Below are 144,179 nucleotides of genomic sequence, written 5' to 3' on the forward strand. Positions count from 1 at the left end.
ACACCTGATGGTAATTAACCTGTGTTTGTGTGTCTTCCCAGTGACCACGCCCTACTTAAAGGAGGGAGAGCGAGAGCAGAGGAGACTCTTCCCCGAACGAGACGCCAGTTGTATGTGTGCGCGCGCGTCTATGATTGCATGTTCACTGAAAAGTGTAACAATAAAAAACGCTTTACGAACCTGAACTCTGTCTTGCCATCTTCCTGTGGTCCGCCCCTGTGTGAGAACCGCTACAGTGGTGCTGAAACCCGGGGCAATTTCTGGAGCGCAGAACAGCCCCGTGGAGTCTTCCCCATTCGCCAACCTGATCCACGCCCTCGCCACGGCCCAGCAAAGCCAGCACCAGGCGCTAGTCACCCTCCGAAAGGAGCAGGAACTGGTGTTGGCCCAGCAAGAAGATCGTCAGGTGTTCCGGCACCTCCTCGCGTCGGCGGGGTCTACCAATGCTCCCATCGCGGGCCCGTCCCCCCTCATCCTAACAAAGATGGGCCCGCAGGACAACCCCGAGGCATTCCTCATGCTCTTTGAGCAAGTCGCAGAGACCTCGGGGTGGCCGATGGAGCAGCGCGCGGCGCGCCTTCTCCCCCTGCTAACGGGAGAGGCGCAGCTGGCCGCGCTACAGCTCCCCGCCGACCGCTGGCCTACGCGGACCTTCGCCGGGCCGTCCTCCAGCATGTGGGGCGCACCCCCGAGCAGCAGCGTCAGCGCTTCTGCGCTTTGTGCTTGGAGGAAGTCGGACGGCCGTTCGCGTTTGGCCAGCAGCTCCGGGACGCCTGCTGGCGGTGGTTGAGGGCCAACAACCATGGCGCCAAGGGGATCATCGACCAGGTGGTACTGGAACAATTCATCGCACGCTTGCCAGCAGGAACCGCGGAGTGGTTCCAGTGCCACCGCCCGGCGTCGCTGGATCAGGCCATTGAGCTGGCGGAGGACCATTTGGCGGCTGTCCCGGCGGCAGGACAACCGACAGCCTCTTCTCTCCCCTCCTCTTCTCTCTCTCTCCCTCTCCTCCTGTGTCTCATCCTTGCCCCATTCCCCCACCTCGGAGGCGGGGGCCGGCGCCACCCCAGCCGGCCCGCCGCACCCGCGGTGCCCTCCCGTTTCTCCCTTCTGTGTCTGTCTCTCCCCCCCCCTCAGGTGAGTGAGCCCCAGAGCGCCGGTGTAGAGAGGAAGCCCGGGCCGGTTTGCTGGCACTGCGGGGAGCCGGGCCACCTCCAACAGCAGTGCACAGTAATGGAGGTGGGCGCGGTGGTTCGGATCCCAGATGTGCCAGGAGCCGCCCTCGATCGAGCCAGAGCGTATCGCATACCGGTTAGTATTCAAGGGGATACATATCAGGTGTTGGTGGATTCTGGTTGTAATCAGACCTCAATTCACCAAAGCCTGGTGCAAGACGAGGCATTGGGGGGAGCACAGGGGGTGATGGTGTTTTGTGTGTGTGTGTGTGTGTGTGTGTGTGTGTGTGCGCGCACGCACGGGGATGTTCACAGCTACCCTTTGGTGTTGGTCCACATTTTTTTCAGAGGGGAGAAATTTATAGTAAAGGCGGCGGTTAATCCTCGCCTTACCCACTCAATAATTTTTGGGACTGATTGGCCGGGATTTGGGGAGTTGATGAGTCATTTAGCGAAGAGTGGGTCCTGCCATATTTCAGCAGGGGGAGGTCCCGGTGCCGCCTTGGCAGGAGCCGCTGTCACAGAGTCGTCTGCGTCATCTCCGCATCAGAGTGAGGAGCCACAGGCTCCTCCTCCCTCTCTCGGGGAATCCCTGGCAGATTTCCCGTTAGAGCAGTCGCGAGACAAGACTCTGCGGCATGCGTTTGACCAAGTGAGAGTAATTGATGGTCAAACGCTCCCGCCGAACGCCACCCCATCCTTTCCCTATTTTTCTATTATGAAGGATAGATTATACCGAGTGATGCAGGACACTCAGACAAAAGAGCAAATCACACAGCTTTTGATTCCAAAAAGCCGCCAGGAATTGGTATTCCAGGCGGCTCACTTTAATCCCATGGCTGGACACTTAGGGCAGGATAAGACACTAGCCCGAATAATGGCCCTATTCTATTGGCCGGGGATTCGCGGCGATGTCCGTAGGTGGTGTACGGCGTGCCGCGAATGCCAGTTAGTAAATCCAGCAGCCATTCCAAAAGCGCCTTTGCGCCCTCTACCGTTAATTGAGACCCCATTCGAAAGAATTGGGATGGATCTTGTCGGGCCATTAGATCGGTCAACAGGAGGGTACCGCTTTATATTAGTTCTGGTGGACTATGCAACGCGATACCCGGAAGCAGTGCCCCTTCGCAATATCTCAGCACGCAGCATTGCGGAGGCGCTCTTCCACGTCATCTCCCGAGTTGGAATCCCGAAAGAGATTCTGACTGATCAAGGCACCTCGTTTATGTCACGAACACTGAACGAACTGTATGGGTTATTAGGTATTAAGCCGATCCGCACCAGTGTGTATCACCCACAAACGGACGGTTTAGTTGAACGGTTTAATCGCACCCTCAAGAACATAATTAAAAATTTCGTAAGTGAGGACGCACGTAACTGGGATAAATGGCTCGAACCCTTGTTATTTGCAGTGCAAGAGGTCCCCCAAGCCTCCATGGGGTTCTCCCCATTTGAATTATTATATGGGCGTAAGCCGCGCGGCATTTTAGATGTGCTGCGAGAAAATTGGGAGGAGGGACCTTCACCAAGTAAAAATGAAATTCAATACATTATTGACCTGCATGCAAAACTCCACACACTCACACACCTAACCCAGGAGAATTTGCGGCAGGCCCAAGAACGGCAAACCCGCCTGTACGACAAGGGTATGTGCCTTAGAGAGTTCGCACCGAGAGACAAAGTACTCGTACTGTTGCCCACATCGAGCTCTAAATTAGTCACCAAGTGGCAAGGACCCTTTGAGGTCACATGGCGAGTCGGGGACGTCGACTATGAGGTGAGGCGAACGGACAGGGGTGGGGCGCTACTTATTTACCACCTCAATCTGCTCAAACTCTGGAACGAGGAGGTCCCTGTGGCTTTGGTGTCGGTGGTTCCGGAGAAGGTGGAGCTGGGGCCGGAGGTTCAAAAAGGAACATTAGCATCACGTACCTCTCCGGTCCCCTGTGGAGACCACCTCTCCCCGACCCAACTCACGGAGGTTGCCCAGTTGCAGACCGAGTTTTTGGATGTGTTCTCGCCCCTGCCCGGCTGCACCAACCTCATAGAGCACCACATTGAGACGCCCCCGGGGGTGGTAGTGCGTAGCCGCCCTTACAGGCTACCCAAACACAAGAAAGAAGTGGTTCAGGAAGAACTCGAGGCCATGCTCGAAATGGACATCGTCGAGGAGTCCCACAGTGACTGGAGCAGCTCGGTGGTCTTGGTACCCAAGGCCGACGGGTCGGTCCGGTTCTGTGTGGACTATAGAAAAGTCAACGCGGTGTCTAAATTTGACGCATACCCAATGCCTCGTATTGATGAGTTGCTCGATTGACTAGGCATGGCTCGCTTTTATTCAACACTGGATTTAACAAAGGGTTATTAGCAGATCCCCTTGACTCCACTATCCCGAGAAAAAACGGCCTTTTCCACACCGTTCGGCTTACACCAATTTGTCACACTTCCTTTTGGGTTGTTTGGGGCGCCCGCTACATTTCAGCGGCTGATGGACAGGGTCCTCCACCCCCACGCCACCTATGCGGCAGCCTACCTCGATGACATCATTGTCTATAGTAACGACTGGCCGAGGCACCTCGAACATCTGAGGGCCGTCAGGTCGCTGAGGCGAGCGGGTCTCACAGCCAACCCGAAGAAGTGTACGATTGGGCGGGTGGAAGTACGGTATCTGGGCTTCCACTTGGGCAATGGGCAGGTGCGTCCTCAAATTAACAAGACAGCAGCAATTGCGGCCTGCCCGAGGCCCAAGACCAAAAAGGGGGTGAGACAGTTCCTGGGGCTGGCTGGCTATTATTGTAGGTTTATACCTAATTATTCGGACGTCACCAGCCCGCTGACTGATCTGACTAAAAAGGGGGCACCAGATCCGGTCCAGTGGACGGAGCAATGCCAGCGGGCTTTTTCTGAGGTAAAGGCTGCACTGTGTGGGGGACCACTTTTACACTCCCCTGACTTTTCTCTCCCCTTTATGTTACAGACGGATGCGTTGGACAGATGGCTGGGGGCTGTTTTGTCCCAGGAGGTGGAAGGGGAGGACCGCCCAGTCTTATACATCAGTAGGAAGCTGTCGGTGCGTGAGGGGCGCGACAGCACGATTGAAAAAGAGTGCTTGGCAATCAAGTGGGCGGTCCTCGCCCGCCGTTACTACCTGCTGGGACGCCCTTTCACCCTCTGTTTGGATCACGTGCCCCTCCAGTGGCTCCACCACATGAAGGATGCCAACGCGCGGATCACCCGTTGGTATCTGGCACTCCAACCCTTTAACTTCAAGGTGATCCACAGGCCAGGGGCGCAGATGGTTGTGGCGGACTTCCTCTCCCGTCAAGGGGGGGGGAGTCGGCTGCAGGTCGGACGGCTGCCCGGCCTGAGTCGGGCGGTGGGGGTATGTGGCAGCGGGGGCTTGGTCAAGCATCGGTCTGTGACAGGAAGGCGGAGTCAGGGAAGGTAAGTGGCAGAATCACTACACCTGATGGCAATTAACCTGTGTTTGTGTGTCTTCCCAGTGACCGCGCCCTACTTAAAGGAGGGAGAGTGAGAGCAGAGGAGACTCTTCCCCGAACGAGATGCCAGTTGTGTGTGTGTGTGCGTGTCTATGATTACATGTTCACTGAAAAGTGTAACAATAAAAAACGCTTTACGAACCTGAACTCTGTCTTGCCGTCTTCCTGTGCTCCGCCCCTGTGTGAGAACCACTACAATGCATAATTGCATTTTTCATACAAATAAAACAAGAATGGGGCCTCAGAGGCTCTGGGGGCAATCACGCTGTGTTCAATCCGTCAAAAGCCTCTCACCAGTGAGGTTGAGAGTTCAAATCCCAGTCAAACAAATAAACTCACCAAGTGGTAGCCCTTGGTAGCCAAGGGTTACGAGCATGTACCCAGTGTCTATGGCTTTTCAAAACTGAGTTCCAAGTAATCCAGCTTGATTCCCTTTTTTTTCCCTCCAGTCTAAAATGAGCTGGTCATCGATATATGCAGATGTTTACATGAGTTTTTGAGGGTATTGCCCACAGCTTTCCTCACACATAAAGGCATGAACTAGCCTTCGTCATATAATTGAAATCTTGAGCGCCAAAATGTGTGAGAAAAGTATATAGCAAATCTCTATGCCCAGGAATTGCCTAGATAATAAAATTGAATTGACCAAACAAATAAATAACAAACAGGAATGTATGACACTTACTTATAAAGATATTTGTCTTCATCTATTTTCAGACTTTGTGAAGAGACTTCATCCAGGGAGTGAAGAAAAGATGATTAAGAAAACCACTGGTGCAAAACTTAACATTTATCAAAAACTGGAGCGAAGGAAAATACAAAGCGTGACAATTCAGAACAATTTCACGATGTTTTAATACAATTTTTAATTTTTGATGAGATGAGAATTAACTCGATGTATTTGCAATGTACAAGAAAAATATTTGAACACCGGCAGCAGCTTCAACACCAGTTTCCCCTCGTTGACTGTGAGTCCATTGGCGGCGCATGTGCATTCTGTGTATTCAGCTGTGAGCGAGTTGCTCTTGTTGTGAAAGAGTGGTCTGGGTCTCTCATAAATTCAGAGCAAACTAAAGGACTACTTGGGCTACAGTGTTGTTCAGGAAAACCACGTTAGCTTGGAGATGGATCTCAGAAGGTAATTAAAGACACTCTTGGCCTTAAGAGGCTTTTGGGAAACCCACCCCTGTATGGACCCCATTTCATATCCAAACATGGTGGGTTTCCCAAAAGCCTCTTAACTCTAAGAGCATCTTAACTAGGAGAGAGAGCATTCATTGTGCTGCTCCCTCTACCATTTAACGATGATCTTTGTGCTGCGATACTTTTGGGAAACTCAGGCCACTTTAGTTTAGCTTCCGATAAGAAGAATTGTGCCAGTTAGGCAATTTGGCTGTGACCTCCTCAGGCTACACAACATACTGTAGTTTGTGCTAAAGCTATTCACGTGCCTCTGAATTTGGATAAACCACCAGACTACAGGGTCAACCTTGAGGATGAGCACCCCTGGCCTGGAGTAAGAAAAGACTCGTAATATGGTGAATCCTCTTTACCTCCCTAGAAGGCAAGGACTTGATTTAATTGGAAAAAGCATGTTGGTGTAAGTATTGTGATATTTGTTTGGGATGCTTGCAACTTGTTTTGGCTAGTTTCAGTTAAATCCTTGAAACTTATCGTCACACACATCTGCTCTCTGTTTTTCATGAAGCTATTCTAATCAGTAATTTTCCACCATCTGCTGAAGCTACCCTGTCACATTCGGACAACTTGGCTTTCTGAAATTACATCCTCCAATCATATTGCTACACCACACTCTTGAATATGGATATATACTCATGTTTGTCTTTTAATAAACTGAGAAACCTCTCTGATCAGCTGTGTCTGAATCGGTGACTGTCGCTCCTGGATCCGTGAGGCGGAATCGCCTCAGGCTTATATTTCTAGATCACTCATACTTTGCCAATTCAACTTTCTTCAGTACAGACAAATCAAAACCTATCACTTAAAATCATATTGGTAATTTACTAACACTAACTGGCTATATTTGAACCAAGCTAGCCTGTTTTCTTTGCGAATCATGGTTAGACTAGCATCAATTGACCTGGATGTTATACTTTTACCATGAGCATAATTCCTTAGTACTTTCTCCGCCGCTAACCCTGAAGCATGCTAGTCAGTAACTACTTTTAAATTATTTTCAACTACATGCTAAGAAAAGGGAGGCACGGTGGTGTAGTGGTTAGCGCTGTCGCCTCACAGCAAGAAGGTCCTGGGTTCGAGCCCCGGGGCCGGCGAGGGCCTTTCTGTGTGGAGTTTGCATGTTGTCCGTGTGGGTTTCCTCCGGGTGCTCCGGTTTCCCCCACAGTCCAAAGAAATGCAGGTTAGGTTAACTGGTGACTCTAAATTGACCGTAGGTGTGAGTGTGAATGGTTGTCTGTGTCTATGTGTCAGCCCTGTGATGACCTGGCAACTTGTCCAGGGTGTACCCCGCCTTTTGCCCGTAGTCAGCTGGGATAGGCTCCAGCTTGCCTGCAACCCTGTAGAAGGATAAAGCGGCTAGAGATAATGAGAATGAAATGAGATGCTAAGAAAAATATTACTAAATTTATACACTTCCTTGTTGCTAGGGTGGTAGCCCCAAGGGTACATCTTTGTACTTTTAATAAGTACCTTTTCACATGAAAATGTGGATGCAATTTGAAAATGATTTAAAGAATGCAAAGCTTCTGCTATGCACGCTATGTGCCTTTGTTAATAAAAAACAAAAACACAAAGGAGCAAAAAAAAAGTACCATTGTGGGTGCCACTCCAATGATGAGGAAATGGTACTGTTTAGTACTATTATTTCTGTGAGTAAACTATAAATTATTCAGTAACTACAGTGCAACTAACAGCAAAATATAAGACATTTATGAGATGAATAGGGTTGTTGGCGGCAGCTGTCGATCGTTAGTGATGATGACTGCTTCATTAGGATGTGCAGAAACACAGATGGGCCGCAAGGCCTGCACCAGAGCAACAAAGCCGTCCAGAGCAGCAGCATGAGTGGCCCGGCCGAGCTGCCATGGAACGTCTGGGCGCCGTGAGCTCCAGCATACTGTTCTCCTCTCCTAATGAAGTGCCTTGCACAGTAAGGTAAGACAAACAACGTTGTGCACCTATTGTGTTCTCTCTGGACCTCTAGACCTGATGCCAAATGGTGCACAAAAGTGCCACAGACCTGACGGGTATGGAAGTTGCCCCACAGTGACAACTGTCTTGCCGAGTGGTGCCATTCGTTGGCCATTTGAGTGGCTCTTCTGCATGCCATCTGGTGGTGTGCCATTGACCCTGTTGGGTTCATCTGCCACCTTGCACCGAAAAGCGCCCTGCTGCCAGCGCCTTACTGGGTTAGGGTTATAACGGGTCCACTTTTCTTGTTATTGCAGTTCGTTTCCCATTTTCAGAAGATGTTTCCTTTTTACATTGTTTCAGATTATTAGCTCTTTCTTCAGCGTTAATCTGTTCACAATCTACTATTTTGTGTGATCAACTATCTGGTTTAAATCCAGATTTCACAATATTTTCTTTTGAGACCATAATAACTGTTAAAATGCTTTTTTTTTTTGTCCGTGTAATCATAGACACATGGCCTTTACATGCTAATGAGACCAGTCTAAGTCCTCAGAGCCAGTACCACATATGTTCTTCCTTTTCGCAGGATTTATTTGCCAGGAAGCGGTCATATGTGGTTGGAATTTGCTTATTAATTCCAGGTGTGTCTTTTTAATAAAAGTTATAGGTACTGCAGACTTGAATGTGTTTTTCAGCTGTAAACTAAATATGTGCAGCAAAACACATCGTTGCTGGTGTTAATGTTTACAAAATGACAATTTTTATTAAAAATCATTACTTTAGGAGTTGCAAATGATTCAACGCTATCTACTGGTTAAAATCATACTTAACCTTGCAAGGCTGATAGTGACAGAGTTGACTATCTGATGCTTTTTGACATCATGAAACTTATTTTTTAAAAATGTTAACACCCTCTAATCAGATGTGGGGGTCCTACATCTCTGAACCTGCACTCATTTTCAAATATATGCTGATCAAGACTCCATCCCCACTAGTTTTTTTTTCCCTAAGTTGCTTTTTTTTGTGGTCAGAAATCTTTAGATTGGGTTTAAGAATGAATTTACGCAGTCCTACAGCTTTATATTGAATACATGGAGGATGATGACTACTTATATAGGCTGTCTCAGAAACAAAGCTATGAACCCCAGACAGATCAAAGTTCAGTGATAATTTAAACAGCCAGGAAGGAATCCTGTTTCCATGGTATTGCAGGTTCTGAGCACAGGCATCTGCATAGAAAGGAGGGTAGAGAGAACAAACATGTCTTAACAACTGCATTTGATTAGTATCTGTGTGTTCAGCTGAGCGTTTTTCATAAGGATGCTATTCAGATGTTTGTGCACCTTCGTCAGCCTGCTGAACTGCTCTGTCTGAGTTCATGGGTATATTTTTCATTATCAGAAATCATGCATACTTATCTACATAGTTACTTGCAACGTACCAAATTAAAATCAAAAGTTTTTTTTTTTAATCTTTAAAAACACAAGTTACTATTCACCTAAGCTAGATTGATATCTAACATTGCAGTGAGGGTCTGTTATTGGCACGTGTTAGTTAAACATACTGTAAATATCCATCAAGCTAAATGCTTCCTTCATTAGTGTAATTGTTGGCAAATTGATCTGATATAAAAACTAGACAGGGACACTCTAACGAGTGCAAACCCCGCCTTTTCCCTATTAAAATACATTGGGCAAAAATTTCGAAGTTCTGCCATGACCTTGACCTTTGACCTTTGACCTCCAAAATTTAATGGTTTCCTTCCTGGGTGATTGGCAACACGTACAAAATTTGGTCCAAATCGATCCATTGGTTCTTGAGATATCTTGCAGACACACAGACAGACAGACAGATACACACACACACACACAGACTGACGCAGGTGAAAATAATAACCCCTCCGACTACTGTCGGCGGGGTTAATAATGTACACTTCTAGACAGACTTCTATCGGAAAATACCTCTCCCTCATGTCAGGTAGCTATCACGCCATCCCGTCACTGATTATTTTCCTATTACATCACTGGTAATTAGCTAATGTTTACTTACCTAGGAAGCTTGATTAGTAAGGACAAGAGGGCAAAGAAGGACACACAAGCAAGAGTAGGCAAGGCTCATGGTGCATTTGCTCAACTTCAATCCACTGAGTCAGAACAGAGCAGCCTTAAGACTAAGATCAAACTACATAAAAGCAATGTGAAATCTGTACTTAGCTATGGCTCAGAGTGTTGGCGGGTGGTTAAAGCAGACATGGACAAGATAAGCGCTTTTTACAACAGCTGCCTGAGGAAGATATGCCACATGGCCCCAGAAAATATCAAATAGAGGCCTGTACAAGAAGGCTGGGTGCAACAATATTGTGCTGGAGATCAAGCGTTGCCGGCTAACATGGCTTGGACATGTACTGAGAATGGAACAAGAATGTATACCAAGAATAGTGCTGCATTGGACCCCGGTGGGTAAGCATAAATCTGGGTGGCCAAAAACAGCCTGGTGTAGAATGGCCCAGGCTGAGCTCCAAGAAATGGGCCTGACATGGGGTGAAGCTCAAAGGGTGGCAAGAGACCGCACAGAATGGCATTGATGTGTTGTAGCCTTATAAGAAGAAGTTAACTAATTAATTGGCTAAATGTTACCTTATGTGTTATTGCAATAAAAAATGTGTTAGATAAGCTGATGAAGTAAATAGATATTTGAAAAAAGTCTTTGTTACATGTACACTCAAGTACAGCGAAATTCCTCCTCTGCATTTAATCCATCTGAAACAGTGAGCACACACATATACCCAGAGCAGTGGGCAGCTATGCTACAGCGCACAGGGAGCAGTTGGGGGTTAGGTGCCTTGCTCAAGGGCACTTCAGCCATGATACAGAAGGAAGGGAAAGTGCTGTTCATTCACTCAACTCCCCTCACATTTTTCCTGCTGGTCCCAGGAATCAAACTGGCAACCCTTTGGGTTCAATGCTGCTTCTCTAACTGTCTAGCAGTAACCAGTAACTGTAACCTGGTTGGAGTCATCATAAGTCCTTTTGTCAGAATGACATGCCAGTAAGTCTAGCAAAGGGGAAATTTATTTTTTACACAAATAAAAAAAATTTACTATGAGACAAAAATGTTAAGTATTGGCCTAATTTATAATTGCTTCTTGCTGCAAAACCGGGCTCAAAGCATAACACCTGTACATGAGTGCTGTTCTCAAGAAGTCTGTTTATTACAATAGTATTTTTATGTGCTTGTGAAAAAAGAAGCCATAACAACCAGCAGTAAACTAGAGCCAGGAATTGCAGGTGATCAGTCTGTTGTGATTTAAGGGATGTGATGAGAGGAGAAAGAAAAAACAACCACCCTGCATATGCGCTATGAATCTATGGGTATTTTTAGGCAATTATTCTGTAGTGTACATTGTTGTGGCAGTTCTTGTGTATGGGAGGAGAACAGAAGACGGCAGGACAGAGCTCAGGTTGATAAACTGTTTTATTGTCACACTTTTCAGTCTAACTTAGCTCGAAAAACACAGACAGACACACACACACACACAACAGGCGTCTGGTTCGGGGAAGCTCATCTGCTCTCTGCTCTCGCTCTTTAAATAGGGCACGGTCACTGGGAAGACACACACAAACACAGGTTAATTGGCGTCAGGTGTCGTGATTCTGCCACTTACCTTGCCTGACTCCGCCCTCCTGTCACAGACCAGCGCTTGACCATGCCCCCGCTGCCACATAACCCCACCGCCCGACTCAGGCCGGGCGGCCGTCCGGCCTGCAGCTGACTCCCCCCCGCCTTGACGGGAGAGGAAGTCCGCCACGACCATCTGCGCCCCCGGCCTGTGGACCACCTTGAAATTAAAGGGTGGGAATGCCAGATACCAACGGGTGATCCGCGCGTTGGCATTCTTCATGCGGTGGAGCCACTGGAGGGGCGCGTGGTCCGAACAGAGGGTGAAAGGGTGCCCCAGCAGGTAGTACCGGAGGGCGAGGACCGCCCACTTGATGGCCAGACACTCTTTCTCTATGGTGCTGTAGTGCCCCTCACGCACCAACAGCTTCCTGCTGATGTACAGGACGGGGCGGTCCTCCCCCTCCACCTCCTGGGACAAAACCGCCCCCAGCCCTCTGTCCGACGCATCGGTCTGCAACATAAAGGGGAGAGAAAAGTCAGGGGAGTGTAAAAGTGGCCCCCCACACAGTGCAGCCTTTACCTCAGAAAAAGCCCGCTGGCATTGCTCCATCCACTGGACCGGATCTGGTGCCCCCTTTTTAGTGAGATCAGTCAGCGGGCTGGTGACGTCCGAATAATTAGGTATAAACCTACGATAATAGCCAGCCAGCCCCAGGAACTGTCTCACCCCCTTTTTGGTCTTGGGCCTCGGGCAGGCCGCAATTGCTGCGGTCTTGTTAATTTGGGGACGCACCTGCCCATTGCCCAAGTGGAAGCCCAGATACCGTACTTCCACCCGCCCAATCGCACACTTCTTCGGGTTGGCTGTGAGGCCCGCTCGCCTCAGCGACCTAAGGACGGCCCTGAGATGTTCGAGGTGCCTCGGCCAGTCATTACAATAGACGATGATGTCGTCAAGATAGGCGGCCGCATAGGTGGCGTGGGGGCGGAGGACCCTGTCCATCAGCTGCTGAAACATAGCGGGCACCCCAAACAGCCCAAATGGAAGTGTGACAAATTGGTGTAAACCAAACGGTGTGGAAAAGGCCGTTTTTTCTCGGGATAGTGGAGTCAAGGGGATCTGCCAATATCCCTTCGTCAAATCCAGCGTCGAATAAAAGTGAGTAGTGCCGAGTCGATTGAGCAACTCATCAATACGAGGCATTGGGTACGCGTCGAATTTAGACACCGCGTTGACTTTTCTATAGACCACACAGAACTGGACCGACCCGTCGGCCTTGGGTACCAAGACCACCGGGCTGCTCCAGTCACTGTGGGACTCCTCGACGATGCCCATTTCGAGCATGGTCTCAAGTTCTTCCCGAACCACCTTTTTTTTGTGTTCGGGTAGCCTGTAAGGGCGGCTACGCACTACCACCCCCGGGGGCGTCTCTATGTGGTGCTCTATGAGGTTAGTTAGTGCGACCAGGCAGGGGCGAGAACACATCCGAAAACTCGGTCTGCAACTGGGCGACCTCCGTGAGTTGGGTCGGGGAGAGGTGGTCTCCACAGGGGACCGGAGAGGTACGTGATGCCAATGCCCCTTTTTGAACCTCTGGTCCCAGCTCCGCCTTTTCCGGAACCACCGACACCAATGCCACGGGGACCTCCTCATTCCAGAGTTTAAGCAGATTGAGGTGGTAAATCTGTAGCGCCCCCCCGTCTGTTCGCCTCATCTCATAGTCGACGTCGCCGACTCGCCGTGTGACCTCAAAGGGTCCTTGCCACTTGGCGATCAATTTGGAGCTTGATGTGGGCAACAGTACGAGTACCTTATCTCCCGGTGTGAACTCCCTAAGGTGTGTACCCTTGTTGTATAGGCGGGCTTGTCGTTCTTGGGCCTGCCGCAAATTCTCCTGGGTTAGGTGGGTGAGCGTATGGAGTTTTGCGTGCAGGTCCATAACATATTGAATTTCGTTCTTACTTTGTGAAGGTCCCTCCTCCCAATTTTCCCACAGCACGTCTAGAATGCCACGCGGCTTACGCCCAGATAATAATTCTAACGGGGAGAACCCCGTGGAGGCTTGGGGGACCTCTCGCACTGAAAACAACAAGGGCTTGAGCCACTTATCCCAATTACGTGCGTCCTCACTTATGAATTTTTTAATGATATTCTTGAGGGTGCGATTGAACCGTTCCACTAAACTGTCCGTTTGTGGGTGATACACGCTGGTGCTGATCGGCTTAATCCCCAATAACCCATAAAGTTCACGCAGTGTCCGTGACATAAATGTGGTGCCTTGATCAGTCAGAATCTCTTTCGGGATTCCAACTCAGGAGATAATGCGGAAGAGCGCCTCCGCAATACTGCATGCTGAGATATTGCACAGAGGCACTGCTTCTGGGTATCGCGCTGCATAGTCCACCAGAACTATTATAAAGCGGTACCCTCGTGCTGACCGATCTAATGGCCCGATGAGATCCATCCCAATCCTTTCGAACAGGGTCTCGATTAATGGTAGAGGGCGCAAAGGCGCTTTTGGAATGGCCGCTGGGTTTACTAACTGGCATTCGCGGCACGCCGTACACCACCTACAAACATTGCTGCGAATCCCCAGCCAATAGAATTGGGCCATTATTTGGGCTAGTGTCTTATCCTGCCCTAAGTGTCCAGCCATGGGATTAAAGTGAGCCGCCTGGAATACTAATTCCCGGCGGCTCTTTGGAATTAAAAGTTGCGTGACTCGCTCTTTAGTTTGAGTGTCCTGCGTCACTCGGTATAACCTATCCTTCATAATCGCGAAGTAGGGGAAGGACGGGGTGGTGTTTGGCGGGATCGTTTGACCATCGATTACTCTCACTTGGTCAAATGCATGCCGCAGAGTCTCGTCTTGCGACTGCTCTAATGGGAAATCTGCGAGGGATTCCCCAACAGAGAGAGGAGGGGCCAGTGGCTCCTCACTCTGCCACGGAGATGATGTAGACGGCTCTGCGACAGCGGCTCCTGCCAAAGCGACACCAGGACCTCCCCCTGTTAAATGGCAGGACCCACTCTTTACTAAGTGTGTCATTAAATCCTGAAATCCCGGCCAATCAGTCCCCAAAATTAAAGAGTGGGTAAGGCGAGGATTAACCGCCGCCTTCACTATAAATTTTTCCCCTCGGAAACAAATGTGGACCGACACCAAAGGGTAGCTGTGAACGTCCCCATGCACACACAACACCTTCACCCCTTGTGCTCCCCCCAATGCCTCGTTTTGCACCAGGCTTTGGTGAATTGAGGTCTGATTACAACCAGAATCCACCAACGCCTGATATGTATCCCCTTGAATACTCACTGGTATGCGATACGCTCCGGCCCGATCGAGGGTGGCTTCTGGCGCGTCGGGGATCCGAACCACCGCGCCCACCTCCATTGCCGTGCACTGCTGTTGGAGGTGGCCCAGTTCCCCGCAGCGCCAGCAAACCGGCCCGGGCTTCTTCTCTGCACTGGTGTTCAGGGGCTCACTCACCTGAGGGGGGGGGGAGACAGACACAGAAGGGAAAAACGGGAGTGCACCGCGGGTGTGGCGGGCCGGCTGGGGTGGTGCTGGCCCCCACCTCCGTGGTGGGGGAATGGGGCGAGGACGGGACACAGGAGGAGGGAGAAAGAGAAAGAGAGAGAAGAGAAGAGGCTGTCTGCTGTCCTGCCGCCGGAACAGCTGCCAAATCGTCCTCCGCCAGCTCGATGGCCTGATCCAGAGACGCCGGGCGGTGGCACTGGACCCACTCCGCGGTTCCTGTGGGCAAGCATGCGATGAACTGCTCCAGCACCACCTGATCGACGATCTCCTCTGCGTCGCGGTTGTTGGCCCTCAGCCACCGCCAGCAGGCGTCCTGGAGTTGCTGGCCAAACGCGAACGGCCGTCCGACTTCCTCCAAGTGCAGAGCGCGGAAGCGCTGGCGCTGCTGTTCAGGGGTGCGCCCCACACGCTGGAGGATGGCCCGGCGAAGGTCCGTGTAGGCCAGCCGGCGGTCGACGGGGAGCTGTAGCGCGGCCAGCTGCGCCTCTCCCGTCAGCAGGGGGAGGAGGCGCGCCGTGCACTGATCCATTGGCCACCCCAAGGTCTCCGCGACTTGCTCAAAGCGCATGATGAAAGCCTTGGGGTCATCCTGCGGGCCCATCTTTGTCAGGGTGAGGGGGGACGGGCCCGCGGTGGAAGCGTTGGTTGTCCCCGCCGACGCGAGGAGGTGCCGGAACGCCTGTCGGTCCTCTTGCTGGGCCAACACCAGGGCCTCGAAGCACTGCTCCTGCTCCTTACCGAGTGTGACTAGCGCCTGGTGCTGGCTTTGCTGGGCCGTGGCGAGGGCGTGGACCAGGTCGGCGAACGGGGAAAACTCCATGGGGCGGTTCAGCGTTGGTGCTCCAGTCCCGGGTTTCAGCACTACTGTGGCAGTTCTTGTGTATGGGCGGAGCACAGAAGACGGCAGGACAGAGCTCAGGTTGATAAACCATTTTATTGTCACACTTTTCAGTCTAACTTAGCTCGAAAAACACAGACAGACACACACACAACAGGAGTCTGGTTCGGGGAAGCTCCTCTGCTCTCTGTTCTCCCTCTTTAAATAGGGCGCGGTCACTGGGAAGACACACACAAACACAGGTTAATTGGCGTCAGGTGTAGTGATTCTGCCACTTACCTTCCCTGACTCCACCCTCCTGTCACAGACCGGTGCTTGACCACGCCCCCGCTGCCACAATTGTAAATGTACAATTTCTAACAGTTGGTTGCTTTGCTATGTTTTGACCTGTAGCCATATGTTCCTGTGTCTGGGCTTGTGTTACATTACTAGGTTTTATTGCAGGCTTTTTTTTTTTTATATATAAACAGTATTGATTCAGTTTCGTGGTTTGTCCTGAGATGTGGATTCTGTATTTGTTCTCTATGCTATAAGCCTAGAATTAAACCTAAAATTGGCAACAAGCCAAGCATATTCCACTAACAGAAATTCCAAAAGAATGAAACCTTTATTTTAAAATGGCGTCATCTGGTAAAGTAACCTTAGCTGTGTCCAAAATCACTCACTCGTTCACTACTCCCTACTCACTATCTAGGAAATTCTATATAGAGAACTATAGTGAGCTCATTGGTAAAATGAAAAAACGCTTTCAGATACTACACCACGCCATTATTTACGTCACTACTATCACATGATTAAAATGTGCCACATCAGTTGGCTGGTGGGTTTTCAAAATAAATACATGCATGTATTTTTGTGATAAATACATATTATACTGAGCGCGTTTCCTACATTAATAAATACAAAGGACTTTGTGTCGGCTGCATCTTTCAGTTCTTTTAAATCAAGGCTGAATACTTTCTACTTTGCCGCTGCTTTTTATTAAATCAAATTTGAGGTTTTTGATTGTAACTTTTATTCTTGTATTTTATGCTTTATTCTATTTCAGCTTATTTTCTATTCTCTTGCTATTTTTAATTGTACTTGAATGTCAGTTTATAATTTTTTTGTTTTTTTTTCCTCCGTCCATTCACCCTAAACTTTTTTTTTCCTTTTTCCTGTCAGCACTGTCATTGGTTAGTGACCATCGGTTGTTCACTACTTTTCACGATGCATTGTGGGATACTATGAGTCCACTATATAGGGTATAATAATTCTCACTATATGTTTGGACAGCGCTACAAAATGGCGAACTCACTATATAGTCCACTATATAGAGTGTGATTTTGGACATAGGGCTTGTTTAATTGTAGATGGGTGAATTTTTTTTAAATATAGAGAATTTCAGTGAATGCTGATGAAGATGTCTTGTCTATGACTGTGTGACAAGTAAAACCAGAGATCATCGGTGGTTTTAAAATGAAAGACTACATTTAAGAGAAGAGAGGCTAGCTAGAATTAATGGACTCCAAGAAGCCGTGAAATGTGAACGGGGCTGAACTGTCCGTCTGAACTGATAGATATTTGGTTGAAATGCACAGAATGCATAAAGGAGTGTAATGAGTTAAGATGCTGGTAAGGTTGAAAGTTTTGAACAGAAGTATTGTGTGAAGTGGCCTTGAGACTCAAGGAAGAACAAGCTAGGAAACACCCATAAGAATGATGATTCAAATTCAAGTAATGACTGATGACAGACTGAGATGTTTAGCCAGCAAAATGACCAAACAGTAAAAAACATCCACGTCAGATCAACTGGACAAATGTGGCAGCTTCATGACAGTGCTGCTGACTCAAGAACATGGGGTTGAGAAAAGCTGGTGGGTTATTATTACTCAGCAAATATTCATCAAGTAGCTCTAGGGTTTGTTTTGTGAGTAAGTGAAATACAAATCATTGACTTGAGAGCAGAGGTGTTTTGAAATATTTTTATGGTATCCTCATACTATCCTCACTCAATTTTCAAGCTAAAATGCCTTCAAGGGGTCCCCCCCCCCAGTGGTGTATTCATGGTTTAATCAAGGCAAGCTCTTATGAGTAAATATTAGGATTAGCTAATGTCTAAGAACAATAGTTGGCAGTCAGTCCATCGTTACGATGATGACTGTGAAGTCGTGATTTAAAAAAAAAATGCTTGGCATGCTCGTTTGTGGGCTACAAGACCTGCTTTTGAGCGACAGTATCTTTCACATCTTTCACACTTGAAAGATGTGGCCGGGGGTTGAGTGTCTGATTTTATGTCTTTCCAAGTACTTTTCCTCTCTAGCCTTTTCCACCTCTTTGATGCCCCTCACAGTAACAGAATACCAATGGCTTCTGTCCATAGCTTCACGTTCCCATGTTGAGTGACAAATGCTACTAGTCTTCAAGAACAATAGTATGAATCCATAAATTGAGTTAATTGGGTTTCTCATCTCCCTATTCTGTTTTTTGTCAGATTGATGTTAATAGAAGTCATTGACAAAAGATCTGCTCAGACACCCCTTTCCCTGGGTTTGGCAAAATGGATTAAAAAAAAATTCAAATACTTTATGAAAATATTTATGATTGTGACAAACTATACCTTGCTGCCCTTCGATATACCTTGACAGACTGTCCAAGTGTAACCTTGTACGGGAAACATTGCTAGTAGTTTTGTGTGCTTACACTAATATGGACATGAATTACATTTCCTACATTAATGCTTAGATTACAATATAAACACATTTACCAATAACCTAGTCTTTACACTTGGATTGTCTGCTGAAACCTGCTGCCCTGCCTTCTTCTTCTTGAGTTACTACACAACAACTTCAGATTAAACTGCCCCTATCCAGTGTTGGACGCATTGTTTCACACAGGGGGACAATGCTTCAAGGTCTTCTTGGGTGCGGGGATCTGGTAGATGTGGGCAAACTAGTAGCTATTGCATAGTCTGCTCCTCTCCACACAGGCAGCTGGTGTCGTCATTCTCTCTATACCCCTACTTCACTAGATTGGTTTTGCAGCGGCCTACAACAGTTCTCATATAGTTTAAGACATGACCAGAAGGGCCATGCTTTGCTGGAGCCAGGGGAAAGGGTTTCCTTAGGGCTGATGGACACCCTGTGTGGTGCTTGGGCAAGATGTTTGGTCCACAGGCCCTGACTGCCATCAATCTCACTGCTTGACCTGTCTGAAATTAATAAACAAACAAAATGGAAAAGAAACTCAACAATACTTGACTTATCAATTGATAACAAGGAATATACTGTAGGAATTTTTGTTGACCTGAGAAAGCCATTTGACACCATCGATCATGAGTTGCTTTTGAAAAAAATGGAAAGATATGGTGTCAGGGGTACAGCTCATGCGTGGTTAAACAGCTATCTCAGTGACAGACATCAATATGTACATATTAACAGTGTAAACTCACATATGGAAAAAGTCAAGCATGGAGTCCCACAAGGCTCTGTACTGGGACCTAAACTGTTTATTATGTACATAAATGATCTCTGTGATGTACTACAACACCTGAATTGTATTCTGTTTGCAGATGATACCAGTTTGTACTGCTCGGGAAAACATTTAGAGCAGCTCCTGCATACAGTAGAAAATGAGCTTACAATATTAAAGAAATGGTTTGACATTAATAAACTGTCTTTGAACTTAAGCAAAATAAAATTTATCATATTTGGCAATCGAAAAACTAACAGTCATATTAAAATCTAAATAAATGATGTAGAAATTGAACGAGCGTTTGTGAATAAATTTTTGGGTGTTATTATTGATAATAAACTTAACTGGAAACCACATATAGATAATGTTAAGCCAAAAACATCCAAAACGATTGCTATAATGTGTAAAATGAAAACTATCTTAAATCAAAAGTCACTTAACATACTGTATTGCTCTCTCGTGCTCCCATACATTAGCTTTTGTGTGGAAGTATGGGGGAACAACTACAAAACAAATATCAACCCAATATTTTTTACTCCAGAAGAAAGCCATAAGAATTTTCAACAAAACAGACCACTATGAACCATCAAATCTATTTTTCATTAGATTACACACTTTTAAAGTTACATGATCTTGTGGATCTTAACACTGCTGTTATAATGTATAAGGCACACAACCATTTGCTTCCATACTGTATCCAGGAGCTGTTCAGGCCTAGAGAAATCCTGTATAATCTAAGGGGAACTGGCATCTTTAAAAAAACTAAAGCCAGAATCAACAGTAAAAGTAAATGTATATCTATTAAAGGAGTAAACTTATGGAACAGATTAGATGATGAACTAAAAAAGTGTAGCTCAATTAATAAATAAAAATGTACAAAGTTAACATAATAGATAGATACAGGGCATTAGTATGAAATAATAATAAAAGTAATAATAGTAACATAATGACATTATAGTTAGTACAAATAAGTAAAACAGCAATATAATTATAAATGAATAATACAGTGACACTATGGTACTATACTGTATTATTTCTATGTACTATGCTAATATGTATTTAATATATACATAACCAAAGTACGGGGCGGCACGGTGGTGTAGTGGTTAGCGCTGTCGCCTCACAGCAAGAAGGTCCGGGTTCGAGCCCCGGGGCCGGCGAGGGCCTTTCTGTGTGGAGTTTGCATGTTCTCCCCGTGTCCGCGTGGGTTTCCTCCGGGTGCTCCGGTTTCCCCCACAGTCCAAAGACATGCAGGTTAGGTTAACTGGTGACTCTAAATTGACCGTAGGTGTGAATGTGAGTGTGAATGGTTGTCTGTGTCTATGTGTCAGCCCTGTGATGACCTGGTGACTTGTCCAGGGTGTACCCCGCCTTTCGCCCGTAGTCAGCTGGGATAGGCTCCAGCTTGCCTGCGACCCTGTAGAAGGATAAAGCGGCTAGAGATAATGAGATGAGATGAGATAACCAAAGTACTATTATATTACTCTTAAATATATGATTAATAATTGAAACACATACTATAAGATATGTATATATTTTAAAAATTGCGATATGAAATTGAAACAGTAGGCTATGCTGTTTGGTATTTAAATTTTAGCATAAAAATAATAGCATACAGTGGAAGATGATACCTCGTGAGGTCTTGTTAAGTTCTTTTGGTTTTGTTTTTCTTTCTTTTTTCTGTAAATGTAAATTATTATAACTGTATCTGTCATTTTGTTTTCGCTTTCTCATTTTTTTCCTTTTGTTTTTTTGTCTTCATTACTTACTTTTGATGAAATGTAAAAAGGGTAGGCGCAATAAGCCAAGGCTTCAGCCTATACCTTTTCGGTCAGAATTCCATTGATCAAATGAAAGTATTGTACCTTTATGACGTGCTTAAAATGACAGAAATAAAACTATACTATACTATACTATACTACAAAATGAGGAAATGCATAAAACACTTGTTTTAAGTCCATAAAAACTCTCTTTTCCTTGGCTATTCTCTAATAGTGTGGGTTTTTTTGCACACTTTCATGATTGGTCAAGATTGTAACGATTTAAGTCTTTATCAGCTGATGGTAAGGTACACTCTTGGAAAATAAAGTACATTATTATACCTTTAGGGGTACAATGGGCTTGTCACGGCGGCAGTACCCTCTAAAGTTCTTATTTGTACCCTTTATATACTGCTTGGGAAAATATATGTACCTTTTTGCCCCTCAAAAGGTACACATAGTTACCTTGAGGGCCAGTAATGAGCCCTAGGAGGTATATTAGTGTAGACTGTACCTTGGGGGACAGAAATGGACTCCTACTGTACCCCTATTTCTGATAGTGTAAGATGGTATGAAAGCAGCTTATCACCTCAATGAGCACAACCAGGCCCGCCGACAGGGGGGAACAAACGGGTATGTTGTCCCGGGCCCAGGAATGGGGGGGCCCAGAACTGGGCTCTCATGAAGTTGTGATTATTTTATTTCATTTCAAAATGTGTTGATTTGGGGGAGAAATGTGCTATATTTGCATTCAGTAAATGATTTCTAGATCTTTTGCCTTTATTGTCTTTGAAAAAGGCGTCAAGAACCCCCTACCACCCCTAATGCAAAAATGGTTTGGTCTGACTCTTTAATTAAGGGGGAAAAAACGACATCGTTCGATCATAGCGCTTCGACAATCAGCGTGCGTGCCATTTGCCAACATGCACAAGTCAGGAGCACAGAAAAGAAAAGAGAAAAAGAGAGGAAGAAACCAAGAGACTCAGGGGCTCACTGCATAAATATTTTAAAAGAGATTCGGATGATGCAGCAGGTACTAGCAAAGGCAGTGGGGCAGCTGAGCCAGGTGTAGGGTGACCATTCGTCCGGATTTCGTCCCGACAGTCCGGTTTTAGAGCCGTCTGTCCGGACGTCTGTCACGCGTCCTCACTTTTTACATTTTGTCCTCATTTCGGACCCTCAGCCGCCACCGTTGCATCAATCGTCACAAATCCCCGCCCATTATTTACACTTGCTATTCTGCGATGACATACAGGCAAAGAGCCTACAGGGCTTTCTCGTATACAAACATTGGCGCTGCGCGCGCAGCTGATGGAGCCTCTGCAGCCTCTGATTGGCTGAAAGCTGCTGTCACTCAGAAGCTGCGCTCACGCGATTGGCTGATTTTTGCTCCTCCGAGCTGCGCGCGCAGTGCGAATGTTTGTACGGAAAAACCTATGAATGTTGGCGCGCATGCTGTTGAACAATGCTCATGCCAAAACGAAAGACATCCTTTAAAAATGCTTGGTGCTTAGAGCATTGTTTTGTCGGCAAGAGCCAAAAAGGAGAACACTTGGCCTTCTGCAAGCTCTGTCGCATTGACATTGATGTGGGGAGCAGAGGGAAAGGTGCGATAGACAGACAGACCGCCACAGAGAGAATGCCAAATGTATTGCCAAGGTTATAGGCCAAATGTAAATGACATGGTTGACTGTCATTTTTCATGTTTTTCTTTTTGATATTTTTTTGGATGAGCATAAATGAACACAAGAATGTTTTGTTTTTAGTTTAGTTCCTGTGGATAAGCCACGGCCAGTATAGTAGGCTAAATGACAGTAGGCCTACATGTTTCTTGACTCATTTTTCGATTTTTCATTTTTTTTTCTTTTTGATGGTCATTTTCAAGTGAATAAATATGTTGGCCTATGGCATGGCAAAGACTGCTTTTTCAGTGTCTATAGATGGACACAACTCTTTACAGTGACTTTACAGTGATGTTTTGTTTCTTGTTGACATGGTCTTCACCATCATTTTCCACATTTCTCTTTTTGATAGGTGTTCCAAGTTAATAAATACTAGTGCTGTCAAGCGATTAAAATATTTAATCGCGATTAATGTTGCGACTGTCATAGTTAACTCGCGATTAATCGCAATTTAATCGCACATTTTTGTCACATGAAAAACCATTGTAATTCTCTTATCAGCATAAAAAAGTGAATGGGCTTGCTTTGTACCAATGTTTTTTTTTTTTTTATTGCAGAGCATAACACGTCTTGTCACAGCCACTGACATCCATAACTTCCATATTAGATGAGAAAACCAAGGGATGAAAAATAAAGTGCATATCACTGTGAAAATAAAAAAGTTTTATTTTACTCATTAGTTTCTTTTGAAGAGAAGTATTTGCCATGAAAGAAGAAAAAAACAGATAACAAAAATAAAAACATTCATCATGCGTTCAAAAACGTTCATCATAGTGTGGCACTGTATTATCTAATTCTCACTGCTTATAACTCTACACCTCCCCGGTGGAGATGAGCTGGGAAACTGAAGACTGAAGGAACAGTATTGAAAAGTATTTTTCCAGTCTCACCTGTAATCCCATGTGATCTCGTTTGGACGGTAAACCTGTTGGTACAGTTAAACGCAGCACATGAATGAGGCATCTTTATTCTCGGCTACTGTCTAGACCGGGGGTGGCCAACCCGCGGCTCGCGAGCCGCATGCGGCTCTTTGCCCGGTGTCATGCGGCTCTTACGTTCATATCAAAGTTTGTGTTTTTTTTTTTTATGTGCGTGTGCGCTTTGCTTGGTTTCAGTATGGTATTTTCGTCAAATGCATCTTCGCTTTGCTTGGGTATGTTACGGTATTTTCAGGTCATGTCAAATGCGCATGTGCGTGAGATACGCTACGTTCACACTGCAAGGCTTAATGCTCAATTCCGATTTTTTTGTGAGGTCGTTCACATTAACAAATATATGCGACTTGTATGTGATCCTCAGTATGAACGAAAAGCGACCTAAAAGTGTTCCGCATGCGCACTGCAGGATACGACGACGTCACACGCAGTGAGCATGGCCAGTGTTTACGGAAGTAAAACCGCCCGGTTGCGGTATGACCCATCCAATCTAGCTTGAATAGCTGCATCCCCCCAAATGGAAATCAGCTCCCTAACCTCTGCGTCCTTCCATTGAGAAGATTCAGAACCTTCACAGCCCGAAGCGTCCCTCGCATTGATGTCATGCGCAGGGGCGCAGATACGTTTTTTGAACTGGGGGGGACAAAAAACTGAGGGGGACAAAGCTGCCAGCAAACCAACCCCAACCCCGATATGCCTGTCAAACTTGTTGTTAGTAACCATAGCAACCAAGCTCGAGCTCGCAACCTGTGCAGTCTGCGCAGCTCAACCAACCGAATATCAGTCTTTGTTTTGTTTTATGTGAGTTGTTGCAACTATGTATACACTGCTGTGCACCTCAATAAACCGAATGGTAATTAGTCTTTTGATTTTTCCGTGAGGTTTGCCTTATGCAAAGAAAGACAGCATAGACGTTTTTTCCTCCCTATAAGTGGGGGGGGACCGAACGAGGTGAATTTAAATATGACTCGTCCCACCCTCTATCTGCGCCCGTGATTATGCGCCATGTTGTTGTAACTTTTTTGAGAGACCCGCCGCCTACTTCAGCGCAGAATAGTGACGTTTGTGACTTGCTGATGACGTGTAAGTCGGATGAATGCGACCTGGCGGTTCAGACTGAAGTCGCATATGAAAAGAGCGGATAGGAATCGGAATTAGGACCACATATCCAAACGGCCTGGGTCGGATTTGAAAAAATCGGATCTGTGTCGTTCATATTGTCAATAAAAGATCGGATACAGGTCACATATGGGCGAAAAGATCGGATTTGAGTCACTTCAGCCTGCAGTGTGAACGTAGCCTTTATTGCTAAGTTTTTGGGCAAGGTGTATCTTGTGTCAAGTAGCCTCTCAAAATGGCAATGAAAAAATGCACAGCAAAACTAAAATATGAAGACGAACATAGGACATTTTTAACAGAGTAGGAGAGTTTATACTTTTTTGTTGAACGTAATGGCAAGCCATTCTGCCTTATATGTCAGTCGTCATTAGCTCATTTCAAAGCTTCCCGCCTCCCTGAATAAGCAAGGAGCCAGATATGCAACACTAATTGAAAACCTGCACGAAAGCTTTGTAACCCGGTTCCGTGATATACAACTGAAAAGGCCACAGATTACGTTCCTCGTCGACCCATTCGATGCGGAGACGGACTGTTTGAAAGCCCTGCTTGTCACAGATGAGGCTGCGGCTGAGTTGGAGATGATCGATCTTCGTGAGGAAGACCAACTGAAACCTGTTTTGAGGGAAGGCACCATTGAGTTTTGGAAAAGTGTGCCATTGGAAAAATACCCGAATGTGAAACGGGCTGCGCTTAAGATACTGTCAATGTTTGGGTCAACATACGTCTGCGAGTCTGTGTTCTCTACCATGAAACGTGAAGTCAAAGCATCGTTCTGTTCTGACTGACACCCATGTGAAAGAACTGCTTCGAGTGGCAACGACGGAATACAAGCCAGATTTGAAGAGGATTGTTCAAGGCAAGGAATGTCAGAAGTCCCACTAAGCAACATGCATAGTAAGTGCACACAATATTGATTGCTGTAAATGACTGGCCTGTGGTATTAGTACTGACTGAAGGAGTAAATTTCTCTCATGTTGGCGTGTGACATTTACTATTAATCTGGCTGAGCAGAGGTGCGTGAGCGTGTGCGTCTGTGTGAGAGAGAGAGAGAGAGAGAGCGAGGGGGGCGATGTTCATGTGCATGGTGTGGCTTTTTTTTGGTAATGCCATGAGTCCCACTAAGCAGCATGCATAGTAAGTGCACACAATGTTCATTGTTAAAAATGACTGGCCTCAGCCTGTGGTCTTAGTACTGTAGGAGTAAATATGTTGGTGTGTGACATTTACTATTAATCTGGCTGAGCAGAGGGGTGTGTGTGTGTGTGTGTGTGTGTGAGAGAGAGAGGAAGAGATGGGTGATGTTCGTGTGCCCATGTGTATGATGTGGCTCTTTGCGGTAATACAGTAAAAAATGTGGCTCTTGGTCTCCAACTGGTTGGCCACCCCTGGTCTAGACGGTTGAAGAATCTCCACTTTGCCCCATCCAATATGGCGGCGAGGATGTTTATATGTCTATGCCTTTCTCCATCACTCACACGTACTCTTATTGAAGCAGCGCGCGACAAGCCTCAACAGGAACTACGGGTGACTCGCAGGGCCAAATTAGAATTTGCGTTAACGGCACTATTTTTTTTAATCGCGTTAAATTGAGATCGCATTAATGCGTTATTATCGCGTTAACTTTGACAGCACTAATAAATATATATTGACTTCATACGTTTTTTTATAAGTTTTTCTTAACCCCCCCCCGTAACGCGACGGTGTCCTAACTTTAGGGCCTTTGTCCTCACTTTTGGACACAAGTGTCCTAACTTATAGACTCATGTTGGTGGTCACCCTACAGGTAAGACACAGCCAACTTTTTCCAGCCCCGTAAAGTAACCCCAACCAAGGCATGCGCGGCACGCAATTCATGTTACAAACGAGGGGAGAGCAAGTCACACTGAACACCATATCAAACGCACAGGGCATTGAATCATTTCATAACCACAACGGCTTAATAACATTGTGTTTCATATATCTGATTGAAGCTAAGAATATTCACATTAGCCCGCAATCATATCCCGCCGTTTCTCGAGCGGTGTGTTCTTCTCTGCTTTTCACACTGGACAGTATGCATGCACAGGTATACTATGTTCGCCCCCAGCCCTGCCCGAAATCCCCCGTCCATCGCTGCTCCTTCAAGAGCACCCCAATCGCGTGATTATAGTAGACTATCCACGAGTTTAGGAAGGCATTGCGGGGGCTGTCGCATGCAGGCTTGGGGCGTAACGAAATACATTTAATGGCGTTCGGGGGGGCCCATTCGGAGCATTTTGTCCCGGGCCCAGCCAAAGCTGTCAGTGGCCATGAGCACAACACATCTGCTCTGTTCTACAAAGTCTAATCTGAAGGCATAGCATTAAAAATTGACTGAATATCTCATCTCATTATCTCTAGCCGCTTTATCCTGTTCTACAGGGTCGCAGGCAAGCTGGAGCCTATCCCAGCTGACTACGGGCGAAAGGCGGGGTACACCCTGGACAAGTCGCCAGGTCATCACAAGGCTGACACACAGACAACCATTCACATTCACACCTACGGTCAATTTAGAGTCACCAGTTAACCTAGCCTGCATGTCTTTGGACTGTGGGGGAAACCGGAGCACCCGGAGGAAACCCACATGGGCACGGGAAGAACATGCAAACTCCGCACAGAAAGGCCCTCGTCGGCCACGGGGCTCGAACCTGGACCTTCTTGCTGTGAGGCGACAGTGCTAACCACTACGCCACCGTGCCGCCTTGACTGAATATATTGAGTGAAAAAATAAAGTTGAAACTTGGGACTTAGAAAATGATTGATTGAAATATATCGAGCTCTTTGGCAGCACCTGTGGTGTCGGGTGGAAATAGAGCTCTGAAGTCGGCTAAAATTCAGAAAGACTTCAGGCACCAAAGGTTGCAGAAGTCCATGTGCGATTCCCGCTTTAATGGTGCAAGCTCTCCACAAAAGAGTGTGGTCATGTGACCACTGCGCCCTCTCTATCTTTAAGAGAGGATAAATACCTGATGCTCCCTACCAGTCAGACAGAACTGAAGAAGCCTTTCGGATGAGAGGTGAAACGTCTTCAAGAATCTTCAAGCAAGTCCAGTTGCTCTCTTTTACTACCCACAGTTTACCATGGCCTGGATGACTGAGAATCTTCACAGACATCTGACAATACACAGGCAATTTAGTGAAATCCCCACAGTTGTGGTCTTGGAAATAAAATCCTGAGTCCTCTATGTCTGAGACCAAGACAAGACCGAGTAAAAATGTGGTCAATTCTGACACGAGACTAAAACCTTCAAAAAGAGGTCTTGAGAGGGGTCTCGGAACCAAGACTAACCTCAAGTACTACAACACTACAAAGAACATTCACACAAAGATCAGGGGATTGGCAGAAAAAATCAAGAGCTTAAGCCCCCCAATCATCCATGACCTCTAAAATCAACATCTTAGCTAAAAAATCTCCACTTCCAAATACCTCAACCCAATAAAACAAACTGAGACGCTTAATTGAAGCAGCCACAACAAAATTGTCAAAATGCACATAGCATGGCTTTGTTTTTCTTCATGATAGCTTTGAAAAAGCTGCAGGAACATCTGTGAGAAATGGACAACTGGTTTAAAAAAAATCTTTGAAAGATGTATGAGTCCTGAAAGGCAAAGAAACAAAAAGGAGAAAAAAAAAACGCTCGAGCCAACAACGATGCAAAACCTACTGCCAGAGAGAGAGAAATTGAGCTTGTGGGAAGGGAAGCAAATGCTGCCGAGCTCAAACTTGACGAAGAAAGAAAGCAATCAGTTTTTTACATCAAACAGATCCAATAATATGCTCCAAGTGAGATTTTGTGATGGATGAAAAAATTGCTGGAACACAGGATAGTCTTTGTTGCCCATGCACAAGTCATAAACTTGCGTTGGTATCATGACAACTGACTTTGTAGCTCAGTGTATTTCTGGTAGAGGGACGTAACAGTAATATGGCGTGTCTTTCCAAGTGAGATTAATTAGAAAAATGAAAAACATCATTTAAAAAAACACTTAACATAGACCATTGTCATGATATTTGACACACAAGTGGAAAATGACACATCACACCTTTAGGTAAACAAAAATCTGCCACTTGACATAAATTGACTTCAAAATTGACAGAAGTCGTCTAGAATAAACCTTTATAAAAAGTTATGTCTGGAAGGCACTATGTGGGTGTCATGGAGCCCTATGATTATTCCCAGGAGTACAGTGACATTCCTGACATTTTCTATAGATTGGTTGATGTTAGTGTTCCTGCACAGACTCTTCTGTAGTCATGTGTCTACTTTTTTCTCAGAGAACCTGCAGTAGTATTAAGAAATAAAGCTGTTTTGAGAACAAAGACAAGGATTTTGATGAATGGGGTGAGTTGGGAATAATAGTGAGTGTTGAAACAAGCTATGAGAAACTGCTGCGAACTCCTGGGCACCTTCTCTTAAAATATACAGTACCAATAAAAAGTTTGTACACCCCTAAGGTCAGGTCAGGGCCCTGGTGGACCTTGTTACTGGTAACATTGTAACCCAGTACAATCTGTTGCATGGACAGGTGGTCAGTGTCTAAACCTAGCCTGGCTAACGCGACTTCAAAGCTCTCCGAGCATTTGGTCTGGCCAAGCTATTAAGCCAAACCGTTTCCCAGAGCCCGTGGTTGACCCTCCTCCCTGAAATGCCTCAGTTTGCTACTGGTCGAAGCCAGAAAAGGCTGTGACGAAGCCTAACCTTCATTCTACCAAGTGGGGTCCATCTGGACCCCGCACCTATATGTTTGTTTGCCATTTTAAAAATATGTGACATACTGCCTCACCGTTTTATGAATTTGTCGGAATTTATGTCTTAATTAAAACACTAAAGCACCGGAAGATCAGCTTTTTGCATTGTGAAGGTATAATTAATTTGTTACTGGGGTCCAACCGGACCCCAGAGTAAAGTTTATCTGTCTTTCATTTTATAATTGAATAGCACACTGAAAGTTAACTTCTTTTATTTCTTTTATGTTCCATAATGAAACTACCAAGGCATTCCTTCTTGGGGTCCGTGTGGACCCCACTGCTGCAATAAGCACAGGCTGCAAAACAAAAGCCCTAAATTATTTTACAATTACTTTTTTGTTTTAAATTCTGTAAGAAAAGACCTAAGTTGTAATCCAGAATGTTTCACAGCTGCATGAGCTGCAAAAATCATGTATATAATGCCAATTTTTTTTGTGGCGCTATAATTTGCTACATGTATGCTAGTTATTGCAATATTATTGCAATGTTATTGCATTTATAATACATCATTGATATTCAGCCATAGTGGATTTTGTTCTTCAATAAAGTTATGTCTGTTTGCTGCATTGAATTGGTTCTAACTGCATTGATTTCAAGGTATTCCCTCCTGGGGTCCATACGGACCCCGCCTGGTAGTTTGTGTATGTAAAATTGGCTGGTAGGATGAAGGTTAAGTGTGTTCTTTATGCCTTGGGCCCTTTAGTGTATTGCTGTTATTAATACAAGATGTTCTGAACAAAACTTATCTGGTGATTTTGTCTTTATAAGCTTTAATTTTAAAGAAAAGTATTGGGGTCCAAACGGACCCCACATGGTAAGATTAAGGTGTAAAATAGCATGGTAGGATGAGGGTTAACACACACACACGTATATATTTGGGAAACAAACAGGCATCAAAACAACACACATAACTTTTAATGTGATGGTTATAAACATGCATGTCAACCTTTGGTCAATCAAACCTGTATAACCAACCTCCAAAATCCGTATTTCCCTTATAAAATCTGTATAAGATGCAAATTAAAATAATTTACCTAAAATATGAATGATAATTAACAATGATGTATCCCAGTTACTTTTTATTCAATATTAATAACAATAAACCTTCAGAATGAATACAAAGCTCCAATGTTTGACAAAAACACAAAGTGTTATCAGCGTAGTTACGAAGGAAATACTTCGTTGTTTGGAGACAGGTTTCACCGAGCGGCTATTATGCACGAGACTTCATATTAGCCACAAAGTCAGAAAAATCTGTTCATAAAATTACGTTATAATGACCAAATACAATGAAAAGTATTTTTCCAGTCTCACCTGTGAAAGGTAATCCCATGTGATCTTGTTTGGACGGTAAACCTGTTGGTACAGTTAAACGCAGCGCATGAATGAGGCATCTTTATTCTCGGCTAGGCGCTATACCAGAGACAGTTGAAGAATCTCCACTTTGCCACATCCAATATGGCGGCGAGGATGACACATGATTCTACGCAGAAGGCGGCGTCTATGTTTATATGTCTATGCTCAATCACACTCTACTTTTGAAATGAAACTTCCCGTTTAACAGACCTTTCTCCATCACTCACACTTACTCTTATTGCAGCAGCGCGCAACAAGCCTCAACAGGAACTACGGGTGACTCGCAGGGCCAAATTAGAATTTGCGTTAACAGCACTATTTTTTTAATCGCGATAAATTGAGATCGCGTTAACGTGTTATTATCGCGTTAACTTTGACAGCCCTAGTTTAAAGGAATTACAGCATGATGTGGCAGTATTCTATATTATAGCTAAAATACAACTGGCTGCTGTGATCTGTGTGGTTTATTTTAAAACCAGTTCTGCATTTTATAGGTATTTTACACTCACTGAACACTTTATTAGGAATACCTGTACATGTTCATGCAATTATCTAAAATCAGCCAATCCGTGGGCGGCCCGGTGGTGTAGTGGTTAGCACTGTTGCCTCACAGCAAGAAGGTTCTGGGTTCGAGCCTAGCGGCCTTTCTGTGTGGAGTTTGCATGTTCTCCCCGTGACTGCGTGGGTTTCCCTCAGGTGCTCCGGTTTCCCCCACAGTCCAAAGACATGCGGTTCGGTTAACATGGAGCGGCCTTGGGCTGAATGAGCACAAATCCCCACATCCACAGCCTCCCCAGAAGACTGGAGGTTATTATAACAGTAAAGGGAGACTAAATCTGGAATGGGATGTTCAGTAAGCACTTCCAAGTGTGAAGGTCTGGTGTCTACAAACATTTGGCCATTTCATGTATCATGGTCATATTGTCCTAATTCTTCAGAAGTTAAGTAAGGAATGAAACATAACCAGCTGTAATCATTGAAGTGATGCTGTGATGTGGGCTAACAGGAAGTGGATGAACATGATTGTGTCCCGAAATGTTTTATTTCTCTGATACCCCAACAGTTTGTCAATGCTAACAATTTTTCATTAGAGTGTTGTACATTTCTGTTGGTTTATAGCGGCATTTATTCTTGTAGAGTGTCTGTAAAACAGGTTTGATTCCACGGCACAGTGGTGTCGTGGTTAGCACTGTTGCCTCACAGCAAGAAGGTTCTGGGTTTGAGCCCAGTGGTCGACGGGGGCCTTTCCATGTGGAGTTTGCATGTTCTCCCCATGACTGGGTGGGTTTCCTCCAGGTGCTCTGGTTTCCCCCACAGTCCAAAGACATGCAGTTAGGTTAACATGGGGTGGCCTTGGGCTAAAGTGCCCTTGAGCAAGGCACCTAACTCCCAACTGCTCCCCGGGCACTGTAGCATGGCTGCCCACTGCTCTGGGTATGTCTGTGTGCTCATTACTCACTTTTGTGTGTGTGTGTGTGTGTGTGTGTGTGTGTGCGCGCGCGCGCGTGTGTGTTCACTACTTCAGATGGGTTAAATGCAAAGAATGAATTTCACTGTGCTTGAGTGTGCATGTGGCAAATAAAGGCTTCTTCTTCTTCAATATTGCTGCAGCAGTGCAATGCATAAAATTATGCAGATTTGAGTCAACAACTTTGGGTAATGTTCATATCAACGATTAGAATTGGGGGAAAAAATGTGACCTCAGTGATTAACGGTATCCGGTTATTTAGCACAAAAGTCTTTTAGCACAAATTTTAAAGTCTCTTAGCACAACTCTCTGTTCTTTAGCATAACTCTGGATTATGGTCACAATAATAAAAAAAATACTCATCTTGATATAGGAAGGGGTTTATTATTATTGCTTAGGGACTGAAAATGTGCTAAAGAACTTACAGTTGTGCTAAGAGACTTTAGAACTTGTGCTAAAAGACTTTTGTGCTAAATAACCGTAAACCATGTTGACCATGGTGTGATTGTTGGTGCCAGATGAGCTTGTTTGAGTATTTCTATAACTGCTACTGATCTGGGAGTTTTATGCACAATAGTCTCTAGAGATTTTTTTTTCCCCAGAATGTTGCAAGAAAGAAAAAAACAACATCTAGTGAGCTGCAGCTCTGTGGAAAGAAATACTTTGTAGATGAGAGAACTCCGTGGAGAATGGCCAGATGGGTTTGAGCCGACAAAAAGGCTACAGTAAGTCAGATAACCACTCTGTAAAATTGTGGTGAGTAGAAAAGTATCTGAAAATGCACAACATGTCAAACGTTGAGGTGGATGGGCTACAACAGCAGGAAGACCAGGTCAGGTTCCACTTCTGTCAGCCAAGAACAGAAAGCTGAGGCTGCAATGGGTACAGACTCACCAGAACTGGACAGTTGAAGATTGGAAAAGCATAGCCTGGTCTGATGAATCTCAATTTATGCTGAGGCACACAGATCATAAAGTCAGAATTTGGCACCAACGACATGAATCCATGGACCCAGCCTGCCTTGTGTCAACAGTCCAGGCTGGTGGAGGTGGTGTAATGATGCGGGGAATGTTTTCTTGACGCACTTTGGGTCCATTAATACCAATCAATCATCACTTGAATTCGACACCCTATTTAAATATGACAGGGGATCATATGCATCCCTTCATATCCACAACTTATCCATCTTCTCATGGCTACTTCCAGCATGATGATGCTCCATGTCACAAAATAAAAGTTATCTCAAACTGATTTCATGAATGTGAGGTCAGTGTTCTTCAGTGGCCTTCCCACTCACCAGTCCAAAAGAACACCTTTGTGATGTGGTAGAACGGGAGATGCGCAGAATGAACGTGCACCTGAGAAATCTGCAGGAATTGCATAATGCAATCATGTCAACATGAACCAGAATCTCAAACGGATGTTTCAAACATCTTGTGAAATCCATGCTATGAAGAATTGAGACTGTTTAGTGAGTAAAGGCAGGCCCTACCCATTATTACTACAGTGTTCCTAATAAAGTGCTCAATGAGTGTAGGTCATATCTGGCAACACTCTGCTGAATTTCTTTTATTTTGATAACATTGTTACCGGGCGGCACGGTGGTGTAGTGGTTAGCGCTGTCGCCTCACAGCAAGAAGGTCCGGGTTCAAGCCCCGTGGCTGGCGAGGGCCTTTCTGTGCGGAGTTTGCATGTTCTCCCCGTGTCCGTGTGGGTTTCCTCCGGGTGCTCCGGTTTCTCCCACAGTCCAAAGACATGCAGGTTAGGTTAATTGGTGACTCTAACTTGACCGTAGGTGTGAATGTGAGTGTGAATGGTTGTCTGTGTCTATGTGTCAGCCCTGCGATGACCTGGCGACTTGTCCAGGGTGTACCCCGCCTTTCGCCCGTAGTCAGCTGGGATAGGCTCCAGCTTGCCTGCGACCCTGTAGAACAGGATAAAGCAGCTACAGATAATGAGATGAGATGAGATGAGATGAGATGAGAAGCCAAGGAATGACCGTAGGGAGTCAGGTGTTGGTTTTGCTATCAAGAACAGTTTACCTGGGAAGCTGGAGCAGGAAGCAACACCTATTGATGACCGCATCATGAGCTTGAGACTACCACTGTATAAGAAGTCATATGCCACCATTATCAGTCTTTATGCACCAGCTATGACTAATCCTGAGGAAACCAAGGAGGCCTTCTACAGCAAGCTTAGAGAAACGGTTAGGAATGTACCATCAGGCGACAAGTTAATTCTTGTCAGGGATTTCAGTGCAAGAGTGGGTACTGATGCTGATATATGGCCAGGTGTTATCGGCTACCAAGGCATTGGTAAATGCAACTCCAATGGAGAACTACTGTTAGCATTCTGCTCTGAGAATGAACTGGTGATAACCAACACCATTTTCAAATACAAAGAATCACACAACGCTATCTTGGATGCACCCTAGATCAAAGCATTGGCACCTGATTGACTTTGTCATCACTAGACAGAGTGACAGAAATGAGGTTTTAGATACTTGGGGTATGAGGGGTGTCGACTGTGCCATAGATCATTTAATGCTAAGATCCAGGTTCAAGTTCTCCATCAGAGAAAAACATCTTCAAATGGTAACAAGACCCACAATAAAGTTGGCAGTAAACAGTTTAGCTGATGATAAGATCAAAGCTGCACTTCAAGAAAATCTGAATAATGAGCCTGAAGTATGGCACAACCTGGAGGATAACTGTGGAGTAGAGGAATGATGGGCATCACTGAGATCAACTGTTTACGATACAGCACAGAGAGTACTAGGCAAACCAAAATGGAAACATCAGGACTGGTTTGTTGAACACAGTGAAAAGCTTATGATCCTGATTGAAAACAGAAATGTGGCCCATCAACAGCTGCTACAGCGTAACACTAGATCTACCAAGGACAAATATACACAGGCTCAAAGAGCGCTGCAGAGTTATACGAGAAAAATTAAATCTGAATGGTGGGAGAAAAAAGCGATGGATCTTCAACAAGTTGCGGACAAAAGAGACATGAAAGCAGGTTTGTGGGAGATCTATGGACCCAGAGTGAGAACGCAGTTAACAGCCTTAGATGGGGAAACTGTTCTACAGGAGAAGGAAGAGATACTTGAAAGGTTTGCTGCCCACTTTATCCAATTGCTGAACATTCCAGGAAACCTTGCAGAAGAAGCCAGTGCAGCTCTGCAACAGAGAGCAGTGATCTCATCGCTTGACAAACAACCCAGCATTGATGAGCTCCTTACAGCCATTAAATCTACATCTGAAGGTAAAGCTCCTGGGCGAGATGGAATACCAGCTGAAGTTTGGAAATCTGGAGGATATAAATTTACCACCTGGCTACTTGACCTCATTCTTCAGATCTGGGATACAGAACAAGTACCTCAAAATTGGAAAGATGCAAGTATAGTACCAATCTTTAAAAAAGGTGACAGGAAGGATTGTGGAAACTTTTGTGGTATTTCCTTGCTCACTATATTTGGGAAGATTTTCTCTCACATACTTCTGAACAGGCTACCGTAAATGTCTACATCACTCCATCTGTGCTACCTGAGACCCAGTGTGGATTCAGAAGTGGAAGAAGCACACTTGACATGATCTTCTGTCTTTGTCAAGTGCAAGAGAAGTGTATAGAACAGAACATGCCACTCTATATACAGTAGTATTCACTGACGTCAGTAAAGCCTTCGATAATGTCTCACGTCAAGGACTATGGTGTGCCCTTAAGAAGTATAGCTGCCCCGAGAAATTTATCAACCTGATAAAGGCATTACACACTGGCATGCGGGCCAGTGTATCACTGTGTAACAGTCAATCAAAGGACTTTGAGGTGACTAATGGGGTGAAACTGCTTCAAGATTGGCTACTGCTTCAAGAGGGCGGCGCGCACACACGCAGCGGCTCCTCTCTGTCCCGACAGAACGGTGTTTTCGTGTTTTTTGTGTTTTAAAACAGTGTGTATCTGTTCGTCTTTGTCTTGTCCATTAGTCTCAAGGTGCACATACTCCCGTGAGCAGGGCCGTTGACAGCTTTGGCTGGGCCCGGGACAAAATAATCTGAGTGCCCCCCCCCACAAATAATCTGAGTGCCCCCCCCACACACACACACATACGCGCGCATGCACATCGCCACACAGCAACCACCCACACCCAACCCCTCTTTTCACAGTCTCCATTCACTCCAACCCTTAAATAACAGGTATTCCAAGCCCATTATAACAGTCAACCATTTTATTTCAACATATTTACAGTTTGAACATTTCCTTAGTCTGCAACTATTCAGGTGCGAAATGCAATGCGCCGGACTTTTGCTGTGGCAAAGTCGTCAATAAGGTCATTGAAGTCCAGCTTCTTTGCAAGTTCGCGCTCTATAGAGAGCATAGCCAGCCCATTGAGCCTCTCCTGTGACATGTTTGAGCGCAGGTAGTTGATAAACCAAAATGATTGTTTACGGGATGGAACTGGGCCTCAATGAGAACGGAGTTATGGCTTTCCCAAAATCTGAACATAGAAGCATCACCACTAGTGATGTGTACAGTGAGTTTTTTCAGTGTATTTTTTTGTCTTGTTTTTCATAAACGTCCTTTCCGTACTCGATTTAGAATGTTACAAAAAAAATTGACACCCTCCCAACCACGTAACATTAGCCTATCTGACCTGGGGGCTGACACGTTTATTACGGATAAACCAAAAGGATTACAACGTTCCCTGGATATAGAACTGGACCGAGAAGATTTCAAAATCTTAACGTGTAAGCAACAACAATAAAACAGAGGTTGTTTTATTCATTTAGGGCTTATTAGGCTACTTTCATTAATTGCGCTTTTCATACAGGCCTATCATTTTTCACTTGAGCAAGGGAATTGTTTGAAGAGTATCCAGTCTAAGCGAAAGTTTAATGTTTTGCAACAGACTAACCTCAAAACACCCCATTTATAGCCCATTCGTTACATTAAACTCTATCTAGCTGGCAATTTCACATGCCGTCGTATCTACACGGGATGATTTCCAACAAAATAAGGTTTAATTAACAAGAGGCAGCGTTCCACGGGCTTTCAGCTAACCGGAGTCCAGCTCAGCGCAGCTCAGCAAGCGTGCCTAAAACATTTGGATATGATTGCGGGCCAATGTGCTATTCTTTGCTTCATTGAGATATATGCAACACAGTGTTATTAAACCGATATGTTTATGAAATAATTCAATGCCCTGTGCATTTCAGTGTTCACTCAGTGTACCCTGCTATCCCCTACTTTATAATTATGAATGGCGTGTCGCCGCGTGCTGGGGTTACATTACGGGGCTGGAAAAAAGTTATTTGTGTCTTACCTGGCTCAGCTACCCCACTGCATCATCTGAATCTTTTCTAAAATATCTATGCAGTGAGCCCCTGAGGCTCTTGGCTTCTTCATCTCTTTTTCTCTTTTCTTTTCTTTGCTCCTGACTTGTGCATGTTGGCAAACGGGCTCGCACGCTTATTGTCGAAGCGTTATGATGGAATAGTGCCGTGTTATTTGGCGCCTTAATCAAAGACCAAACCATTTCTGCATTAGGGGTGGTAGGTGGGTTCTTGAATCTATTTTCGAAGACAATAAAGGCAAAAGAACCAGAAATCATTCATTGAATGCAAATATAGCACATTTTTCTCCCCCAAATCAACACATTTTGAAATGAAACAGAATGATTAATGGCATCTTCATGAGGGACCAGTTCTGGGCCCCCCCTCATGCCTGGGCCTGGGACAAAATACCCGGTTGTCCCCCCCTGTCGACGGCCCTGCCCGTGAGTTTCTGCTTGACATCCGCAGAACTATATTCACGGATATAAATCCAGCGGACGCGGAAGTGCTATGCGGCTACGGTTTGCTCCGGAGGCCTGCTCAAGCACCGACCCACACTCCTGCATCCAGCCCGCAGTGGAAGCGCCACAGGCGGAACATGCGGAAGCAGAAGCGATGCAAACTCGGAGGTATCCGAGCTAGGCTAGTGGCTAGCCCTCACCGGCCGGCTATCCCTACCATCACTCTGGCCAACGTACGCTCGCTGGACAACAAGCTGGATTATGTCCGCCTGCTCCGCTCATCTTTTAAGTCTGTGTTGCCCCTTTTCCACTAAAGTAGTTCCAGGGCTGGTTCGGGGCCAGTGCTTAGTTTGGAACCAGGTTTTCTGTTTCCACTGACAAAGAACTGGCTCTGGGGCCAGAAAAACCGGTTCCAGGCTAGCACCAACTCTCTGCTGGGCCAGAGGAAAGAACCGCTTACGTCAGCGGGGGGGCGGAGTTGTTAAGACCAACAACAATAACAAGACCGGGAAAGATCACCATTTTTAAGCGACGAGAAGCAGCAGCTGTACAAACGCGAAGTCATCCATTATTATTATTATTGTTGTTGTTGCTGCTACTGCTTCTTCCATGTTGTTTTTGCTTCGATATTCACGCCAAGGTTTATGCAAACATAGCGATGTAACTGACATATACAGCGACGTAATGACATATACAGCGACGTAACTGACGTATACAGCGATGTAATGACGTGTCTTCCCGAGCTATGGAAAAGCAAACTGGTTCTCAGCTGGCTCGCGAGTTGAACGAGTTGTGAACCAGCACCAGCACTGGCCCCGAACCAGCCCTGGAACTGATTTGGTGGAAAAGGGGCATGAGTGAGTGCTGTGTCCTTGTGTTTGTGGAAACATGGCTTAATGACAGCATCCCGGACTGTGCCATTCAGCTAGCCCGGCTAACATGCTACCGGTCAGACAGAGCGCTAGCTGAGGTGGGGGAAGACTCGCGGTGGAGGACTCTGTGTTTACATCAGTGATGCCTGGTGCCGTGATGCTGTTGTGGTCTGCAAACACTGCTCACCTCTGGTGGAGTTTATGATTATTAAGTGCCGGCCATTCTACCTGCTGAGGGAATTTACAGCCATATTTCTGGTAGCAATATACATCCCTCCTGGCTCCAATAACAACAGGAGTGAAGCACTGAATGAAATCTATCAGCATATCAGTGAGCAGCAGACAGCCCACCCAGATGCTTTCCTCATCCTGGCTGGGGATTTCAATCATGCAAACCCCAAAAGCGTGTTTCCAAAACTCTATGGACATATCAACTTTCCTACATGTGGAAACAATACTCTGGACAATGTTTACACCATGCATAAAGATGCCTACAAAACTCTACTCCTCCCCCACCTTGGGGCCTCAGATCACTCCACTGTTATGCTAATGCCAGCATACAGGCCGCTGGTCAAAGTCACCAAACCAGCTACAAAACAGATACGTGTGTGGCCAGAGGGGTCCTCAGAGGCACTCCAGGACTGTTTTTCCACCACTGACTGGAGCATGTTCAGACAGGTGGCCACCTACAGCAACATCACAGATCTCCAGGAGTACACGGAGACCGTCACTGCCTACATGAGGAAGTGCATGGACGACATTACGGTCACCAGAACCATCTCCATTCAGGCCAATCAGAAGCCATGGCTGACAGGGGAAGTCTATAGGCTCCTGTGGGCTCGGAACGGCGCCTTCAGAGCTGGGGACGAGGTGGGCCTAAGGACAGCTAGGGCCAATCTGTCACGAGGCATCAGGGTGGCCAAGAGACAGTATTCCAGGCACATTGCTGACCATTTCAATGACAGCAGAGACACCAGGAACCTGTGGCGGGGGATTCAGGCCATCACAGACTACAAGCCCTCGCCACAGACCTGTGACAACTCCACGTCTCTGCTGAATCAGTTGAACGACTTCTTCACTCGCTTTGAGGCAGACAACAGCACCACAGCACAGAAGACCCCACCACCTCCCGGCAACCAGGTTTTGACGCTGTCCCCAGACAGCGTGAGGAGAGCTCTCAGGACGACAAATGCACGAAAAGCCCAGGGTCCTGATAACATTCCTTGTCGTGTCCTGAGAGACTGTGCCGAGGAGCTCACAGATGTCTTTACAGACATCTTCAATATCTCGTTGAGCCAGGCTGTTGTCCCCACCTGCCTCAAAACCACCACCATCATCCCAGTCCCGAAGAAGCCGTCTCCCTCCTGCTTCAATGACTACCGCCCTGTCGCACTCACTCCCATCCTCATGAAGTGCTTTGAGCGGCTAGTCATGAGGCATCAAGTCTGCCCTTCCCCCCGCCCTGGATCCTTTCTAGTTTGCATATCAGTCCAACCGTTCGACCGATGACGCCATCTCCACTGCCCTCCACTCAGCCCTCACCCATCTGGAGACAAAAGACTTGTATGTCAGAATGCTGTTCATAGACTTTAGCTCAGCATTCAGCACAATCATTCCTCAGCAGCTCATTCACAAACTGGACCAGCTGGGACTCAACACCTCCCTGTGCAACTGGCTGCTGGACTTCCTGACGGGGAGACCACAGATTGTACGGGTCGGCAGCAACTCCTCCAGCACCATCACACTGAACACAGGGGCCCCCCAAGGATGTGTGCTAAGCCCTCTCCTCTTCACTCTGCTGACCCACGACTGCACACCAACATCCAGCTCAAATCTCTTCATTAAGTTTGCGGATGACACGACTGTGGTGGGTCTCATCAACAATGGCGATGAGACAATCTACAGGAGTGAGGTGAGCCGCTTGGCCATGTGGTGCAAGGACAACAATCTCCGTCTGAACATGGAGAAGACAAAGGAGATTGTTGTGGACTTCAGGAGAGAGCACACCCAGCATGCTCCACTATCTATCGATGGTGCTGCAGTGGAGAGGGTGAGCAGCACCAAGTTTCTGGGTGTGCACATCTCTGAAGACCTGTCCTCGAGCAACAACACCGCATCACTGGCCAAAAAAAGCCCAACAGCATCTGTACTTCCTCTGCAAACTGAGGAGAGCAAGAGCCCCAGCCCCCATCATGCACACTTTCTACAGAGGCACCATCGAGAACATCCTGACCAGCTGCATCACTGTGTGGTATGGCGCCTGCACCGTGTCCTGCTGCAAGTCTCTGCAGCGCATCGTGAGAGCAGCTGAGAGGATCATTGGTGTCTCTCTCCCTTCTCTAATGGACATCTATAACTCCCGCCTCACCCGCAAAGCCATCAGGATTGCAGGTGACCCCACCCACCCATCTCACAGCCTCTTCAGCCTGCTGCCATCGGGGAGGAGACTGCGGAGTCTCTGGGCCAAAACCAGCAGGCTCAAGAACAGTTTCTTTCACCAGGCAGTCAGGAGGCTCAACTCCCTCCCTGTTCTGCCCCTCCTCCCCCCTCTGCCCCCTGCCACAGATTCTGCTCGCACACCCCCCTTCAGCATCTGACATGTCATCCTCACAGTTTCCCCCCCCAACACACACACACACACACACACACACACACACACACACACACATCTCATCGTTCATTAACGCACTGAACTCAGGGATCGCACATCTCACTTTACCTCGCTCATTTGCACTATTCCGCACTACCTCATCTTAACAGCTGCTAGTTTGTTTATACTGCTTATTTCATGTTTCATGTTTACCTACTATACCTCAAGTGCCCTTGACTGTTTGGTTATTTGAACCAGTTTGTGTGTGTGTGTTTAGTCTACGTCTAGTTCATATCTAGAGTGTTTTATACTGTTTATATTGTCTGCTTGAGTGTTTAGTCTGTGTGTAGTTCTTATCTAGTGTTTACACTGTTTATATTGTCTGAGTGTTTAGTCTATGTCTTGTTCTTATCTAGTGTTTATACTGTTTATTTATACTATTTATATTGTTTGAGTGTTTAGTCTATGTCTAGTTCCTATCTAGAGTGTTTATACTGTTTATATTGTTTGTTTTTTTCAATTATTCTCTTTTTATTCTACAACCCCGATTCCAAAAAAGTTGGGACAAAGTACAAATTGTAAATAAAAACAGAATGCAATAATTTACAAATCTCAAAAACTGATATTGTATTCACAATAGAACATAGACAACATATCAAATATCGAAAGTGAGACATTTTGAAATTTCATGCCAAATATTGGCTCATTTGAAATTTCATGACAGCAACACATCTCAAAAAAGTTGGGACAGGGGCAATAAGAGGCTGGAAAAGTTAAAGGTACAAAAAAGGAACAGCTGGAGGACCAAATTGCATCTCATTAGGTCAATTGGCAATAGGTCATTAACATGACTGGGTATAAAAAGAGCATCTTGGAGTGGCAGCGGCTCTCAGAAGTAAAGATGGGAAGAGGATCACCAATCCCCCTAATTCTGCGCCGACAAATAGTGGAGCAATATCAGAAAGGAGTTCAACAGTGTAAAATTGCCAAGAGTTTGAACATATCATCATCTACAGTGCATAATATCATCAAAAGATTCAGAGAATCTGGAAGAATCTCTGTGCGTAAGGGTCAAGGCCGGAAAACCATACTGGGTGCCCGTGATCTTCGGGCCCTTAGACGGCACTGCATCACATACAGGCATGCTTCTGTATTGGAAATCACAAAATGGGCTCAGGAATATTTCCAGAGAACATTATCTGTGAACACAATTCACCGTGCCATCCGCTGTTGCCAGCTAAAAAACTATAGTTCAAAGAAGAAGCCATATCTAAACATGATCCAGAAGCGCAGACGTCTTCTCTGGGCCAAGGCTCATTTAAAATGGACTGTGGCAAAGTGGAAAACTGTTCTGTGGTCAGACGGATCAAAATTTGAAGTTCTTTATGGAAATCAGGGACGCCGTGTCATTCGGACTAAAGAGGAGAAGGACGACCCAAGTTGTTATCAGCGCTCAGTTCAGAAGCCTGCATCTCTGATGGTATGGGGTCGCATTAGTGCGTGTGGCATGGGCAGCTTACACATCTGGAAAGACACCATCAATGCTGAAAGGTATATCCAGGTTCTAGAGAAACATATGCTCCCATCCAGACAACATCTCTTTCAGGGAAGACCTTGCATTTTCCAACATGACAATGCCAAACCACATACTGCATCAATTACAGCATCATGGCTGCGTAGAAGAAGGGTCCGGGTACTGAACTGGCCAGCCTGCAGTCCAGATCTTTCACCCATAGAAAACATTTGGCGCATCATAAAATGGAAGATACAACAAAAAAGACCTAAGACAGTTGAACAACTAGAATCCTACATTAGACAAGAATGGGTTAACATTCCTATCCCTAAAATTGAGCAACTTGTCTCCTCAGTCCCCAGACGTTTACAGACTGTTGTAAAGAGAAAAGGGGATGTCTCACAGTGGTAAACATGGCCTTGTCCCAACTTTTTTGAGATGTGTTGTTGTCATGAAATTTAAAATCACCTAATTTTTCTCTTTAAATGATACATTTTCTCAGTTTAAACATTTGATATGTCATCTATGTTCTATTCTGAATAAAATATGGAATTTTGAAACTTCCACATCATGGCATTCCATTTTTATTTACAATTTGTACTTTGTCCCAACTTTTTTGGAATCGGGGTTGTATTTTTATTTATTGCATTGCCTGTTTGCACCATGGGTCAGAGAGGACTGATATTTCATCTGTGCTGTATGTCGAGCATGTATAGTATATTTGACAATAAAGTTGACTTGACTTGAAACAGGGATGTGTGCTTGCACCAACTCTGTTCTCTTTATATCTCGCAGCTGCTTGAGGTAGCTTTTAAAGATACTACTGAAGGTGTCTATACATAAACAAGGAAGGATGCAAACCTGTTCAATGTTGCTGACTTCAAAGCAAAAACCAAGACATCACTAATGATTGTGCAAGAAATGCTTTTTGCAGATGACAGTGCCCTGGTTTCATATAGTGCTAGTGATATACAGATCCTTGTTGACAAGTTTGCCAGAGCAACAGAACAATTCAGTTTGAAGATCAGTGTTAAAAAAACAGAATGCCTAGATCAATCACCAAAACCCCAGACTACAACTTCCCATCATCTAGAAGTGAAGATAAACAATGAGCCACTCACAATGTGTAAGAGGTTTATATACCTAGGTAGTACCGTTGCTGAGAATGCCAGACTGGATCAGGAGCTCACACTTAGAATGGGAAGAGCAAGTACAGCCTTTGGGAAACTCCAACAGAGACTGTGGAAAAATCGTCATGTCACCATCCGTGTAAAATGTCAAGTTTACAGAGCTGTAGTACTCTCCTCCCTCCTTTATGGTGCAGAAACATGGGCCATCTATAGGACTGATGTGAAGTAATTACATGCTTACATGATGCGTCACCTGAGACAGAGGAATATATCCTAGAAGGAATATATTCATAATCCTTGAGAGAGCAGGTCTCCCATCTATGGAAGATATACTAACACTAATGAATCTCAGATGGTTAGGCCATGTGGAAAGAATGGAACATGATCGCCTACCTAGGCAGCTACTGTACTCTCAGCTGTCTGAGGGAAAACGTGACAGGGGAAGGCCTCGGCATAGGTTTAAAGACACTGTAAAGAGGAACTTGAAACGTAAGAACATTGACCCTCACTTGTGGAAAGTATTTGCCAACAACAGACAAAAGTGGAGGACTTTCATTTGTCCCTGATGCCACATGAAACAGTCATCGTCATTATCGACGGACTGAAAAAGAAAAAAGAACTCATTCATAGGCTTTTCTGACTATTTTCTACATTGTAGAACAATACTGAAGACATAAAAACTATGAAATAACATATGGAACATAATTACGTGGTAAACAAAAATGTGTTTTAAAAAAAAAATTCATATTTTAGATTCTTCAAAGTAGCCACCGTTTACTTTGATGATACTCTACACACTATTGGCATTATCTTAACCAGCTTCACACGGTAGTCAGTCACCTGGAATGCTTTTCAATTAACAGATGCGCCTCGTCAAAAGTTCTCATCTCATCTCATTATCTCTAGCTGCTTTATCCTGTTCTACAGGGTCGCAGGCAAGCTGGAGCCTATCCCAGCTGACTACGGGCGAAAGGCGGGGTACACCCTGGACAAGTCGCCAGGTCATTACAGGACTGAGACATAGACAACCATTCACACTCACATTCACACCTACGGTCAATTTAGAGTCACCAGTTAACCTAACCTGCATGTCTTTGGACTGTGGGGGAAACCAGAGCACCCGGAGGAAACCCACGCGGACACGGGGAGAACATGCAAACTCCGCACATAAAGGCCCTCGCTGGCCACGGGGCTCGAACCCGGACCTTCTTGCTGTGAGGCGACGGCACTAACCACTACACTACCGTGTTTGAGATCAAACAGTAAATAATAAATACAGTAAAAAGCCTTATTACACAACTATAGTAATCTATATTATGTCAAGAACCACTCAACTAAGTGAAGAGAAACGACATCCATCATTACTTTAAGACATTAAGTGTCTTTTAATTAATAAAAATAAAGAAAAACCAGTGAACGTAGAAAGTGTGTCCAATCTTTTGACTGGTACTGTAGTACATCAAAGGTGTGTGTGTGTGTAATGATGTGCAGGAGCAGTAGCTCACTGGAGAGTTCACATTCGACTCCACTCCATAACAACACAGCTCTCTGATTTCAAGTGACCCTGACCTCACATCCCTCTGAGCCAAAAGGTGTCTTACATTATGTGTTGAATCATGTGAGCAAACCATAGACTGTAAAAATGATGGACAAAGCCTCTGTGACATCACTCACTGGATGTCTGAAGAGAGGGTTTGAAACTCAAATAAGGAGGCTATGGGTGTCGCCATTCTGGCAGCGCTTGACTCCACCTAACTCCCGGCTAGTCCATAAATGGAGAAAGGGGCGGGGATAGTGAAGCCAAACAACACGTAAAAGTAGCTATGATTAATACAATGCATTCTCCACACTGAACTCTATATAAAATCTGGAGAGCTCATAGGCTGGTCAGAGTGAAGCTAGCTGGCCACCATCTTGCCACTCCCATCGCAGAGCGGAACTGTCATTTAGGGTACTGGAAGCTACACAAAATTGGACAAGTTATTTATGGGACATTCCACCGAATGGGTGCCATTTGCTTGTTGTATCACTCCCAAATTAAACTTAATTTGTTATATCTTTTCAACACTGATTATAATAACACACATATTTAACTATTCAAAATGTGACGAGCCATGGAATCCACGGACACATGTCAGCCGAAATGAATCCGAGAAAATCGCAAAAGAAGCATTAATTAATTAATTAATGCTTCTTTTGCGATTTTCTCGGATTTGTTTCGGCCGACATGTGTCCGTGGATTCCATAACTCGTCACAAAATGTGTATTGGTCAACCTCAGGCTACGTTACAAGGTTTGGAAGTCAAAGATGGCTGCATTTTTTTCAGTCCTGTTACCAAAACTCTGAAAGTAACAGGACTGAGTTTTTAGCCTAGGATTAGCTAATACATGGAATTAAGCCACATGGTGTCATCGCTAATAGCATGACCACACTTAGCACATTCTAGTGATTTACCAAAAATCTGTATTTTTAAAATAAACAAATATCATCTAAGAAATAATTTAAGTAACAGGACAGTATGTTGACATTGACCTTATCAGTCAAAGTTTAAAAAATCATCAAATATACAGAAAAGTAAATGAAAGAACTAACTTTTGGTCTTCCCATGGCCTTCAGAAGACACAACTGATGTAACCTCCTCTTGAGCATGTGATTTATGGAATGTTCCAAATTTGTCAGATGGGGTAATATGTTTGGGCAACAGGACTGAGTGAAAACCCAGGGACACGACTAAAATGTGTATTTTAACTAAGATATTGTGGATTTCTTATCTCATCATCTCTAGCCGCTTTATCCTTCTACAGGGTTGCAGGCAAGCTGGAGCCTATCCCAGCTGACTACGGGCGAAAGGCGGGGTACACCCTGGACAAGTCGCCAGGTCATCGCAGGGCTGACACATAGACACAGACAACCATTCACACCTACAGTCAATTTAGAGTCACCAGTTAACCTAACCTGCATGTCTTTGGACTGTGGGGGAAACCGGAGCACCCGGAGGAAACCCACGCGGACACGGAGAGAACATGCAAACTCTGCACAGAAAGGCCCTCGCCAGCCACGGGGCTCGAACCCGGACCTTCTTGCTGTGAGGCGACAGTGCTAACCACTACACCACTGTGCCGCCCTGGATTTCTTATGAAAAAAATATATTTAAACCATGGATAAGATATGGAGTCACACAACAGTGCAAAAGAAATACTGTTTCTGAAGGATTTTAATCATAATATTTCATAGTTAAGTATAAAGTTAGAGTGCGGGGACAGGTAACACATGCTATTTTTCAGTGTTTTAGGTAGTTTTTATTAATCCTTACAATTATATATCTTAAACTTGAAATCAGATCAATGTGCAGGACATTCTGCGTAATAAGGAAATGTATTTTAAAGTACATTTTAATGTGCATTTATACATATAATTTTCTAGGGACGGAAATGGCACCGATTCGGTGGAATGGCTCTTATGTAGTTGGTGAGAAAAATTTGTAGAAAAATGCCTACGTGTAGCAGTGAACTGTACAAATTGTCAGGTGAAAGACTGTGGATGGACATTTCACCTGTGAGTGATAGCTAGTGTGTGATCATTTTTACACATGGGCACAGCACCATTTGCATGGACCCCCTAGGAAGAGCAAAAAAAAAAAAAAACGTCTCATCATCTTGTATGTTTTTGTTGAAAATCTGGTATTGATATCTGGGATCAATACTGTGATTGTGTCAGATTTTCTATGGAAATGTTCCAGACTTGATCAAAGCCAAAGTCTAGACGTGTTTTATATTGAATGTGAGAGCTGAAGCTCAACGGCTCAAATTCAAAAAGAAAAGCGAACTGAGTAAATTAGCCTCAGTAGCCTAAATTAAAAAAGGACTGTAGCTTTAGGCAGAAATGGCAGTGAGGGATGCAAATAAAAAGAGCGATGTTGTTGTTCTAGTTTGGTAAGTAATTATTTTCAGTTACCTAAGGCTAAGCACAGTTGACTAAGTAGATCGTCTACACGTCACACCCGCTTGCACAAATTGACAAAATGTGCATGATTAAATAAGGAAAAACAAATATATGAAAGAGAAAGGTACACTGTATAAGAGAAAAATTTAAATAATCTCCATAAAAATAATTATAGTAGAGCGGTGGCTACAATTATTGACAGTCTATAATTATCGACGCCTTTTCAGATTTACCAATAAAATTTTTTTTTTACAAAGGTGAGTTTCAGTTAAAACAGTTATTATTGGTTAATTAATCAACCAGAAGACCCCCCTCGCCCTTTGATCTTGTCGTCTGATGACACGGCTCGTTACCTGAGATGGAATTTTTTTTACCACGATCAGCAATGTGAGGAAAACCCAGACGTCATCATCGCAGGTAAGCATGGTAGAAAGATCACGGATATGTTTTTACTGATCAAATTCACCAATATTTCATGATATCCTTGTCGAAACCTACTTTGTTTCTTACTCTTTCATTTGACAGTCACCATTTTGTATCTAAACGCACGTTTGAGAAGTCACGTGAGGTGTCGATAATAGTGATCACTTTCACCGGTGTCCACCATTATCGACACCCTGTGGAATTAAGTGACATTCACAACTGTTATGGATCGATCTTTGTGTAACATTGTTGAAGTAGATGAAGTACTTAAAAAAAAATAAAAGTGCCGTGATTTATAATAATTTTTTCTTCTGATTCATAACAGAATGGAATGTTTATAGAGTATTTGGAATCCGACTGCAATAAATAGAATTAGACCAGAATTAAATTCCTAGCATATAAAAAAAATTACATGCTTGAAATATTCAGGTTTTCCTATTCCATTCAGTTTTTTTTTTTTTTGCAGTTGGTTGTAAATATCTACCACATATTACAAATGTGGTAGATATTGGTTAGTGGTGTAGTGGTTAGCACTGTTGCCTCACAGCAAGAAGGTTCTGGGTTCAAGCCCAGTGGTTGATGAGGGCCTTTCTGTGTGGAGTTTGCATGTTCTTTGGGTGCTCTGGTTTCCCCCACAGTCCAAAGACATGCAGGTTAAGTTAACTGGTGACCGTAGGTGTGAATGTGAGCGTGAATGGTTGTTTGTCTCTATGTGTGTCAGCCCTGTGATGATCTGGCGACTTGTCCAGGGTGTACCCTGCCTTTTGCCTGTAGTCAGCTGGGATAGGCTTCAGCTTGCCCGTGACCCTGGATAAGCGGTAATGGATGGATGGAAATTAGTAATCATTAATTTCTTATCATCTGTATTATTTCCTCTACAGTTTCTGATTTAAATTTGCATAGAAAGAAATAGCCAGTTGGACAGTCTTTTCCACTATACTATTTTCCAGCCCTGACTATTATTATTATTATTATTATTATTATTATTGTGCATCTTATGTGAGCTCAAGACCCCTCCTCTTGGTCATGTTTCTTGTGAGAGAAGGATCTCCTGCAGAACTCAGAAGTCTCTCTCTCTCACACACACACACACACACACACACACGTACGTATGCGCGCATGCACTGCGGTGGTGTGTGTTGAATGTGACTGGTGTGCTGTGTACAGTGATAGTGGAGGAAGTGATGAGCGGGAATGGGAGCACGGAGAGAGTGGAGAGAGCAGATAGAGTGGGTATGCTGCTGCTGGAACCCACAATTCCCACCACCACTACCACCACGGTGAGTGACAACTAACTCTCATTTACTCCGAGCTGACAAACTGCACAATCCTATTGTCAGCACTTAGCTGAGCGTCTTTCACCTATTTAAACTGTACACTGTAAAAAAAAAAATCTGTAAACTAACAGTAAACATCTGGCAGCAAGGTTGCCATTACGTAACTGGAAAAATGTACATTATTTTACTGGCACTAAAATGTAGGGTTTTGTAACATTAATGAAAAATTAAAAAATCATTTTTTTTCGAATACTTTCACAGTATTTTACAGTTAACTGAAAAATACATTATTATACCTTTTTTTCTTTTACAGTATCTTACAGTTGATTTGTTTTAATACACTTTAGTTTGTATTTTTATATACATTTTAACGAACCTATTTTTTAAATGTAAATTAATACTGATTCAGCACACGATAATCGTCACACTGCATGATTAAAGGCACTATTGTTAAAAAAAAGGCTATAAAAGACCTCGCTGGTTGTCAGTCGTTCCAAAATCTCTGTCCACATCTGTCTACAAGCACAACGCAAACCCGCTTTGTGAGAGATGAACAGAGCCAAGTGACTTATTTTTCAGTCGTGTGATTACAATGTGAGAGGAAAAAATATCCACAGCTTCTTATTGCACTTTAGTTTTATTTTAAAATAAAGGTGCACATGTCCACAGATGGGTGGCACGGTGGTGTAGTGGTTAGCGCTGTCGCCTCACAGCAAGAAGGTCCGGGTTCGAGCCCCGTGGCCGGCGAGGGCCTTTCTGTGCGGAGTTTGCATGTTCTCCCCGTGTCCGCGTGGGTTTCCTCCGGGTGCTCCGGTTTCCCCCACAGTCCAAAGACATGCAGGTTAGGTTAACTGGTGACTCTAAATTGACTGTAGCTGTGAATGTGAGTGTGAATGGTTGTCTGTGTCTATGTATCAGCCCTGTGATGACCTGGCGACTTGTCCAGGGTGTACCCCGCCTTTCGCCCGTAGTCAGCTGGGATAGGCTCCAGCTTGCCTGCGACCCTGTAGAACAGGATAAAGCGGATGAGATGAGATGTCCACAGATCTGACAAGAAAACATCACTGCAAGCCAAGCAGACTTGACTTATGGTTCAGTAAACAGTAACCTGCAGTTGTAACACAGCAGCTCCTTCATCTGACGTCCTTCAGTGTCGTCTGGTGGGTTTGTAATATCAGAGAAACGTGACAAAAATCAACTTCAATCCAGCTGAACTGTCTGATTGAAATGATGCACAAAACACTCAGCTAATACACCCACAGCTTCTGATTATGGCCTTTACCGCACTATCAGCACGTCATCAAGCAGACTCATGCACAGGCATTAAATCCAACTTTGAGACAAAAACAATTACAGCAAAGCAAATCTGCTTCAACACTTCATTTCTGATCTAATTATTGTATTTAAAATAACCTTGTTTTAAGTTTTGAATCTGCATTACTGAATTACCACCAATAACCAGCGTGCACTGAAGTCCTTTATGTTATTTCAGCTGAAGAAGTGACATTCATCAGCTGTAAAATGTTTACTGACAAGATGATTACGCTTCATGAATTGTCCAATCAGTAGTCTGTGAAATTCTAGCTAACGTTAGCTGCTGAATCCTTCATATATTGACGTGCGCATATTCAGTAATAAAAACAAAATGGAAACATCACTGGTAAAATTTGTAATGATTTAAATAAAATTGCGACCCACCAGATACATAATTAGTAAGATGGTTGGGGATGGATGAAGAAAATGGCTCCAGTTTCACACATGCAGTTCAGCGAACGCTCTTCCCAAAAAAAACATAATCGATCAATCAATACCACATGATACTGTTAGTTAAGATATAATGGATGGTTGATGGGCGGCGCGGTGGTGTAGTGGTTTGCACTGTTGCCTCACAGCAAGAAGGTTCTGGGTTTGAGCCCAGCGGGCGGCGAGGGCCTTTCTGTGCAGAGTTTGCATGTTCTCCCCGTGTCCGCGTGGGTTTCCTCCGGGTGCTCCGGTTTCCCCCACAGTCCAAAGACATGCAGGTTAGGCTAATTGGTGACTCTAAATTGACCATAGGTGTGAATGTGAGTGTGAATGGTTGTTTGTCTGTATGTATGTTTCAGCCCTGCGATGACCTGGAGACTTGTCCAGGGTGTACCCCGCCTCTCGCCCATAGTCAGCTGGGATAGGCTCCTGCAACCCTGCACAGGCTAAGCAGCTACAGATAATGGATGGATGGTTGATTGGCAGTAAAGTGCTGTATTTTACAAATACATTATAGTTTTGTTGAAAAATAGTCAATGGACTGTAATTTAATAGATTTTCTTTTGTATAAACAGTAAAGTGCTGCACTGTAAAAAAAAATGATGGGCTGATTTTCCTTAAAAAATTAGTGCAATATTTCTGCATCATAATTTTATGTAGAAAATGCATTAATTTTTGGGTCATTTTTACACATAAAATTAAGCTGACTTTACCAAAAAAAGTCTGAATTTCACTTCATGTCTTTACTTAAAAATATAGGTTTCTCCAGGCAGTAAAATTAAGCTGTTTAATTTAGACTTTCTTAATATTTTAAGTTGTATATGTGCAACATCTTGGTTAAACATGACCACTATGAAAACTACTATTACTGTTACTACTATCGTTACTTCTGCCACAGTGAAAATCTATAGCACATAGATTTTCTTATATGACAAATAAATTAACAATCACTATATAATTTCAAATCATCGTGTCCAAAAAATTAGATCAACGGTACTGTTAACTAGCAAAAGCTCTCAGGTGCAAACTTACATCAATGACTGACTTCACGATATAAATGAAAAAACTCGAGAAGTTCTAACATGGTCATATTTAAAAACATCTCTGGTAAAAGACTGAATTAATTATTTGAAAAACTGACCCACTTAGATTTGCTAATTTATCAGTGCTAGCTCCACTTTGCTAGCCTCATGTTCCCTGCCAAGCCAGCCTTGCAGTCAAAACACCTTTTGATGTAGATAAACAACACCCCATAAAACATCCCTTATCAAAAAGAAGCATACTTCAAGTTCATTTTATTGAGTATACTTAAGTAAAGTATATTACTTTTGTGTACCAAGTATACTGATATCAATGTACTTACAGAATACTTGTAAATAAACTAATCTAATACTTCTTGGGATTAAATTGGCCCACTTTTAGTTTATAAAAAGTATACTTTAAGTCTAAGAGAAGTAAACTCTGAATATACAACTAGTATTTTTTATTTTGTACTGCAAGTATACCACAAGTAAACTTATATACTAATAGTTTACTAGTTCTATACTTGTAGTTCACACTTTTAGTTTACAAAAGCATACTTCATATAGTATACTGGAAATATACTCTGAGTTTACTTGTTTTATACTTCTAGTCCACTTTTTAGTTTACTAAAGTATACTTTGTAGTATACTGGAAATATACTATTGGTTTACTCGTGACACACTTCTAGTCCACTTTTTAGTTTATAAAAGTATACTTTATAGCATATTGGAAATATACTATTAGTTACTGGTTACATACATCTAGTCTAATTTTTAGTTTTGAAGTATACTGCAGGGCGACACGGTGGTCCGGGTTCGAGCCCCGTGGCCGGCGAGGGCCTTTCTGTGTGGAGTTTGCATGTTCTCCCCGTGTCCGCGTGGGTTTCCTCCGGGTGCTCCGGTTTCCCCCACAGTCCAAAGACATGCAGGTTAGGTTAACTGGTGACTCTAAATTGACCGTAGGTGTGAATGTGAGTGTGAATGGTTGTCTGTGTCTATGTGTCAGCCCTGTGATGACCTGGCGACTTGTCCAGGGTGTACCCCGCCTTTCGCCCGTAGTCAGCTGGGATAGGCTCCAGCTTGCCTGTGACCCTGTAGAAGGATAAAGCGGCTAGAGATAATGAGATGAGATGAGAAGTATACTGCAATTACCCTTCTAGGTATACTATTAGGTTCTAGCCCTAACCCTTACCTCATGCACACTACCAGTAGACAACTTAAGTGCTTTGTACCTTAAGTTACAATGAAGTTATAAAGGTAAGAATTCACAAAATAACAACAAATACTCAGGATTAAGAACATATTCATTTTCTTTAAAAATCAAAATCTACTACAGGGCAAGTACACATAAACATAAGGCACAAATATTTTAATACTTTATTACACTTTTTTTTAAGTATATCTTGATCAAAAGTTTAAGTATAAGCTTAATATACTTAGACTTTTCTATATACTTTTCAGTATAAGCCAAGTATACTTATGTATAAATTTATTAAGTATATCTCTGATAAGTAAATAAAAAGTAATCTGAAAGCATACCCTCTTGTTTTTAGTTTAAAAGAAGTGTACTAGAAGCACACTTGAATAAACTTCTTTTTTGTAAGGGATTGCATGGCAATTGTTTGAAACAAGCCAAAAAAAAAAAAACTCAACCGTAAACACATAAAAATTAACAGTCTGATGTGCTTTTACCTGTGCAAGTCTTCCTTTCGGTGTCGTGGCAAACAGTCCAAATGCTTCAAAGTTGACAGAGTACAGTCTAATGGTGTGGTGTCAGAAGATCTCAAAATATTTAGTTTAGTGTTCCCGAATCTCCTGAACGTAGGTATTGCTAAAAATTATAGACAATGTTTATGCACAATCTTAAAGACATTTAACACACAAAATAATGAGCTGTACTTATTCTTTTAATTGAGCCAAGTTCAGATCACAGCATTTTAGGTAAAATCTTCTCTTTTTTATGAGCAATTTTTACTGGGCTGAAGAATAATTTTTCGAGTGTGTATTTAAAAATAACAGGTTAATACTGTTGCAATCCTGCTGTAAATTAACTGCAAGCTTTTACAGTGTACAGTACAAATTAAAATGTCATCACCTTATTTCTGACCGTAATCTATCTCTGTGAATCTGTATTGTTTTGGAGAATTTATAGTCACTCTGTGAACTTTTGCATGCAACATGAGAGTATATTGTACTTTGCAGTGGTATAATAGTAACCTATCAATTCATCCATGTTGAAATGGCACCTTTTGGTGATTTTTTTCAATTAAATTACCTGTTGTGACAAAATGGAGCAATGAGAACTTAACCGCAGGTTCCCTGTGAGCTATGGGACACTACTGAAGACTTCACAAAATGGAACTTAATTCTGGTAGAGAAAATAATTCGAAGTACAACCTCAAATAAGAAAGTTGGGACAGTATAAAAAAAAAGCAGTGATTATCTAAATTTACTCTGACTTGTATTTCATTGCAGACAGTACGAAGAATTAATAAACAGCTTTGAAACATTACTTTTTGATTGTTTCTTATTTTCCCATTATTTTAAATTTAAGGGAAATTATTTCACCAAACACCACTAAATAAAAATAAAAACTCTCAAAAACAGTTTAAGCAAACCCTTGAAAAACACTTTAAAAAAAATAAGAGTGTATGTTAAGTATGTGGTACAGACTCCAAACTTGTGGTCATTATCTCCAAACTTCTTAATATCTAGAACCTGTTTATTAATTAATACGCATTTTGAAAAAGTATTTATTTCAAGGCCTCATTGAGTAACAAAAGGTTCCTGGTCCCCAAACGTAGCTCTGTTTTGGATCCATTTTCCGTTCTGTTGTTGAAATGTGATAGATAAACTGAAAAAACTTTGAACTTAAAAATAGATTTATGACCACTTTATCCAAATGACTTGGAGAAGAACATCTGGAAGTGATGAGCCCTGATTCCTATCATTGTAATGAAATCCACATGGTTAAATGTCTCTGGAATGGATCTCCAGAACAATCCGAAAGACTTTATTTATATTACTGTGCAAAAGTCTAAGGCTCCCTATTTTTTCCATGCAAACTTTGTTATAGATTTCTATTTTATGACTTCATTATCGAATCAGTACAAAAACATTTTAGAGTTCCAAACATTTGTTTACCAGCACAAAATTAAATGTTACAGAAAAAAAAGATGTTTGTATCTGAGCAGCATATTACATAAGAGACCACTTTTCAGATTAAAAAAAGAAAACATAATGAAGGCTACTGGGTTTCTAATGGCTCTTGGGCTACTAAGGGCAGCTGATTTATAGTGTGTTATCTCTGTTCAGGACCAGAGTTTGACACTTCGACACAAGTTGGCTCAAGATTTGTTACTTCAATCTATGATTTGTTCCATCTATCTATGTATCTTAAATCAGCTTTATGTATTTCTGGGGTATGTTTCTTGCCTCTTGTAAACCTTCCATTATCCATTGCTTTTGTAAGTTTCCTAAAGCTACTGTGAGTAGAAAGAATGGAGTAGATTTGTGAAATGAGCTCGCATTAGTGTAACATCGTGGCAAATTACATACACAAGGACACTTGTGCTGTACTTAATGCACAAACGATTACAATGTGTGTTCAGGCATATTACTTGCTTTTTCCCTCTCCACTGACTGCAGTCGAGTTGCCAATTATGGTTCTGAAATTGGGTTCGCTGCTTAATCAGACTATATGTACAAAATTCAGGTTTTTATATCTTTCATGTCACACTGAATGCAATTTTTTGGGATTATCTTTAACTGGGCAAATATTAAAATGCTTTAATTGAGGAAAATAATTTTAATTCCTGTGCCAGTGAACTGTCTTTAAACTGTGTCTTCTGTTATTCAGTGTAAGTGACAGCTGGTGGTGATGTAGAGTACCCGTCAAAAGTTTGGGGACATCTACTCAATCATAGGTTTTTCTATATTCTGGCTATTTTCTACATTGCAGAATAATACTGAAAACATCGAAACAACATATGGAACATACACTCACCAGCCACTTTAATAGGAACTTGTTCTTGATTCTAAGATTCCTGTTCTTGGCTGGCAGGAGCGGAACCCAATGCGGTCTTCTGCTGAGATGCTTTTCTGCTCATCACGGTTGCTATGAGTTGTTATATCCTTCCTGGCAGCTCGAACCAATCTGGCCATTTTTCTCTGATCAACAAGACGTTTCCACCCGCAGGACTTTCTCTCACTCAGTGTTTCTTTTGTTTTTCACACCATTCTGTGTAAACTCGAGAGACTGTTGTGTGAAAAAACCTCAGGAGATCAGCAGTTTCTGAAATATTCAAACCAGTCCATCTGGCACCAACACTCATGCCATAGTGAAAGTCACAGAGATCACAATTTTTCCCATTCTGATGTTTGAAGTGAACATTAACTGAAGCTCTTGATTTGTATCTTTATGATTTTACGCATTGTGCTGCTTTCAGGGGATTGGCTGATTAGATAACTGCATTAAACAGCATTTACTGCAAGTTGGCCTCGTGGTTAGTGTGTCTGCCTCTCGATTGTGAGTTCTACTTGTGGTTGGGTCATACCAAAGACTATCATAAAAATGGTACCTATTGCCATCTGGCGAGGCACACCGCAATACAGATGTGAGTAGGGAGTCAAACTCTCACAGTTACCAGAGGACTACACCCCCCTACCCCGTAACCCTAGCTATGTAATAGGCAAGAGGCCGAGGGCTACAAAAACGGAGATCGGCGCTGCCTGATATGCCTTAATGGCATGGGAAGGACTTTAACTTCTTTTTTTTTTTTTGTAAAACAGCAGGTGTATGGGTGTTCTGAATAAAGTGGCCGGTGAGTGTATATGGAATTATGTTGTAAACCAAAAAGTTTGTTTCATATTTTAGATTCTTCAAAGTAGCCACCGTTTACCTTGACACTTTGCACACTACTGGCATTATCTTAACCAGCTTCATGAGGTAGTCACCTGGAATGCTTTTCAATTAACAGATATGCCTCATCAAAAGGTAATTAATGCAATTTCTTGCCTTCTTAATGGATTTGAGATCAAACAGTAAATAATAAACATACAGTAACTAGCTTGAGCGGCACGGTGGTGTAGTGGTTAGCACTGTCGCCTCACAGCAAGAAGGTCCTGGGTTCAAGCCCAGTGACTGATGGGGGCCTTTCTGTGTGGAGTTTGCATGTTCTCCCCGTGTCTGTGTGGGTTTCCTCTGGGTGTCCCGGTTTCCCCCACAGTTCAAAGACATGCAGGTTAGGTTAATCGGTGGCTCTAAATTGACCGTAGGTGTGAATGTGAATGGTTGTTTGTCTCTATATCAGCCCTGTGATGACCTGGCGACTTGTCCAGGGTGTACCCCGCCTCTCGCCCGTAGTCAGCTGGGATAGGATCCAGCTTGCCTGAAACCCTGCACAAGATAAGCAGCTACAGATAATGGATGGATAAATAGCCCTATTCTACAATTGTAGTAATCCATAGAATGTCAAGAACCACTCAACTAAGTAAGGAGAAACGACATCCATCATTACTTTAAGACCTGACGTGTCTTTTAATTAATAAAAATAAAGAAAAAAAACATTGAATTCGGAGGTGTGTCCAAACTTTTAACTGGAACTTATTACTTCAAAGGATGAGAATCTGAAGCCATGTGTCCAGTGAGGCGAGATAAAACTCAGGAACGACCTAAATAATGTACACCACTTCTCAACTGCAGACCTTAACACTTATAAAGATAAATTGTATTTAGATATGCACTTGTGGCACATTTAAAATGCCCTGCACATAGCATTTTTAACCTACTGTTATGCTTAATGATAAGCCAACACGAAAGAACAACATACACTAATGAAGTCCAGTGTGACCCAGAAAACTGACTGCTTTGTAATTAGATTGTATCCTCGCAAGGATGTTACTTGTGAATTGCACCTTTCATAATAATTTATGGTAATTTTTGATGATGTTTTTAAAATCTGTATTGTATCACAGGCCAGGTTTAGCTCTTTCCTGGAACACAAAGAATAATTTGACTGAACTAGAGCACTTCATTCCAGCTCTTTAATATTACAGAGGAGGCGGTTAGGAATGGATATGCACAAAAATATTCATTCTAGCCTTTAAAACTTCACCATCACCAGGCTTTTGATTTGTGGATTTGTGGATGGGACACTATAAAGTTAAGAAAGAACAGCTTTGTGCTACGCAGATATGGAGAAGATTCTGTACCAGATGTGAAAATAGGAAATACAGCACACAAGTGTATTGCTTTACATGAGTGCTTTACGTGTAGAAAACATTCCACGCTGACAAGCAAAATTTTTATTGCATTGTCCTTACAATAAAAGAACAGGAGATCAGCGGTAGAATTTTAAAACTGATTTGAAATTCGTCTTAGCACTGGAAGTGAATGTAATTCCCCGTATTGCATGTCACTTTCATCAGTATGTTGCACTTGAGTTGTTTTACACTGAAATGCAATCAGAGCGTGTCTGAGCTGTACTCACAGGTGTGGTTGTAAACAGAGAAGAGCCAAAGAGCCTGAGAGTGTCGTTTTTCTGGGTGCATTGCTAGCCATATATCCCATATAAAGGAACGTCCTTTATAGTTACTTATAAACTCTTTTTTTTTTCATTTCTATTACATGGATTATTAAACTGTTATTATGAAGCGCTACATAAATCTGGAGAAAAAAAAAAATCTACTGGTTTAATTGTATCTGACAAAAAGTCTGAGTACAGCATCTGGTCATATCCAAGTCTTTGTTGCTCTGATCTTTACCTTTACAGCTTTTGTTTATTACTTTAGTCAGTACAATTCAGTCTTTCTTTAGACCTTCGGGATAGTCTTTATGCAAACATGATTGCTGGGTCAATCTGGCTACATTTGCAATGCATTTGAAAATGTTTTTCAACTATTTCTTGAACATTCTTGGACTCCAAAATGACCACAGTTCCAAAAGTGTCTCATCTCTATGTATTGGCCAACTCCCCTGTAATACTCCTTTATAACTTTCTTTTATGTACAGGGGCGGCACGGTGGTATAGTAGTTAGCGCTGTCGCCTCACAGCAAGAAGGTCCGGGTTCGAGCCCCGTGGCCGGTGAGGGCCTTTCTGTGTGGAGTTTGCATGTTCTCCCCGTGTCCGCGTGGGTTTCCTCCGGGTGCTCCGGTTTCCCCCACAGTCCAAAGACATGCAGGTTAGGTTAACTGGTGACTCTAAATTGACCGTAGGTGTGAATGTGAGTGTGAATGGTTGTCTGTGTCTATGTGTCAGCCCTGTGATGACCTGGCGACTTGTCCAGGGTGTACCCCGCCTTTCGTCCGTAGTCAGCTGGGATAGGCTCCAGCTTGCCTGCGACCCTGTAGAACAGGATAAAGCGGCTACAGATAATGAGATGAGATATTTTGCACAAGTGCTTTGTGTATTTAGACTCAATTTAACCTCTAACACTATTTTCAGTTGAGTTACACTGTAATGAAGGTTACGCGAGCTCAAAACCTCCCTGTCACTGGTTACTTCAGCCTCCATTCTTCATAGAACTTTTGTTCGCAATGAAATTGATTATTTCTGACATCTGGCCTTGCACCACCAGTGCTTTTGCACAAATACAGCATGCGCTTTAGTTACCTCGCCCGGGACGGAGTCCACCAGAGGGCAAGGTATTCTTTTTGGTCAGGTTTCTTTGTTAATGATATTATGGGAAAAAAGCTGGACCAATCTTCATGAAACTTTCAGGATAGATGGACATTGGTCTCAATAGAACCTCCAACATTTTGAGGGTCATCTGGTCAAGGTCACCAAGAAATTCAGAATCGTTTTTGTTGTGTCTACTGCCTCATATAGAGGCGCTAGCTACTACGTCATTGTGCTGTAAGAATGTAAGAGTGTAACAATCATGCACTGTGCATGCACATACACGTTCCGATTAAAATGACCGGTGAGTGTATACAATTTGGTTCACCATTTGAAATAAATGGACTAGACTAAAGAAATCGCTTTCAGACATGTTTATGCTTATTACAGAGGGAAAGTGCATTCCACTGAGCTCTAGCGCCGGGCCATTTCCGGGAAATAAGAGTTTCAGTCATGGCAACAGTGTGTGTATGTCAGCCTTGGTTCAGAGGTTTCAGTTTCAAAAACTGTAAGACACTTGGTACAAGTGGTACACTTGGTATATTTTACTTCTGTGATTTTTTAAAATTGTTCATTTTTGGATTACACTTCATATTTGTGGCCACTGCCTCATAGAGTATATATATATATATATATATATATATATATATATATATATATATATATATATATATATATATATATATATATATGCATGCTGTATTTACTGTATGGACATGGTATCAGAAAATTTTTTTATTTATAAGCAGTAGCCACATGTACCCATAGGGTACCTATTTTTTTCGCGATATCTTCCTTCATATTCATCATAAGTGCTACCAGGCGAGGTTTATTTTGCCTGCCAACACTTGTTTGCTATTGTGTCAGAAATATAAATGATAGCATATAATAATAATAATAATAATTTATTATTATTATTATTATTATTATTATTATTATTATTATTATTATTTACTGCTTTAGAGAAAAATGTCAACATTTTCCTTCAGTCATATTAACTGCTGTGTATATACATTTTGTTAGATATGGGTTTAACAGCTTTTTTGACCAAAAACAGCATAATTTTGCTAACACAACTAACTACAACAAAAAAAGTAGGTTTAGTCATGCAATTGCAGTTTGTTAAATTAAGCCATGATGGCAAACAATTATATATCAAAATTTTCTTTAATCACTTTTTCTAAATCACTTCCATGATGTCAGTGCTAGCAAGTCCAATAACATAACATGAGATAGCATACATTGACTAGTACTCTTCCGACATGATTGTTACCAGTGTAAGTAGTACACCTCCAACACCAACATCACTTCCATTTTAACCCCACACTCCCCTGAATAGTATTTTGACTTACTGACTGTTGCAGTGTTATGTCTTGCACACAACCCCAAAATCCTCAGTATCATCAATCGTATCTATGCTGCACCTGCATCACCCTGTTTATTTGTACATAAGCCGTCTAGGCAGGGCCGTAACCAGGATTTTTCAAATATCGAGGTCAAGCATGGCTGACAGCACCAAAGGGCCCCCCCCGGCACAACTTAAATAAATAACAAACCACGGATAGATTTGGTGGTGGACACATTTATTTTAACAATTCTACAACTGTGGCACCATAACTGTGGTGTTTTATCTGACATAAAAGTAGAAAGGTAGTGAACTCTTGAACTGAGTATACATACCTAAAGTACCAGTTACCCAAAGTATTGGCATTATTTACATTGACGCATACACATGACAGAAAGGGTGTGAACTGCTGAATTGTAAGCTTTAGTATTACACCTTATAATAATAGTGTGAGTGTGTGTGTGAGAGAGAGAGAGAGAGAGAGAGAGAGAGTGTGACTGAGAGTTTGTGTGTTATTTGTGGGTGTCTGTATGTGTAGAGACATTCTGAGCAGTAATGTAAAGGCATCAGTCTATCTGGCTGTCTTGAATTGAGATCCATTTGCATGCATTCTCTGAAACAGAGTGTAATGTAAGTTTGGCTCATAACACATTTACTTTAACAATTCTAAAACTGTGCCATCAGAACTGTGGAGTTTTGTCTGACATAAAAGTCAAAACTGAACTGAACTGAGTGTATTGCTCAGCTACCTGAAGTATTGGCATTACTTACATTTCATTATCTTAAATTACATTAGAATGTAGGGCTATTAGTTCTGTGTGAAGACTATGTATTAGAGAGAGTGTGTGAGAGTGTATTATTTGTGTGTGTGTGTGTATGTGTGTGTGTAAGTGAGTGAGAGAGAAAGAGAGAGTTATGAGAGAAAGAGAGAGAGTTACTCAAACAAGCCCGTTTAGTCAGCCCTGCACAGGGCTGCCTGTGACAACGTAGTTTTGAATGTTTCTCGAAATGCTAACTAAAATGTAATAGGCAATGACAATGAAACGTTTCCCCTTGGAAAGTTGGCATGACACCGCTGAACGGTCTGCCACTGCACTGACAATATTTTCTCACCTTCCCTCCTTCTCTTTCCCTGCTCTTCTGTTAGCTGTCCGAACGTTAATTTAGTTTGTTGCAACGTTTTCATTTTGCACTCAGGTAAAGCTCTATAATGCGATGTGACTATTAGCCTACGTTAGGTTAGGTAGGCATATGTGATAGAGCGTAGACTACACCCTGCCTGTTTTATCCAAAACCCAACTTCCCCGGCCGACACTAGTATAGGCTACGTCGCGTGACGCTGCGTTAGACACGGCAACGATAGAGATAGAGGCTGAGAGATTTCAGATGACATTAGACAAATGTGAATTTTATTGGGGGGAAATACAGATGACATGTGGATGTGGACGCTGCATTTTACATTGATCACTGCTCGAATTCAGCGTAGACCAATTTTAAATTTCTGAAAAAAATACCGAGGACATGACCTCGGTGTCCTCAATGATAGTTACGGCCATGCTTCTAGGCCAGTCAAATGAAGGAGAAAAGCTCTATACCATGAATAAACACAATAGAAACTCCGTAGCGAGTGAGGTAAAAATGGAGGCTCACTCTGCATACTTTTAACATCCTGTAAATCAAAAGTAAATGTCAGTAATTTTCTCGTGTTAACCTTTGCCTGCTAATGGGTTATGATTATGACTAGACCTCAGATAACTTTGGTTTGTCTGTGTTTTGAACCCACTTTGCTTGTTTACATTTTAATTACAAAATGATGCAATATAATTAAAACAAAGAACAGGAAAAAAATAGCATGGTCCTTCGGAGCGAATTGACCTTCTGTAGTGAATAAACCAAACATCCTGTTTCCATAATTCTGTTTCTATCTAAATAATATTAAATCATTTTTGAGGGCATAGCAGATATACTATAATTAGATGCTGCATTAGATGCTTTTTGAAAAGGGCCTGAAACCCTGTTACAGAAAAGTTAGTATAATGAGTTAGTCCAGCAAGATAGAAGGCTTTTTTAAATGTAGTGTGATAAATGTGCAGTGGTGCAGCGGTTAGCACTGTCGCCTCACAGCAAGAAGGTTCCGGGTTCGACCCTCATGGCTGACTGGGGCCTTTCTGTGTGGAGTTTGCATGCTCTCCCTGTGTCTGTGTGAGTTTCCTCTGGGTGCTCCAGTTTCCCCACCATAGTTCAAAAACATGCAGATTAGGTAAAAATACCCAGCCAGTGTATACTTAGTACTGGTCCCAAGCCTGGATAGACTGGGGAGGGTTGTGTTAGGAAGGGCATCCAGTGTAAAAACCTATGCCAAATCAAATATGCGGTTCCGGATGTGGCGACCCCTAACAGGAGCAGCTGTAAGAAGACGTGTTAAAAGCAGGGTGATACATTAGTAGGCCTCCAGTCTTCATTTGAAGGCAGTCATTGACTGAGCTGTTTGACAGACAGTGGAACTGTTAGTACTGATAAGGGTCATTATTTATATCCTTCTTGTGATTTGAGAGCTTGTGGGTAAAGTTGAGCCATGCTTGTGGCTTGAATAGAAGGTGGTACAGAGCGGAGTTTGATTAAGTCTTTTTTTTCTGGCTTGTTGGGAAGCATCAGTGTTTTAAATCTGATGTAAGCATCTGATTGCAAGGCTCGGACTGCATGCAAGGGGAAACCTGCCAAGAGTGAGTTACAACAGTGCAATTTCAGGATGACAAGGGACTGAACAAACACCTAATTGGCCTCCGTGGAGAAAAATAGCCAGATCCTGTTATCTACTAAAGATTAAACCTACATGATTGAGTTGGTCAGTAGTATGAGCAGAGAATGATTGTTGTCCAGAAATACTCCAGAAAGTATTTCCAGAAAGGATGCATGCATTGCACAATGGTCTAATCAGAGGGCTCTACATGGAGATCAAAATATCTTGACATGGCAATGTGTTAGGGTTTTGCTGGGATTCGAACCTGGTTCGTTGGTGTGATAATCCAGCAAACCCCCACTAGGCCACCAGGGGGATGACTCAAATGCAGAGGCGTGAGGCGGAAGTAGAAAAAGAATCAAAAGGTTTATTTAAACTATATACACTATATACAGGGCAAAACAAAAGACAAAAAAAAAACCAAAGAGTAAAATCCAAAAGAAAAGCAAAGTGCAAAAATACAAAAGCTAAGAAGATCAAAAAACACAGTACAAAGGAAACTGGAGATAAACATAACAGCACAAAGACTCCGTGACAAGAGGACTGAACTCAGGGGTATAAATAGACAAACTAATTAAGGACACAGGTGAAGATAATTAGGCAATTAACACAAACACAAAACACAGGAACAGTGGCGGCCTCTAGAGGCCAAAATAAACACGACATGAAAAGGAAATAACAGCGGCCTCTAGAGGCCAAAACAGTCCTAGTCCTAACAGGACCCCCCCCTCTAGGAGCGTCTCCTGACGTTCCCAGGGCGATCCGGATGGGCCGAATGGAAGTCCCGACATAGTTCTTTATCAAGGACATCCCGAGCAGGAACCCAGCAGCGCTCCTCAGGACCATAGCCCTCCCAGTCCACCAGATATTGCAACCCGCCGCGGACCCGGCGGGAGTCAAGCAGGCGATTCACAGTGAACACAGTCTGCCCCTGGAAGATGCGGGGGGGTGGGGGGTTCCTAGGGGCAGGGGCATACGTAGACGTCAGTACGGGCCGTAACAGGGAAACATGGAAAGTGGGGTTGATCCTCAGAGTCCGGGGCAACTGGAGCCGGTAGGAGACAGGGTTCACCCTGCGCACCACCTTGAAGGGGCCAATGTAGCGAGGAGCAAGCTTGCGGTTCTCCACCCGCAGTGGAAGGTCCTTAGTGGACAGCCAAACACGCTGCCCAGGGCGGAAAGCGTGTGCAGGTCTTCTATGGCGGTTGGCCTGAGTCTGGTTGGTTCTGGAGGTCTGTATGAGGGTCTTCCTGACCTTGCTCCAGGTCTTGCGACACCGTCTCACATATTGGTTGACCGAGGGCACCCCCGCGTCCTCCTCCTGGTCCGGGAACAGAGGTGGCTGGAACCCGAATTGGCACTGGAATGGCGACAGCTTGGTGGCCGATGACTGCAGGGTGTTGTGGGCGTACTCCGCCCATGGCAGCCAGGTGCTCCACGATGTCGGGTTATCCATAGCCAGGCCTCGCAGGGTGGTTTCCAGGTCCTGGTTGAGCCTCTCCGTCTGACCATTGGACTGTGGGTGAAACCCAGAGGAGAGGCTGGCAGTGGCTCCGATGACCTTGCAGAACCCGTGCCACACTCGGGAGGAGAACTGGGGCCCTCGGTCTGAGACGATGTCCTGTGGAAGACCAAAGACTCGGAAGACATGATTAAACAAAAGTTTCGCAGTTTCAAGAGCAGAGGGGAGTTTGCACAGTGGTATGAAGCGGCAGGCCTTGGAGAATCTGTCAACTAAGACCAAAATGACCGTGTTACCTTGTGACTCAGGGAGACCCGTGATAAAGTCGACTGCCACGTGGGACCAGGGACGCCGGGGAATGGTCAGAGGATGCAGGAGACCCTGGGGACGCTGTCGTGGGTTCTTGGTTCTGGTGCAAACCTCACAGGACAGGACAAATGACCTTACTTCCTTCTCCATGTTAGGCCACCAGAAGCGTCTTTTCAGGAAGTCCAGGGTCCTCCGAGCTCCCGGGTGGGCGGTGAGAGGGGAAGAGTGACCCCACTGGAGAACCTTGGCCCGGGCTTGATGTGGGACGTACAAGAGGCCCGGTGGCCCCGTCCCAGGACCGGGGTCCTGGCGTTGGGCTCGTCGGACAGCCTCCTCAATACCCCAGCGGACAGGGGCCACAATCCGGGACACCGGGATAATAGGCCCGACTTCATTCTCCCTGTTAGTGGCAGAGAACAGCCTGGACAGTGCGTCAGGTTTGGTGTTCTTGGAGCCGGGACGGTACGAGAGGGTGAAGTCAAACCGACTGAAAAACAGGGCCCACCTAGCCTGTCGAGGGTTCAGTCTCTTGGCTTGCTGGAGGTACTCCAGGTTCTTGTGGTCAGTCCAAACCAGGAATGGATGTTGTGCTCCCTCCAGCCAGTGCCTCCACTCCTCAAGGGCCAGTTTGACCGCTAGCAGTTCTCGATCCCCCACATCGTACCGGGACTCAGCAGGACTCAGGCGGTGGGAGAAGTAAGCGCAGGGGTGCAGCTTTCCTTCCGAACGTTGAGAGAGCACCGCGCCGACACCACTGTCCGAGGCGTCCACCTCCACGATGAATGGTTGGGAGGTGTCCGGGAGAACCAGAATGGGTGCCGTGCAGAAGCGGTCCTTGAGGTCTTTGAACGCCTTTTCTGCCTGAGGAGACCAGCCATAAGATCCACCTGTCCCTTTGGTGAGGTCTGACATGGGTGCTGCCACAGAACTGAAGTTCCTGATGAACTTGCGGTAGAAGTTAGCGAATCCTAAGAACCGCTGAACCTCCTTAACGGACTTGGGAGTAGGCCAATCCCGGACGGCCAGGGTCTTGGCAGGGTCCATTTGGAGTTGGCCTGTCCGTACAATAAATCCCAGAAAGGAGACCTCGGGAACATGAAATTCACATTTCTGGGCCTTGGCGAACAGATTGTTCTGTAGCAGCCTCTGGAGAACCTGGCGGACATGGTGGCGGTGCTCCTGCACGGTCTTGGAAAAGATAAGGATGTCGTCGAGGTAGACAAAAACGTATAGGTTAATCATGTCCCTTAAGACGTCGTTGATTAGGGCCTGAAAAACAGCTGGTGCGTTGGTGAGTCCGAAGGGCATCACCTGGTATTCGTAGTGCCCAGACGGGGTGTTAAAGGCAGTCTTCCACTCGTCTCCCTGTCGGATACGGATGAGGTGGTATGCGTTCCGTAGGTCCAACTTGGTGAAGACGGTGGCGCCTTGGAGCAGGTCGAAAGCTGTGGACATCAGCGGAAGGGGATATCGGTTGCGCACAGTGATCTTATTCAGGCCCCTGTAATCAATACATGGTCGGAGCCCCCCATCCTTCTTGCCGACAAAGAAGAAGCCGGCTCCAGCAGGTGAAGTGGAGGGTCGAATAAACCCAGAGACCAGGGCATCTTTGAGGTATTCCTCCATGGCCTTGCGTTCTGGCTGAGAGAGTGAAAACAGTCTGCCACGAGGAGGGGTAGTCCCAGGGAGCAAGTCGATGGCACAGTCGTAGGCCCGGTGCGGAGGAAGAACGGCGGCCCTGCTCTTGCTGAATACCTCCTTGAGATCCCAGTACTCTGTGGGAACTTGAGATAACTCGGTGAGATCAGGGGGCTCGGCAGGAGACACAGGAGAGCTAGAGAGCAGACAAGAGGCATGGCATGCAGGGCCCCATTCCACAACCTGGCTTGTTACCCAGTCTATGCGAGGGTTGTGGCGAGTAAGCCAAGGAAGGCCTAGAATAACTGGGAACTCAGGTGAAGGAATCAGGTGCAGGGATATTTCTTCCTTGTGACCTTGAGACTGGAGGAAAACTGGAGAAGTAACTTGGGTGACTCTTCCATCACCTAACGCTTGGCCATCGAGGGCAGACACAGACAGTGGGACTTCAAGAGGTGCAGTCGGAATATTGATGCTTTGGGCGAAGTGAATATCCATAAAGTTCCCAGCCGCCCCTGAGTCTATCAAAGCTTGACAAGAGTGGACAGACTCACCCCAGGAGATGGAGACCGGGATGTATATTCCTTGGCCAGGGAGTCCGGGAGAGAGGGTAGGCCCCGTCACAACCCTCCCTCGGCTGGACGGGGCGGTCCTTTTCCCAAGAGTTCGGGACATGATGCTCGGAAGTGACCAGGCTTGCCACAGTAGATGCAGCACTTGTCCCTCCTTCTGCGCTCCCTCTCAGATGCGGAGAGGCGAGTACGACCCACTTGCATGGGTTCTGGACAGTCACTGAAGGAGGTAGACGGTCTCCAGGTAGAGGTAGGGAGGCTGGGGGGGCTCAAGGCTTGGTGGCGTTCTCTCATCCTGTTGTCCAGACGAATAGCATGTGAGATGAGGGTTTCGAGGTCACTTGGGCATCCAATAGAGGCCAGACCGTCCTTGATGGGGTCAGACAGACCATGGTGGAAGGCTGACACCAGGGCAGTCTCGTTCCATCCACTTACTGCTGCGAGTGTTCGGAACGAGATGGCGTAATCTGCGACGCTTCCTCCTTGCCGGATGGACATGAGCTTTCGGGCTGCGTCGGTACTGATGTCTGCCTGATCGAAGACCCGAAGCATCTCTTCAGAAAACAGCTGGAAATCAAAGCACTCAGGTCCCTGTCTTTGCCAGATAGCAGTAGCCCAGGCTCGCGCCTTACCAGCTAATAAGGTGATCACAAAGGCAATCTTGCGGCGATCCGTAGTGTAGGTGGTAGGCTGAAGCTCAAAGGTGAGTTGACACTGGGTAAGGAACTCTCGGCACTCACTGTGCTTGCCGTCATACCTCTGTGGTGCAGGAAGGCTGGGTTCGCGAGGTGAAGAAGGCAGCATTGCAGGAGGCACTGGAGCAGGAGTGGGAGCTGGATCAGGAGCAGGAACTGGATCAGGAGCAGGAGATGCAGGCAGAGATGTCAGCTGTGCCAGGGTTTTCCCAATTTGCTGAAGCAGTTCCTCGTGGCGAGCGAGGGCCTCACGTTGGCTGGTGAGCGTACGTCCATGAGCGTCCATGGTCGCTCCGAAGCGTGTCGGAGCTGCCATAATTCCCTGAAGGTTGGCCGGGTAGACAGTTGAAGCAGCCTCTGCTGAGTCGGTCATGACGGAGTCTTTCTGTTAGGGTTTTGCTGGGATTCGAACCTGGTTCGTTGGTGTGATAATCCAGCAAACCCCCACTAGGCCACCAGGGGGATGACTCAAATGCAGAGGCGTGAGGCGGAAGTAGAAAAAGAATCAAAAGGTTTATTTAAACTATATACACTATATACAGGGCAAAACAAAAGACAAAAAAAAAACCAAAGAGTAAAATCCAAAAGAAAAGCAAAGTGCAAAAATACAAAAGCTAAGAAGATCAAAAAACACAGTACAAAGGAAACTGGAGATAAACATAACAGCACAAAGACTCAGTGACAAGAGGACTGAACTCAGGGGTATAAATAGACAAACTAATTAAGGACACAGGTGAAGATAATTAGGCAATTAACACAAACACAAAACACAGGAACAGTGGCGGCCTCTAGAGGCCAAAATAAACACGACATGAAAAGGAAATAACAGCGGCCTCTAGAGGCCAAAACAGTCCTAGTCCTAACACAATGAATAGAATAGAATAGAATAGAATAGAATAGAATAGAATATCTTTATTGTCATTGTAAATAAATACAATGAAATTAAAATGCAAACCTTGGTGCAAAAAAGTGCATCTAAAACCTATGAAAATAATACAACAAGATAAACGAATAAATATATAAATAAATAATTTAAAAAGTTATTTAGAACAGCATTCATCACTCGCAAACATTCACATCCTATGGGGTGGAGGGCATTGCATGATCCGTATTGTATCATATTTGTATTATTGAATGTACAGGTTTACTTTATTTAATGCCCTTTTGGCACTGGCATAGAAACTGTCCCTAATCCTGTTTGTCCTAGCTGTTAATGACCTGTAACGTCTGCTCGAAGGCAGCGGTTCAAACACAGTGTGTCCAGGGTGAGATGGGTTCCTGAGAATGTTTTGTGCTTTTTTTATACTGGGGGAACTGTACAGATCCTCCAGAGAGGGGAGAGGGCAGCCGATGATCCTCTGGGCCGTAGTGACGGATGATCTTCTGGAGCACTTTCCTGTCTCCTACTGTGCAACTGGAAAACCACACACAGAAACAGTCAGTCAATATGCTCTCAATGGAGCAATGGTAGAAGGACACCAGTAGTTTTTGTGAAAGATGGTAGTTCCTGAGCACTCTCAGGAAATACTGTCTTTGCTGTGCCTTCTTAACCGGTGAGTGGCCTAGTGGTTGGCGTGTCCGCCTCTCGATCGGGAGATTGCAAGTTCTACTCACGGTTGGGTCATACCAAAGACCATCATAAAAATGGTGCCTACTGCCATCTGGCAAGACACGCTGCAATACAGATGCGAGTGGGGAGTCAAACTCTCATGGTTACCAGAGGACTAGCCCCCCACTGTAACCCTAGCTATGTAATATAGGTGAGAAGCTGAGGGCTATGAAACGGAGATCGGCGCCGCCAAACACGCCATGAATGGTGCAGGAAGGACTCTGTGCCTTCTTGATAACAGTTGTAGTCTTGACGCTCTAGGTCAGGTCGTCCTGAATGTGGACCCCCAGAAATCAAAATTCTGAGACCCTCTCCACACAATTCCCATTAATAAACAGGGGCAGAATGTCGATTTTCTTCCTTCTAAAGTCTATGATCAGCTCCTTAGTCTTGGTGGACCAGCTGTCAGATTGGTGGATTTGTACACCAATCTGACAGCTGCTCCACCTCATCTCATATGCGGACTCATCTCCCCTGGAGATGAGCCCCACCACAGTGGTATCATCAGCAAACTTGATGATGCTGTTACTGGAGTGGGCAGGGATGCAGTCATGGGTGTAGAGATGGATCTTCAGCGAGATACAGCATTTCATTCTTGTTAGGCTTTAGCTTCAGGTGATGAAGTTTCATCCATGATAAGATGTCTGTCAGGAATGCTGAGGACACAAGGCTTGATAGGAAAGTTTTGGCACTAACTGTGGTAAAGGCTGCTGAGAGGTTAAAAGGAACAGGAACAAGTCCAATTTGATTTGCAAAGGCTATTAACTCTTTGAAGTCAGACTGTTTACTGCAATATCCATCCATGGCCAAATGTTTACCTCCTGACAGTCAGGTTTAAGGCTAAAATATCGTGGTATTTATCTTCATCTTGGACCAAAACAGCAGTGGGATCTGGTGCTTTTCTGTTGATATAGTCCATAATATTTGATATTGGTCTCATCTGACCATAACACACAATTCCATTTGAAGAGTTTGGTTCCAAAACACTATATATCCAATTCCATTGTTTCAAGAAAAATCACTTTTTCTGATTCCGGGAAGTGATAAAAGGAAAACCACTGTATCCTGTTTTAAAATGTATTGACTAACTCTTTAATGATAATAAACTTCAAAAATGAAATCCAGAACTAATTAACAGCTTTTAACTCAACCAAGTAATTATTTTTTGTCAAGTCGCTACATATCCATGCCACAGGATTTCCCCCCAAAATGCTACATATCCCTTTCTATTTAAAGTGCATTTAACCATGTTCTTTCATGACAGATTATTATTTTTACCTCCGCCAAGGAGGTTATGTTTTCGGTAGTGTTGGTTTGTTTGTTTGTTGGTTTGTCTGTTAGCAACATTACGGAAAAAGTTATGAACGGATTGCTCTGAAATTTTTTCCAGAGGTGTGACTGGGCACAAGTAATAATCCATTAAATTTTGGCGGTGATCCGGATCACCTTCTGGATCCCGGAATTTTTTTAAGGATTCTTGGCGGAGGTCTGCACTCTCAGAGTGCTTTTCAAGTTTTTAGATTATTTTATCGAAATAATTCATAATTCAGTGTGAAATTGTCCAATAAATGTGAGAAGTGATGAAGCGATTTCCTACTTCATGGGGACAGCCATCTTAGAAGACTTCACGCTAATGGCGGCCTCTGATTGGCCAAATGGATATGTCTGGTTTTGAGAAAAATTGGTGATGGTGTTTGTTGCATTTTGGAATGAAAGGCCGTAATGCAGTGTGTAAATCAATGGCAGATATCGTGTTTTGGCGAAAACTGAATATGGTACAAGTAAGATATGATAATTGCTGATGGTTTGGTGGCGGGAGTTTAAATTTTTCAAATTTGGCATTTATCACGTTTTGGAACCAAACTCTTTACTTGTAGTTCCAACAATGTATATTAAAGTTCAGATGCTGCAGTTTTTGAATTGTACTTAGACAGGGTTTCATTGTCCAACCCTTTCAAACTACTTGTTGCAATGGAATTGATGATTCAGTATAAAACTTAACAGCCCCAACAATATTCTAAATTGTGTCATTGTGAAACGGTATTTTTTGTGACCTCCTTTGTCTCCCTTACCAGCCTCCTCAGTGTGTAGTTTCTCTAATTGTTTATATGAAAAATGTGTGTTTAGTGAAGAATCTTTCAAGGGTTGTTATTAATTCTGGACTCGACCGGGGGTATATGCACAAGAACACGTAGGTAAGGAACTGGATGGAAATTTAATTCTACATTTAGAGTCTGTTATTATGAACAACAGCAGTCCATGAGTCAAAACATGCAAAAGTGCTTCTGTCTTGATTGTTTTACTTACCAAGAAATCATATTTGCATGCGTTCATTTGGCGGGTGGTTTTATGCAAAGAAACGTCAAACAATATGAAATCCAATCTATACAAAATAGTCTTGCTGAAGTGCCAGGGAGTAGAGCTCTGGTATGGCGGCTCGTAACCAACCACAAACACAACAGCAAATCAGAAAACACAACATTACATGGAAAGGGTAGGTCCTTACATGCTCAAATATTGGAAAGATTGGACCTTTCACTCAAGTTGTTGTCAATAATGTAATTTGTAATGAAAATTGTTCTATTCAATTAGAAAAGAATAAAAAATTGAAGCATTTTCAGTTGTGGTCTCAGGTCTCAGACTTTTGGACCCCACTATACATACTGTTAATCCAAATCACTTGGAGCTCCTGATTATCTGTATCTGTGTGTGCACAAACTTTAGCACTTCTGGATTACCAGAAGTGGTACAAAGGCAGTACATAATCAAAGCAAAGGCTAAAATACAAAGCAGGATGCCTAACAGGGGACAGCAAACACAATTATACATGCTAGATATACATAATATACCTCTATAGTCATGTCATCTCCCCCCCCCCCCGCCATACACACACACACACACACACACACACACACACACACACACACACACACACAGACACATCTCTGTGTCATTTCTCAGTATAACTTGGCTACGGCTCCTCTATATACCCTCTACTATCCCATCAAATTCACTGCTCATGTAGTCTCCTGTTATATCAAAGTCGAGTGAGATTATCTTCGCAGACACTAAATCCAACACTGTACAGCTCAGACAATAATATCAGCTGTACTTCACATGACAGGTTTATATTAATACATTATCATTTCTATAGTAACAGCTAATTCACTGGGATGTGTACCGGTATATTAGGTTATGTGGGACTCTCCACAATCTAAAGCTAATAGGAAATAAATTTTAAAAGATTATAATATCAGCATATAACATAATACCAACATTCAATCATGATGGTGAAGTTTTTTGTAAGAAAATGATCCTTCCATTAGTTAGCATTTATGGAAGAAGTATCTTTAGATAACTGCAGTGAACTTGCATGCAGATTTTCTTCAACCCTTCTCATCAGAAGACGCTCCTGTCAAGGTGTTAAGTTCTGTGGACGACCTGGACATCTCTGTGAGATGGTTGCAGTTCCATCTTTCTTAAACTTTTGTACCACTTTTGTGACAGTATTCTGACTGATAAGTACCGGCAGGGGCATCGCCAGAAATTTTGGGCCATGAAAGATTAGAATTTTGGGCCCCCCAACTTTGCCCACCCTCGCCACAATTGCACTATTGTCATTATTTGACTTTTGATAGCCCATGGACCTTGAGTTTGTGACTTGTTATTACATTTTATGTATTAACCTACCAGGGACTAGATGAAAACTGGTCAGTGACTAATTCTGGTGCATTTACAATCTCAAATGAAAATTCAAGATTTTGCCACATGCCTTCTTGTGCTAGGACAATTGGTAGTGAAATGTGTGATGTGACTGCTAATAAATCATAGAACACATAACCATGTCAAACACTTGACTGGTGTCCGTTATTAGCAACACTTTAAAGGGCTGATGACACGTTTTTGACATCTTTGGCGATGTTTTATAACATAAAAAGTAATTCCCGATGATCCATATATTAATTCACGAAGGTGCCTATTTTACAAGTTATGATAAAAAACGCGGCTATTTGGGCAAATTTGACGGGGCTGCAGCACCCAGGAGACGAAAGAGGAGGAGGGGCTATATGACGTCAGCGAAAGAATCTTCCTCCTAACTTACCAGTTTGTTGTTGATGCGACAGATGTTCAGTTTATCATCTCATCTCATCTCATTATCTCTAGCCGCTTTATCCTTCTACAGGGTCGCAGGCAAGCTGGAGCCTATCCCAGCTGACTATGGGCGAAAGGCGGGGTACACCCTGGACAAGTCGCCAGGTCATCACAGGGCTGACACATAGACACAGACAACCATTCACATTCACATTCACACCTACGGTCAATTTAGAGTCACCAGTTAACCTAACCTGCATGTCTTTGGACTGTGGGGGAAACCGGAGCACCCGGAGGAAACCCACGCGGACACGGGGAGAACATGCAAACTCCGCACAGAAAGGCCCTCGCCGGCCCCGGGGCTCGAACCCAGGACCTTCTTGCTGTGAGGCGACAGCGCTAACCACTACACCACCGTGCCGCCCAGTTTATCATTATTAGTATTATTATTATACAATATATATATATTAGTTATTATGCCTTCGCGTTGTGTTGCCGGCTTTTGCTCCAAAACCCACAAGGATGGGGTAAGTTTATTCAAGTTTCCCAGAGATCCCGAGCTGCATGCGAAGTGGGTGAAGCAAGTCAGGCGCACTCGTGACAAGTGGGAGCCCTCACCAACATCCGTCCTGTGCTCTGAACACCTCGATTTGGATTATTTTGACACCCTTCCCAGCTTAAAGGAATCTCTTGGGTGTTCAGTTCAGCACAAACGTGTGTTACTACCATCAGCAGTGCCTACAGTATTCCGGAGGGGGTCTACTAGTAGCTATGCCGGATCCAGCAGTCGCCTGGGACAAGGCGACTCCTCCAAAGACAGTCCTCCTGTCAGAACATGTGTTGAGAAACGACATGATAAAGGTACGTAGGGCTATAGAGTGCTGCGACATGATGCTAAAAATAGTAACCATGCGGTCTGTGCGGCCATCTTGGAAGTGACTCGCTCCAGAGCGCTCATAGAGTACACATCACAGAGTACACATTCATGATAATCATAAATGTAATCATAAAGTCGGCATGATATCAGTCATGTATTTGCTTGTGAAAGCTTGCACTGTCTTCGATGGTGTTGGATGGTTTGTTTACGTCTTCTTAGTACTAATACAAAAAAAAAATGATCTATGGGTATGGGCATCATATCGCCTAGTCTTCCTCCTCACTTGCTGGTTTGTTGATGTGACAGATTTGTAGTAACAGTTGTAGTATTTTTCCTTTGCATTTGTATTTGCAAATATCTAATAGTGGAGTTTTAGAATATGGTCTTAGTGATCATTCAATGATCTACTGTACACGTAAAATTCAGAAACACAAGTTTAATTGTCACAATACAAGTAAAGCAAGATCATTTAAAAACTACAGTAAAGAGGCTTTCTGTGACCTGTTAAAGAATTTAGAATGGTCTCCAATATTCAATAGTACAAAGGTGGATAAAGCTTGGTTTCTTTTTAAATATATGTTTCTTAAGGCCATTGACACAGTTGCCCCAGTAAAAAAATATTAGAATCAAAGTCAGGACAGAGCCATGGATGAATGGAGATATATTAAAAGCTATACAGAAGAGAAATAATCTTTATGATACATTTAGGAAAAACAAGGATGAGCAGATGTTTGTCAATTATATAAAACAAAGGAATGAGGTAATTCAACTGATAAAAAAAGCGAAGTCTAGTTTTTTCAATGAGAAAATATTTGAGAATAGGAATAATTCAAGGAAATTATGGAAGACCTTAAAGCTTGTGGGATATAGTAATAGAGTTAAAACAAAATTATTGAATCTGAGTTTGGATATCGGAGGGAAAGTCATATCTGATAAATCTGAAGTGGCCAATAATTTGAACAACTATTTTACAACTATAGCCAACACATTAGTAAAAAAGTTGCCCAGCCAAATGGGACTATATGACTCAGTTTTTTTACAGTCATTTTATCAGGGTAAGGGAGCCTCGGCAGACTCATTCTCTCTGGTTAAGGTATCCAATGACAAAATTCTTAAAATGCTGAAAGGTCTCAATCCAAATAAAGCAACCGGGCTTGATAATATTCCTGCGAGATTTATTCAAGACGCAGCTGAAATTATTTCTACATGCATTACACATATCACTAATTTATCCATTGAACAAAGCACTTTCCCTGTGGACTTTAAAAGGGCAAGAGTTATCCCTCTGTATAAGAAAGGTAGTAAATTAGAGCAGGGTAACTACCGACCAGTATCTATCCTATGTTGTATTTCAAAAATAATAGAGAAGGTTGTCTTTGAACAGGTTGACAGTTATTTGACTGCTCACAACCTTCTCTATGAGTTTCAATCAGGTTTTAGAAAATCTTATTCTACAGATACATGCTTACTTTATTTAACAGATTTTATTAAGAAAGAGATTGATGAAGGGAAATATTGTGGTATGATACTACTGGACCTTCAGAAGGCATTTGACACAGTCAATCATAATATTCTTTTAACTAAACTTATGGCTATGGGTTTTAGTAATGCATCTATTCAATGGATACAGTCATATTTGGGCGGGAGGGATCAAGTAGTAGATGTTAGTGGAACCCTTTCCAAGCCCCTTCCTCTCTCTTGTGGTGTCCCCCAGGGGAGCATTTTGGGGCCCCTGTTCTTTTTGTTGTACATCAATGATATGAAGGCAGCTTGCGACTGCAATTTGTTACTTTATGCAGATGATTCAGCTCTCTTGGTATCCCATCATAATAAAGAAGAAGTTGAGCGAACACTTAGTTCTGAACTACAGAAAGTAAGTATATGGCTAGCTGAAAATAAATTGTCCCTTCATCTAGGCAAAACTGAATCAATCTTGTTTGGATCCTGTGTAAAATTACAGAGATCACCAGGTCTGAACATTAAAGTAGGTAATATTGAAATTTTATCCAAGGACACTGTGTTGTATTTAGGATGTGTTCTTGACAGCAAAATGACAGGAGAGGGTATGGCATCCAGGGTTATTACAAAATTAAATCAGAAAATTAAATTCCTGGCAAGAATAACTAATTTTATCAACAGGGAAGCCATGGAGATTCTGGCAGGGGCCTTAGTTCAAGGACACTTTGACTATGCCTGCATCTCCTGGTACAACAACTTGCCTAAATTACTTAAAAAGAAGTTACAAACCTCTCAAAACAAATTAATCAGGTTGATTCTTAATCTACACCCACGCACCCATCTTTTACCTTGTCATTTCAGAAGCCTTAAATGGCTAACCGTAGAGGATAGAGTAACATATTTTAACCTGAATATGGTACATAGAATTATCAACAGTGAGACCCCAATCTATCTTAATTATTTTAACAGAGTAAATGAGGTGCATAGCTACTCCACAAGGAGAAGCTCCACTGATCTTGTTTTGTATAGATTCAATACGCGAATGGGTAAAAGTTCTTTTTTATATTTAGGGGCAGTCCTATGGAACAACCTACCTGACCATATTAAAAACATGGCATCCAATAGTACCTTTAAGTTAGCATTAAAAAAGTGGTTGTCTAGCAAAATGGCATAAAGGTAATTCAAATGTACTTAGTTATTGTCTTTGTTGTTATGTTTGTATGTATTGCATGTGTTATTTTTTTTTTTACACATACATCGTACACCATACTGATTTTAGTTGTACACTTTTAGACATACATTTTAATGTTTTTTTTTATGCATAAGGACCACAATGGAAATAAGTTCATCTGAGCTTTTTTGTGTTATCCTTTTGACATATGTGCAAGGTACATAAGCACCATTTACTTTTTTTTTTTGTATCAACCTTGAGCAGTGTCAATAAATCAAATCAAATCAAATCAAATCAAATCAAATCAAAGGTCTCTTATTGCCAAGTTGAAAGAATTTGTTTCTCAAAGCAAACACTGAGGGAAAGCTAACTTAGCCAGACAAGTAGGCTACAGATTGTCATTTGCTTACGCTGATGTAGGTTATCAAATATCTTGCTTCATTCAAGGATAAAACTAAGAAGCCATAAACTAGAAGACGTGCCTGCCAATATTATCCTAAATGTATCATGGATCAGGCATAGTCGTAAGCTTATTATGTTAACCGTTTGCATGCTCCATTAGGAACTATGTATTCAGTGTAGCATACGGCTTACATGATATAAGTAGTGTTTACACATGCAAGACAACAATACACAATATTAAAATATTGATTCCGTAACATTTTGAACAAATACGGGTTGACCTACCAATCCTTGTTATCCAACCTTGTGGTGTTCAATGCTGGGCTGTCTGCCTGTCCGCTGTCCATCTCGGGGTCGGAGTCGCTCTCAGATTGCACAGTAACAGGTTCAAACCTGTACGGTTGGATGCACCCGTGTTCGTCATCACTTGATTCTTCCGATCTATCCCACTCACAACACAATTCTAGACTCCCAGAAGAGGAAGAGCTAGAGAGTTCACCGGCGTTTTCATGCGCCATTTCCATTGAGTAGAACAGCCAGTGAACCGCAGCGTGTTCTTCCGCTGACGTCACAACATGGTCGCGAGCCACGGACCCAGTTTTCTTGCGCTGTGCAGTTAAAAGTTGGATATTCGCGTAACAACAGCTTCTTTTCACGTAATTATAACAGAAATCTAACATGTTTGCCATGTTGTATAGTTTATTTAAGAAATTGCATAGAGTCATGTTCGTGTCATCAGCCCTTTAATCTAGCAAACTGTATATGGCGCTCGCTCATTAAAAACTTCAATCCTAAAGCATGTATGGGTTGTATTGCTGCTTACCTCCTTCTCCAAAGGGGGTTCAGTGGTTTGGTAGGGCGGAGGTCCCCCTGAGGCTGAATCTGTACATATTTAGGGCACCCCATTAGTTATGAAACTGGTTATTAGCACTAGTTATTAGCACCAGCATAACGTAATATTTCATCTTGTTTATCACACAAGTCAGTTCAGTTATTAAAATGGAAAAGATGTCACTGTACAAACTGTAAAAGTGTTCTCTTGATAGGCTAATCCAACCACGTTCATACTGTTCATTTACCATTCGCTAATATTTTGAACACACATCATGTGAGCGATAGCTACCTTTCTTTGGGAAAAACTGAGTGACCAGTTGCCTGCCTCTCCGGTCCCTCTCAGCTTTCAGCTGCCTTTCTTTACGGTTTTGACAGCCACTCTTCATATTTAGCGATCATAGACTGTACGCACTCCACTGCTGGCTGGCTGGCTGCTGCACTGCGACACAGCAGCAAGTAGCGTTGCACTGATCAGCACACAGATTTAACGCATCGCGCTTCTACCAGAACTGGACTGTACCATTTCGCAAAAGGGGGAGGGTTAAATGACAATATGTTGAAGAACTCAAGAAATAGACAACCTTGTTCAATTAGCTCATTTTAGCAGATGGAATATTGCATTGTTGTTATTTCAAAAGTCTTATTAAAATCATTAAAAGCATATTATCAGCCCCTTAAAGGGCCCCATGGCAGTGCTGGGCCCCTAGAATTGTTCTAACCTTTCTCCCCCTGGCGGCGCCCATGAGTACCGGTAAAGCTTTGCTGATGATCTTGTAGCCTTCACCTTTGTGGTGTAAAGAAATTATTTTCTTTGGGGAATTCTGAAGAGACAAGTTGAGCATCATTCTGCATCCAGTCACTAAAAGAGGTCATTGTTGAAGAATGGAAAAAGATAGATGTTGCAAAATGTTGCCAACTTGTTCATTCCATGCCTAGAAGACTTGGTGCCGTCATTAAAAATCATGGAGGCCGTACAAAGTACTAGGTGTAGTAGTTTTTGTTGTGGGGTGTACTCATTTTTGCACCACCCTAATTTGAGTGAAACTGAAAAATGTGTAATCGAAGTTATATTATTAACCTTACTTTTTCCTGTTATAAGTTAAACAGATGTTATATTAAACTTTGTCTTGTCAACATTTTGGAAATTGTTTGTGTTCATTGAGATGTTGTTTAAAATGTTACTTTTCAAAGGGTGTGTACTCATTTATGCTGAGCACTATATATATATATATATATACACACACAGTGGTGCTTGACAGTTTGTGAACCCTTTAGAATTTTCTATATTTCTGCATAAATATGACCTAAAACATCATCAGATTTTCACACAAGTTCTTAAAGTAAATAAAGAGAACCCAGTTAAACAAATGAGACAAAAATATTATACCTGGTCATTTATTTATTGAGGAAAATGATCCAATATTACATATCTGTGAGTGGCAAAAGTATGTGAACCTCTAGGATTAGCAGTTGATTTGAAGGTGAAATTAGAGTCAGGTGTTTTCAATCAATGGGATGACAATCAGGTGTGAGTGGGCACCCTGTTTTATTTAAAGAACAGGGATCTATCAAAGTCTGATCTTCACAACACATGTTTGTGGAAGTGTATCATGGCACGAACAAAGGAGATTTCTGAGGACCTCAGAAAAAGCGTTGTTGATGCTCATCAGGCTGGAAAAGGTTACAAAACCATCTCTAAAGAGTTTGGACTCCACCAATCCACAGTCAGACAGATTGTGTACTGTACAAATGGAGGAAATTCAAGACCATTGTTACCCTCCCCAGGAGTGGTCGACCAACAAAGATCACTCCAAGAGCAAGGCGTGTAATAGTCGGCGAGGTCACAAAGGACGCCAGGGTAACTTCTAAGCAACTGTAGGCCTCTCTCACATTGGCTAATGTTAATGTTCATGAGCCCACCATCAGGAAAACACTGAACAACAATGGTTTGCATGGCAGGGTTGCAAGGAGAAAGCCATTGCTCTCCAAAAAGAACATTGCTGCTTGTCTGCAGTTTGCTAAAGATCACACGGACAGGCCAGAAGGCTATTGGAAAAATGTTTTGTGGACAGATGAGACAAAAATATAACTTTTTGGTTTAAATGAGAAGTGTTATGTTTGGAGAAAGGAAAACACTGCATTCCAGCATAAGAACCTTATCCCATCTGTGAAACGTGGCGGTGGTAGTATCATGGTTTGAGCCTGTTTTGCTGCATCTGGGCCAGAACGACTTGCCATCATTGATGGAATAATGAATTCTGAATTATACCAGCAAATTCTAAAGGAAAATGTGTCCATGAACTGAATCTCAAGAGAAGGTGGGTCATGCAGCAAGCCAACAACCCTAAGTACACAAGTCCTTCTACCAATGAATGGTTAAAGAAGAATAAAGTTAATGTTTTGGAATGGCCAAGTCAAAGTCCTGACCTGAATCCAATCGAAATGTTGTGGAAGGACCTGAAGCGAGCAGTTCATGTGAGGAAACCCACCAACATCCCAGAGTTGAAGCTGTTCTGTACGAAGGAATGGGCTAAAATTCCTCCAAGCCGGTGTGCAGGACTGATCAACAGTTACCGGAGATGTTTAGTTGCAGTTATTGCTGCACAAGGGGGTCACACCAGATACTGAAAGCAAAGGTTCACATACTTTTGCCACTCACAGATATGTAATATTGGATCATTTTCCTCAATAAATAAATGACCAAGTATAATATTTTTGTCTCATTTGTTTAATTGGGTTCTCTTTACTTTTAGGGCTTGTGTGAAAATCTTTTGTTTTAGGTCATATTTATGCAGAAATATAGAAAATTCTAAAGCGTTCACAAACTTTCAAACACCGCTCTGTCTGTGTGTGTGTGTGTGTGTGTGTGTGTGTGTGTGTGTGTATATACTGTGCTTTTATCCAGAGTGATGTACAACCCCGATTCCAAAAAAGTTGGGACAAAGTACAAATTGTAAATAAAAACGGAATGCAATGATGTGGAAGTTTAAAAATTCCATATTTTATTCAGAATAGAACATAGATGACATATCAAATGTTTAAACTGAGAAAATGTATCATTTAAAGAGAAAAATTCAGTGATTTTAAATTTCATGACAACAACACATCTCAAAAAAGTTGGGACAAGGCCATGTTTACCACTGTGAGAATATCCCCTTTTCTCTTTACAACAGTCTGTAAACGTCTGGGGACTGAGGAGACAAGTTGCTCAAGTTTAGGGATTGGAATGTTAACCCATTCTTGTCTAATGTAGGATTCTAGTTGCTCAACTGTCTTAGGTCTTTTTTGTCGTATCTTCCGTTTTATGATGCGCCAAATGTTTTCTATGGGTGAAAGATCTGGACTGCAGGCTGGCCAGTTCAGTACCCGGACCCTTCTTCTACGCAGCCATGATGCTGTAATTGATGCAGTATGTGGTTTGGCATTGTCATGTTGGAAAATGCAAGGTCTTCCCTGAAAGAGACGTCGTCTGGATGGGAGCACATGTTGCTCTAGAACCTGGATATACCTTTCAGCATTGATGGTGTCTTTCCAGATGTGTAAGCTGCCCATTCCACACGCACTAATGCAACCCCATACCATCAGAGATGCAGGCTTCTGAACTGAGCGCTGATAACAACTTGGGTCATCCTTCTCCTCTTTAGTCCGAATGACACGGCGTCCCTGATTTCCATAAAGAACTTCAAATTTTGATTCGTCTGACCACAGAACAGTTTTCCACTTTGCCACAGTCCATTTTAAATGAGCCTTGGCCCAGAGAAGACGTCTGCGCTTCTGGATTATGTTTAGATACGGCTTCTTCTTTGAACTATAGAGTTTTAGCTGGTAACGGCGGATGGCACGGTGAATTGTGTTCACAGATAATGTTCTCTGGAAATATTCCTGAGCCCATTTTGTGATTTCCAATACAGAAGCATGCCTGTATGTGATGCAGTGCCGTCTAAGGGCCCGAAGATCACGGGCACCCAGCATGGTTTTCCAGCCTTGACCCTTACGCACAGAGATTCTTCCAGATTCTCTGAATCTTTTGATGATATTATGCACTGTAGATGATGATATATTGAAACTCTTTGCAATTTTACACTGTCAAACTCCTTTCTGATATTGCTCCACTATTTGTCGGCGCAGAATTAGGGGGATCGGTGATCCTCTTCCCATCTTTACTTCTGAGAGCCGCTGCCACTCCAAGATGCTCTTTTTATACCCAGTCATGTTAATGACCTATTGCCAATTGACCTAATGAGTTGCAATTTGGTCCTCCAGCTGTTCCTTTTTTGTACCTTTAACTTTTCCAGCCTCTTATTGCCCCTGTCCCAACTTTTTTGAGATGTGTTGCTGTCATGAAATTTCAAATGAGCCAATATTTGGCATGAAATTTCAAAATGTCTCACTTTCGACATTTGATATGTTGTCTATGTTCTATTGTGAATACAATATCAGTTTTTGAGATTTGTAAATTATTGCATTCCATTTTTATTTACAATTTGTACTTTGTCCCAACTTTTTTGGAATCGAGGTTGTATGACGAGTACAAAGGTCAAGTACATTAAGTGCTGAGTTTCTAGCCAAGAAAGTTCTAGTGCCAACTGAACAAGTGACAGCAATACCTAGTGTAATATGCTGTTGAAGTACTAATACTCAAACAGCCCAGGAAACAAACCAACCATATAAAGTACAACTAGATAGAACTCAAAACGGCTAACCTCAAGCTAGACAGTACACAGCCTGGGTTGGTCCAGACCGAAATGCAATTATACAGTGGGCAGGGAAGAAGGAGAGAGGTGCAGCCTGAAGAGTTGAGTCTTCAGCCTGCGCTTGAAAATGATCAGAGAGTCAGGAATTCTGACATATATATGGGTGTGTGTATGTGTGTGATTTTTGAAATCAGGTGACTCTGGATAGGCCAACATTCTTAGAAGGGTTTTTTTTCGGGGGTTCATTAAAAAATGAGAACACTTCGACAACCACTGTCTATTCAGCTTTCCCCCTCGTTTCTCACTCACCCCACCCCCTTGAAATCTCCTATCCTCTTATACCTCTCTACCCAGAATTACACTTATATACCTGTCTTTCTGTCTAATTTAATTTGTTTGGTTTTTTTTCACCTTTTACTGTCCTTGCTGGGAATCGAACACAGGACCTTCAGCTTTGTAGTGCACCACTACACCACGGGGATTCAGTTGCAGCAAAGAAATTAAACATTCCACTAGATTACATAACCCTAAACCCTAATTCACCTAGGTAAATCTAGAATCACCGTGATGAATCCAGATTCTCCTGATTTCAAAAATCACCTGTAACATATGCACAGCACTGTCTACAGTGGAGTTTTATTTTATTATCCCCTGCCAAAATGAAGTTTGGCGTGGGATATAGAAAAGGGTTCCGTCCGTCCGTCCTGTCACATTTCCATTTCTGGGCCATATCTTTAAAACTACTGAAGATATCTTCATGAAACTTTGTATATGTATCAAACAACATGGGAACTGGTGCATTTTGCTATTTTGGATTTTTGAAAAAAAATATTTTCAAATTTTTACATAAAAAAATAGATTTTGACTTGGTTTCTAAGAACAATGTTCGTTTCCAGAGTATATATCCAAAACTATTCATGGTACAGATCTGAAACTTGGTACACATGTTAACAAGGTCATGTAGATGTGGCTTTTCATACTAAGAAATTTGAGAAATTTAAATTTTTCATGTTTCCATGGAAACAAGTTCAGACTTAGGTTTTGTTTCCGGAGCAGAACTTGAAAACTATGAGTGGTATGGTCTTGAAAGTTGGTATATGTGTTGATTAAGTAATGTATATGTGCCTTTTGATACTAAGAAATGTGAGAAGTTTTAATTTTTAGCTCACCTGGACCAAAGGTCCGGTGAGCTTATGCCATGGGCTGCTGAGTTTAGTGTAAAGAGGTAGGGTTGGTTTCCTGCAGCAGGACTTGAAAAATGTGACAAATAATATCTTGAAACTTGCTATATAGTTGGTATATAGGGCGGGGTATATAGATGACTGTTTTCTTGTTTTATTTTATTTAAACTCTCCTGTTATGTGAGCTTTGTTGAGCACTTTGGTAAGGCATTGACTTGTCATTTAAACATGCTATATAAATAAATTTGATTGATTGATTGATTGATTGATTGATTGATTGATTGATTGATTGATTGATTGATTGATTGATTGATTGAGAGTAACAAAATTGGTGCAAAACTCCCAGCAAATCTACAAACTGTCCATGTTTTGAAGGAAAAAAAAGTTACTAATTGTATACTTGAAAATTCTGTATATTGGGAATAGAGACCTGCTGTATAAACAGTAGAGGCAGAGCAGACAGTAGATGTGGTCCTATTGTTGTCCTCAGGGTAATTTTTTTCTTCCTGTTGGCTTTCCGTATGAGGGCCAAAGGAAATTGTTCTTGTTGTTGTGTTATTCCTCAGCATCAGGGATGAGGAGACCCTTTGACAAAAGGCTGCTAAAATGAATCTCAGATCCTCCTGCTGTCAGCTCGGGAAGTGGAGAGCAGTTGGCAGTGAAATGGGGAAGAGTGTAAGGAAGATAGAGATGGAGGATGATAAAGATGAAAAATTATTCATCTAGGGCAAGGTAGAGAGACGCTCACAGGAATTCAGCCCATAGTTTCTGACTTTCATTTTTAAGCTGCACTGTTCCTGAAATACTCAGAAATATGAACATAAAAGTGAGGAAGAAAGTAAGAATTTCATAATATGATAAAGTGATGTAAACTTAGCTTTATGAAATGATACCAAGTAAATTACATTTAATGCTTTGAAAATAGTTTAATCACAAACCAACACCTTCAAATTAACCCATAATGGATGTTGATAAATGCCCTTGATTAAGAAGGGTCTTTTTCGGGCTACATGGAAATTTGAATGAACAATCTTGTAATGTCTTGCTAGAATGGTAACTAAACTAACACATACATTTCCATGTACAACAGAGGTGGACAAAGTACCCAACTTCATTACTTAAGTCGAAGTACAGATCCCACTGGTCAAATGTTACTCCGATACAAGTGAAAGTTGTCCAGTCAAATTTTTACTTAAGTTAAAGTACTGAAGTACTTGCTTTTAAAAATAATTAAGTATTTAAAGTACATTTTCTGTTAACGCATTGCTGTATTATTGCCACAACACTTACAATACCGAATGCCTCTGAAGCAACCTACTGGATTTACTGGATTCACAAAATGAACGCATGCTGTGCCATCATGGTGATTTATCGTTAATCTAGCTAGTCAGTGAAGCTCCACCTGACGTGCGAGCAAACTCTTTTCAAACTCAAAATCATACTGGGTACTGTAGCTAATGCTACTAGAAAATAAAGATTTCTACATTCTGTTTATTTGGCAAGATTATGCTAAAACGCATTTCTGAAAGGACTTCAGATAAGTTAATGTTATTCATGTTAGCGTAACTCCATTTTTAAATGCTAACTAACAGTGTCCAAGTTAACTAACTATGTGTTAATATTAGCCGTGGACAAGGGTACGACAACTTGGTGGGCGAATCCATAGAAAGTCGTTGGACTAATCAGACTGCATAGCTATTGCAACGTTATTGCTCGCTCTAAAAGCACAGACAACTTCATTGCAAGCTTTCTTTTGGAATAAAACATTTACATACCTCAATATGCTTCCACAGGTTGGATGGCGAGTTTTTGTAGACTGTGATGTGGTTTGTTTTAGGCAAAATAAGCAAACATTTTAAACAAAATGAATCTTTAATTCATACAGAAAACTGAAACATGGGTTCTAGGCTATCCCGGATTACGGACCAGGCCAGTGGGGCCGGCGCCCAGGGGTCCAGGGGCCCGGGGGGGCCCATAGCGATGCCAATGCCGATGCCAATTGTGACATCAGAGGGCCTCTGTTCTCTAGGATCTTATGACTACTTACACTGTTATAGGGCATATCTGAAGAAAACAGAGGGAAGGGGTGGGTTGGTGGGCGGCGGGGGATGGCAATCAGAGGGCCCCTGGCCCTGCTGTAGTGCCTCTCGTGAAAACTCCTGAGGCCGTAATGTCTGCCAACTAGGGGTTCAAGGAAGTAGGGGGAATGCTTTCAGAGGATCCTATGATTATGAAAGCCCCTGCTAAGGGTCTTGACTTCTGGCTATCTGGGGGCCCTAGAGAGAGCCCTAACGGGAAAGCGTACTGTTAAGAGTAGCACCAAATTCTGGGCCCTATGGACCTAGCTCAAATGGACCCCCCCCCCCCAAAAAAAACTGACTACCTATGGGGCCCCCCGATACGTAGGGCCCTGGTGACTGAGTCCCACTTTCCCCCCTACTTCGACGCCCCTGAAGAGAGCCCTCTGATTACAAATGTCCTTACAAAGGGCCTCTGATTTACCAAGGGTTTTGGTGTTGGGGTTCGTTTTTGTTCCTTACTTCATGTCATGTCATAGGCAGATAACAACATGCCTTGTGTGCCTCACGCCGGGGACACATACATGCGAATTTGGCAAAGCGAAGCGAAATTCGCCATTCATTCCTATGAGGGAAGCGAAGTGGGGCGAAGGCAAGCGAACAGGGCGAAGCGAAGTGAAAATATTTGGCCAAGTTTAATATTATGCAAATGAGGAGCGAATTTCGCCTGCAGCGGCCAATCAAATCAACAACATAAATGTTTTAATCGATTTGATTCGCCGCTATGACCTCAAAGCCGTTGAAAGGACTAGTGTATTTTCAGTGAGAAATTGCGGAAGTCTAAGTGAAAATCTAATATTGATTTTCCAATGGGGGCGGCACGGTGGTGTAGTGGTTAGCGCTGTCGCCTCACAGCAAGAAGGTCCGGGTTCGAGCCCCGTGGCCGGCGAGGGCCTTTCTGTGCGGAGTTTGCATGTTCTCCCCATGTCCACGTGGGTTTCCTCCGGGTGCTCCGGTTTCCCCCACAGTCCAAAGACATGCAGGTTAGGTTAACTGGTGACTCTAAATTGACCGTAGGTGTGAATGTGAATGGTTGTCTGTGTCTATGTGTCAGCCCTGTGATGACCTGGCGACTTGTCCAGGGTGTACCCCGCCTTTCGCCCGTAGTCAGCTGGGATAGGCTCCAGCTTGCCTGCGACCCTGTAGAACAGGATAAAGCGGCTACAGATAATGAGATGAGATGAGATGAGAGATTTTCCAATGGACTGACCAGAAGGGGCGGAGACTTGGGCTCTCTCTATATATAGGCTCCCTGCTTCAGTACTCCTCACAACATTCTGACCGTTCAGCTTGACAACTTGCTCTGTGTTCAGCCTGTTCAACCAGACTTGTTCAGCAGTTTAGCATCCAACAGCCTTTTTAAAGGCTTATATCCATTTATATATTATATTATCTCATCTCATCTCATTATCTCTAGCCGCTTTATCCTGTTCTACAGGGTCGCAGGCAAGCTGGAGTCTATCCCAGCTGACTACGGGCGAAAGGCGGGGTATACCCTGGACAAGTCGCCAGGTCATCACAGGGCTGACACATATACACAGACAACCATTCACACTCACATTCACACCTACGCTCAATTTAGAGTCACCAGTTAACCTAACCTGCATGTCTTTGGACTGTGGGGGAAACCGGAGCACCCGGAGGAAACCCACATGGACACGGGGAGAACATGCAAACTCCGCACAGAAAGGCCCTCGCCAGCCATGGGGCTCGAACCCAGAACCTTCTTACTGTGAGGCGACAGCGCTAACCACTACACCACCGTGCCGCCATAATTATATTATATTATATTATATTATATTATATACTAGAAACAACACTGCACCTTCAAAGGTTCAAAGCCTTTTTAAAGGCTCATTGCCTTTAATTATTGTATTGCGTGTGCGTGTGTGTGTGTATATATATTATTATTATAATCAGTTGTGAGAAATTTAGGAAGTCCCAGTGAAAATCCAATAGATATAACACTCCCACATTACACTTGGCAGCAGTAATATGGATTGCAAACAAAAAAGTGGGGCTTCAAAACGAAAAGCCAAAAAAATTAGGGAGGCAAAGCAGGCCGATTTTTAAAAAAATGTGCCTCTGATTTCTAACTTTTTCGACAAGCCTCAAGATTCAAGTATTGATAATGTCATCAGTGGCCCAAGTTGTAGCAATGAAGAGATCACTACTGGCTTGATCATACAGGAGCCCTCACAGACCCAATCAAGCGTAGACCCGACCTGTCAGGCTCAGGCCTCAGGCCCACAATCAGACCAGGCATCGCCTGAGAAAGTGTTTCCAAGTGAGGAGGAGTGCACGGAGCCCAGTTTCACATGAGAAGCTTGGGACTCCAACTCCAGTTGTGAAACACTTAATGACCCTGCTTTACGGCCAAATACCACAACCGACCAAGACTGCACTCTTGTTAGTACAGGAGACTCACTGTCAGACCAGGCATCACCTGAGAAAGTCTTGTCAAGTCAGAAGGGGTACACCGAGACCAGTATCGCACCAGAAGCTGGGGGCTCAAACTCCTGGTGTGAAACAGATAATGACCCTGCTTTATGGTCAAGTTCCATTACTGAACAAGCCAAGTCAATTCTGGTTAGTAGAGGAGCAGCTGCTTTTCAAAATCGAAGTGAAAAGTACCCTGCCTCAAGTAGGGATAGGACAATGGGGGGCATGACTAGGAGTTTCACAAATTCCTTACTCAAATGTTCTCTACCTAATGGCCAATCTGTGACTAGGCAGTGGCTACTTTACTCCCCTTCAACTGGTTGCATCTTTTGTTTTGCTTGCAAGCTATTTTCAAGTAAGCACAATGCGTTTGTCCACGGGTTTTCTGATTGGAAACATTCTGAGCGTATTGGTGAGCATGAGAGGAGTGAGGAGCATAGGGCTTGCATGCTAGCATTACACAATCGCTCCAAAAACACAGGAAGAGTTGATTCTGATCTTGTCAAACAAATGGATGTAGAGAGGCAATACTGGCGGGAAGTTTTGAAAAGAGTTGTTGCTGTAATCCAGTTTTTGGGGGAGAGGGGCCTTGCTTTCAGGGGAGACGATGAGCAGCTGGGATCACCTCACAATTGTAATTTCTTGGGCATTGTCGAACTGTTGGCCAAATTTGACCCTTTTCTAGCCAACCATCTCCAAAGGTTTGGAGGCAAGGGCAAAGGCTCTGTGTCCTACCTCTCATCAACAATCTGTGGGAATTTATCCACTTAATGGGAGAAAGAGCAAAGGAAGCAATTATCAGTGAGATTAAAGAGTCCAAATACTTTTCTGTTATAGTTGACTCCACTCCAGACCTTGCTCATGTGGACCAACTCACTTTTATTTTCAGGTTTGTAAATAATGGTGGAGAAGTAGTTGAGCGTTTTCTGGCTTTTGAGCCTATTGGAAATCATAGTGGGAGCAGTTTGGCTGAGTGTGTTGTTGCTATGGTGGAGAACCTGGGCCTAGACTTAACTAACTGTAGAGACCAGTCTTATGACAATGCAAGTAATATGTCAGGAAAGTACAATGGAGTCCTAATCAGTTTCCTTGTTAACTTCTTGACACAATACATATATCTTTAATCACTAACATTGTATGCCTTAATGTTCTAAACATACGGTATGTTCACATGTCACTTTATTTACTTCATTCACATGTTGCCCTCTGCTAGTTTGCGACCTCAGTAGCCTGTGTGTGTGTGGGGGGGGGGGCCCTTTGCGAACTCCTGGCCCCGGGGTCCAGACCCCCCATAATCCGGCCCTGGTTCTAGGTATGGCCCTGGGTGCGTGCATTTCCCAGAAGAACTGCCTCCTTCCATTTTGCCATCAATTGATCATGTTCAAATATTGCTGCTGAGAAATCATTGAACTTGATTTTATGCAGTCTGTGGATATGACATGACCCTAGTGATTACTGATCGGCTGTCTCAGTGTCACCTGGGGAAAAAACAATCATGTTTTAGAAAAGAAAAGAAAAAACATCCACTTTCAAAGCTGCTTCATAGTAACGAGTAATGAAGACCTTGATGGAAATATAGTGGAGTAAAAAGTACGATATTTGTCTTTCAAAGGTAGTGAAGTTCAAGTCATAAATTAAAAAAAAAACCTCAAGTACAGATACTCAAAAAGTGTACTTAAGTACAGTACTCAAGTAAATGTACTTCATTACTGTCCACCTCTGATGTATGAGGGTACTACAAAAAGTGCCTCACCTGGAAACAAGGGGTGTAACTCCCATTTTGGGCCATAACTGTATACTATAAAGCCTTATATCACTGTCCACAAAAACTCAACTGAAAGAAGCAATCAAAGAAAAAAGGGGAGGTAAGCTTCAAGCTGGCGTACTGTTGCTCCAGGACAATGTGCCCACTCACACAGCACAGGTGGCAGTGGCAGAAGCAGCCAAATGTGGCTTTGAACTGTTGCCCCATGCACCTTACTCACCCGACCTGGTACCATCTGACTTCCATCTGTTTCCCAAACTCAAATCCCACTCGCGTGGTTGTCATTTTCAGAGTGGTTTATGAAGTCATCCATGCTGTTGAGGAGGATCTGGAGGTTCAAAATGTGACCTTCTTCCACAAAGGGATAGTGAAGCTTGAACATTAGTGGACCAAGTGCATTGAAATTAAAGGAGATGATGTTAAATAATGCAAGAACAATCTTTCTCCTGTGATGTTTCCTGGGTGAGGCTGAGAACTTTTTGAAGTACCCTTACGCGTAGGTCCAGATTTTGTGCCTATTTGCTAAAGAACTGATTTCCTTCAGATCTTCTGATAAAGTATACAAATAGGAAAATGCTCATGGAATTTATGAACAGGATGTCCATGGTACTTATTATTAATGGTCATAAGCAAGAATGCTTTATTGTTTTAATTTTGGGGTATACAGCGTGCAAAATATTAAATTTCATCAGATGTCCTCACTGTTCCTCTCGCTGTATGTCACTGCTTGTGTCCATAAGCAAGCTTGGATGGACACAAGCAGACTTTCATTTGCACTACTAGAGGATTTTGAATGGTTTGTCCACACAGATATCATTATAAAACTGTTATTAAACATGCCATCTCTTGCTTGTGTTTGGAGGTTGCTATGGTGCGTAAGCCCCCTCAGCTCTTCCCCACAGTCGACGTCCCTGATCACGCACACTACACTATTGGTGCTGTAATCTTCGCCATCGGCATCACTGGCATCGTGGGCAACTTTCTGGTTATCTATGCTTTCACCAGGTAAGCTACCGAGTGTTGTACCAAATCACACATCTTAATTAGTCGAACATGGTTTTCTGAATGAAGGGACTTTATTTGCAGCTGAAGGTGGTGTTTTAGATCCATACAAGGGATCAAATTCAGGGGAATAGGAGGGTTGGTTCACAACCAATGAAAGTTGTATTCAATTGCATGAACTTTGTAAATGCAAAAATAAGTTGCAACAAATATATTTCATTTCTTATTTTTTTTCAGTCCTGATTAGTCATGAATAAATAATTAACTGTTGCAGATGCAGAAAGTTCTCTCTGAAATGATGGATGCTTGTGTCTTGATGTGTTGCACTCTCTGTGGGACTGTGCTGAGGTGAATCATGTGATAAGTATCAGTGTGACTTTATGCCGCATGATGACGCTCTGTGTGTGTGTGTATGTGTGTGTGTACACTTGTAGGAGTCATACTCTAAGGACACCTGCCAACATGTTTATAATAAACCTGGCCATCACAGACTTCTTAATGTGTGCCACCCAGACTCCAATATTCTTCGCAACCAGTATGCACAAGAGATGGATCTTTGGAGAGAAAGGTGAGAGCCACAAACTGATTAAAATTGATTTGTTTAAAAGAAACTTCTCCAACCCCAATTCCAAAAAAGTTTGGACGCTAGGTAAAACATGAATAAAAACAGAATGTGATGATTTGCAAACCACAGAAAGCCTATATTTCATTAAAAACAGTAAAAAAGACAACATGTTGAAACTGAGAAACTTTATTGTTTTTTGAAAAATATATATTCATTTTGAATTTTATGCCTGTAACATGTTTCAAAAAAAAGTTGGGAAAGGTACAATAAGAGACTGGAAAAGTTGTATAATGTTTAAAAAAAATTAATTACAGTGGTGCATGAAAGTTTGTGAACCCTTTCGAATTGTCTATATTTCTGCATAAATATGACCTAAAACATCGTCAGATTTTCACACAAGTCCTAAAAGTAGATAAAGAGAACCCAGTTAAACAAATGAGACAAAAATATTATACTTGGTCATTTATTTATTGAGGAAAATGATCCAATATTACATATCTGTGAGTGGCAAAAGTATGTAAACCTCTAGGATAAGCAGTTAATTTGAAGGTGAAATTAGAGTCCGGTGTTTTCAATCAATGGGATGACAATCAGGTGTGAGTGGGCACCCTGTTTTATTTAAAGAACAGGGATCTATCAAAGTCTGATCTTCACAACACATGTTTGTGGAAGTGTATCATGGCACAAACAAAGGAGATTTCTGAGGACCTCAGAAAAAAGCGTTGTTGATGCTCATCAGGCTGGAAAAGGTTACAAAACCATCTCTAAAGAGTTTGGACTCCACCAATCCACAGTCAGACAGATTGTGTACAAATGGAGGAAATTCAAGACCATTGTTACCCTCCCCAGGAGTGGTCGACCAGCAAAGATAACTCCAAGAGCAAGGCGTGTAATAGTCGGCGAGGTCACAAAGGACGCCAGGGTAACTTCTAAGCAACTGAAGGCCTCTCTCACATTGGCTAATTAATGTTAATGTTCATGAGCCCACCATCAGGAGAACACTGAACAACAACGGTGTGTATGGCAGGGTTGCAAGGAGAAAGCCACTGCTCTCCAAAAAGAACATTGCTGTTCATCTGCAGTTTGCTAAAGATCAAGTGGACAAGCCAGAAGGCTATTGGAAAAATGTTTTGTGGATGGATGAGACCAAATTAGAACTTTTTGGTTTAAATGAGAAGCGTTATGTTTGGAGAAAGGAAAACACTGCATTCCAGCATAAGAACCTTATCCCATCTGTGAAACATGGTGGTGGTAGTATCATGGTTTGGGCCTGTTTTGCTGCATCTGGGCCAGGACAACTTGCCATCATTGATGGAACAATGAATTCTGAATTATACCAGCAAATTCTAAAGAAAAATGTCAGGACATCTGTTCATGAACTGCATCTCAAGAGAATTAACTGAAGGTTAATTTAAGGTTAATTTGCAACAGGCCATTGACATGATTGGAGATAAAAAGAGTGTCCCAGAGAGGCTGAGTCTCTCAGAAGTAAAGATGGGGAGGGGTTCACTACTCTTTCTATTGTTTAGGATGTCTGTTTGTTACTTCTTGCTCACTTTTCTAGCCACAGCCTTCACACTTCTGCACAGACATAGTGAATTTTAATAAGCCTCACCTGTGTTGTGTTTAGCCACTGATTTGCTCAATAGGTTCTGAGTCTTATGTACATTGAACTAAATGGATAAGAACACAAGACACTGAGGTTCATGGAGCAGAATTAGTAAAGGGGAGCTTATTATGAAGTGTGGTTTCTGTCCCTGGCAGCATGGTGGTGTAGTGGTTAGCACTGTCACCTCACACCAAGAAGGTTCTGGGTTTGAGCCCAGTGGCCAACAGGGGCTTTTCTGTGTGGAGTTTGCATGTTCTCCCCGTGTCTGCGTGGGTTTCTTCCGGGTGCTCCGGTTTCCCCCAGAGACATGCAGGTTAGTCTAATCAATAGCTCTAAATTGACCGTAGGTGTGAATGTGAGTGTGAATGGTTGTTTGTTTGTGTCTATGTGTCAGTCCTGCGATGACCTGGTGACTAGTTTGGGTTTGCAGAACGATTATGTACTTATAAACACTCTCACGAAGTGAAGTTGTCCAAATATGTCAAATATAGCATAATTTCAAATAATAATCATAAGCATTTTTGGCAGTGTGATGTCACTGGGATCCATTTAACAAAAGAAGGCTCCAGATTATTCTTTTGTTAAAGGCTCACAGTGACATCACACTGCCAAATACGCTTATCATTATTATTTGAACTTGTCCAGGGTGTACCCCGCCTCTCGCCCATAGTCAGCTGGGATAGGCACCAGCTTGCCCGTGACCCTGCACAGGATAAGCAGTTACAGATAATGGATGGATGGTTTCTGTCCCTGGATTTTCTGTGTTAAAATTATTCATGCTTAATTCATCTGAAAACAATTTGTTCCAGGTCAGAATATTCTGAATTATTCTATTCACATTCACTGGATATGAGCAATCATACTCTCTGATTGGCTAGTCTACTACTAGGATATCAGCTCATATACTGTGAGTAGAGAAAAACAAAATGGCAGAGCGTTTTGCTGAACCAACCGAGGACGAAATAAAAACTCTACTCAAAAACAAAATCCCAAAAAAATACACACAAAAAAAAGCATAACAAACTATGGAATAAAAGTATTTGATTGTAAGAATGTATCTTTTTATTTTTCAAGAATTATTATTATAGCATTTTCCACAAATCGCTAGTCATTTCGCCTGGTTTTTTTTACATTCTAAGCAGAAATGGTTTTGTCTGATGTTTTGTATAAAGTTTTTATTTCTCAAATTTGCAAAAATAATCATAAAAATGCTGTTTCTCAAAATCCAGTGAATGTGGATAGAATAAAACAGTTATTCCATTCAATCTCATTGTACATGGCTTATAGTTAGCCTGGGCCCGCCCATCCTAAGCGTGATGCAACACGAGGGCCTGTTGCGAGCTTAGTCTAGCCAGGCAAGCTATCTACAGCTCTTCCAAGCTCCCGAAAAATAGGGAACCAATCAACTTTGAGCATCTCCAACGGCCCTGGGTAGAGGCGTGTTCAAGGCAGTGACGTAGTAGAACTGCGACCGGAAGCCATAGATTGTTTACAGAATCTATACCGGAAGCGCTTCATTCACGCTTCCGCATCTATTACGCATAGATGCTGTATTGAAAGCATTCAACGGGAAGTTCTCATTGAAAATGGAGCAAAGAGCAGCCCTGGAGGTATTTATTGAAAGGAAGGACGTTTTCGCCTTGCTCCCGACCGGCTTCGGTAAGAGTTTAATCTACCAGTTAGCCCCGTCGCGTCGCATACGTCAGAGGAAAGAGTGATGTGATTGGTTTAAGCTTCGTCACAGCCTTTTCTGGCTTCGACCAGTAGCAAACTGAGGCATTTCAGGGAGGCAGGTCAACCACAGGCTCTGGGAAACGGTTGGGCTTAATATCTTGGCCAGACCAATAGCTCGGAGAGCTTTGAAGTCGCGTTAGCCAGGCTAGCTTATAGTCAACTCTGTGCTATGTGCCTCGTTGGCTATCAGCTCATGTACGACTCGATTTCGTGGAATAACTGTGAAATGTATTATAGCATGGAAGCCTTATCCATTTGCCATGGCAGGAGTTATGGTAGTATTTTACCACTAGCAATGTCTTTTCACTGCAATGTCACACTGAAATATCCTGTATATAAAGAAACTGATCGTAATATACAGTATTATATCTTAATATATCTTAAGACTGTTGCTGCTGAGAATGTCCTGAGGGAGAAGTAGAACGCTGTTTTTGATTGGACTATGCCTTCTGTGTAGTTGTGTGTACAAGACAATACTCTGAGATCTAGGTTCACTCTCACCTAACAGGATGTCCCGAGAGGAGAAATCACCTGATAGCTCTAAAGTAATAGCGCCTAAGAGTCTTTCTCAATTTGTGCAAAATTAACCAAAATTGCTCCAGAATTACTCCAAATTTTGTTTGTGATTCTCGAATCTTGTTTTTTCCCACTGTGAATTGCTGTTGTGAAAAGTCCATATGTGACTAAAGCAGTGCAAATCCTGATCAGTTACACCTGATGACGCTGTTCTGTGTCCCTGTACAGGTTGTGAGCTGTACGCATTCTGTGGGGCTCTGTTTGGGATCTGCTCCATGATCACTCTCATGGTCATTGCAGTAGATCGTTACTTTGTCATCACGCGACCCCTAAGCTCCATTGGCATGCTGTCTAAGAAGAGGGCACTACTTGTCCTGACATGTGCCTGGGTGTATTCTCTGGGCTGGAGTCTGCCACCCTTCTATGGCTGGAGTGAGTACATTAAGGGAAGAATTGTGGAATGAGCCTTTCCCAAAAATGCAGTGGTTCTAATATAAAAAAGATCTTCTCTCGATTCCAATGTAATACACTGGAATAATGGCAAATTGCGATTTTATTTTCTTGCCAGCACAAGTGAATGGCTGTAACCCTGGCTATTGGCTAATTTGTTTGGCTGATGCAAAATAGCATTAATGTTCCCACCTATCAAGACCTGTTTTAGCGTCAACATGAGGTTAAAACGGTATTCCTAATTTCAACACCTATCTAATTTCTTACAAAAGCTGGTTTAAGAAATGGAAGATGTTCACTTGTGGCCAATCTGTGGTTTCCTGACAGTTTTAGGGTTGAAACCTTTGAGCCACTAAAAGAAATTATTATACATACAGGACACTTTTTCGATGGAATAAAAACATGTGTTCTATTCCCTTCTAGCGGGTTTCATTCATTTGGTTTGATAGCATGTGATATGGTTAGCATATTGCTTATCCTACATGTATTATGTCACTCTACCCAATGGAGAATGAGCATTGAATACGGTTTACAATATTGCATGGTTGTCAAGACAACATGACGTCACACGTTGGAGATGTAAAACTTCCATACTAGCGAGCGACTGAGACAACTTGTAAACAAACATGGCTGCCAGGTTTGCACCGTTAAGTATGGAAGATTTTGAGAGAATTTTGAAAGAGAAAGATGCGTTGAACACCCAAAAGGAATATGTATGTATGTATAATAATAATAATATTATTATTATTATTATTATTATTATTGGCTGGCTTTTTTTCATGGTATATTAGATATATTCCATTCAGCTAGCATGATATTGAACTCGTCTTCGACTCATTCAATATCATGCTAGCTGAATGGAATATACGGTATCTGATAGACCACTCAATGCCAGCCAGGCTTGTAGTACTCGAGTCCAGGACTCAGACTCGAGTCCAACTTGTGCCCTAATTTTAAGGACTTGTGACTTGACTTGGACATGAGCACTGATGACTCAGACTTGGACTTGGATTCGTACATTAACTGCATTCAGACTTGTAAATTGGAGACGAGTACTTGGATTTTTTCTTTATTTTTTGTAACATGCCCTAATAATTTGGCATAAGATATTTATATTTATCTCCCATCTCATTATCTCTAGCTGCTTTATCTTTCTACAGGGTCGCAGGCAAGCTGGAGCCTATCCCAGCTGACTACGGGCGAAAGGCGGGGTACACCCTGGACAAGTCGCCAGGTCATCACAGGGCTGACACATAGACACAGACAACCATCTACATTAATTTTTATACTAATTTCGTGCAAGAGAATGCACATTCACACGTCATGCGTCATGTTCAGGAACAAACTAACGTTAATGGCGCTAAAATGCCTGGAGAGAAGCCCCTAGGATTGTCCGTTTTGCTTATACAGACTTCTCGTGCAGTGGGAAAAAAATGCACTGCTATGTGTTCCATACCGTATGTAGAAGAACTATCGATGTGACGACAGGGACAACCTTGAACTTCAATCGTCATTTGGCGAGACTCCACCCAGAGAAGTAAGTGACATGCTATGTTCATTGCCCTGTTGATAGCAGGGCTTGCTGACCGATGAACTAGCTAGTGTTAACCCTCTCTCATGTTATTTGCCCTGTTGATAATGGGCGGGGCTTGCTGAGCGATGAACAAGCTTTTTATCTGTAGCCTGTTAACTAAAATGGGTTAGTCAAGCAGTAACGTTAGTCCAACACAGTAGCAGAGATGCTTTCACATAAAGGCAGCAACAGCCACCATCAAATGGTGTGTTTGGAGTCTTGTTCTCGGCCTCAACTCGAAATTTTCTTTAATGACTTGGACTTGAACACTGGGGACTCGAGACTGGACTCGGACTCGAAGTTTAGTGACTTGACTACAACGCTGATGTCAGCCAATATTACCTCATCTCATCTCATTATCTGTAGCCGCTTTATCCTGTTCTACAGGGTCGCAGGCAAGCTGGAGCCTATCCCAGCTGACTACGGGCGAAAGGCGGGGTACACCCTGGACAAGTCGCCAGGTCATCACAGGGCTGACACATAGACACAGACAACCATTCACACTCACATTCACACCTACGGTCAATTTAGAGTCACCAGTTAACCTAACCTGCATGTCTTTGGACTGTAGGGGAAACCGGAGCACCCGGAGGAAACCCACGCGGACACGGGGAGAACATGCAAACTCCGCACAGAAAGGCCCTCGCCGGCCACGGGGCTCGAACCCGGACCTTCTTGCTGTGAGGCGACAGCGCTAACCACTACACCACCGTGCCGCCAGCCAATATTATTTAAATATTAAATACACATTCACCTCATGTTAAAGTCCAGGTGCTGGTGCACAACTGTATATTTCCAACAGAGACATTGATGGGTCTTACCTCAGAACATAATGACAGGCTTTGCATACAATGTGCTGTCTGTGGATATGACTTTACTATCTTCATGGATGGAGGCTGCTGGTGACTTTTGCAGTGATGGTACAAACGTGGCAGGCTTGGCTGATGCATTGGTCCCTGCAGCACATCGTGTCTTCGAGTCTCAATGCCAAGATAAAACTTGCTGTAGGAGTCATATGCCCTCTGTCTTTTTAAACACATCTGGCAACTTGTTTACATTGTCTGAAATGATAAGTCTGCCAGCATTATGCACCAGAGTAACAGAAAGTGAAGGAAGTGGGAGGGGAACAAATACATGAAAAGAAAACAGGCCACTTTTTGTTACCCACACACACAAAAAAATACCTTCAGCTGTGTTTGCATTTAGGAAGAGTAAGGCAATAGCTTTGTGTTTTATTCAGGTTCATTGATTTATTTTTATTTTTACTGAAAGTAAAAGTGATTAGTGCTTGATGTTGACATAAGAATAACAAGAAGGAGTGTAAGTGTTATTGTAGGCATATCAGGTGAAAATTCAAATTCAATCCAAATTGCTTGAACTGCTCTCATTGAATTCAGAATTGAATGCTCAGCAACATACTTTTTTACAAAATTAAAATATGTTTACCAGTTCTTGAGATATTACAAATCAAAGATTGAAAAAAATGGCTTAAATTTTAGAAAACTGCTGTAATATTCTGTATTTGGATCACATGCTCCAAAATGGGCCTCATTAACAAATGAGATCAAATGTTTTTTCTTAACTTTTTTATATTTTTCAAGATATTTACATGTAAATTGGCAAGCACATAGATGGTTGTGTACTGAATACAAAATTTGAAAAAAATTAATAAAAACCAATCATGCAAATTAGTATTAATTATGCTAATTAGGGCGGCACGGTGGTGTAATGGTTAGCGCTGTCGCCTCACAGCAAGAAGGTCCGGGTTCGAGCCCCGTGGCCGGCGAGGGCCTTTCTGTGCGAAGTTTGCATGTTCTCCCCGTGTCCGCGTGGGTTTCCTCCGGGTGCTCCGGTTTCCCCCACAGTCCAAAGACATGCAGGTTAGGTTAACTGGTGACTCTAAATTGACCGTAGGTGTGAATGTGAGTGTGAATGGTTGTCTGTGTCTATGTGTCAGCCCTGTGATGACCTGGCGACTTGTCCAGGGTGTACCCCGCCTTTTGCCCGTAGTCAGCTGGGATAGGCTCCAGCTTGCCTGCGACCCTGTAGAACAGGATAAAGCGGCTATAGATAATGAGAGATATGCTAATTAGGTAAAACGATAAATCAGTACACTCTCCTTCAAAGTTTCACCAAATGGCTTTATTTGTGCAATACAAAGCTGATCTTAACTCTCATTTATACATCACAGAAAAGGAGAAATCAATGTTAATTATAAAATATGCATAAATAAGCCTTGAACATCATTCACATCTACCACTCTCTATCAAAATAAAAAGTAATAAAATATTATTTCTAATACCCTCTTTGAGCTCTGTAGGGCTTTGTATTTCTAAATAGGCCTACTAGTGTTTATATGAAAGAATATAAAATAATTATTTCGATTAATATTCACAGCTTTCAAGGTTAAATGTAATCCACATCCAATGAACAATTCACATTAACTGAATTGAAATTGACACTCACGTTTCTGACTTCTGGTTTTTTAATATCATTCCAACCACTAAGATCTAAATATTTTTCATCAAAACAACTACAGTTATATTCTAAAATAGTTATTTATTTACATGAATCAGTTTTATTTGAAAAAAATAAGTTGGTAAAGCTATGAAAACTCACTTCAAAGTCTCCTGTGAATCATAACATCGAAACTCGCTGACGGAAAATTTTGCTGAATACTGCATCGGAAACAGTGAGAGCGAGAGAACATTCCTATAAAAGTTATCTGATTGATATTCATGAGTAATCCAGTTGGAAACCGATCAGAAGAAAGAGAGCCTGACCACTTTCCTGTGACTCAAAAAGCACCATCAGTTTCCTGACATCACGGGAGCAAAGAGTGTACTCTGTTGTACCAACTTCAACCTGCCGTTAAAGTACTGAACAGATCTTAACGAGATAAATTTATTTGGAAAGCAGAGAATATAAGCTTTTTAATGATAGTATTCACGATGGAAAATATTCAAGAGTTAAGCAATGACAGATTTGGAAACTTAGATGAGCGTCTGCATGCACAATTTTCACAGCACGGCCAGCGAGCATCTGATATGCTGAGTTATAGAGTCCTCATCACTGTCCCTCCATCTCACCAATGAAAGCAAAAGATGGACATTGTCAGCAGTCTCTCTCTCTCTCTTTTTTCCTTCTCTTTCTTTCTCATTAGGTGCCTATGTTCCTGAAGGTCTGATGACTTCTTGTACATGGGATTACATGACCTTTACTCCCTCAGTTCGGGCATACACAATGCTGCTCTTCACCTTTGTCTTCTTCATACCTCTTATTGTCATCATCTACTGCTACGTGTTCATATTCCGTGCCATTCGAAACAGCAATCAGTAAGTACAGTACAAAATTATCCATCCATCCATTATCCGTAATAACTTATCCTGTGCAGGGTCACGGGCAAGCTGGAGCCTATCGCAACTGACTATGGGCGAGAGGCTGGGTACACCCTGAACAAGTTGCCAGATCATCACAGGGCTGACACATAGAGACAAACAACCATTCACCCTCACATTCACACCTACGGTCAATTTAGAGCCACCAATTAGCCTAACTTGCATGTCTCTGGACTGTGAGGGAAACCGGAGCACCCGGAAGAAACTCATACAGACACGGGGAGAACATGCAAACTCTACATAGAAAGGCCCCTGTTGGCCACTGGGCTCGAACCCAGAACCTTCTTCCTGTGAGGTGACAGTGCTAATCACTACATCACCGTGCCGCCCAATACAACCTAGCACAAAATAATTAGATTTAATTTTTTTTTTTTAGGCTCCCAGCTCAGATCTCCAACTCAGCTTCACTAAAATGTAACTTTCCTCAATTCAATTACTTCTTTCCTCAGATCTTGGACAATTGTGCTCTGCTGGATATTTTTGCTTTTATTGGCTCACTGTCACAATACCTGCGTATGTAATTAACCTTTCAGGTAAACTAGCTGCATTTGAAGGTTAATTGATTTGTGATGTATACATATGACATGTAAATATGGAGCTAGTAGGGAGATGTTGGCTTCCACGCAGCTGAAGCTGATTCATTAGTTGTACTTGCATCACTGCTCATTTTGACGTCGTACGACAGTTTTATGAATCAGATGCAGATTCCTTCATACATCTTTCTGTGTGCTCAAATCACCACTTGTGTTTATGTAACACTGATGAATGAGGGATCATGTTAAATTGTGCCATAGCTTGCATCTACTTAGCCCTTAAACAGAATATATACACTTTAACGTGTTGTTACTCTGTAAAAGAGATGTGACGAAGATGGACAGGTACAATATCAGAAACAAGGTGAAGAGATTCAGCAAGATGAAGACAGAGTGGAAAATGGCCAAGGTTGCCCTGATTGTCATTCTGTTATACGTCATCTCCTGGTCTCCTTATTCAATTGTGGCCCTTACCGCGTTTGCTGGGTAAGTACACACGCACACACGTGCGCGCGCATGCACAATGCAGTCACACAGTTCAGACTTTAATGTAAATACTTCAAGTTATTTTATAATAAAAGATGCTAATTCTTCTTGTTACTTCATTGGACAGCCTTGACTCAAAATACAGTCAAGGACCATTTTCAATTCAAAGTACTTATCGCAATTAAAATTCCAGTACATCTCTTTTCAACTTTAAAGTGCATATCCTGGACCAAATTCGTTTTTTTTTTATATGAAAGAATGCCCCTTTACACACTCATCCGGAAGGGTAATTTTGCACAAGGCCATCTGTCTACAGCAGAAAAAAAATAAAATAACAAAACTCGTCTGGAAAAATCCCAAGGGAGTCTGGAGCCAGATTCGTGACGTCGCCTGCGGAAGCGCCAGCAGGCTGCGAGAGCTTGCACGGTTTCAGTGCACAGCCTGTGTAGACCAAGTTTAGCAGCTAGCGATTTTGCATTGAAATATGGAATTGTCACCTGAGTGCAAAGTGGGAAACGATGAGTACTAATCCCATCAAGATTGGTGTTGCTACACCCTCCTACGATACATCTGTTAACCATTTTAATAATTATGCGATAATGTTGAAAAAATGTGCAGAAAACCACCAGGTCGTTTTCTCATAAACAAACCAGCGCTGACGTAGGATTCAGAGGGAGGCGTCTCGCACGTGACATCACAAAAATCAATGTTTCCCGGGAAATCCAAATGCCAAGTTTTTTCAGAGGCGGACCAATTCGCCTCAAATGGCTTGATTTCAACTGAATTTTTCTGGTATTGCGCAAGGTAAAAAAAAATTGCACAAAATGCAAAATGTGACAGATATTTAACCAAAGTTTAATATAAAATAGGAGAATTACATTGATCTTGCTCCTGAATTTACCCGTGATATGCACTTTAAGCTGAGTCAAATGCTATTCCAGATTTTATGTTTAATAGAATTCATACTACAAACACAAAATTCTCTCAACTTTTATATGTCTCTGTGTATTTTCTTATAGTTATGCAGATCTGTTGACACCGTATATGAACTCGGTACCTGCTGTAATAGCCAAAGCTTCAGCGATCCACAATCCCATCATTTACGCCATCACTCATCCCAAATACAGGTATTAACAGAGCACCTTCATTTTCCTGTGAGCACTTTCACCACAGGTGGAATTGGAAATATTTTTAAAATGAAGAACAGGTCATATTTGCTCTATGTTTACCCAGTCTTTTCCTTCTGTAAGCTAAAAACAAATATTTATCAGTTTCTTCCTTATGCATAGGTTTTCCAACTCTACATTTGACTAAAAATGAACCTGAATATAAATTCAAGGCCATATGTACGTAGGTCACATAACAAAACCAGAACACGGTTTATTTGAAGATTTAATTTTATTTTCAATTGCATTTAATTGCATCATCACGATCACGGCGGCCTCAGCTGAGTCACACACCTGGAGGCCCAATCCTGTCGATCAGCAATGCAGTTGGCTAGCTCAGCAGTACTGGCAGCACCCACGTCCTTTTTCAGGGTGTCGATGAAGATTGCGGGGGGATGACCTCGACTTCTGCAACCGTGGAGAGGCTCCCACAGCACAAGCTCACCAGCAGGCAGATTCTTGTACCTGAAGCAGTGGCCCGCAAGCCCAAGTCTCTGCCAGGCCACCTTGTCAGAAATTCTGGGGAGGGTATCATATAAATCTTCATTTGGTACATAGCTCTGCCAGGTGATGTTCAGCTAATGCCACACGTAACATTCGAGTGTAGGAGCCATCAAGAAATCTTTCTAAGGTAGAGGTAAGGGACCAGCATTTGCATCCATACAGGAGGACAGACTCGACGGTGGCCACAAAGAGCCTACGCTTCAGCTCGCAAGAAACACTTGATTTCCAGATCTTACTCATATCATTCAGTACCTGCCAGGCTAGTGCCTTGCAGACTTTGATATCCTGTTCAGTTGATTTAACCCACGAGCCTAATTGCATCCTGTAACTGTAAACTTGGCTTAACAAATCAGCTACCAAAACCTAAAGCTGTGATTATAACCTGTATAAGGAATTTACATTCACTTCACTTGGCTGAAGCATTTATCCATAGTGACTTATAGTTGAGACAGGATACAAATGAGCACTTATGAGTCTTGCTCAGGAGCTCAACAGTGGCAGCTTTGTAGTGCTGAGATTTATACTCACAATCTTCTGGGGTGGGTTTCCCGAAAGCCTCTTAAGGCTAAGAGCGTCTTTAACTGCCTCTTAAGATCCAGCTAGCATGGTTTGTCCGAACAACATCATAGCCAAAGTAGTACTTTAGTTCGCTCTTAACTTACAATGGACCTGGATCACTCTTTCACAACAAAGAGCATCTCCTCATAGCCGAATACACAGAATGTGCATGCGCCTCCGTGGGACTCTCACAGTCAATGAGCGGAAACTGGTGTTGAATCTGCTACTGGTATTAAATTATTTTTCTTCTACATTGCAAGTACATTGAGTTAATTATTAAATAAACATACGCAAAACATTACGAATATATTGTGTCAGCCCTGTGATGACCTGGCGACTTGTCCAGGGTGTACCCCGCCTTTCGCCCGTAGTCAGCTGGGATAGGCTCCAGCTTGCCTGCGACCCTGTAGAACAGGATAAAGCGGCTAGAGATAATGAGATGAGATGTTATGGAATTACGAATGGATATCATAATGTCACTTTATCACCATGTTTTAATCAAATTTAACTCCATTAGGCAAGTGATTATCTTATTTAGTGCCATAAATGGGACAAATGTCTACACCTGTTACAATGTGTATATATAAGGGAGAATATTGCCAGCTTGGCATTGTGGATAACATTTGAAATAATCCTTACTGCATGACTTGGTAACAATGAAATGAGCAGGCACAGGGAAAACATTTACTGAATTAATTAGCTGATTATTTGATCATTCTTTTGTGTGAATGTTTGCTCATATAATTAAAAAACATGCTTGGAATAAAAAAAAATTATTGTCCAAAAATGTAAATTAGTTTCAGTTATTAATTACCACATTATATATGTAATGCCCAACGACTATACAATTTCATTGATTTTTGGTAAAATACGAACACCATGTGACCTCATTGACTGAATTTAGCAACTACTAATGCATTTAGCAACTACTAATGCCTTTACAGTGGTGCTTGAAAGTTTGTGAACCCTTTATAATGTTCTGTATTTCTGCATAAATATGACCTAAAACATCAGATTTTCACACAAGTCCTAAAAGGAGATAAAGAAAACCCAGTTAAACAAATGAGACAAAAATATTATACTTGGTCATTTATTTATTGAGGAAAATGATCCAATATTACATATCTGTGAGTGGCAAAAGTATGTGAACATTTGCTTTCAGTATCTGGTGTGACCCCCTTGTGCACCAATAACTGCAACTAAACGTTTGCGGTAACTGTTGATCAGTCCTGCACACCAGCTTGGAGGAATTTTAGCCCATTCCTCCGTACAGAACAGCTTCAACTCTGGGATGTTGGTGGGTTTCCTCACATGAACTGCTCGCTTCAGGTCCTTCCACAACATTTGGATTGGATTAAGGTCAGGACTTTGACTTGGCCATTCCAAAACATTAACTTTATTCTTCTTTAACCATTCTTTGGAAGAATGACTTGTGTGCTTAGGGTTGTTGTCTTGCTGCATGACCCACCTTCTCTTGAGATGCAGTTCATGGACAGATGTCCTGACATTTTCCTTTAGAATTCACTGGTATAATTCAGAATTCATTGTTCCATCAATGATGGCAAGCCGTCCTGGCCCAGATGCAGCAAAACAGGCCCAAACCATGATACTACCAACACCATGTTTCACAGATGGGATAAGGTTCTTATGCTGGAATGCAGTGTTTTCCTTTCTCCAAACATAACGCTTCTCATTTAAACCAAAAATTTGTGACCTCGCTGACTGTTACACGCCTTGCTCTTGGAGTGATCTTTGTTGGTCGACCACTCCTGGGGAGGGTAACAATGGACTTGAATTTCCTCCATTTGTACACAATCTGTCTGACTGTGGATTGGTGGAGTCCAAACTCTTTAGAGATGGTTTTGTAACCTTTTCCAGCCTGATGAGCATCAACAACGCTTTTTCTGAGGTCCTCAGAAGTCTCCTTTGTTCGTGCCATGATACACTTCCACAAACATGTGTTGTGAAGATCGGACTTTGATAGATCCCTGTTCTTTAAATAAAACAGGGTGCCCACTCACACCTGATTGTCATCCCATTGATTGAAAACACTAATTTCACCTTCAAATTAACTGCTAATCCTAGAGGTTCACATACTTTTGCCCCTCACAGATGTGTAATATTGGGTCATTTTCCTCAATAAATAAATGACCAAGTATAATATTTTTGTCTCATTTGTTTAACTGGGTTCTCTTTATCTACTTTTAGGACTTGTGTGAAAATCTGATAATGTTTTAGGTCATATTTATGCAGAAATATAGATAATTCTAAAGGGTTCACAAACTGTCAAGCACCCTTGTAGCAACTACAGTATGAATGCCTTAACAGCTGCTAATGCCTTTAGCAACAACAGTATGAATGCCTTTAGCAACTACTAATGCCTTTAACAACTATAGTATGAATGCCTTTAGCAGCTATTAATGTCTTTAGCAACTACAGTATGAATGCCTTTAGCAGCTATTAATGTCTTTAGCAACTACAGTATGAATGACTTTAGGAACTACTAATGCCTTTAGCAACTACAGTACAAATGCCTTTAGCAGCTACTAATGCCTTTAGCAACTACAGTACAAATGCCTTTAGCAGCTACTAATGCATTTAGCAGCTACTAATGCCTTTAGCAACTATAGTACAAATGCCTTTAGCAACTACTAATGCCTTCAGCAACTATTATTGGGCGGCACAATGGTGTAGTGGTTAGCACTGTTGCCTCACAGCAAGAAGGTTTTGGGTTCAAGCCCAGTGGCCAACGGGGGCCTTTCTGTGTGGATTTTGCATGTTCTCCCCATGTCTGCATGGGTTTCCTCCGTGTACTCCAGTTTCCCCCACAGTCCAAAGACGTGTGGTTAGGTTAACCATGACCTGAGGTCGGGCTGAAGTGCTCTTGAGCAAGTGCACCTAACCCCCAACTGCTCCCCGGGCGCTATAGCATAGCTACCCACTGCCTTGGGTATGTGTGTGTGCTCATTGCTCACTTGTGTGTGCGTGCGTGTGTGTGTGTGTTCACTGCTTCAGATGGGTTAAATGCAAAGGTTAAATTTCACTGTGTGCTTGAGTCTATGTGTAACAAATAAAGGCTTCTTGGCTTCTTCTATTAATGCCTTCAGCAACTACAATACGAATGCCTACTAATGCCTTTATCAAGGACATATGCTGCAAAGACGATCTTAGCAAAGTTGCTCTTAAGACTCCTTCATTCTGTAGGTGCAATGGGCTTACCAAATCAGTCTCATCAAATCAGTCTCATGTAAAAAGGTATCAGTCTCATAAATTCATTAATCAGTAAATCAACTCAGTCTCATAAAAAGGAATCAGTTTCATAAATTCATTAACAAAATGGGTGAAGGCAATTAGAGTTCTTTTTTTGGCAGAGGTTGGCACTTCAGTGAATATTGTGACAATAGACGGAACACAGTTTATTCCAAAGATACCATTTATTGAAATAGCTGACAGGAATTAGCAAACTAATACTGATCAGATATAGCAACAATAGCAGCCAAAGAATAATTCAATAGAAATGATGATAGAATATATACAAAAGAATCAGTAGTGTGTATGATAATTGAGGCACTAACAGTGATCAGAAGTAATAGGGCGGGTGGATGTTAAAATGTGATAGGGAAACTCATGTGGTTTTGTGTGTGTGTGTGTGTGTGTGTGTGTGTGTGTGTGTGTGTGTAATGCGAATGGAACACACGAACCATGCCAGGCCGTGCCTACAAGAAGAACGCGCGAAAATTAAGACAAAGGAATCTGGAGTTTGACCTAGCCTCTGTTAAAAAGCGAGAGAGAGAGAGAGAGAAAGCATGCACAATCTAACTAAACAGATAGTAAACAAAGTAAATCAACAACACACGGTGTAAGACAGACTTTCATGTGAATCAAAATGCGTACATTTAAAATCATAAATGAATTCAAATAAACAACACTGTTCACGTTAACTAGCTACAAGTAAAACTAACAAACTTTGCCCAGATACCAGCCTTACTCATTAGCGATTGAAGTGTGCCTTATCCGGGATAGCGCGGGACACAGATCCGGGAAGAAGATGGTTTTGCTCCTTACTCGGGGTGATCGCTCTTATTAGCGATTGGAAGTGCCTTCTGTTATCTGGGAGAAGACGGTATTGAAAGTGAGCCTTCTGATCCGAGAGAGCGTGGAACGCAGATCTGGAGAGAAGACGGTTTGCTCCTTCCGCAGCTCGTCAGCTGGAGACCCTCGGCATCTTGTCGGGCGCCCGATGATCGAGAAACAGTCTTGCTTATAATTTCGTCGACGTTGGAGAAAAAAAGGGATCCGGTCACCTTTTCTCTCTTTGAAGTACCGCGTAGGCTGCAGAACTAACTGGTTCAGTTATTATTACAACTCCGTGAAGGCCAAATACATTGAACTTTGGCCAAAGTCGGTATCAATAGTTGATTCTTTGTTCTCTGTCCTTCTGTAGCGCCAATGCATCGGCCTCTCTTTCACACGTGGAGTCCACCAGAGAAGACATCCATGGCCAGAGAGAGGGAGATTTCGTTTCCCTCGCTGATTTAAAGCAGTCGTGACGTCACTGTACCTGGTATCAGGTATCCTCCCTGTCCAATACTATGACAGGAAGTCAGAGGAAGGGGAGGAGATAAGGCATGGTGTCGAGTACAGAGATGGGCGTGTTTCAAACTGGTTGTGAAAGGGTTACCATGGTTATGGGCATGGCCGCTGTCCCTACAATTCGTTGTTAAAGAGCATCTTCAACCTTGCTCTTTTGCTCTAAAGTGCAACATTATCAATAAAACCACCCCTAATCAGTAGCCAAATGCCTTAACCACTAAGCCAGCCCTGCTAATCTAATAAAATATTACTTATGCCTTCATGTCCAGTTACTTATAAGACACAATTGCATGTGTAGAGTTGTGCATTGGTATAAAATGAATGGTGACATAATAACATTATTGTACTGGCTCCATCCATCCATCCATCATCTGTAGCCGTTTTATCCTGTTCTACAGGGTCGCAGGCAAGCTGGAACCTATCCCAGCTGACTACGGGCGAAAGGCAGGGTACACCCTGGACAAGTCGCCAGGTCATCACAGGGCTGACACATAGACACAGACAACCATTCACACTCATTCACACCTACGGTCAATTTAGAGTCACCAGTTAACCTAACCTGCATGTCTTTGGACTGTGGGGTAAACCGGAGCACCCGGAGGAAACCCACGCGGACACGGGGAGAACATGCAAACTCCGCACAGAAAGGCCCTCACCGGCCACGGGGCTCGAACCTTCTTGCTGTGAGGTGACAGTGCTAACCACTACACCATCGTGCTGCCCATACTGGCTCCATAGTTGCTCTATTGTTCCTAATACTCAAGGTATTGTTCAAAATATCTACAAAAGATGATTTAAGTCTGCATGAATTACACTGAAGTAACAGGCTTCTTGTTTTTGAATTGGATTGGCAAATTATTTTGTGAGTGGATAATAGTCTCATAAGTAGTGTGGGTCCAAGTCCTGAGTCCTGCACACTTATTTATGCATTGTATGCTGTCTGTGTGTGTTTCAGAGTGGCTATAGCAAAGTATATCCCATGTCTACGTGTGCTGCTGTGTGTTTCTCAGAGGGAGCTTCACTCTCTCAACAGCAGTTTTATATCTATCAGACTTTCCACTGCAAACAACCAAGCCTCAGACGTGTCTGGGAACTTAAGCAGTACAGGCAAATCCTACATCTCTTCTGACTCTAGCAGTGAAGCTGTAAGTGTGCTGCTCTTTTACTGTGTTTAGTGATGTACAGTAGGTGTTTAAGTCAGGACATGAGGGGGAAACAACTGGATTCTACAACCCCGATTCCAAAAAAGTTGGGACAAACTACAAATTGTAAATAAAAACGGAATGCAATAATTTACAAATCCCAAAAACTGATATTGTATTCACAATAGAACATAGACAACATATCAAATGTCGAAAGTGAGACATTTTGAAATTTCATGCCAAATATTGGCTCATTTGAAATTTCATGACAGCAACACATCTCTAAAAAGTTGGGACAGGGGCAATAAGAGGCTGGAAAAGTTAAAGGTACAAAAAAGGAACAGCTGGAGGACCAAATTGCAACTCATTAGGTCAATTGGCAATAGGTCATTAACATGACTGGGTATAAAAAGAGCATCTTGGAGTGGCAGCGGCTCTCAGAAGTAAAGATGGGAAGAGGATCACCAAGCCCCCTAATTCTGCACCGACAAATAGTGGAGCAATATCAGAAAGGAGTTCGACAGTGTAAAATTGCAAAGAGTTTGAACATATCATCATTTACAGTGCATAATATCATCAAAAGATTCAGAGAATCTGGAAGAATCTCTGTGCGTAAGGGTCAAGGCCGGAAAACCATACTGGGTGCCCGTGATCTTCGGGCCCTTAGACGGCACTGCATCGCATACAGGCATGCTTCTGTATTGGAAATCACAAAATGGGCTCAGGAATATTTCAAGAGAACATTATCTGTGAACACAATTCACCGTGCCATCCGCCATTGCCAGATAAAACTCTATAGTTCAAAGAAGAAGCTGTATCTAAACATGATCCAGAAGCGCAGACGTCTTCTCTGGGCCAAGGCTCATTTACAAAGGATTGTGGCAAAGTGGAAAACTATTCTGTGGTCAGATGAATCAAAATTTGAAGTTCTTTATGGAAATCAGGGACGCCGTGTCATTCGGACTAAAGAGGAGAAGAACGACCCAAGTTGTTATCAGCGCTCAGTTCAGAAGCCTGCATCTCTGATGGTATGGGGTTGCATTAGTGCGTGTGGCATGGGCAGCTTACACATCTGGAAAGACACCATCAATGCTGAAAGGTATATCCAGGTTCTAGAGCAACATATGCTCCCATCCAGACGACGTCTCTTTCAGGGAAGACCTTGCATTTTCCAACATGACAATGCCAAACCACATACTGCATCAATTACAGCATCATGGCTGCATAGAAGAAGGGTCCGGGTACTGAACTGGCCAGCCTGCAGTCCAGATCTTTCACCCATAGAAAACATTTGGCGCATCATAAAACGGAAGATACGACAAAAAAGACCTACGACAGTTGAGCAACTAGAATTCTACATTAGACAAGAATGGGTTAACATTCCTATCCCTAAACTTGAGCAACTTGTCTCCTCAGTCCCCAGACGTTTACAGACTGTTGTAAAGAGAAAAGGGGATGTCTCACAGTGGTAAACATGGCCTTGTCCCAACTTTTTTGAGATGTATTGTTGTCATGAAATTTAAAATCACCTAATTTTTCTCTTTAAATGATACATTTTCTCAGTTTAAACATTTGATATGTCATCTATGTTCTATTCTGAATAAAATATGGAATTTTGAAACTTCCACATCATTGCATTCCGTTTTTATTTACAATTTGTACTTTGTCCCAACTTTTTTGGAATCGGGGTTGTACACTTAAGCATGTTTGCTTCAGTAAATTATCATGCACTAACCCATTTCAGACTGGCTGGCAATGTCTGCAGTTCGAGCTACCACTCAGATTTCCATGAGCTAATTCCCCATGTATTTCTGTAGTGGGCTGAATTTTTATTTTTATTTTTTGGCATGTAGTTTGGAGAATGTGGGAATATTGCAGATAATATTTAGTTATCTATAAATTATACTATAAATATTTAAAAGGAAATAGGTTATTTATATCCAAATTTATTTATGGGTTTGAGTGCTTCAGAAATCTCCTGGGATTTTCACAAGCATAGAATTTATACAGACTCGTTAAAACACACACACACACACGCACGCACTCCCATCCAATGAACTGCGGTTATGTAGGCTAAAATTCTTTGTTGATGAGAGAGGTCAGAGGAGAATGGCCAGGCCTGAGCTGACAGAAAAGCTACAGTAACTCATATAACCACTCTTTCCAACTGTGGTGAGCAGAAAAGCATCTCGGAACACACAACTAGGTGTGAATGTGTGTGTGTGTTCATGATTTTTTAATATTTTGGAATTATTATTATTATTATTATTATTATTATTAATGGTTGTAAGATACATTGCCCTCCACAATTATTGGCACCCCTTGTAAAGATTAGTAAAAAGGGTTAGAAAAAAATCTGCCGTTTTTTTTAAAGTAACTTCATCTCACATTGCCAATAATGCTGGCACATGTGTTTGTGTTGAACATAATTATTTCTTGATGAGGGATTTGTTTTTCTCTGAATAAATGTATTCCAATTAAAGGTTGGATTTTTTTTCATTCTTTTTTCAGTGTGAGCTGAAGCGACGTCACCAAAAAGTGGATTTTTTTCCTATCCCTTTTTATTCATCTTTACAAGGAGTGCCAATAATCATGGAGGGCGTATGTAATGTGTTTAGACCTGAAGTTCTCTGTTGTTACTTTTAGGAAGGAAACGACAGCATGAATGGTGCTGCAATCCAGATCCCCTGAACCGTGGTCATCTCTTGAGTCAGGCCTGTTTCTGACTTCTGGGAATTGACATATTGTGTTATTGTACTCTTTGCTGTGTCAGTAAATGACTGGTTGTTGTTGGTTCACATATTCATATTAATTGACACTAATTAGTTAATAGTTTATATATATATATATATATATATATATAAAGTGATTAGTTTTATAATAAGGTGGTAATGTCAGGCTACCTGTGTGGAAAGATGCAACCAACAATCTCCAACCCAATGTCATTTTCTTTTTATTATTTTATTTTGGAATTATACAGTGTAGTGCTAATTCTGCTTGATTTCGACTATGTTTTCTTTATAAGAGTAAGTTAATATGTATGTGAAAGTATGTATCAAACCTCACATCAAACAGGGATTTATGCAGATTTATAAGTGTTCTATAAATGTGGTTGTGCTTATTTATTTTTTTAATAAAGCTATAATATTCTTTGAGCATTCCTGAGTTTTGATCCTCTACATAGATTGCCAGAGGTATTAAAAAAAATCCTGTATGTGGAATAACAAACACACACACAATTTTTTATATATATATATATATATATATGGAATACCTAAAATTTGTTGCAGACCAAGTGGACCCCTTCATGGCAACGGTATTCCCTAATGACAGTGGACTCTTTCAGCAGTTTAATGCATCCTGCCACAAAGCAAAAATTTTTCAGGAATGGTTTGAAGAACATGACAAAGCATTCAAGGTGTTGACTTGGCCTCCAAATTCCTCAGATTTCAATCTGATTAAACATCTGTGGGATGTGCTGGACAAACAAGTCCGATCCATTGAGGACCACCTCGCAACTTACAGAACTTTAAAGGATCTGCAACATCTCAGTGCCAGAAACCACAACACACCTTCAGAGGTCTTGTGGAGTCCATGCTTTGTTGGGTCAGAGCTGTTTTTATTTATTTTTTTAGGGTTTTTATTAAATAGAACAAGGCAATCAGATGTGCCCCATTTATAATGTACAATCACAACTAATCATCATATAATAATAAGTGTTGCCAGGCAAAACAAACCTTGCCTGGTAGCATTTATGATGAATATGAAGGAAGATATCGCAAAGAAAATAGGTACCCTATGGGTACATGTGGCTACTCCTTATAAATAAAATTGTTTTCTGATACCATGTGCATCCAGTAAATACAGTGTATATTTACTCTATGAGGCAGTGGTCACAAAAATGAAGAGTAATCCAAAAATGAACAATTTAAAAAAAATCACAGAAGTAAAACATACCAAGTGTCTGTACTTTATATTATTCTACTCTTACAGTTTTCGAAACTGAGGCTGACATACACACGCTGTCGCCAAATTATTTCCCAGAAATGACCTGGTGCTAGAGCTGTTAGGGTTTTGCTGGGATTTGAACCTGGTTTGCTGGTGTGATAATCCAGCAAACCCCCACGAGGCCACCAGGGGGATGACTCAAATGCAGAGGCGTGAGGCAGAAGTAGAAAAAGTATCAAAAGGTTTATTTACAAAAAATCCAAAAAGTATAATCCAAAACGCTCAGAAGATCTAAGGGAAAAAATAAAAAATCCAAAAGTTCAAAGTCAACACAAAAGCCAAAAAACTAGAAAAGAAAAGGCAAAAATACCAAACGCTCAGAAGATCCACAAAGTCAAAAACAAAATCCACAAAGTCCAAAAGAAAGCAAAAATACAAAGAACACAAGGACATGAACAAGGAAATCAGAACAGAGGTAACTGGAGCTTAAACATAACAGCACAAAGACTCCGTGACAAGAGGACTGAACTCAGGGGGTATAAATACACAAAATAAATTGGAAACAGGTGACACTAATGAAAACAGGCAATCAACACCAACCCAAAACACAGGACACAGTGGCGACCTCTAGAGGCCAAAACAAACATAGACAAAAAACAGGAAATAACAGCGGTCTCTAGAGGCCAAAACAGTCCCAGTCCTAACAGAACCCCCCCCCCCCCCCCCAGGAGCGTCTCCTGACGTTCCCAGGGCGATCCGGATGGACCGAATGGAAGTCCCGACACAGTTCTTTATCTAAGACATCCCGAGCGGGAACCCAGCAGCGCTCCTCAGGACCATAGCCCTCCCAGTCCACAAGATACTGCAGCCCGCCGCGGACCCGGCGGGAGTCAAGCAGGCGATGCACGGTGAACACAGTCTGACCCTGGAAGATGCGGGGGGGTGGGGGGTTCCTAGGGGCAGGGGCATACGTGGACATCAGTACGGGCCGCAACAGGGAAACATGGAATGTGGGGTTGATCCTCAGAGTCCGGGGCAACTGGAGCCGGTAGGAGTCAGGGTTCACCCTGCGCACCACCTTGAAGGGGCTAATGTAGTGAGGAGCCAGCTTGTGGTTCTCCACCCGCAGCAGAAGGTCCTTAGTGGACAGCCAAACCCACTGCCCAGGGCAGAAAGCGTGGGCAGGTCTTCTATGGCAGTTGGCCTGAGTCTGGTTGGTTCTGGAGGTCTGGATGAGGGTCTTCCTGACTTTGCTCCAGGTCTTGCGACACCGTCTCATATATTGGTTGACCAAGGGCACCCCTGCATCCTCCTCCTGGTCTGGGAACAGAGGTGGCTGGAACCCGAATTGGCACTGGAATGGCGACAGCTTGGTGGCCGATGACTGCAGGGTGTTGTGGGCGTACTCTGCCCATGGCAGCCAGGTGCTCCACGATGTCGGGTTATCCATAGCCAGGCCTCGCAGGGTGGTTTCCAGGTCCTGGTTGAGCCTCTCCGTCTGACCATTGAACTGTGGGTGATACCCAGAGGAGAGGCTGGCAGTGGCTCCAATGACCTTGCAGAACCCGTGCCACACTCGGGAGGAGAACTGGGGCCCTCGGTCTGAGACGATGTCCTGTGGGAGACCAAAGACTCGGAAGACATGATTGAAAATAAGTTTGGCTGTTTCAAGAGCAGAAGGGAGTTTGCACAGTGGTATGAAGTGGCAGGCCTTCGAGAATCTGTCGACTATAACCAAAATGACAGTGTTACCTTGAGACTCGGGGAGACCCGTGATGAAGTCGACTGCCACGTGGGACCAGGGATGCCGGGGAATGGTCAGAGGATGCAGGAGACCCTGGGGACGCTGTCGCGGGTTCTTGGTTCTGGTGCAGACCTCACAGGACAGGACAAATGACCTTACTTCCTTCTCCATGTTAGGCCACCAGAAGCGTCTTTTCAGGAAGTCCAGGGTCCTCCGAGCTCCCGGGTGGGCGGTGAGAGGGGAAGAGTGACCCCACTGGAGAACCTTGGCCCGGGCTTGATGTGGGACATACAAGAGGCCCGGTGGCCCTGTCCCAGGACCGGGGTCCTGGCATTGGGCTCGTCGGACGGCCTCCTCAATACCCCAGCGGACAGGGGCCACAATCAGGGACACAGGGATAATAGGCCTGATTTCACTCTCCCTGTTAGTGGCAGAGAACAGCCTGGACAGTGCGTCAGGTTTGGTGTTCTTGGAGCCGGGGCAGTACGAGAGGGTGAAGTCAAACCGACTGAAAAACAGGGCCCACCTAGCCTGTCGTGGGTTCAGTCTTTTGGCTTGCTGGAGGTACTCCAGGTTCTTGTGGTCAGTCCAAACCAGGAATGGATGTTGCGCTCCCTCCAGCCAGTGCCTCCACTCCTCAAGGGCCAATTTGACTGCTAGCAGTTCTCGATCCCCCACATCGTACCGGGACTCCGCAGGACTCAGGCAGTGGGAGAAGTAAGCGCAGGGGTGCAGCTTTCCTTCCGAACGTTGAGAGAGCACCGCGCCGACACCACTGTCCGAGGCGTCCACCTCCACGATGAATGGTTGGGAGGTGTCCGGGAGGACCAGAATGGGTGCCGTGCAGAAGCGGTCCTTGAGGTCTTTGAACGCCTTTTCCGCCTGAGGAGACCAGACATAAGATCCACCTGTCCCTTTGGTGAGGTCCGACATGGGTGCTGCTACAGAACTAAAGTTCCTGATAAACTTGCGGTAGAAGTTAGCAAATCCTAAGAACTGCTGAACCTCTTTGATGGACTTGGGAGTGGGCCAGTCCCGGATGGCCAGGGTCTTGGCTGGTTCCATTTGGAGTTGGTCTGTCCGTACAATAAAACCCAGAAAGGAGACCTCGGGAACATGAAATTCGCATTTCTGGGCCTTGGCGAACAGATTGTTCTGTAGCAGCCTCTGGAGAACCTGGCAGACATGGTGGCGGTGCTTCTGCACGGTCTTGGAAAAGATAAGGATGTCGTTGAGGTAGACAAAAACATACAGGTTAATCATGTCCCTCAAGACGTCGTTGATTAGGGCCTGAAAAACAGCTGGTGCGTTGGTGAGTCCGAAGGGCATCACCTGGTATTCGTAGTGCCCAGACGGGGTGTTAAAGGCAGTCTTCCACTCGTCTCCCTGTCGGATACGGATGAGGTGGTATGCGTTCCGTAGGTCCAACTTGGTGAAGACGGTGGCGCCTTGGAGCAGGTCGAAAGCTGTGGACATCAGCGGAAGGGGATATCGGTTGCGCACAGTGATCTTATTCAGGCCCCTGTAATCAATACATGGTCGGAGCCCCCCATCCTTCTTGCCGACAAAGAAGAAGCCGGCACCAGCAGGTGAAGTGGAGGGTCGAATGAACCCAGAGACCAGGGCGTCTTTGAGGTATTCCTCCATGGCCTTGCATTCTGGCTGAGAGAGGGAAAACAGTCTGCCACGAGGAGGGGTAGTCCCAGGGAGCAAGTCGATGGCACAGTCGTAGGCCCGGTGCGGAGGAAGAACGGCGGCCCTGCTCTTGCTGAAGACCTCCTTGAGATCCCAGTACTCTGTGGGAACTTGAGATAACTCAGTGAGATCAGGGGGCTCGGCAGGAGACACAGGAGAGCTAGAGAGCAGACAAGAGGCATGGCATGCAGGGCCCCATTCCACAACCTGGCTTGTTACCCAGTCTATGCGAGGGTTGTGGCAAGTAAGCCAAGGAAGGCCTAGAATAACTGGGAACTCAGGTGAAGGAATCAGGTGCAGGGATATTTCTTCCTTGTGACCTTGAGACTGGAGGAAGACTGGAGAAGTAACTTGGGTGACTCTTCCATCACCTAACGCTTGGCCATCGAGGGCAGACACAGACAGTGGGACTTCAAGAGGTGCAGTCGGGACATTGATACTTTGGGCGAAGTGAATATCCATAAAGTTCCCAGCCGCCCCTGAGTCTAACAAAGCTTGACAAGAGTGGACAGACTCACCCCAGGAGATGGAGACCGGGATGTAGATTCCTTGGCCAGGGAGTCCGGGAGAGAGGGTAGGCACCGTCACAACCCTCCCTCGGCTGGACGGGGCGGTCCTTTTCCCGAGAGTTTGGGACATGATGCTCAGAAGTGACCAGGCTTGCAACAGTAGATGCAGCACTTGTCCCTCCTTCTGCGCTCCCTCTCAGATGCGGAGAGGCGAGTATGACCCACTTGCATGGGTTCTGGACAGTCACTGGAGGAGGTAGACAGGCTCCAGGTAGAGGTAGGGAGGCTGGGGGGGCTCGGAACTTGGCGGCGTTCTCTCATCCTGTTGTCCAGATGAGTAGAATGTGAGATGAGAGTTTCGAGGTCACTTGGGCATCCAATAGAGGCCAGGCCGTCCTTGATGGGGTCAGACAGACCATGGTGGAAGGCTGACACCAGGGCAGTCTCATTCCATCCACTTACTGCTGCGAGCGTCCGGAACGAGATGGCGTAATCTGCGACGCTTCCTCCTTGCCGGATGGACATGAGCTTTCTGGCTGCCTCGGTACTGATGTCCACCTGGTCGAAGACCCGAAGCATCTCTTCAGTAAATAGTTCAAAATCAGAGCACTCAGGTCCCCGTCTCTGCCAGATAGCTGTTGCCCAAGCTCGTGCCTTACCAGCTAACAAGGTTATCACAAAGGAGATCTTGCGGCGATCCGTAGTGTAGGTGGTAGGCTGTAGCTCAAAGGTGAGTTGGCACTGGGTAAGGAACTCCCGGCACTCACCGTGCTTGCCGTCATACCTCTGTGGTGCAGGAAGGCTGGGTTTGCGAAGTGAAGGAGACAGTGTGGCAGGAGGCACTGGAGCAGGAACAGGAGCTGGATCAGGAGATGCAGGCAGAGGTGTCAGCTGTGCCAGGGTTTTCCCAATTTGCTGAAGCAGTTCCACCTTGCTTGCCGTCATACCTCTGTGGTGCAGGAAGGCTGGGTTTGCAAAGTGAAGGAGACAGTGTGGCGGGAGGCACTGGAGCAGGAACAGGAGCTGGATCAGGAGATGCAGGCAGAGGTGTCAGCTGTGCCAGGGTTTTCCCAATTTGCTGAAGCAGTTCCTCGTGGCGAGCAAGGGCCTCACGTTGGCTGGTGAGCGTTCGTCCATGAGCGTCCATGGTTGCTCCGAAGCGTGTCAAAGCTGCCATAATTCCCTGAAGGTTGGCCGGATAGACAGTTGAAGCAGCCTCTGCTGAGTCGGTCATGACAGAGTCTTTCTGTTAGGGTTTTGCTGGGATTCAAACCTGGTTCGCTGGTGTGATAATCCAGCAAACCCCCACGAGGCCACCAGGGGGATGACTCAAATGCAGAGGCGTGAGGCGGAAGTAGAAAAAGTATCAAAAGGTTTATTTACAATATTTACAAAAAATCCAAAAAGTATAATCCAAAACGCTCAGAAGATCTAAGGGAAAAAATAAAAAATCCAAAAGTTCAAAGTCAATACAAAAGCCAAAAAACTAGAAAAGAAAAGGCAAAAATACCAAACGCTCAGAAGATCCACAAAGTCAAAAACAAAATCCACAAAGTCCAAAAGAAAGCAAAAATACAAAGAACACAAGGACATGGATGAGGAAATCAGAACAGAGGTAACTGGAGCTTAAACATAACAGCACAAAGACTCCATGACAAGAGGACTGAACTCAGGGGGTATAAATACACAAAATAAATTGGAAACAGGTGACACTAATGAAAACAGGCAATCAACACCAACCCAAAACACAGGACACAGTGGCGACCTCTAGAGGCCAAAACAAACATAGACAAAAAACAGGAAATAACAGCGGTCTCTAGAGGCCAAAACAGTCCCAGTCCTAACAAGAGCTCAGTGGAATGTACTTTCCCTCTGTAATAAGCATAAACAAGTCTTCACCTTGTACCTTGGGGTAGTATTAGAAACCATGTCCATCAACCTCAACAAAGGAATGTACATCAGGACTCGGTCAGATGGCAAGCTCTTCAACCTTGGAAGACTGAAGGCGCCTTCAAAAACAAGAGAAATCTGCGTTCGTGAGTTGCTCTATGCTGATGACTCTGCGCTGGTGGCTACTGATCAAGGTGATCTTCAGGAACTTGTGGACAGATTCAGTGCAGCAGCAACCCTCTTTGGGCTGAAGATCAATGTGTCCAAAACAGAGCTCTTAGTCCAACTTGTCCCAACGCATGAGCTACATCCATGTGACATTCTTGTGAAAGGTGAAGCCTTGAAGAACTGTGAATCCTTCACTTACTTAGGCAGCTCTGTCACAAAGAATAACTCCTCAGATCTGGAAGTTGAGCACAGAGTGCAGGCTGCAACCAAGTCCTTTGGAGCCCTCCAAAAGAGACTCTGGTTTCGCCATGAGATAAGCCGATCCACAAAAGTGAAGGTGTACAATACTGCAGTACTCCCAGTATTGCTGTACTCCACAGAGTGCATGACACTATACAGACACCACATATGGAAACTGACCAGTATACAGCTGAGACACCTGCGCCAGATTCTTGGCATCAAATGGCAGGACAAGATTCCTGATGTGGAAGTGCTCAAGAGAGCCGAGACTGTCAGTGTCGAAGCCCTTATTGCTGCCTCTCAACTGTGCTGGGCTGGTCATATATGGTGAATGCCTGACTACCGACTCCCCAAAGTAGTCCTGTATGGAGAACTGAGTACTGGCAAGAGGAAATGTGGAGGTCAGAAACTGAGATACAAGGATGTCCTCAAAAGACACATGAAGAGTGTTGGAATGGATGACTTCACCTTGGAAAGGCAGGCCCTTGACCGAGGAAAATGGCGTTGCACCATCAAGAAGGCAAAGAATGCAGTGGAAGAGAAAAGAAGAAAAGACTACATCTGGGATCATGAGAGACGGCATACCATTGCAACTAATTCAGACTTCATCTGACCCAGTTGCCAGAGGCCGTGCCGATCAAAGGCAGGTCTCATGGCCCACACGCGTTCCTGCATCACCTAACAACTAGTCATCATCGAAACGATGGATGGCCGAAGAAGAGAAGAAACATGTCTGAAAGCGATTTCTTTAGTCTAGTCCATTTATTTTGAATGGTGAACCGAATTGTATACACTCACCAGACATTTTAATCAGAACACGTGTATGCGAATGCACAGTGCATGATTGTTACACTCTTACATTCTTACAGCATGATGACGTAGTGGCCAGCGCCTCTATATGAGGCAGTAGCAACATCAAAAACGATTTTGACCTTTTTGGTGACCTTCACTGGATGACCCTCAAAATGTTGGAGGTTCTATTTGAGACCAATGCCCATCTATCCTGAAAGTTTCATGAAGATTGATCCAGCCATTTTCCCGTAATATTGTTAACAAAAAAACAAAGAAACCCGACTGAAAACAATACCTCGCCCCCTGGTGGACTCCGTCCCGGGCGAGGTGGTAGTAATAATAATAATAATGGGGTGGCATGGTGGTGTAGTGGTTAGCGCTGTTGCCTCACAGTAAGAAGGTCCGGGTTCGAGCCCCGTGGCCGGCGAGGGCCTTTCTGTGTAGAGTTTGCATGTTCTCCCCGTGTCCGCGTGGGTTTCCTCCGGGTGCTCCGGTTTCCCCCACAGTCCAAAGACATGCAGGTTAGGTTAATTGGTGACTCTAAATTGACCGTAGGTGTGAATGTGAGTGTGAATGGTTGTCTGTGTCTATGTGTCGGCCCTGTGATGACCTGGCGACTTGTCCAGGGTGTACCCAGCCTTTCGCCCGTAGTCAGCTGGGATAGGCTCCAGCTTGCCTGTGACCCTGTAGAACAGGATAAAGTGGCTAGAGATAATGAGAGGAGATGAGATAATGGGGTGGCATGGTGGTGTAGTGGTTAGCGCTGTCGCCTCACAGTAAGAAGGTCCGGGTTCGAGCCCCGTGGCTGGCGAGGGCTTTTCTGTGCGGAGTTTGCATGTTCTCCCCGTGTCCGCGTGGGTTTCCTCCGGGTGCTCCGGTTTCCCCCACAGTCCAAAGACATGCAGGTTAGGTTAACTGGTGACTCTAAATTGACCGTAGGTGTGAATGTGAGTGTGAATGGTTGTCTGTGTCTATGTGTCAGCCCTGTGATGACCTGGTGACTTGTCCAGGGTGTACCCCGCCTTTCGCCCGTAGTCAGCTGGGATAGGCTCCAGCTTGCCTGCGACCCTGTAGAACAGGATAAAGCGGCTAGAGATAATGAGATGAGATGAGATGAGATAATAAACTCGCTAATAGAAATACATCAAGACCTCAGAAGTATAATCAAAAATACTACAAATAGTTAAAAAGACATATATTAATGAAAGCTGACTTAAAATGGCTAGTCCTTATTGTAGGTAAGTGTTAGGGTTTTGCTGGGATTCGAACCTGGTTCGTTGGTGTGATAATCCAGCAAACCCCCACTAGGCCACCAGGGGGATGACTCAAATGCAGAGGCGTGAGGCGGAAGTAGAAAAAGAATCAAAAGGTTTATTTAAACTATATACACTATATACAGGGCAAAACAAAAGACAAAAAAAAAAAAAACAGAGTATAATCCAAAAGAAAAGCAAAGTGCAAAAATACAAAAGCTAAGAAGATCAAAAAACACAGTACAAAGGAAACTGGAGATAAACATAACAGCACAAAGACTCCGTGACAAGAGGACTGAACTCAGGGGTATAAATAGACAAACTAATTAAGGACACAGGTGAAGATAATTAGGCAATTAACACAAACTCAAAACACAGGAACAGTGGCGGCCTCTAGAGGCCAAAATGAACACGACATGAAAAGGAAATAACAGCGGCCTCTAGAGGCCAAAACAGTCCTAGTCCTAACAGGACCCCCCCCTCTAGGAGCGTCTCCTGACGTTCCCAGGGCGATCCGGATGGGCCGAATGGAAGTCCCGACATAGTTCTTTATCAAGGACATCCCGAGCAGGAACCCAGCAGCGCTCCTCAGGACCATAGCCCTCCCAGTCCACCAGATATTGCAACCCGCCGCGGACCCGGCGGGAGTCAAGCAGGCGATTCACAGTGAACACAGTCTGCCCCTGGAAGATGCGGGGGGGTGGGGGGTTCCTAGGGGCAGGGGCGTACGTAGACGTCAGTACGGGCCGTAACAGGGAAACATGGAAAGTGGGGTTGATCCTCAGAGTCCGGGGCAACTGGAGCCGGTAGGAGACAGGGTTCACCCTGCGCACCACCTTGAAGGGGCCAATGTAGCGAGGAGCAAGCTTGCGGTTCTCCACCCGCAGTGGAAGGTCCTTAGTGGACAGCCAAACACGCTGCCCAGGGCGGAAAGCGTGTGCAGGTCTTCTATGGCGGTTGGCCTGAGTCTGGTTGGTTCTGGAGGTCTGTATGAGGGTCTTCCTGACCTTGCTCCAGGTCTTGCGACACCGTCTCACATATTGGTTGACCGAGGGCACCCCCGCGTCCTCCTCCTGGTCCGGGAACAGAGGTGGCTGGAACCCGAATTGGCACTGGAATGGCGACAGCTTGGTGGCCGATGACTGCAGGGTGTTGTGGGCGTACTCCGCCCATGGCAGCCAGGTGCTCCACGATGTCGGGTTATCCATAGCCAGGCCTCGCAGGGTGGTTTCCAGGTCCTGGTTGAGCCTCTCCGTCTGACCATTGGACTGTGGGTGAAACCCAGAGGAGAGGCTGGCAGTGGCTCCGATGACCTTGCAGAACCCGTGCCACACTCGGGAGGAGAACTGGGGCCCTCGGTCTGAGACGATGTCCTGTGGAAGACCAAAGACTCGGAAGACATGATTAAACAAAAGTTTTGCAGTTTCAAGAGCAGAGGGGAGTTTGCACAGTGGTATGAAGCGGCAGGCCTTGGAGAATCTGTCAACTAAGACCAAAATGACCGTGTTACCTTGTGACTCAGGGAGACCCGTGATAAAGTCGACTGCTACGTGGGACCAGGGACGCCGGGGAATGGTCAGAGGATGCAGGAGACCCTGGGGACGCTGTCGTGGGTTCTTGGTTCTGGTGCAAACCTCACAGGACAGGACAAATGACCTTACTTCCTTCTCCATGTTAGGCCACCAGAAGCGTCTTTTCAGGAAGTCCAGGGTCCTCCGAGCTCCCGGGTGGGCGGTGAGAGGGGAAGAGTGACCCCACTGGAGAACCTTGGCCCGGGCTTGATGTGGGACGTACAAGAGGCCTGGTGGCCCCGTCCCAGGACCGGGGTCCTGGCGTTGGGCTCGTCGGACAGCCTCCTCAATACCCCAGCGGACAGGGGCCACAATCCGGGACACAGGGATAATAGGCCCGACTTCATTCTCCCTGTTAGTGGCAGAGAACAGTCTGGACAGTGCGTCAGGTTTGGTGTTCTTGGAGCCGGGGCGGTATGAGAGGGTGAAGTCAAACCGACTGAAAAACAGGGCCCACCTAGCCTGTCGAGGGTTCAGTCTCTTGGCTTGCTGGAGGTACTCCAGGTTCTTGTGGTCAGTCCAAACCAGGAATGGATGTTGTGCTCCCTCCAGCCAGTGCCTCCACTCCTCAAGGGCCAGTTTGACCGCTAGCAGTTCTCGATCCCCCACATCGTACCGGGACTCAGCAGGACTCAGGCGGTGGGAGAAGTAAGCGCAGGGGTGCAGCTTTCCTTCCGAACGTTGAGAGAGCACCGCGCCGACACCACTGTCCGAGGCGTCCACCTCCACGATGAATGGTTGGGAGGTGTCCGGGAGAACCAGAATGGGTGCCGTGCAGAAGCGGTCCTTGAGGTCTTTGAACGCCTTTTCTGCCTGAGGAGACCAGCCATAAGATCCACCTGTCCCTTTGGTGAGGTCTGACATGGGTGCTGCCACAGAACTGAAGTTCCTGATGAACTTGCGGTAGAAGTTAGCGAATCCTAAGAACCGCTGAACCTCCTTAACGGACTTGGGAGTAGGCCAATCCCGGACGGCCAGGGTCTTGGCAGGGTCCATTTGGAGTTGGCCTGTCCGTACAATAAATCCCAGAAAGGAGACCTCGGGAACATGAAATTCGCATTTCTGGGCCTTGGCGAACAGATTGTTCTGTAGCAGCCTCTGGAGAACCTGGCGGACATGGTGGCGGTGCTCCTGCACGGTCTTGGAAAAGATAAGGATGTCGTCGAGGTAGACAAAAACGTATAGGTTAATCATGTCCCTTAAGACGTCGTTGATTAGGGCCTGAAAAACAGCTGGTGCGTTGGTGAGTCCGAAGGGCATCACCTGGTATTCGTAGTGCCCAGACGGGGTGTTAAAGGCAGTCTTCCACTCGTCTCCCTGTCGGATACGGATGAGGTGGTATGCGTTCCGTAGGTCCAACTTGGTGAAGACGGTGGCGCCTTGGAGCAGGTCGAAAGCTGTGGACATCAGCGGAAGGGGATATCGGTTGCGCACAGTGATCTTATTCAGGCCCCTGTAATCAATACATGGTCGGAGCCCCCCATCCTTCTTGCCGACAAAGAAGAAGCCGGCTCCAGCAGGTGAAGTGGAGGGTCGAATGAACCCAGAGACCAGGGCATCTTTGAGGTATTCCTCCATGGCCTTGCGTTCTGGCTGAGAGAATGAAAACAGTCTGCCACGAGGAGGGGTAGTCCCAGGGAGCAAGTCGATGGCACAGTCGTAGGCCCGGTGCGGAGGAAGAACGGCGGCCCTGCTCTTGCTGAATACCTCCTTGAGATCCCAGTACTCTGTGGGAACTTGAGATAACTCGGTGAGATCAGGGGGCTCGGCAGGAGACACAGGAGAGCTAGAGAGCAGACAAGAGGCATGGCATGCAGGGCCCCATTCCACAACCTGGCTTGTTACCCAGTCTATGCGAGGGTTGTGGCGAGTAAGCCAAGGAAGGCCTAGAATAACTGGGAACTCAGGTGAAGGAATCAGGTGCAGGGATATTTCTTCTTTGTGACCTTGAGACTGGAGGAAGACTGGAGAAGTAACTTGAGTGACTCTTCCATCACCTAACGCTTGGCCATCGAGGGCAGACACAGACAGTGGGACTTCAAGAGGTGCAGTTGGAATATTGATGCTTTGGGCGAAGTGAATATCCATAAAGTTCCCAGCCGCCCCTGAGTCTATCAAAGCTTGACAAGAGAGGACAGACTCACCCCAGGAGATGGAGACCGGGATGTAGATTCCTTGGCCAGGGAGTCCGGGAGAGAGGGTAGGCCCCGTCACAACCCTCCCTCGGCTGGACGGGGCGGTCCTTTTCCCAAGAGTTCGGGACATGATGCTCGGAAGTGACCATGCTTGCCACAGTAGATACAGCACTTGTCCCTCCTTCTGCGCTCCCTCTCAGACGCAGAGAGGCGAGTACGACCCACTTGCATGGGTTCTGGACAGTCACTGAAGGAGGTAGACGGTCTCCAGGTAGAGGTAGGGAGGCTGGGGGGGCTCAAGGCTTGGTGGCGTTCTCTCATCCTGTTGTCCAGACGAATAGCATGTGAGATGAGGGTTTCGAGGTCACTTGGGCATCCAATAGAGGCCAGACCGTCCTTGATGGGGTCAGACAGACCATGGTGGAAGGCTGACACCAGGGCAGTCTCGTTCCATCCACTTACTGCTGCGAGTGTTCGGAACGAGATGGCGTAATCTGCGACGCTTCCTCCTTGCCGGATGGACATGAGCTTTCGGGCTGCGTCGGTACTGATGTCTGCCTGATCGAAGACCCGAAGCATCTCTTCAGAAAACAGCTGGAAATCAAAGCACTCAGGTCCCTGTCTTTGCCAGATAGCAGTAGCCCAGGCTCGCGCCTTACCAGCTAATAAGGTGATCACAAAGGCAATCTTGCGGCGATCCGTAGTGTAGGTGGTAGGCTGAAGCTCAAAGGTGAGTTGACACTGGGTAAGGAACTCTCGGCACTCACTGTGCTTGCCGTCATACCTCTGTGGTGCAGGAAGGCTGGGTTCGCGAGGTGAAGAAGGCAGCATTGCAGGAGGCACTGGAGCAGGAGTGGGAGCTGGATCAGGAGCAGGAGATGCAGGCAGAGATGTCAGCTGTGCCAGGGTTTTCCCAATTTGCTGAAGCAGTTCCTCGTGGCGAGCGAGGGCCTCACGTTGGCTGGTGAGCGTACGTCCATGAGCGTCCATGGTCGCTCCGAAGCGTGTCAAAGCTGCCATAATTCCCTGAAGGTTGGCCGGGTAGACAGTTGAAGCAGCCTCTGCTGAGTCGGTCATGACGGAGTCTTTCTGTTAGGGTTTTGCTGGGATTCGAACCTGGTTCGTTGGTGTGATAATCCAGCAAACCCCCACTAGGCCACCAGGGGGATGACTCAAATGCAGAGGCGTGAGGCGGAAGTAGAAAAAGAATCAAAAGGTTTATTTAAACTATATACACTATATACAGGGCAAAACAAAAGACAAAAAAAAAAAAACAGAGTATAATCCAAAAGAAAAGCAAAGTGCAAAAATACAAAAGCTAAGAAGATCAAAAAACACAGTACAAAGGAAACTGGAGATAAACATAACAGCACAAAGACTCCGTGACAAGAGGACTGAACTCAGGGGTATAAATAGACAAACTAATTAAGGACACAGGTGAAGATAATTAGGCAATTAACACAAACTCAAAACACAGGAACAGTGGCGGCCTCTAGAGGCCAAAATGAACACGACATGAAAAGGAAATAACAGCGGCCTCTAGAGGCCAAAACAGTCCTAGTCCTAACAGTAAGATAAAATTGTGTGCCCTTTTCCTAAGTTGCCTATTTCTCTGTGGTGGCAGGAGATCACCAAGAGCCATGTCTGTGTTCGTAATCTGGTTCCATAACTTTAAGTACCTATTTTGCAAAAAGCTCAGCAATGCTGCATTGCTTGGAACAGTAACCAAACTAATAAGATCTAGCAAATAACTTGTCAGTCCTACTTAAGTACTTATTTATAGAAAGTGCTGACCCAGACCTCGATAGCATATGAAAAAATAGATCTAAATTACTAATAGAATACTTATAATATTTACATACCCTAAGTATATATTGTATAACCGGCTACTAGTTTAACTAAGTAAATACTCAAAATACAAATCCCAGTTAGTGACCCCCAACAGTTTTAGTTTATCTTTATGATCAATGATTTCAAGAGGATCTGGCAGATCCTCTGGCAGTCCTAGAGCTACGTCTGAAGAGCAATTCCCAAGTTTTCATTAACTTTATCTTCATGTGGTTCTCCGCCGGCCACTTGATGAAGGACTGGACTTCAACCTCAGATTCATCAGAACCAATACTAACATTAATAGGTATACTAAGTGTAACATCATCTGCATACTTAATAAGTTTTTGGGATTTACAGCCTTTATATCATTAATCAATATTGAAAAGATGACAGGACCGAAGACAATCCCCTGTGGAACACATCTGTTAATAGGCAAATGTGTAGTACGAACACCATCAACTACAACTCGCTGCTTCCTATGACTTAAGAAGCTAATGAGCCAATTAGTTATATAAGGATTAATATTAAATTGTTGTAATTTAGCACAAATAATATTATACAATACAGAATCAAACATCTTACTAAAATCAAAGGGAAATATTCTTATGAAATCTACGTTGCCATCTAACCATTTAAGCCAGATATGTTGGCATTTAATCAAGGCCATGCTAGAATTGTGGCCATGATGATAGGTGAATTGATAAGGGTCAATGTAATTATTACATACATCACCCAGTTCATACTTATATACCAATGGTTTAAAAAGGTGGATGATGATAGCAGGAAAAGAACCAGGTCTAAGCTATATACGAACCTAAGCTACATGTTTTGGTGGCACAAGGTGGACCTACACAATATTAGGTTGATGGTTTTAATGTTGTGGATGATCAGTGAATGGGGTGCACAGGTGTAAATACGGAATGAAGGGAATGGTTTGATATTTCACCTTATATCCAGGTGCGCCGTTGGGGAGAGGGGGGGAGTTAGGATGATTCTAAGGGCCCAGCATTGACAGGGGACAATACTAATATTATTGCCATCCGTAAGTTAATTGAATAAAAAATATTTTTAATAATTTTGTCTCTTAAAATGACCAAATACAACAACCTTCTGGTTTGGTTTTCCGCAAAATTATTAGAATAGTCTTTATATTTCACCCCTCTCCCTATTCATTACATGGTACAGTCTTGTGTAGGCGGAGCCAGAGCATGACACCACATTAGGTGTGCTGCTTTCCAGTCCAGCTGTACACGGTAGAAGCAGAATTGATGGTGAACCACCAGTAGATTGACACCATCATGAAGAAGTCGGGTTACCAGAAACATTAAGAGAGGCAGTAGAAGGCTGAGAGAAAGAAAAAGTAGATATCCACCCATCCATTATCTGTAGCCGCTTATCCTGTACAGGGTCACAGGCAAGCTGGAGCCTATCCCAGCTGACTATGGGCGAGAGGTGGGGTACACCCTAGACAAGTCGCCAGATCATCACAGGGCTGACACATAGAGACAAACAACCATTCACACTCACACCTACGGTCAATTTAGAGCCACCAATTAGCCTAACCTGCATGTCTTTGGAGGAAACTGGAGCACCCAGAGGAATCCCATACAGACACAGGGCGAACATGCAAACTCCACACAGAAAGGCCCCATCAGCCACTGGACTTGAACCCAGGACCTTCTTGCTGTGAGGCGACAGTGATAACCAATACACCACCATGCCGCCTGAAAAAGTAAATATTCTAAATATAAATAATACTAAATATTTGAGGTTGAGGGATTTATTCTCTGCCTATTTACCTTTTTGTATGTTTAGATGGTTTACCATTAATCCAGCCACTGGGGGTGCATAAGCGTACTCTTGGTGCCGGTCCCAAGCCCGGATAAATTGGAGAGGGTTGTGTCAGGAAGGGTATCCGGTGTAAAACTGTGCCAAATCTAACATGCGGAATGAAAAGAGAAATACCATACCGGATCGGTTGGGGCCCGGGTTAACAATGACCGCCTCTGGTACTGTTGGTCAACAGGGTGCCGGTGGAAAGTGTCTTGTATAAATATGTAAGGTAAATCAGTATTGTTTGCAAACTCACAAGTATTGGTGTGAAGCCCTTAAATTAATTATAGAATTAGTTGAATAAATTTGACTTGTAAGTAATCAAATTAAAAGTTTCATGTTATCTCAGTATAAATGCATTTGTTCCTGGAAGAACCCAGAGATTGCTAGAGAACATACCAAAACAAACAGTATTTTAAATCCATTCATTTAAAAAATTTAAAGAATACGTTGCCTACAGGACGCTCTCCACGGACCAACAGTCAGTGACCAGGTGAATAGGGAACGGAGTCAAAGAAGCAACCAAGAGACCATGAGTTATAAATGTGCTTTAATTTGTGCAGAAGATAAAAATAAACCAGTGCATGTAGCTAAAGGTGTATGTTTAACAAAAGGCTTTGTGCTGTTACACAGTACATCGAATTGCTTTAAGTAAGATATTAGTGAAATGAAGCATTCTGCAAAGTAAGGTTAATTCATGGAGAGATGTTGTAATCTGTCATCCAAGTCTAGGCTGATGGTTTACTTTTGATGGCTTGCATCACCCACTCCACTTCAGGATCCGCACATATGCGATAACCTCTTTTCGTCGTAAAACTGCAAAGGAAAGATTTCGGTCAGTGTAGAACTGTGATAATCTAAAATCAAATATTCAAAACTGTATTTGTAATTGTAGAATTAATTTTTTAAAAAAGAGGAAGAAGAAGCAGGGTGAAAACATACATGACTCCAGGAAGGGTACAGTTGGGTCTGGTTTCTTCATAAGTGACAATGTTTGCTGTGGGGATTTGTCTCTTGTGGAACTCGAAACAGCATAATGATGCCCCATTTACATCTGTCAAAACATTTCATTATTTGGCAATTTATTTCAGACTAAATGCTGAAGTTAAATTATGAGCTGTTTTTAATTATCTAAATGAATAGCTGAAATCATTTTTGGGTTTATAAAGTGATAGACTTCAATTAAAAAAAAAGCCAGAAATTGTGATTGTGAATACAAAATCAGACAGCCAGTGCACTGCAAAAAATTGAAAACTGAATTTAAGGAGAAAATGGCTCAATACTAGGGAAATAATCTTGCTGCATGGACAGATATTTTTACTTGATAAATCATCTGAGAATAAGTTGGTTGCAATCTAGAACTAGGTTTAATAATCTCAGAATTGGTGTCTTGTATTCTTCTAATAGGAAATGCTAGATGGTTTCAACTATTTTCAAGATATTTTCACTTGCTAAGACATCATTTTTTGCAGTGTAGCTAGACAACATCGAGTGGTCGTGTGCAGGATGAGCTTGAAAGTGAAAAAGAGGAAGCGTGAAATAGTGGAGCCGAAGATTAAGTGGTGGAAATTAAAAGAGGTTGAACATCAGAAGGAGTTTAGGGAAGAAATGAGATGAGCATTGAGTGGTCATGGAAGTCTGCCAGAAGATTGGGATACTACTGCTGTACTAGTAAAGAGAGGCAGCAAGGAAGGTGCTAGGGTGGTCGTCAGGAAGGAGGAAGGAAGACAAGGAGACATGGTGGTGAAACAAAGAAGTGCAGGAAATTCTAAAAGAGAAGAGGCTAGCAAAGAAGAATCGGGACGATCAGAGAGACGAGGAAAGCAGGCGGTTATACAGAGAGATGGGACAGAAGGCAAAAAGAGCGGTAGCGAAGGCGAAAGCAGATGCATACCAGGAGTTGTACAAAAGACTGGAGACCAAAAAAGGAGAGAAAGACCTGTACAGACTAGCGAGGCAAAGAAACAGGGAAGTGAGGGATGTACAGCAGGTAAAAGTGATGAAAGATGGAAATGGAAATGTGCTGACAAATAAAGAGAGTGTATTAAGAAGGTAGAAAGAGTACTTTGAGGATTTATTACTGTAAATGAGGAGAATCCAAGAGAGAAAAGGTCAGATTCATCGGAGACAGCAAATCAGGAAGCAGAGTTGGTTAGTAAGGATGAGGTGAGGGCAGCCATGAAAAGAATGAAGACTGGGAAAGCAGTCGGACCAGATGGTATCCCGATTGAGGCTTGGAGATGTTTGGGTGAGACGGCTGTGGAGTTCCTAACGAGATTGTTTAATAAGATCCTAGAGAATGAGAAAATGCCAAATGAATGGAGAAAGAGTGTGCTAGTCCCAATATACAAGAATAAGGGAGATGTATAGAACTGCAGTAATTACAGAGGAATAAAATTGATGAGCCACACCATGATGCTATGGGAAAGGGTATTGGAGGCGAGATTGAGAAGAGAGGTAGCAATCTGTGAACAGCAGTATGGGTTTATGCCAAGGAAGAGCACGTCAGATGCAATTTTTGCTTTAAGAATGTTAATGGAGAAGTACAGGGAAGGCCAGAGAAAGCTACATTGTGTGTTTGTAGACCTGGAGAAGGCATACGATAGAGTGCCGAGAGATGAGTTATGGTATTGTATGAGAAAGAGTGGAGTGAATGAGAAGTATATTAGAGTGGTGCAAGACATGTATGAGAACAGTGAAACAACAGTGAGGTGTGCAGTTGGAACAACTGAATGGTTCAAGGTGAAGGTGGGACTCCATCAAGGATCTGCTTTGAGTCCTTTTTTGTTTGCCATAGTGATGGATAGCTTGACGGACGAAGTGAGGCAAGAGTCACCATGGAACATGATGTTTGCGGATGATATTGTGATATGTGGTGAAAGTAGAAAGGAGGTTGAGTTGGGTTTGGAGAGATTGAGGGATGCATTGGAACGAAGAGGAATGAAGGTGAGCTGTAGCAAAACAGAATACATGTGCATCAGTGAGAATGGGGATGAGAGTGTAGTGAAGATGCAAGGAATAGACGTAAAGAAAGTCAGTGAATTCAAGTACCTGGGGTCAACTGTGCAGGAAAATGGGGGCTGTGATAGTGAGGTGAGAAAGAGAGTGCAGGCAGGGTGGAGCAGTTGGAGAAGGATTTCGGGAGTCATTTGTGATAGGAAAGTCCCAGCAAAAGTGAAAGGTAAGATGTATAAGACAGTAGTGAGACCAGCTATGATGTATGGATTGGAAACCATACCCTTAATGAAGAGACAGGAGGCAAAGTTGGAGGTGGCGGAGTTGAGGATGTTAAGGTTTGCGATGGCAGTGACAAGGTTGGACAGGATAAGGAACGAGCACATCAGAGGGACAGCACATGTGCAGAGCTTGGGAATTAAGCTAAGAGAGATGAGACTGAGATGGTATGGGCACATCCTGAGAAGAGATGCAGAGCATGTTGGAAGGAGAATGTTGAGGATGGAGCTGCCAGGCAAACGAAAATGAGGAAGGCCAAAGAGGAGATACATGGATGTGGTGAGAGAGGACATGAAAGTGGCAGGTGTGGTAGAGAAGGATGCAGAAGACAGGGAGCAATGGAGACGAAAGATCCACTGTGGCGACCCCTAATCGGGAGCAGCCAAAAGAAGAAGAAGAAGAAGTTTTACCATTATTCACATTTATATTTGTTGTTATTGTTCAACTCCTTATTTAATAAGTTGATGAATATTGAGTTTTTCACACTGCATTGCTGATTACTGTATTTACTGTGTTTTCTACTGAATTGGCACGGCCAAAAAAAGAAAAAGAAAAAACACTCGGTGGATTTCTTGCAGTGCACCATGTAATCTTCTTTTATCAATTAAATAGTTATTCATCAACCGAGACATTTAACTGCATATAATGAGTCAGTACATGAAGGAGACATAAGGATGAATTTGGAAGTCTGTTTGTGACAGCAAGGCCAGTCGACACGAAGTTTATACTTATCGACTAGTTTATCAACTAGCTACAGCCTGGGTAGGTCTCTAACTAAATACTGACACCTAGTGGTGAAAAGTAATATAAGGGCATAAACAAGGTCTGTGTCTTCTGTGATCAATTCAGTCGAGGTGTTCAGATCCAGGGGCGGCACGGTGGTGTAGTGGTTAGCACTGTCGCCTCACAGCAAGAAGGTTCTGGGTTCGAGCCCAGTCGCTGACAACGACCTTTCTGTGTGGAGTTTGTTCTCCCCGTGTCTGTGTGGGTTTCCTCTGGGTACTCCGGTTTCCCCCAAAGACATGCAGGTTAGGTTAATCGATGGCTCTAAATTGACCGTAGGTGTGAATGTGAGTGTGAATGGTTGTTTGTCTCCGTGTCAGCCCTGCGATGACCTGGCGACTTGTCCAGGGTGTACCCCGCCTCTCACCCATAGTCAGCTGGGATAGGCTCCAGCTTGCCTGCGACCCTGTAGAACAGGATAAAGCGGCTACAGATAATGGACGGATGGATAAGTATACTTGCCTTATACTGAAAAGTATATAGAAAAGTCCAAGCATATTAAGCTTGTACTTAAACTTTTGATCAAGATATACTTCACAAAAGTGTAATAAAGTATTAAAATATTTCTGCGTTATGTTTAAGTGTACTTGCCCTGTAGTTGTGCTTCAGCATTGTTGACTCTTATGTATGTCTGTGAGTCCATAGAAGGTTTTTTTTTTTTCTCCTGAGTGGGATAATTAAATTTTTTAATTAGTTTATTTTTCTTTAGCGCTTGGATGTCAATTTCAGTTGTCATTGCCATGTTTTTATACTTTGGCATTAATGTTGCTTTAAATTTTTATTTTTAAAGAAAATTAATAAGGTTCTTAATCCTAAGTATCTGTTGTTATTTTGTGAATTCTTACCTTTATAACTTCATTGTAACTTAAGGTACAAAACACTTAAGTTGTCTACTGGTAGTGTGCATGAGGTAAGGGTTAGGGCTAGAAACTAATAGTATATCTAGAAGGGTAATTGCAGTATACTTCAAAACTAAAAAGTGGAGTAGATGTATATAACCAGTAACTAATAGTATATTTCCAATATGCTATAAACCAATAGTATATTTCCAGTATACTACAAAGTATACTTTAGGAAACAAAAAAGTGGACAAGAAGTATAAAACAAGTAAACTCATAGTATATTTCCAGTATACTATGAAGTATGCTTTTGTAAACTAAAGCGTGAACTACAAGTATAGAACTAGTAAACTATTAGTATATAAGTTTACTAGTGGTATACTTGCAGTACAAAATAAAAAAATACTAGTTGTATATTCAGAGTTTACTTCTCTTAGACTTAAAATATACTTTTATAAACTAAAAGTGGGCCGATTTAATCCCAAGAAGTATTAGATTAGTTTATTTACAAGTATACTGTACATACATTGATATCAGTATACTCGGTACACAAAAGTATTTATTTAAGTATACTTAAGAAAATGAACTTGAAATATACTTCTTTTCAATAAGGGTTGCCCATGACCCTGCACAGGATAAGCGGCTACAGATAATGGATGGATGGATGGATGGATGGATGTTGAGATCCAGTGGGTCATTATTGGTGTTTGACAACTCAAACTTTTGAATTCATGCATTTTTTTTTTTACTTTTTTCTTTTTTTTTTTTTTTTTTTTTTTTTTGGGGGGGGGGGGGGGGGTGGGTGGGGGGGGGGGGGGGGGGGGGGGGGGGGGGGGGGGGGGTGGGGGGTATTATATTCTTTCAAAGGGCCCAAAATATTGAGTGGCTCCCCTGCTTATATCTCTCAGGTCAAAGAGAGACCCTGGAGAAAAGTGTTGCAGGCATATTAAGTTAAATTGTATGTATGTTATGTATGTATGTATGTATGTATGTATGTATGTATGTATAAATAAATGTGGCAGCAACAGCATTAATAATATATTATAATGCTATATTAATGAATAATAATTACAAATTTACTAAGAATTTTGAAGTTGACCTGGACAGACAGGACTTGGTTCCACAAGTTTTACTTTGTGACTCTCATTTATTATTATTGTAAGGCTTGCTTTTGGTCATCATTTATCAGTTACAAATCACATCCTTGTATCATATGGCTTAAGCTGAAAGTCTTTTATTTGGAATTGAACATTGCCAGAGTTACAAGTTAGTTCCCATTGTGTTAAACTTAGTCGTATAGTCCCTATGTAATGCTCTGAGAGATGAATGTATACTGTATGTTGAGCAGATCTGACCTCCTATGGCCAGCGTATGAACTGCACACTCCAGTAACAGCTCATCTCATCTCATTATCTCTAGCCCACTTTATCCTGCCCTATATAGCCCTTTATCTACAGGGTCGCAGGCAAGCTGGAGCCTATCCCAGCTGACTATGGGCGAAAGGCGGGGTACACCCTGGACAAGTCGCCAGGTCATCACAGGGCTGACACATAGACACAGACAACCATTCACACTCACATCACACCTACGGTCAATTTAGAGTCACCAATTTAACCTAACCTGCATGTCTTTGGACTGTGGGGGGAAACCGGGAGCACCCAGAGGAAACCCACGCGGACACGGGGAGAACATGATCAAACTCCGCACAGAAAAGGCCCCTCGCTGGCCCCGGGGGCTCGAACCCGGACCTTCTTGCTGTGAGGCGACAGCGCTAACCACTACACCACCGTGCCCAGTAACAGCTATTAGTTTTTATTCCCAGTCTCAAAATGTATTGTTATGTCATTTAAATATACACAGTGTACATACACAAAGAATATACACAGTTATATGGTGAAGTAATTACAGTATGTAAATCTCTAAAATAATTTGTTATTTTAAAATAATCCAGTTTTCCCAGTGTTTTTCATGAGATATGCAGCTCTTACAAGGGAAGACTAGATATATCCATGATGACATTACCATGTCTTTACTGCCTACATTTGTATAAAATAAGAACATGGAAGCAGAATGAATGGATGAATAATGTTCAGCAAAATTGTACGACTAGAGAGACTGCTTACAGCAGGAGGGATTCCATCAGGGAAGTCCAGCTATTTTTTTTTCTTTTTTTAGTGCTTTCACATAAAAATGAAGAATTTGGTTTTCCAAAAACCTTACGAACAGTGGATTTTACATTAGAATCAAGGAAAAGAACAACGACAACAACAGCAACAAAACACCAACCAAATGTGACATGGCAATGATGCAGGTGTGTAATCTTTTACTATAACTGTTAAGTCTATTTTATTACAACAACAGCAACAACAGCTGCAGCTCAGTTACTGGTCAAAGCTCTCTGTTTACCAGTCAATCTCCATCTCTATCCTAATTTATGGTTATGATCTGGGGTAGTGACTGAAGGAAAAAGGTCACGAGTACAGACAGTAAATGAGGTTCCTTCACTGAGGAGCCCAACAATCTGTGCATGTCCCACTGGACAGAGATCCCAAGACAGAGCCAGGTCTGGCTGGAGAGATCATATCTTACAGTTAGTTTGGGAATGTCTGGGAATCCAGGAGGGAGCTGGAATTTGTGGCTGGAATAGAACTGTCTGGGCTGACCAACATAGTTACCAGAACCCCCACCAAGAAAAAGTGGAAGGAAAATGAATGAATGTTGAGATAATATTAATAATAATAATAATAATAATAATAATGTTGATGATGATGTCAGCCCTGCGATGACCTGGCAACTTGTCCAGGGTGTACCCCGCCTCTCGCCCGTAGTCAGCTGGGATAGGCTCCAGCTTGCCTGTGACCCTGTAGAACAGGATAAAGTGGCTAGAGATAATGAGATGAGATGAGATCTGGGAATGCTCTCTGTAAAGAGACGTTCTTTACGAACCCAGGACCTTCTTGCTGTGAGGTGACAGTGCTAATCACTACACCACCGTGCCACCCCACTTGTTGCATACTAAATGACAATAAAGGTTGTCTGAGTCTAATTATTATTATGTTAATCATTTAAAAACTTAAACAAACCCTAACCCTTTTGCTTCAGGACAAACTGAACATGATGCAAGTGGAACCCCTGCCTGGTCACCTGGATCTCCAGCTACCTCACCGACAGGCCACAGTATGTCAGGCTGAAGGACATCATGTCTGACACTGAGATTAGCAGCACCGGAGCACCCCAGGGCACAGTGCTGGCCCCTCTTCTCTTCACCTTGTACACCGCGGACTTCTGCTACAACTCGGAGCTGTGTCACATTCAGAAGTTCGCCGATGACACAGCCATCGTTGGGTGTATCAGTGACGACAGAGAGGAGAGTATAGGAGCCTGGTGAGGGGGACTTTGCTGTGTGGTGCAACAGGAACCATCTGCAGCCTCAACACCTCAAAGACCAAGGAGCTGGTCATTGACTTTGGGAGGTCCAGACCAAGGCCATGACCAGTTCTGATTGAGGGAGTCGAGGTGGAGGCTGTGGATTCCTACAAGTACCCTCGGGCTGTGGCTGGACAGCAAGCTGGACTGGACTTGCAAACACCAATCACTTATACAGGAAGGGACAGAGCAGGCTATACTTCCTTAGGAGGCTGCGGTCCTTTAACATCTGCAGGAAACTCCTGTGGATGTTCTATCAGTCTGTGGTCGCCAGGTGTCCTGTTTTACACCGTGGTGTACTGGGGGGGCCAGCACATCCAAGAAGGACACATCCAGGCTGGACAAACTGATCAGGCGGCGCCCGGCTCTGTGGTCGGCATGAATGCTGGACTCTCTGGTGACGGTGGCAGAGAAGAGGGGCTATGGACAAACTATTGAACATCATGGACAATGCCAGTCACCCCTCTGCACACCGTCATCCAGCAACCAGAGGGAGCCTGTTCAGTGACAGAATGCTCCCTTCCCAAGTGCAGGGACTAATGGCCCTTTTCCACTACCCTTTTTCAGGCTCACTTCAGCCCGACACGGCTCACGTTTCGACTACCTTAGAGCAGCACGACTCAGCTCGCTTCAGCCCTGCTTAGCACCCAAAACTCGCACGGTTTTGGAGTGGGGCTGAAGCGAGCCAAACCGAGCCGAGTGGGCTAGGGGCGTAAGGAGACACTCCCCTGTGCACTGATTGGTGAGGAGGAGTGTCCTCACATGCCCACACACGCCCCCGCGAGCACGCTGGGGATCTGTAAACACCCGTAAACCCGGAAGAAGAATAATTACGAATTACGAGGAATTTCTGAAGCCTTATGCGACTCGCCTCATCTATACGCTCTTGCCAGTATCTGTTGGCGTTGTCGGTGACAACAAGCCACAGTACCAAGACCAGCAACACTAACGACTCCATGTTTATTGTTTACTATCCGGGTCGTGAGACTACCGCTTAAAAGATCACTGATGTCACTGTTTGCACCGCCTAACGACATCACGTGACGTCCACCCACTTTCGCTAACTCCACCCAATGTGTCCCACCCACTTCCAGCCAGCACGGTTCAGCGCGGTTGTAGTCGAAATGCAACTCCAACAGCCCCACTCAGCTCGACTCAGCCCGACTCAGCACCGCACGGCTCAGCCCAACTCAGCCGCGTTGGTAGTGGAAAAGCGGCATAACAGACTTAAAAACTCCTTTGTCTCTCATGCCATCAGACTGTACAACTCCTCTCTGGGGGGAGGAGGGGTAACAGGAGGACAGGAAGGAGCAGTAGCCCCTAGCCTGACAATAAGCAATACCTGGACAATGTGCAATATAATGTGCAATGTAAAGTGCAATATCTCTCCTGCTGGCCCCTTCCCCCCCCTTCCTCTCTTCCCCATATCTTATTATTTTAATATTTGTATATGTAAATACTTAATTTAATTTAATGTATCTAGAAGTTTTTTCTCTAATTTCTATTCTCTGTTTATTCCTGTAATGATGCTGCTGGAATCTTAATTTCCCCTGAGAGAACCCGCCCAAAGGGATTAATAAAGTTCTATCTAATCTAAATCTAAACAAGCAAATGTTTCATGAAGTCACCAGACTGGTAGTGTATTTGACCCTGTAATCCATTTAAGCTGTTATAGAGCCTTCATTAACAGCAAGCCTGGGCAGTAAATAACCCTCAGGAGGGGTCACGCTGGACCCGCGTGGGCAGTATTTCTCCCTCACAAGTGCCCTTTAAACCCTGTAAATGATGGTGTGGCTTTAATAAAACACTTGACTTGATGAAGATGCCCCTTCATCATGCCCCCCTCTCTTTTCCCCCCTTTCTCTCTCCCCCCTTTCTCTCTCCCCTCCTCTCTCCCCCCACCCACACCTCTCTCCCCCACCCACACCTCTCTCCCCCCTCCCCAACCCCCTCTTCCCCCCTCCCCCACCCCCTCTCTCTCCCCCACCCACACCTCTCTCCCCCCTCCCCCAACCCCCTCTCCCCCCTCCCCCACCCCCTCTCTCTCCCCCTCTCCCCCACCCCTTCTCTCTCCCCCCTCTCCCCCCCCCCCCTCTCTCCCCCCTCTCCCCCACCCCCCTCTCTCCCCCCCCTCTCCCCCACCCCCCTCTCTCCCCCCTCCCCCTCTCCCCCCCCTCTCCCCCACCCCCCTCTCTCCCCCCCCTCCCACCCCCTCTCTCCCCCCCTCTCCCCCACCCCCTCTCTCCCCCCTCTCCCCCACCCCCCTCTCTCCCCCCTCTCCCCCACCCCCCTCTCCCCCCTCTCCCCCACCCCCCTCTCTCCCCCCCCCTCTCTCCCCCCTCCCCCCCCTCTCTCCCCCCCCCCTCTCCCCCCTCTCCCCCCCCTCTCCCCCCTCTCCCCTCTCCCCCCTCCCCCCACCCCCCTCTCCCCCTCTCCCCCACCCCCCTCTCTCCCCCCCTCTCCTCCCCCACCCACACCTCTCTCCCCCCTCCCCCAACCCCCTCTCCCCCCTCCCCCACCCCCTCTCTCTCCCCCACCCACACCTCTCTCCCCCCTCCCCCAACCCCCTCTCCCCCCTCCCCCACCCCCTCTCTCTCCCCCCTCTCCCCCACCCCTTCTCTCTCCCCCCTCTCCCCACCCCCTCTCTCCCCCCTCCCCCACCCCCCTCTCTCCCCCCCTCTCCCCCACCCCCCTCTCTCCCCCCTCCCCCTCTCCCCCCCCTCTCCCCCACCCCCCTCTCTCCCCCCCACCCCCCTCTCCCCCCCTCTCCCCCACCCCCCTCTCTCCCCCCTCTCCCCCACCCCCCTCTCTCCCCCCCCCTCTCTCCCCCCCTCCCCCCCTCTCTCCCCCCCCCTCTCCCCCCTCCTCCCCCCCCTCTCCCCCTCTCTCCCCCCCTCTCCCCCCTCTCCCCCCTCTCTCCCCCCTCTCCCCCACCCCCCTCTCTCCCCCCTCTCCCCCACCCCCCCTCTCTCCCCCCCCTCTCCCCACCCCTCTCTCTCTCCTCCCTCACTCTCCCTCCCACTCTTCCCCCATTCTCCCCCACCCCCTCTCCCTCCACCTCCTCTCCCCCCACACCCCTCTTCCACCACACTCTCCCCCACCCCCCTCTCTCCTCCTCACTCTCCTCCCCACTCTCCCCCACTCTCTCCCTCCCCCACTCTCCCCCCCACTTCCCTCTTCCACCACACTCTCCCCACCCTCTCTCTCTCTCTCTCTCTCTCCCCCCCTCTCCCGCTCCCCCTCTCCACCCACACCCCCTCTCCCCCACACCCCACTCTAGCATCCCCCCCCCCTCCCCTCCCTCCCCTCCCCTCCCCTCAGCTTCCGTAGCTCTCAGGTCCCGCAATCGGATCAGGCAGCGCGCGCGCGCACGGAGGGGGGGCAGAAGGGGACACGGCTCCACTTCTCCACGGTAAGGATTCAGAAACGAGTTCGCTTACTTCCGGCGCGGTTTGTACCTTTTATTTATTAATTTATTTAACTTTTGGGTGCAACAGGACATGTGGCCGTTTAGTGCTCGACTTGTTGACTAGCTAGGCTGCCTACATCAGGCGCTGGAATGGACGCGGCCGGCCGGCGCGTGCACCTGTTTATAGTTAGCATGTGCTAACTAGTGTTTGTTTGTTTGTTTAATCAGTTAGTTATAGCTACTGTAACTGTAAACAGCTGGTTTAAAGTAGCTGGCTGCACACATGAAGTGTTTCACAGGAAAAAAAAGGCGTGTTGTTTGAACAAAGTCTTAAATAAGTATTAACTCATCGAAGTGTTTATTTGTGCCCAGCTGGATTAATATAAACACTAAGGTTAGGTGTTTATTCACTGTGAGGTTTATCTTCTTCTGTTTATACCTTATTGTTGTATGAAGATCCTGGTTTTAGTCACGTGTTTAACAGGTCATGTTAATATAAAATAGCTGCATAAACATTAAAACAATATAAAACGTAGATAATATTTATACAGTAATGAGTCTGAAGTGACTAAAAGGAGGCCTCTTAAGTAAAACTTGGAATAATTTCTATATTTCTGGAGGTCTTGTGTTTATAAAATGCAATGATTACACTTATTTGTATTCATTTTTTACTCACCTTTTTATTTGATTTGTTTATTCAGTATTAAAATGTTTGTGCAAATAACAGTAATATATGGATGACACAAGAAAGTACAATGTACTTATTTCCATTGTGGGTCCATATAAAATAACATAGTTTAATTAGCACCAATAAAAAATAGTTATCAAGAGAGATATATTAAAAGTGTAAAATTATGTTAATAAAATACAAAATGACCAGATTCTTGTCTAAGACTTTCAAATAACTTTTTGACTAGAGATTTGAACTGAGATTTACTCCTAGCACCTTTAACATTCGGTGGTAAACCATTCCATAATAAAAATACTCGAATAAAGAATGATGTTTTCACCATGAGAGTTTACTCTAGGGATCTGAAGGATGTATATACATCTTGTGGTAATATTGTGGAGATTACTTAGTGTACATTTTGTCATTTGGTCTTTGGATGGTTATCTTGCCATCTCCTTGTTTATTTATGAATGAATGAAATGTTTTGACGAAGTTAGTGCATTTAACTCTTGAACACAATGCTTGGTTGTTTCTTTTCCATTTCTTTTTATATAGTAAATCACAGGAATGCACCAAGCCCGCTTTTTATTGTTAGGCTTTATAGAGCTCTGATACCTGACCGATCAGCTAACTAAAAAAAAAAGAAATATGAAAATAATCCACTTTATCATTCAAATTATTTTTACGCCGTTTTGACCAGGGGCTTTGAACCAGAATTTTTTCCTATTGGTTCGTTCCGAACAGGAAACGGAATTTTAAT

At 43.9% G+C, this 144,179-nt stretch overlaps 2 protein-coding genes across 3 annotated transcripts in view; both read left to right on the top strand.

Annotated features, from left to right (window-relative positions):
• Window positions 1-49,690: 49,690 nt before the first annotated feature.
• opn4a (opsin 4a (melanopsin)) lies at window positions 49,691-114,600 on the top strand. 2 transcript variants are annotated; one of them, XM_060926292.1, is made up of 9 exons: window positions 49,691-49,876; window positions 92,484-92,626; window positions 93,058-93,191; window positions 97,276-97,479; window positions 102,234-102,405; window positions 103,326-103,487; window positions 104,507-104,614; window positions 111,264-111,453; window positions 114,097-114,600. In XM_060926292.1, the coding sequence occupies exons 1-9, from the start codon at window positions 49,781-49,783 to the stop codon at window positions 114,139-114,141; spliced, it is 1,254 nt and encodes a 417-aa protein (XP_060782275.1). In that variant the 5' UTR covers window positions 49,691-49,780; the 3' UTR covers window positions 114,142-114,600. The 2 variants fall into 2 exon arrangements, with proteins under 2 accessions (XP_060782275.1, XP_060782276.1); XM_060926293.1 differs by lacking the exon at window positions 97,276-97,479.
• A 28,067-nt stretch (window positions 114,601-142,667) lies between these two features.
• ldb3a (LIM domain binding 3a) overlaps window positions 142,668-144,179 on the top strand; it is a 157,591-nt gene continuing 156,079 nt past the window's right edge. Inside the window, exon 1 of the mRNA XM_060924999.1 lies at window positions 142,668-142,752. The gene's annotated coding sequence lies outside the window, so the exon portion shown is untranslated. The remainder of the gene's footprint in view (window positions 142,753-144,179) is intronic.

Source organism: Neoarius graeffei, chromosome 7, assembly GCF_027579695.1.
Source record: "Neoarius graeffei isolate fNeoGra1 chromosome 7, fNeoGra1.pri, whole genome shotgun sequence".
NCBI classification, from domain to species: Eukaryota; Metazoa; Chordata; class Actinopteri; order Siluriformes; family Ariidae; genus Neoarius; species Neoarius graeffei.

Bases quoted from the DNA above. Each gene is read 5' to 3' on its own strand.
- opn4a (XM_060926292.1), top strand. From the start codon at position 49,781: ATGAGCGGGAATGGGAGCACGGAGAGAGTGGAGAGAGCAGATAGAGTG. The intron at 103,488-104,506 runs GTAAGTACACAC...ATTTTCTTATAG, and splicing joins GCCCTTACCGCGTTTGCTGG to TTATGCAGATCTGTTGACAC. The intron at 111,454-114,096 runs GTAAGTGTGCTG...TGTTACTTTTAG, and splicing joins CTGACTCTAGCAGTGAAGCT to GAAGGAAACGACAGCATGAA.